At 31.9% G+C, this 144,179-nt stretch overlaps 11 protein-coding genes and 2 pseudogenes across 21 annotated transcripts; 9 read left to right on the plus strand and 4 right to left on the minus strand.

The window, feature by feature from the left end:
- Positions 1 to 1,988: 1,988 nt before the first annotated feature.
- On the plus strand, positions 1,989 to 6,517 carry LOC130932869 (uncharacterized). Of its 5 annotated transcripts, none has more exons than XM_057862321.1 (6): positions 1,989 to 2,003; positions 2,429 to 2,546; positions 4,595 to 4,851; positions 5,208 to 5,295; positions 6,120 to 6,186; positions 6,312 to 6,517. In XM_057862321.1, the coding sequence occupies exons 2-6, from the start codon at positions 2,491 to 2,493 to the stop codon at positions 6,363 to 6,365; spliced, it is 522 nt and encodes a 173-aa protein (XP_057718304.1). In that variant the 5' UTR covers positions 1,989 to 2,003; positions 2,429 to 2,490; the 3' UTR covers positions 6,366 to 6,517. The 5 variants fall into 5 exon arrangements, with proteins under 5 accessions (XP_057718304.1, XP_057718303.1, XP_057718300.1 ...); XM_057862320.1 differs by having other exon boundaries at positions 1,995 to 2,191; XM_057862323.1 differs by lacking the exon at positions 1,989 to 2,003 and adding an exon at positions 2,020 to 2,191 and having other exon boundaries at positions 4,590 to 4,851.
- A 673-nt stretch (positions 6,518 to 7,190) lies between these two features.
- Positions 7,191 to 11,587, plus strand: LOC130933085 (uncharacterized protein At4g14100-like). Of its 2 annotated transcripts, none has more exons than XM_057862596.1 (2): positions 7,191 to 7,803; positions 11,351 to 11,587. In XM_057862596.1, the coding sequence occupies exons 1-2, from the start codon at positions 7,332 to 7,334 to the stop codon at positions 11,416 to 11,418; spliced, it is 540 nt and encodes a 179-aa protein (XP_057718579.1). In that variant the 5' UTR covers positions 7,191 to 7,331; the 3' UTR covers positions 11,419 to 11,587. The 2 variants fall into 2 exon arrangements, with proteins under 2 accessions (XP_057718579.1, XP_057718578.1); XM_057862595.1 differs by lacking the exon at positions 11,351 to 11,587 and adding an exon at positions 9,947 to 10,273 and having other exon boundaries at positions 7,230 to 7,803.
- Positions 11,588 to 16,457: 4,870 nt separating this feature from the next.
- On the plus strand, positions 16,458 to 20,060 carry LOC130933194 (EIN3-binding F-box protein 1-like). Its single transcript, XM_057862746.1, has 2 exons — positions 16,458 to 16,769; positions 17,410 to 20,060. The coding sequence occupies exons 1-2, from the start codon at positions 16,745 to 16,747 to the stop codon at positions 19,329 to 19,331; spliced, it is 1,947 nt and encodes a 648-aa protein (XP_057718729.1). The 5' UTR covers positions 16,458 to 16,744; the 3' UTR covers positions 19,332 to 20,060.
- A 13,402-nt stretch (positions 20,061 to 33,462) lies between these two features.
- LOC130935564 (protein WVD2-like 5) lies at positions 33,463 to 37,936 on the minus strand. 2 transcript variants are annotated; one of them, XM_057865362.1, is made up of 10 exons: positions 37,667 to 37,935; positions 36,903 to 36,943; positions 36,468 to 36,735; positions 36,144 to 36,380; positions 35,953 to 35,993; positions 35,776 to 35,847; positions 35,578 to 35,671; positions 35,399 to 35,470; positions 35,207 to 35,317; positions 33,463 to 34,400 (listed from the first exon to the last, which is right to left on the minus strand). In XM_057865362.1, exons 3-10 carry the CDS (start codon positions 36,720 to 36,722, stop codon positions 33,885 to 33,887), a joined length of 1,398 nt encoding a protein of 465 aa, XP_057721345.1. In that variant the 5' UTR covers positions 36,723 to 36,735; positions 36,903 to 36,943; positions 37,667 to 37,935; the 3' UTR covers positions 33,463 to 33,884. The 2 variants fall into 2 exon arrangements, with proteins under 2 accessions (XP_057721345.1, XP_057721346.1); XM_057865363.1 differs by lacking the exon at positions 36,903 to 36,943 and having other exon boundaries at positions 37,667 to 37,936.
- Positions 37,937 to 48,539: 10,603 nt separating this feature from the next.
- On the minus strand, positions 48,540 to 51,617 carry LOC130933278 (G-type lectin S-receptor-like serine/threonine-protein kinase SD2-5). 4 transcript variants are annotated; one of them, XM_057862854.1, is made up of 2 exons: positions 51,502 to 51,617; positions 48,540 to 50,684 (listed from the first exon to the last, which is right to left on the minus strand). In XM_057862854.1, exons 1-2 carry the CDS (start codon positions 51,538 to 51,540, stop codon positions 48,711 to 48,713), a joined length of 2,013 nt encoding a protein of 670 aa, XP_057718837.1. In that variant the 5' UTR covers positions 51,541 to 51,617; the 3' UTR covers positions 48,540 to 48,710. The 4 variants fall into 4 exon arrangements, with proteins under 4 accessions (XP_057718837.1, XP_057718836.1, XP_057718835.1 ...); XM_057862853.1 differs by having other exon boundaries at positions 48,540 to 50,861; positions 51,502 to 51,615; XM_057862852.1 differs by having other exon boundaries at positions 48,540 to 49,828; positions 49,919 to 51,614.
- A 16,642-nt stretch (positions 51,618 to 68,259) lies between these two features.
- On the plus strand, positions 68,260 to 71,050 carry LOC130933267 (pentatricopeptide repeat-containing protein At2g13600-like). The gene has a single exon (XM_057862829.1). The coding sequence runs from the start codon at positions 68,371 to 68,373 to the stop codon at positions 70,897 to 70,899; it is 2,529 nt and encodes an 842-aa protein (XP_057718812.1). The 5' UTR covers positions 68,260 to 68,370; the 3' UTR covers positions 70,900 to 71,050.
- Positions 71,051 to 78,089: 7,039 nt separating this feature from the next.
- Positions 78,090 to 82,329, plus strand: LOC130935866 (uncharacterized). The gene is made up of 4 exons (XM_057865772.1): positions 78,090 to 78,577; positions 79,101 to 79,268; positions 80,088 to 80,447; positions 81,383 to 82,329. The coding sequence occupies exons 1-4, from the start codon at positions 78,206 to 78,208 to the stop codon at positions 82,178 to 82,180; spliced, it is 1,698 nt and encodes a 565-aa protein (XP_057721755.1). The 5' UTR covers positions 78,090 to 78,205; the 3' UTR covers positions 82,181 to 82,329.
- Positions 82,330 to 86,927: 4,598 nt separating this feature from the next.
- Positions 86,928 to 92,787, plus strand: LOC130935806 (UDP-N-acetylglucosamine transporter UGNT1). The gene is made up of 10 exons (XM_057865709.1): positions 86,928 to 87,399; positions 88,664 to 88,740; positions 89,356 to 89,517; positions 89,635 to 89,768; positions 90,121 to 90,251; positions 90,350 to 90,394; positions 90,488 to 90,585; positions 91,577 to 91,684; positions 92,008 to 92,064; positions 92,385 to 92,787. Exons 1-10 carry the CDS (start codon positions 87,246 to 87,248, stop codon positions 92,457 to 92,459), a joined length of 1,041 nt encoding a protein of 346 aa, XP_057721692.1. The 5' UTR covers positions 86,928 to 87,245; the 3' UTR covers positions 92,460 to 92,787.
- A 954-nt stretch (positions 92,788 to 93,741) lies between these two features.
- LOC130936531 (uncharacterized) lies at positions 93,742 to 97,645 on the plus strand. The gene is made up of 5 exons (XM_057866616.1): positions 93,742 to 94,068; positions 94,694 to 94,793; positions 95,636 to 95,735; positions 96,156 to 96,247; positions 97,113 to 97,645. The coding sequence occupies exons 1-5, from the start codon at positions 93,879 to 93,881 to the stop codon at positions 97,450 to 97,452; spliced, it is 822 nt and encodes a 273-aa protein (XP_057722599.1). The 5' UTR covers positions 93,742 to 93,878; the 3' UTR covers positions 97,453 to 97,645.
- A 6,673-nt stretch (positions 97,646 to 104,318) lies between these two features.
- LOC130935705 (E3 ubiquitin-protein ligase KEG) lies at positions 104,319 to 108,949 on the plus strand. 2 transcript variants are annotated; one of them, XM_057865579.1, is made up of 5 exons: positions 104,319 to 104,402; positions 105,730 to 106,094; positions 106,200 to 106,291; positions 106,758 to 107,231; positions 107,605 to 108,949. In XM_057865579.1, exons 2-5 carry the CDS (start codon positions 105,738 to 105,740, stop codon positions 108,584 to 108,586), a joined length of 1,905 nt encoding a protein of 634 aa, XP_057721562.1. In that variant the 5' UTR covers positions 104,319 to 104,402; positions 105,730 to 105,737; the 3' UTR covers positions 108,587 to 108,949. The 2 variants fall into 2 exon arrangements, with proteins under 2 accessions (XP_057721562.1, XP_057721561.1); XM_057865578.1 differs by lacking the exon at positions 104,319 to 104,402 and having other exon boundaries at positions 105,711 to 106,094.
- Positions 108,950 to 109,860: 911 nt separating this feature from the next.
- Positions 109,861 to 113,034, minus strand: LOC130932491 (uncharacterized). Its single transcript, XM_057861821.1, has 2 exons — positions 112,749 to 113,034; positions 109,861 to 112,290 (listed from the first exon to the last, which is right to left on the minus strand). Exons 1-2 carry the CDS (start codon positions 112,800 to 112,802, stop codon positions 110,050 to 110,052), a joined length of 2,295 nt encoding a protein of 764 aa, XP_057717804.1. The 5' UTR covers positions 112,803 to 113,034; the 3' UTR covers positions 109,861 to 110,049.
- Positions 113,035 to 122,522: 9,488 nt separating this feature from the next.
- LOC130934804 (mitochondrial metalloendopeptidase OMA1-like) lies at positions 122,523 to 124,245 on the minus strand (annotated as a pseudogene).
- Positions 124,246 to 128,194: 3,949 nt separating this feature from the next.
- On the plus strand, positions 128,195 to 130,731 carry LOC130934805 (pentatricopeptide repeat-containing protein At5g16420, mitochondrial-like; annotated as a pseudogene).
- The last annotated feature ends 13,448 nt before the right edge of the window (positions 130,732 to 144,179 follow it).

Below are 144,179 nucleotides of genomic sequence, written 5' to 3' on the forward strand. Positions count from 1 at the left end.
GATATTGAGCAAGTTCGGTGATACAGAAGTGAGGGAGATTGGAAGGGTTATGTATAGATTGCTGGCACCCATGGGTAACGGAGTCTTCCGGTTTCGACTATTCCGACTTCAAGGGGACGAGCTTGTGCGACTGATGTTTGACATCCATTAGAGGATCATAGTGGAGCAGGTAATGGAACTTTCCGCCGAGGTGGGACATAGTGGTGGTGGAAGTTCCGTACACTCGACCTATGTACAAGACGACCGACCTCTCGCACCACCGCCCATTCATGTCGCCATTCCATTAGATGAGGTAGAGGAGGGCGAGGAGGAGTCGGACAATGATTACGTGGCGGATAGTGCGGACAGTGACTCGTCCGATGATGGGGATGAGGATGAGTGTGTTCCGGAGACACTTATCTAGACAGTGGCGTGCCATGTCCTGCCTCCACTTCACCCAATTTCGGCGCTATCGGTAGTGGCAACTCACTATCACAGTCTGGATCTGTACGCTATGCATGAGAGGACTCCATTTTCTGACACGGGTGAAGAGGATTACAACCTAGACGGCGGTGTAAAGTTTTGAGTCGGCCATAGGTTTAGAAGCTGGGAGGCAGTGCTTTAGGGTGTAAAGAACTACAGTATTCGCAGGAGTGCGGAATACCGGGTGATCGAATCGGACCGGTTGGATGCCGCTTCTCCCAGAGACGAATCCGGCCTCAGCTAGATACGGGACAATGGTGTCGGGTGGAGGAAGGGTATGACTCACTCGTCGGGGCAGTAGAAGGCGAGGCCTCTGAAGAATAAAAAAAAAATCAGCCTTATAAACAGATGATCATAAATTTATGCGCAGTACTAAATTCTTACATTTTGTTATTTTTAGTAATTAAATCACCGTAACGTGATACACAGCAAATATTTCTATCTAACTTACAATTACTTATACTTAAGAACATACTTCTATGTTTCTAGCCTACACATGTATCTAATTTACATATGCCATAAAGCCTTTCCTAATTAGAACGTTATAAATATTAACAACCTAGCACAAGAAAAACAGAGTTCCTCCTAGAGACCTATCACTAAACTATTTAACTACATTCTTGTCACTTCAAGACTACCCTAACAATGGCGACATACTTAGATTAAACAAAAAGTACGTAACTAACCTCGAAGTTGGCCGCCCCAGCGTAATGCGACGTGTCGTTCAGCCTGTTGATGTCTCCGTCGTTCCTTACCTGGCGCACCATCATCGTATCAGTCTAAAACAAGGTAGGAAAGTGTCAAAAGAGGGGAGAAAGAGGTTGACTACGTCAACTGGCCCCCCACAGTCGCTGTAAACGACTTCTACTTATAGGCGTACACAGGACTTATCTCGTTTACACTGTAAACGAAATACATGATGATACTATAAACGAAATAAGACTGAAAATTTTAAATCGGTAAATATTTTTTAAATTTTTTATTTTAATAATTATTATATTTATTTTGTTTATTAAAATAAAAAATTCCTGTAAGAGCAGTTAAAAAAGTTATTCCACTCAGATAGATGACGGAATGACTACCAAATTACTTAATTTTTAGTTGAACCAATTAAATTGAGTTGAGTTTAATTACTATATTCAAAGGTCTTCTACCCGAACTGAATTTAATTACTATATTCAGAGGTCTCCTACTCTTTTTCTTTATTTTTTTAAAATCTTGTTTAGTCAAAAAAAAAATGGAAGAATTACAATAATAAATTTTAATAACTTATTTAATACTTCTTTCTTAAAAAAATATAAATTTTTAACGACACTGGATGTTATTTGAATGTGTTCAAGCACATCTTATCCAATAGGTTGCCATATGTATATGTAAAACATGATTTACGATCTTGACATTTGCTTAAGCGTCTCAGTGAAATAACCACTCTATCAACTTGGTTGTTGAAAAAAAAAAAAACCTATTTGTTTTATTTTTTTGTTTATTTTATTTATTAAAAATCCGCTACCCGGAGGCGCCAACCTACTCGCACTCACCCAGTCTCGCTCTCTCTTTCTCAGCTCTTTTTTTATTTATTTTCATCCAATCATCCTAAACCAAACCCCATTTCTTTCTCCAAAATCAGCATAATACGATTGACAAAAAAATCGATTGCGCCGCTATTTCCAACCAAAAAGGATTAAATTTTTGTCCCCAGATTTGAAAAATAAAAAATGTCATCTTTCAGGTTTCCGTTACAATAATTTTCTGAAACCAAAACATGCCAATATTTTTCCCTATTTATTTTTTATATTTATATTTATATATTGGAGAACCAAACAATTCGAATATTTCATTGCTTTTTGTCCCCCCCACTCCACCTCCATTTCTTTTCTTTATTAAAGTCCAGGAAATTCTCTGCTTTTTATTTATTTATTTATATTTTTATGTTTAATTTTTTTTATTATTGTTATTGTGATTGCAGGGTATTAAATTCTCTTCGGCGATTCAGAATTTTAGCTGGAAAATCTCTTCTTTGACTTGTAAATGCAATTCTGTAGATACTTTCCACCTTGGTTTTGTCAAATTCTTGCGTATATGGGGTGAGTTCTATGCTCTTTTTTTCTGCTTCTATTTGTTTGGTAGCTGGAAAAAACAAAAACCTCGATTTCCATTTCAATCTCGCATATACCGTTCTTCTTAATCTGAACTGAAATGCTTTTTCTTTTCTAATTTAATATAGAATTGTTATTTATTAGTATAGTTTCAGTCCTTTTAGCTATCTGTTCAAGTGAATAATCAGCCAAGTAATTTTTTGAATTTGTGTGTTTAGGGTTTAGGGTAGGAAAGATCCAAAATCAGTAGTTATCTTAGTTGATGTGATGCTGTAGTTCTGGAATTTCAAGAGACTACAATCTATTGATTTGAAAGTTTTATTATTTTTCATATCAAATACCTTTCTAGGCAAGTTAAGGTCGTAATATTTTTTCTATAGTTTTGCTGTGTTTTTCTAATCATGTCTGGGAATCTTTGCTTGTACTTGCTTTGTTTCCAAGCAAGCATAATAAATAAGATGTAGTGAACAGGGTTAACCCTTGATAAGGCTTTATTGTTTGTCATTCTTTCATTGGATTCTTTGGAAGTTTGGCATTAAGATATATAGATAGATTTTGCTTCCTCTATAGGGTTTTATAGGGAGGTATGTATTCTAGATGTTGCTTTTTAGCAAATTTTGGTGTATGCTCTGAGAAGAAACCCTGCTGGTCATTTTTACTATTTTGTTGTGCCTGTTTTCGCGTTCTCTTGCTTTCTGCTATGGAAAAGTTAAAGCTCAAATGCAAGGGGGTTTTCTGTGTAAGTGAGAGTCGATTATATGCTAATTTTGATTTCAGGAAATTTATTGTTAAGGTAAATGGTGGCTTTTTTTTTTCTTTTTAATAATAAGAGAAGAGTAGAAGGATTTAATTGTCAAGAAACTTGAATAGTTCAGGTCCCTTAGGCTTGGTTTATCTCATTTATAATAGATTTAATTGATTTGTGTTTCGGTGTTTAAATTCAAGGTTTGGTAATTGGGTAATAAAAATTCGAATAAGTGGAGTACTGGTTGTTAAATAGATAATTATGTTGTAAGTTTTGGGATACTTTACTGCATCACTTTCTATTACAAATACTTCTTATATGTGTATATCAATTACAAAAATTGGATTTGTTAGATTTTTGTTGTATATGTTTATAAATTCCAGTGGTAATCTATGCACAAAATGATTTGTGCACGCGTGTTTAACATTAGTTTCTTTTTTGCCATGGCATTATTCAAAACTAATCAAAATATGTACTGTTTAACCTTTAATGCATGGTTATAATCAAACAGATATAATCTTCTGTAACAGAAATATGGATTGAATTGACTGATTCAAACAAATAATTTTTTTAATACCAATAGCTTGTATTTTTTTCAAACAAACTATAGTAGGCGAGTTGCATTTTCAAGAAGAATATTGAAGTTCCTAGTTCAAAACCTAAAAAGAGAATAATAGTTAAGGAGGTCTCTTAGTTTTAATGGTGCATTTTAGAGGTTGGCCTCATAATAATGTATGTGGTATTAGCGTAGTCAATTGATAATATCAAGAACGTTTAATTACTCTGTTGATTCTTATAGTCTTACCAAATTTTTAATTAGGTCCTTACAATTTAATGATTGGCTCTCTATATTAGATAAAAGTTTTTAAATAGGTCCTCTACTCTTTTAGAAAAAGCAATCTTAGAATATTCCACAATTCATCCTACATCAAGCACGAAAAGAATATTCTAAGAATATTTCATATTTTTTTAACAAAAAACAGTTAGCAAGGACCTCATTGAAATTTTTTATCTAGTATAAGGATTCAACAAACATACAAACAGACTAGGCAATTACATTTCTCTTTATTTTAGTTTCTGCTTAAGGGATACCTTTTCTGTGGATCTATTCGGAAGTGCTGCAAATATAGTGAAGCTATCATGCTAGGTTGTGTTATTCAATTTGAGCTGTAACGGGTACCTGCATTGCTGTATCATTAACATCATGTTCTAATTCAACACGAAAAAACAAAGTTAGTTACTAGTTGGTGTTAATCATACTTTTGGTTGAATCTGCTTTGTAACAGAGCAGAGGTTGCCTTGGATGCTTCACAAAACCTTCAGTAACTATTCCAATGGACGAGCCATCTAAAGGACTAAGAACTCAAGGTCAAACAGTAAATAAAGACAACAGAACAGAAAATATCTGGAGCAGCAGCACTTTTGAAATGGATAATAGTGCTGCTCAGTCCCAGAGAAGCATCTCATCGATCGTAATGTCAAATAATCCTTCTGATCCTCAAAGTAGTACCGGGAGTGAAATTGGTCCGGCTGAATTTGTCAACCATGGCAAGTTTTCATTTATGTGCTGCTTCATTTGACAGTATTAACTATTAAACTTTTATCAAAGTATGCATATATTCTATTGATACCCACTTTCTCTGGAGAGCCTCATTTGAATTATCATACTGTCATGTGCGGCTATCATTTGCTTAATATTCCCCTTTTGAAAAAGACATTGAAAAACATAGTTTTTCCCATCTTTGTGTAGGAGTAAAATTTCTTGCTTCTATGTATATAGTTCTTTATTTTTGTTTCATATGTTTTCCGATGTTTTATTTTTATTTTTTATATTTTTTTAAACATATTCTTGCATATCAATCATACTAGTTATTTTTAATGACAAAGAAGTTTCACCTGTGCAGGTCTTCTTCTCTGGCATCAGACAAGGCAGCAATGGGTTGGGAATAAAATCTCCGAGAGTCAGAAGGAAGTTCGAGAACCGAGAATAAGGTATATCTATATATTAGCTTCCTTAAATGAGGACTTAGTATTGGGCTGTAATATCAAACATCTTACAAAGGAAATGGTAGCATTCCCTATTTCCCTTTCATCCATATTCAAAGGGAGTTATGTTTGGTATCTTTGACTACTTGATTCAAAGTATAATCTGCTAGCTTACATAAACTAGTGATCATTGTCCTCTCTGGGAACTAGTTTATGAATCAGTTTTTAAAAAATTTCATGGAAGAAGCACCCATCCATGCTGACAAGATTATTATTAGTTTGTTGGGTATGCTTTAGCTGTATAGCCATCTTTTTACCAAATGTCTCCTATCTATATGGTTGATGTCTTAATTTAAGAGAATGCCCTTTGTATTTGTCAATTTAAAAGGGTTAAATTAATTTGTTTTGCTCTGTAAAATTGTGTTTTGTCCTTGTATTTTTGTTTCTGTTGGTCAAGGAAAATTAAAATGTCTGGCTTTGGTCCTTGCCTTTAGGTTCTCTTTGTTAAATGTTGGCGTGCTAGACAGATATCCAATTCTAGCATGCCGCATCTGGTTTGCCATGTCAGCATCTAACAGAGACAAACTAACCGCAAGGACCAAAACCGAAGATTCCTAATTTTTCTGAACTAAGACCAAAACAAAAATATTACATAAAGCAAAATAGAAAAATCACAAATTTCACAAGGACAAAAATTTGACTGTTGATCTCATGCATAAGCACTCTTGATATATGAAGAGACTGGTAAACAGACAGAAAGTTAGCATTCACTCCCCAGTTACTCCTTTGAAGTTTATGTCAATCTCTAATTCTGAGTTTATTTTCCACAGTTCGAACGCCACCTACGACAACCTTCTCGGAAACAACAAACACTTTCCTCAACCAATCCCTCTGAGAGTAAGCACCTGCTGCTTCATCTATTTACAGTCTTCTCTTACACTATTAGTTCAAAGTAAAGTGACTGCTTAAAGAACAAGGTTTTCATTTTGTGTCATATCCTTAATTGATTATTTTGGTGTCAGGAAATGGTTGACTTTCTTGTTGATATTTGGGAGCAAGAGGGTCTATATGACTGACCAAGGATCTTTTTTTTTTAAACAAGAGAATTGTTGTGAATGGTGTAACTGTTTGCAAGCTATTGTTACTCCCTTTTATGAGGCTTCTATTCTAAATGAATTAGATTAAATTAATTTATAATGTCCATTGATTAAATTCCTACTGCAAATTATCTGGTTTCTCTTCTCTTATAAATTTTTTCGAGCTTGAAATGACGATGATAGCATAGCAGCGGTGCCAAGCAAAACTAGATGAATATTTGGAAAGACAAATCATCGCCAGAATCATTGTATTTGTGTATTCACTTGTGGTATATTTAGAAGACGACGTATATTTTTCCTTAGTATTTAAAAAGTCAAAATACACAGTTTTGTCACTTGTGTATTTACGTAGTCATACATGTATACATTTATTATATTTAATATTTTAAATTATTTTAGTAGTAATTAAAAAATATAAAATAAGAAAAACAAATTAAGAATGCAAATTAAAGTAATGTTAAACTATTTGAGTTGATTTTATATAGTTTTTTAAATATTTTTGTATGGAAAAAACAAAAAAAAACATCTAATTAGGAGAATAGATAAAATAGAAAATGTTAAAGGTGTTAATTCTTCAAGAGCTAAATTAATAAAGGTATAAATTTTAGAGAGAAATTTAAAATTATCTATGTTTTAATTGTTATTTGTTAATTTTTTTTGGGTCCATGATATTTTATAACTCGACATGGCAATAATTAATTCATTGCGATTTGAACTCCATTTAAAGGTGATCAATGAATTGTTGCATACACCATGCGAGATTTGAATTATCATACTTGTTTAAGGAAACGAGTGTGTTGACTACCGGACCAACCAAGATGGGTTTGTTAGTCTATTTTTTACAACCACTCAACTCCATATGGCAGTTATCCTCAACGGCCTTTAACTTGTTCTTCTTTAAACACAAACACAAACCATAAGGGGGGTCGTGGGGACAAAACGGAAATGAAGCTGATCAAACTCTGCACAAATTGTCTTATACTTACTCTCCTTTGGACTAGTTTTACAAGCCCAAGCCCAAGCCCAATCCCAAGTCCTACACCATGGCCGGAGCAATTCCACGCGCTGCTGTACATGAACCTGAGCAGCACGCGACTCCAACTGAGTGACCTGTGGTACGACTGGCCAAAAGGACGCAACGTGAACATATTCCAGAGACAGTTAAGTGATGTGTTGTACGACATCGAGTGGAACAATGGCACCACGTTCTACTACACTTTGGGGCCTAACGGAACCTGCAGGGTGGAGGATTTCGAGGTTGGGATTCCCAGGCCTGATTTCATGGTTGATGGTTCTGTTTATCTTGGAACCCAGGTCACTGATGGCATCCTTTGTAATGTTTGGGAGAAGATTGACTTCATTTGGTACTACGAGGATGTCCTTTCCAACATCCCTGTTCGCATGGATTTCTATGACGGTATGTGTTATTCATTCTTTTACTTTTCTTTACATTATTTTATTTTAGGACCATGATAACATACTGGACAATATCGACCATTAGTTAATTCAACTTCTAGATCACACATTTTAACCATTTGTGTTCAATTTAGAGTGAAGTACTAATTCGGTTTTTGTTTATTTTTTAAAATGATAATACGATTCTCAAGATAAAAACAATTTTTTTGGTCTTATTCTTTATTTTTGAGACACAACGTAATTTTTGTAGTATTTTTTTTTTCAATTCTAAAAAAAATGTTGATGTGTCAGATTTAGAAATGAATAGAGATCTAATTATTTCTTTAAATTTAAATTATTTAAAAATTTATTTATTTCTATTTTTTAAATAATATCTTTTTAAATTATTTTTTATTTATTATATTAATATTTTTTAATAAATAATTAAATATATAGTATAATAAATATAAAATAATAAATAATTTTCAAATATAATTTTTAAATATATAAATAATAAATATTAAAATAAAATTAATACTTTAATAATAATAATTCTATAATATACTATTAGTATTATGATTTAGATAATTTTTATAATAAAATAAAAACTAATAATATATTATTTGATATATAATAAAAAAATTTGAATAATAATAAATTTAATTTTTTATTTTTTAAAACTAAATTAATAATTTTATTTAATATCTTTGTACTAAAATATATTATGAATAAATTATTGATACTAAATAAAATAAAATATATAATATAAAACAAAAGAAATAAAATCCCTAATTTTCATTCTCAGAATTCATCTTTATTAGATCTTACAAATTAGTTTGATTTGTGCGTGTGAGAGAGAGTGCACGCTTGAGGAGGATGAAGTTGAGGCAATGAAAATTGAAAAACTAGAAAACCAAATTAATTATGATGGTGTTGATTGGTGGAAATGGATTCTCTCCTGTTTTTTCAACAATTGACAAAATACAGTGCAATTTCTCACCTTTAATTTTAATAGTGGGACCAGAAATAAATAAGAGAAAAAGTGTAGTGAATGGTTAGATTAAACACTGCACACCATCCAATTTTTTATTCACTGGAGAGGATCCACTCCCGTTGACTGGTGAAAGTGGAAGTGGCAGGGACAAAAGAGGAAGTACTGTCACACGTATTTGAAATAGAAATAGTGAGTGAAGAAAGGGAGATGGTGGTAAGTAATGGTGATGAGATAATGTATGGATAAATTTATAATTTTATAAGAAAAGATAAGGATAAATTAATATTTTTATGTAAAATTTATCAATTGTCTAAATAAATTAATTATTAATTTAAGAATTAGATAATTATTTTATCACAAAAAATATAATTTTTTAGGGTATTTTATTATTAATATTTTTCAGATATCATTTTATTAATTAAAATTTTTTAATGTTAAAATAATTTTTATTTTAAAGCTTATTTGATACTCAAGTTACTAATCAAAACTCTAACAAACTAAGTGTGCAGTAGCTATTAATCTGAAAGTTCATGGATTGAATGTATTTGTAGATCTATTGTAAATATTTATATCTGATTTAAAAATTGTAGATACAATTCCATCTGTACTTTTTAAGAATTGGATTATAGATATCTGTTCTATATTCGCGTATTCGATCTACAGATTCCATAATAATAATTAAATATATATATATAATATTATATTTATTTATTTGTATGTTTTAGTTAGTAATTATTATTCATATATTGTATTATTTTATTTTTATTATTTAAAAAAAGTTTAATTAAGAATATTTTAGAAATAAATAAATTTAAAAGTATAAAAAAATATTTTTATTGTATTTTTTACGTAAAAATATGATTAAAAAAAAGATTCAATTATGCAGATATATCTAATATTCGATTCTATCTGATTTGTATATGTGCGGATGGAATCGGATCTGACACTAAAAATGTAAATATCATATCTGATCCAATCCAATAAAAATTATGCGGATCAGATCAAATTTTCGGTCATATTTAGTCCGATCCGATTCGCATACACACTTATAATCATGTAACATAATTAATACAATATATATTAAGATTTTAAGTATTATCTTTATATTCAGAATATTTCCATGATAATAAAATGAGGCTAGTTATAATTGGCGGTGTTGAGTTGTTTTTAGGAATATCGATACACGTGATGACGTTTGAGGTTGGTGCTGTTTTGCCGGATTCATCGGTGACCCAGGCACCCGTATATTGTTTCAATCAAGGCCAGGCATCTCCGCTATAGCTAGTACATGCACGGTGCCAACACGTGATATTCACTCTCATGCGTCGCTGTTTTTCTTCTTATGATTTTATATTGTATGTCAATACTGTTTCTAAAATATAAATAAGAGGTAAAAAAAAATAGAGGGATAGATGTAGATATTTGATCTCTATTTTTAAAAAAGTATTAAAAAAATAGAAGACAAAAAGAAGAAAATGAGGTTCAAATAAATATCTAAATTCATTATTTTTATATTTTTATTTCGAAGACAATGTCTAAATATAAATAGACATGACTTTTGGTAAAAATTTTTTTAGGTAAAAGGAGTTCAATACAATAAGATGGAGTAAAAAAAAAGCAATAAGTTATAGACTCTTTAAGGATACAAATAATTCCTAATCATCTTTGGTTTTGCCATCAACAATTAAAAGATTCACTATCAAATCATTCGTCAGAGTTTGTAAAGGACCTATTAATAATTTTCACTACATTTGATCTTTGATTGTTGAAGATTTTATCATTTCTTTCTAACCAATTGTCTAAATGATAGCAAAAAAAAAAAAATTGAACTACCTTTTTTTGTTCTATCTTTACTGCTGGTAAATCCATCCAAATCTGAGAGTACCTAAAATAATCCACATTTTTTCAAGAGCGAACAACTAAGCACACCAAACTTGCTAATTAAACTCACATCCAATGAACAAGTGAAAATCAGTTTCAACAGATTTATTACATAATACACACACATGATCATCTTAGTCAATAATACATAATCTACAAAGTCTTTCTTTTGCATTCACCCTGTCAACCAACCCAAACTACGTAAACAACTCAACCCTTGGTGGGACAAATTCTTACCAAATTGTACTACTGAAATTATAGCTTGTTATATCCTTCGGAAGCACCTCTGTCTGCAATACTTGCACAAATGAGTTAGTTGAAAAAAATACATTATTTATCAAATGTTCATATCACTCTATCCTCTCTCTCAATTGTTAATTCTATTGATCGCAGAACCTCATGAAGCTGGTTTACTAATTCCAACTCCCACTGAAATAACTCTTTCCGTCATTAAAAATTTCAAATCCATTCTAACACATTTCAAAACTCACAATCCCCTATAACAGAACCCCTAAGAGTTGAGACCGAAAAAAATATTAGAAACGTATCTTTTAGCACCCCACTTGGTAGTCAGCTGTCCTCTTAAAACCGTATCATCTTGCCATCCCCAAGTTCCATAAAGAAGCTTTGATCTGATCATCTTGTCTCTCATTTGTGGCACTAAAAAATGTAACTGATAGATATCCTTTTACAGGCCACCTCTTGCAGGTATCGGTTATCCACAAATCATCTCGAAAGGAACCTGCCTTCTTTGGAGCTTGAATAATTTTCCTTTCGCTAGAGGCATCACATTTCTCCCATCCTTCTTGCTCCACAAGAACCGTCTCTGTAAGGAAATAAACTTTTTTGCTATTACCTTCTGCATTTTATACAAATTAAGGTAGCTAGTAAATAGACATGCTATTAAGAACAGATTTAATGAGAACCAGTTAACCCGATTTTATTGAGGGTCTTTGCTTTTCACAGACTTAAATTTTCTTCCACCTTATCGATTACTGATTTTCATGTCTTGACTAGCTTTGAATTCACGCCGAAAGAAATATCAAGATATCTGATTGGCAACAACACCTCCTTATATCTCAAAATATGGCACATCTGTCGTATCTAATTCTACTCACAATTTACCAGAATCAAGCTGGACTTATCAAAGTTAATACTCAACCGTTATATAATCTTAAAACAATGCAACAGCCGCTTTTGGTTAGTATTGCTTCACTTACCTCTAAAAATTTTACGTTAACAAAACATTATCCATAAAAATATGGAAATGGATAAGTAAATAATTTTTAATTAGTCAATTTTAAATAACTGTAATTAATAATTAATACTTTTATATTTTTAAAAATTAAATTTAAATCATCATTAACAAATGATAATTAATTAGTATGAAGTACAATTGAAAAACGTTTATTGACTTGTTGTTGGTGAAATTATAAAAATATATATAAGAAAATCATGACATTTAACTTATGCGATATGCTAATAACATCGAGCAATGAATAACTTTGTTTTTAGATAGCATTTATTTTCAGAAATTGAAACTGAAATTTGAGAATTATAATTTAGTATTATATTTGGTAGTTAGATATTGAAAATAAAATTTTAGTTTTATGACACAAAATTTTAATTCTTAAAGCACTTTTAGAAAATAGAGACACAAAAGACTAAAATTTTTAAAAATATAAGCTAAAATTTTAATAACATTTCTTTTAAAAATTATTTTTATTTAACTTTTTAATTTTTAAATCTATCCCTCAATTTTTATAGTTATCTCAAACTAAACATAACACTGAGACATAACTCAATTCAATACATTTTATATCGAACACAATATTAAAACTTAATTTTATCTCTATCTTTCGGTCTTTATTTCTCAATCTCAATCTCTCAATCACAATTTCTCTTTTAAACATAGTTTATACTATAAAAAACGTTTCAAATGTACCATATAGTCATTAGAAGCATGGTGATTAATTATGCAACAGAAAATAGTCAACTAGAGCAATCTACATGTACACTAAAAATTTTAGTTTGAATGGAGTAACTCTCCAAAGTCGTCTTTGACAATGGTATCGTACACTAAAATCGTTTATGAGATTTCAATTGTATTAATTACATATCTGATATTAGTAAAATTACATTACGTTAATCTCTAACTCTTTTTTTCATTAATGATGCACTGATGTAGCCTTTTAGTGACATATGTCATCTGGTCATGTGTAACGATATAAGGTCATCAATGACACATGACATGCTGACGTAAATGATATGCCATGTATTAGAATACTATTTTACTATATGTTACAATATTATTCGTCCACATGTTATTCACGAGATTATCATTGTAAATGCACTAAATTGGTTCCTAATTTTGTATTAATTAAGTAACTTATTTAGTTCTTAAAATTGAATATCGTACACTAAATTAATCTTTTCGTTAGGTTTTTCTTATTATTTTTATAAATTTAAAATTCTTAATATTTTTATAAAATTAATTTTAATTATATGTTCACAAGTTGTTTAAATACAAGTATTTTTATAAATTTTAAAATTTAGTTTTTATCGTATAAATTTTTTTTATATTAATTTAATACTAATAAATTTTGTAATATATGATTATATTATTTAATAAAAAATTATATGATTGATTGAAATATATATTTTTTATTTTAGTCCAAATAATTTGTAATTCATAAAAAAAAAGTTGTGTATGTTGATTTTTAATTTTCTTATTATAAACACACATATTTTTAGACCAAAATAAAAAATGTGTATTTAATCAATTATGTAATTTTTTATTAAAATAATAATTTATTTTTCATATTTTTGTCTAAAACTTAAAGTCAGGTATAAAAAACAGACAAAGTCTAAAACCATAAAATTTATACGTCTGACTTCTGATCTTCAAATCAACCTCTTGGCGGACTAGAATTGTCTCTAATAATAAAACTCATATACTCAAAATATGAAATTATAACAACTCCTATAATCCCTTCTATTTATCTAGAAAGGAGATCTCAACAATTTTTCTAACAAAAAAGAGTAACAAACCTACCGTCAAAGGTAAAACTATTCCAAATATGATTATTGACTTTACATCTACATTTATAAATATCCTGATACTCTTAGGTATTCATCGAATTCCAATCTACTAAAAAATCTGTCTAAAACCCTTATTAACTTAAGCATTGGAGTCCCTTGCAGGTACCACCATCTACCTCCTCACGAAAAACTCAGATAGCTTCATCCCAATAGGAAAAGACTTCGGATCTTTCACCTAAAGGTGTTTGGACCTCACGTTCAGATCCAAATTCATTAATTTCAGGTCATCTTCAGAATACTTATATATTACAAAATTTATCTGTACTAAATTATTGTTAAAAGATTGTATAATTAAAACTGAAATTTTTAAAATATTTTATAAAAATACTTGTATTTAAAAAAATATTTGAAAACATATAATTGAAATTAGTGTATTAAAAGGTATTGAGAATTTTGAATTTACAAAAAAAAAATTGGTAAAAGAACTAATTTAATGGATACTATTTAATTTTGATGACTAAAATGGGTCATTTAATACAAAATCTGAGATCAATTTAATGTGTCTATAATAATAACAACGTAACAAATGCACATGGAAAAATAAATATTGTGACATGTTACATCAGTCTATATTTTGTCAAATAGTATTATGACATTTGATATAACCATCAATTTAGCATGTTACGTGTCATTGATCGACTTATTATTATATCATTACACGTCGATAAATTATAATGTAACACGTATTATTAAAGATTTATATTATCATGCCACATCAATAGATCATTAATAGAAAATGAGTTAAAAATTAATGTGATGTATTTTTATCAATTTTAATAATATAATTAATACAATTAAAATTTTAAAAATGATTTTAATGTATGACGTCAATCTCAAATATTATTATGAATTTACTCATTTTAAAGGGTAGGCAGCATCACAAAATATATTGAATCTTGATTCCAAAGTCTAATTAAGATTACACTCTAAAGAAATGATTTAAGAAATAACAAATAATTACGTATTATAATTTATATTTAAATTATTTTTAGGATAAAAAATATTAGAATGAAGTGAATTTTTTTTTTGTAAATTAAATTTATTTATAATTAAAAATCTAACTAGATCTTTAGTCGTGTGTATTTTAAAAAAAATATTCTATTAATCTTAACATTTTGATATAAAAATAATCTAATTACAAAATTAAAAATAGTATAAAGATCCAATTAAAAAAAGTATAAAGACCTAATTAAAAATTTAATAAAACAGGCCAACAATAATTAAACTTTATTTTTATATAAAATACAAATATATACAAATATTTAAAAAATGACGTAAATAAAATAAGACAACTTATTTGTTTTTTTTTTTCCTTCTTCTTCCTAGAAGATGTGTGTAGTCATGAGCGTTACAGCAAATCAAATTGGCTCAAGTGGCTTGAATTTGTTTGGTCAAGTTGTTGTAAAATTATTAATACTTATACTTTTATGCATTCCTTGCATTTGAATAGTTTGTACTTTGTATTGGGTTGGGCTTGTCGCTTTGTCTTGTGATAACGCATAAAAGTAGTTAGCTGCTTCCCAAGTTGGGTATAAAATAATATTGTGGATCATATTGAAAGTGAAATTAAGGTGTTGATTCATTGCAGGTTCATGAACATCTTCCTTGCTTTTCAAATCATTTGAATAACGCAATTTCCATCATTATCACCATAATTATACTCCCATTTTAAAAGTTGCAACTAGTGAGTCAATTTTGTCCCACTAACAAAAAATAAATCAGTCAATGTTTTTACGTAACAAATTAATAAAAGATGAATACCTTTTGTAATATGTTTTTTGTTGGATGTTTATTAAAATTAAATATTTTTAAAAAATTTGGTCTAAAATTAAAAATACTAAAATGCATGCTTACCGTTAAAAGACCATACACGAAGCTTAAATATTCTAAAAGAATTAGTAAAAAGGGGTAAACATTGTAGCTGAATTATTAATTTATTATCCTTGGTCAAAAATACAGTGAAGTACAGTGTCCTTTTTTCTTCAATTACCCCAACAAGCCCCAACCTCTTGTGTTTCCCCATTTATCACTAATCTCCTCTTTTCTTAAACAAAAGAAAATTGTTATGTTATACTATTATGAGGATTGTACTATAATAATAATAATAATAATAATAATAATAATAATAATAATAATAATAATATAAGTTTATTTAAAAAGTTTAAATAATTTATTTAAAAAATTGAAAATACTTTATAACTAAATAATAACAATAAAAAAAGTTGTAAATAAAAATATAAAAAAATTCAAATAATAATTACTCATTATTTATAAACTGACATGATGATATGTATTCTATATTCTTCTATTCTAATCCACTCCATTCTCTCATCTTCCACAGAAACATTCAAAGTCCAAACATGCTTATCTTTTTAACATGACCTGTGCCCAAACCACTAAACATATCATTTTCTTACAAGAAACATTGATAATAATATATTTAAAAAATATTATTATTTATTTGAAAAAAAATAATTGTGGTTTCTGGTTTGTGGTATTCATGGTAGGAAGAAGAATAATGAATAATAAGTAATAACAATAAGAAAACCCCACTTTCTATGCACACATACATTGCATGTGCCAACAAAACACAAACCCCCCAATTCAATGCATTGGTCTTTTCTAATTCTATGAATCTCTCTCTCTCTCTCTCTCTCTCTCTCTCAAGTTGTTGTAAATAAAAACCTTCCCTTTCTCAAACCAACCGTTATTTTTTTTCCTCCATTCACACAATTTCCATCTCTTCTTCCTTCTCTCTCTTTTTTCCCTATGTTTTAGGGTTTCAACATTCTACAATCAAAAATCAATCTTCTCTACCCTAAATTCATCTCATGCTTTATTGCTCTCAAGAATCAAACACAGCCAAAACTGAAGTCACCGCCTTGTTCTTCTTCGTGTTCTTCTTCGTCTTTTTTGCTCTCTTTGGAGGGTTCTTTTGTGGAAAACGGTGCGGATCTGACCTCTCACGGTTTTTTGAGCTGTGCCAATGTCTAAAGTCTTTGGCTTTTCCGGTGAGTTAATCGATTCATGGCTTTGTTTCTTCTATTTTGTGGTTAGAATTGAGAAACTTCAGTGTTTGATCATTTGTTGTTTTTATAAGTAAATGATGAAACTTTATCATGTGTTTGCTTTGAATATCTTAATTTGTGTTTTGTGATGGTTCATCATGTTGTTAACTGTTAAGTTACAAAAGTTTCTGATTTTGAAGCTGTGTAATCAAATTGCATGTATAGGCTGAGGAAGATGATATAGTTTTTATACGTAGGTACTTTTTTCTCCGTGTTTGATAGAATGGATAGGTATCTAGTGGTTCTGATAAAGATATGAACACTAAATGGAGATATAGATAGAGTGTTTTGTCCTTGATTTATGTCATGTATTGCTTTTCCAAGATGGCTGAGCCATGAGTATTTTATCTGTGTACCTATGATGTTATTAATCTCGTTAAAACTTGAAAGTGGATCTGAACCTGTTGTTGATTTCTAAGGATGAGTTTTCAAGCAAATATGGTACTTTTGTTGTAAGGTCAAATATTTCTTCAAAAGGATATGTAGTTCTTGTTGTTGCTTTCAGTGGTTAAATCTTCATGTTTTGCTACGTATATATGAATGATCTCTGTGTTTCTGATTTTGTTCCTGGTTTGGTTTTCAGGAGTTGATAATTTTTGCCCTGGTGGGTCAATATATGCCTGTGGCAACCCCAAGGAAGCAAGTTTATTCCTTCCTCTTGGTCCACAAGTTGATGTTTACTTTCCACCTCGGAAGAGATCGCGGATCAGTGCTCCGTTTGTTTTCAATGGAGAATGGCTTGAACAGAAACAGAAGACATCTATTGAATCATTACCAGATGAGTGCCTCTTTGAGATCCTTAGGCGGTTGCCTGCAGGACAAGATAGGAGCGCCTGTGCTTGCGTTTCCAAGCGCTGGCTTATGTGTCTAAGCAATATTTGCAAGAGCGAAATTTGCTGCAACAAAAGTGCTGCACCAGAGAGCAGCCTTAGTGTAAAAGAGGGGGATGATGAGGAATTTGGTGGCGAGGGATACCTCTCCCGGAGCTTGGAAGGAAAGAAAGCAACAGATATTAGACTTGCAGCAATTGCAGTTGGAACTGCATCTCGAGGAGGATTGGGGAAGCTTTCGATCCGTGGAAGCAATTCAGACCGTGTGGTGACCAATCTTGGTCTCAAAGCAGTTGGTCATGGATGCCCTTCTTTGAAGTCTCTTTCTCTCTGGAATATTGCTACAATTGATGATGAAGGCTTAATTGAGATTGCAAATGGATGTCAACAGCTGGAGAAGCTTGACCTTTGCAAGTGCCCAGCAATAACGGACAAGGGTTTGATTGCAGTTGTGAGGAAATGCCCAAATCTGACAGAGTTATCGTTGGAATCTTGTCCTAACATTGGTAATGAATGTCTAAGTGCTATTGGGAAAAGCTGCTCCAATCTGAAGTCCATAGCCATCAAGGACTGCAGTAGTGTTGGTGATCAGGGAATCGCTTGTTTGTTTTCTTCGACGACTTTGCTTCTGTCGAAGGTGAAACTACAAGCACTGACTATTTCCGATCTATCGCTTGCTGTTATTGGACATTATGGAAAGGCAGTTACGGATCTTGTCCTCAATTCCCTCCCAAATGTCAGCGAGAGGGGTTTCTGGGTTATGGGCAACGGTAATGGATTGCAGAAGCTGAAGTCACTTACAGTTGGGCCCTGCCTAGGACTAACAGATGTTGGTCTTGAAGCCGTGGGGAAGGGTTGCCCAAATCTGAAAGCCATCCACCTTCGCAAGTCTACACTTTTGTCAGACAATGGGTTGGTATCATTTGTGAAGGCCACTTCATCTCTAGAGAGCCTACAATTGGAAGAGTGCCACAGAATTTCCCAATTGGGTTTTCTTGGTGTTCTTTTTAACTGTGGTGCCATATTGAAGGCAATTTCTTTGACTAGCTGCTTTGGGTTCAAGGATCTGAATATGGTATTGCCCCCATCATCCCCTTGTGAATCTCTTCGGTCCTTATCAATCATTAACTGCCCTGGTTTTGGTAATGCTACCCTCTCTGTCCTGGGAAAGCAGTGTCCTCAGCTTCAACATGTTGAACTGAGTGGACTCGATGGTGTGAGAGATGCCGGGCTTCTCTCATTGCTCGAGAGCAATGAAGGTGGTCTGGTCAAAGTTAATCTCAGTGATTGCGTAAATCTGACTGACAAAGCTGTTTCATCATTGGTCAATCTGCATGGTTGGACTCTTGAGGTTCTAAACCTTGATGGTTGTAAGAATGTCAGTGATGCTAGCATGGTGGCAATTGCTAAAAATTGCCCATTGCTATGTGACCTTGATGTTTCCAAGTGCACGATCACTGATACTGGGATTGCAGCCCTGGCGGAAGCGAAGCAGTTCAATCTGCAGATTCTTTCTTTGTCAGGTTGCAGTTTGGTTTCAGATAGGAGCTTGCCTTCTTTGAAAAAATTAGGCAGCACCCTTTTGGGACTAAACATCCAGCACTGCAACTCAATAAGCAGCAGCACAGTCGACATGCTTGTTGAACAACTCTGGAGGTGTGACATCCTCTCATGAGCAAGAACAACTAATCTCCCTCCCGCAAGTTAGCCCAGGATCGGAACAACCTCGACGCTAGTTGGACAGTTATGATTAGTATTGCACAGTAGTTTTTGGGTCCATTAACTTTTGGGTCTTGATCATCATCCAGCGACTCGGGTTCACTTTTTTTCAGGGCTTGCAGCCATTTCACCACAATTTTTTGCAGGTTTCCTTTGAAATGGTAACCTGTTCTAAGGTTTTTTGGCCGTCCCATTCATGGGATTGCCACCTTAATGGCTGCATTATCTCTGAGAACATAGTTACCTGGTTCTGGATTTAGGAATCTTTCTTCACCATGCCTATGGTTTTTTAGCTACTTTTACCAGAGTCTTTTCAATGTTGTTTTACCAAATATGCCACAATGTTTGGGTCTCCCTTTTACTCAAAGGGCACAATAGGTTCCACTTTGTGTTGTTTTTAGGTTGCTTGCAGTTGTTGAGTTCAGAGTTAATGATGCCTTGTCCTTATAGTGGCTTTGGCCATGGCAGCAAGTTATACAGTTCTGCCATGACAACCTCTTCTCTCTCCTTTGGGAAGTTGGTTGTTTTTTATATTCCAAGGTCCTAGTTTTCTCAAGGCTTCAATTTTTTTTATGGACTTGTAACTGCAACTTCTATACAATGTAATGATGTTCATATGTGCCCTTTGTGCTGTAATGCTATGGAAAGTTATGAATAAAATTTGTAGTTTGGTTCCAAATGCAAATGTGTTAAGGTATGCGTGTATATACTTTGATTATGGTTTTCATTAGTATGTTGATAAATCATCAATTTTTCTCACGGTATGCTGATAAATTATGCTTGAATCCTTTATAGAGACATTATTCATTCCGTTTACCATGTCGTTTTCACTATTACAACATTTTATTAAGAGTGATCACAAATTTTCTTTATTCATCATTAACATATCTAACTATTTTAATGTATTTCATGAAGTCAAAAAGTTTATTGTTTGAAATCATGTAGACGAGAGTTTCTCATTTTTAGTTGTGATGGGAATATCACTTTCAATTTTCATAGCTATTTGAATCATCATGCCATAATTGGTTATAGTCTCTTTACAAGTCTCTGTCTTTTTAAGTTTATGTTTTTTGGCAATTAAATTCAATTAAATTGGTTCAAGTCTAATAAAAATCCTTTGTTAGTAAGAGCATGTTTGTATTCTGAATTGTGCAAAATTTATCAGATAAATAGCACTTAAATTTTGTAATCATGATATAAAAATTTTTCATTTTGACATTGAAATTTTTTAATCATGATGTACCAATTGTGTGATATTTAACGAAGAAGAAAAAGAAGATGATGATGATGATGAAAAAACAAGAGAAAAGAAAGGAAATGAATAAATCAAATGAGAAAAGAAGGAAGATGAGGAAGAGGTGGTGGTAATGACAATAACAATAATAACGAAAGAGAAAGAAGCGCGTTCAAAGAAGATGAAGAAAATCGCACGTACATTAAATGCCGCATGATGTGAAAAAAGGTTACAACTTGGTTAGACTTGATTAGATAATTCACTTAATTGTAGGATTTTTCAAATTAATTAACAATCTAGCATTGCTACTAAATATTGTGTTTGAAATATTCGCTATATTTTAATTAAAATTCTCAAGTTACTTTTTATTCTCACGATTTTAGGAAAAGTGTTTGAAAATCTTTTTAAGAAATAAACTAAAAATTTAGAATAATGGTTAAATCAGTCTTTGAAAGATCACTCATTCTTTAAATTAGTTTTTAGAAATTTTTTTAATCAAATTCGTCCTTTAAAATTTTAAGTTAGTTATTTTAGTCTTTCGGTTGCTAATGGCATTAAAATTTGTTGATTGGCACGTTTAGTGATATCACAACACAAATCTAGTAGTACTAATTGACGACTAACATGATCATTTTATGAATTTAGATCAATTCAACCCCAAATTGAGAGATTTCAATGTCCCAAGTTCTCCCCTACTCCCTAAAGAGCGGGGATCCGACTGTAAACAATTTTTTTCGCAAAGATGGGATCGAGTACGAAATTCCCATGAGGCAAGCGCAGAGTCCAGGCGGGATCTCTGTTCCTATTAATTTTCAAAATTCATAAAGTTATTTAATTGTTCTTAATAATTTATTTTTCATATATTTTTTTTAGTCATTTCACATGCCACATATGTAGAGAGAGAAACCTTAAATTTTCAATCTCATTTGCATAACTCTTCTTCAATTTTTGACATTCTTAGTATTGTTCATATTCTATCTAACCTCTCTGCAGCTACCCCCTTGCCACTCTCCCTTCTCACCGCATTATCATCCCTCATCGTGCTGTCAACCCTCACTTGTGCCGTTCTCTCTGTTCGCGGTGTTCTTTCTCCTCTTTAATGGTGCATCCGTTTTCCTCTCCGCCACTCCGTCGTCGTGTCCTTTCTCCTCTCTACTGTCGCGTCCCCCACCTCGTTCCCTGCTCTGTGCTCTACCTCGTTGTCGCATCTCCTTATTGCGTCAGTTTGAATGAAGTCGTCGTTTACAAATTAATACTTTTGTATAAAATGAATACTTGCAGCTCTACCCTTATAAAAATTAATAATTAGTCAGAAATATTAGAGAGATAAAAAAATGGAGCCCCATAAGAAGTGGAACCCCACGGAAAATGGGGATAGGAATAATATTCCCCATGGTAAGGATCAGAGGCGGGGACGGAAAGTAAATTTGGGGGTAGGGACGAGGAGCATGGAGGCATTTTACGCCTCTATCCTGCCCCATTGTAATCCCTTTAATTAGATTTTGATTTAATCTAATTTTATAAATTTATCATGATAATAGTCAATTAAAACTCCTATGCGTGTGTTGTAATATTACTTAACGTGTCACAAATTTTGGTACCATCAATAAAAAAAAAAGACAAAAAAACTAACGTGATTAATTTAAACTTTTTGAAAGACGAATTTGATTAAAAAGTATTTTAGAGACTAATTTAAAAAAAATAATCTTTTAAAAATAAATTTAACTATTAATCCAAACTTTTGTTATAATAAGATAACTACAAGTAGATAAAATCATTTTGATGAACAAATTCATAAACAAGCCTTCATTTAAGATTTTTAATAGTATTAAACTATTAATTTAAGGACTTGGCTAAAATATAACCCTAAAAGTATTGGTTAAGAGAATAAGATAAAAAATAAATAAATATTTTTTAGCGAATTAGATGAATACAAAATTTTGAAAAATAATATTTATATTATTAATTATGTTAAGTATACATTAAAATTAATTATTAAAATCAGTTATATATTAAGATAGAATACACATTAAAATATAAAATATATATCTATACGTATTTATATATAAATATATGATATTTGATTTTAGTGTATGAATAATATTTTTGTTATATTACATATTTTATAAAATCCTTTAAACTTGTAATAGTCTGAATAAGTATCCGTTAACAAAACTCTTGATTTTAATGATTAAAATAGCAGATATTATAAAGGAGACTACTTTAATAAAGACACTAAAAATGTCTTTTTTTTTAAAAGACGTTCATACATGTTATATTATTATTGGATATCTTTATTAAACCGGTTAATAATTTATTTTTTAATAAATTAGAACAAAATCAGTTTATTATAGCAACAATCATAAATTCAATTGTCTGTGTTATAATTATTAGATCCGATTTGATCCGATCTAATTATACAATCTAAACCGAATATATTTAAATTTGTTAATAAAAAGATAATTATATCTCTGATTTTTTATTTTTCGGACATTTAAATTCCTAAAAATTTAAAAATACAATTAAATTTCTAGAAAAAAATTTGGATTTATTGTTATTATTATAAAAAAATTAATTTTATTTTAATTTGTTAAAAAATTTAAAAATAACAATTTATTAATACGTCCAATAATAATAATACATAAATAATATCTTTAAAAAAAGACGTTTTATGCGTGTTTGTGTTTGTGGAGCATCCTGTTATGAAATCTAGCCATTCACATTTTGTTGTTTTTGTGCTGGGGAAATGAATCTGTGGTCTGGTTTACAAATCGTCCAGGTTGCATTTAATGTGCAAAACACGGAACTTTAAGAAGCTTTTGGAATCTGCTACTTACATAATCTTAGGTTGGTGGAACAACAATTATTGACAGAAGAAGGAAAAAAAAATGTATGGCACATGGAACTTCACATGCATTGTCATGCTTCAAGGTTCATGCACAAGCTCCATATTACTTAAGCATATATCAACCCTCTTTTATTTTTTGGCCCCACAAAATAAATCATTAATAATTGATTCTGCGAAAGACATGTCCCATTTTCCTCCACTACTAAACTAATTTGACATTTTTTTTAAATATGATTGAATTATTACTATTTGAATTTTATTATTAAAAATTCGATTAATCTTATTTTATCATTCTAAGTTCATGAAAAAATAGAAGTCTTCTAATATTTTTTTCAGAATTTAAATTCGAGATTTCTTATCAAGAAGCTAAAATAATTATCAAATTGAATAAGTAATTTGATATCTGATTTATAAATAGATATATCATAATAATTAACGGAATTATAAGCAGCACTATTAAATTTTACATGATAAATTGATAGAAGGATATAATTTGTCTATCATTTTTTATTATAAAGGACTAAATATTCATAATTTTTTTTAAAAAACTAATTAGTCCGAAATTAAAATCTTCAACGACCTAATTGTTACTTTATTTCTTTATTGTTATAGATTTATGAAAAAACAGAAGTCTTTTAACAAAATTATTTTTTAGTTTTAGAATTTAAATTTAAGATTTTTTTTATCAAGAAACTAATATAATTATCAAATTGAATAAGTGATATCGGATTCTCTAAGCATAAAATCTAGTATTCTATTAATAAAATCAATAATGTGATTGATATGCCAAATATGATTAATACATGACAGAGCTTGATTTCAGACAAGAAATGTCAATTTGGTGTTTGATTAGAGAAGTATTTATGATTTTATTCAATAAATCGATTGATAAGATGAGGTTTTGTGGCAAATCTGGAGTGGTTAATTAAGAAGGGTATCCAATAAAGTGAAGGTTTCTTTTCTTTCTTAACTACTACTAATCATTCATGAACCTACTATTTTAGTTTTTGAAAATTTCAGTTTTAGATAAAATAATATTCTCTAAAAACAATAATGACATTATAGTCTCAAAAATCAATTTTATTTAACAATTAGTATCAACTATCAAGTAAGAAAATAATACTCTAAACAAAATCGATTTTCAATATCAAAATTTGCAACCATACTTAGAAATGATATATTTTTACTTTTTAAATTTGGTAGTTTTACCATAACTGATTTTTATATTTGATAAATAATTTATATATTTAATTGGATTTTTTGTAGAAAAATTTCAATAACTATTTCAAAGGTGCATGAAAAAAGAGCAAAATTTATTGATTGAGAGTTCTTTTTTCGTTTACCCTAGATTCTAATCTTTAAACTCTAAACTTATATATTGATATTATCTTTTGAATTTATTTTTGTCATTGACACAAATTTTTTAATACTATTTTAATAAATATTTTTTCAAATTGTAACTTTATCGAAAACTATACTCTTATCATTTCTAAAATAATTAAGATGTGAGTTTAGCTATATGTGTTTCTTAGCTTGCACATGCTATAATTATTAACTAAAGTATTCTTTTAGAAATATATGTACGAAGTTTAAATTTTTAATTTATTTTTATATATTTATTAAAATAAGTAATTTAAAAGTTTTTTTTATAAATAATATCTTAAAAATTTTGTTAATTTGTATTCTAAGAACAGAAGTTAACAACACTAAAAAATATATTTTATAAAAATTATTAAAAAACTTAATCTTTTTTATATTTTTAATATATTAAATACATAAAAAATTTATTATTATATATTTAAAATGTATTTTTAACGCATAAGTTAGTTAAATCCTAATTTTAATACGGCTTTTTAAGATTAGATTAGATAAACCTATAAGATAAGATTTGTATTATGTAAGAGTGGGATGGATTTGAACCGGATTAAGAGAATTTGGTGATGAAATTAAGAAGGCAGCAGCAGCTTCTACGCAAATTACTTGGAAAGTTAGATTCAATGCATTGTGTTTGTTGAAAATGACATGAGAAAAGCGTAGTAGGAGAGAGGGTAAATGTGAGCCACCACAAAAAATAAAAGGTAACCAAAGTCAACGAAAATTTATGTCGTGAAAGAATTTTAGTTATCATCTTAGATAATAGTAATACGTATGTGGTTAAAATTACTTACCATATCATTATTTCAACTAGTAGAAAATATTTCAACAGCTAACAATTTTTAAGAATTAAACTTTTTATAAAAACATATAAAGTAATTTTTAATATATTTATTAAAATGAATAATCAACAAAACTTTATTAATAATAATTAACATGTGTTCTTAAAATATATATTAACTATTATTGTTGTTGTTGTGACATTAATTCAGGTGAGATTTATGAAAAATAAATTAAGTGAAAAATGGTTAAGATGAGAGATTTGAGATAAATAAATTTATGAGAAAAATATTTTTATTAATGATAAATAAGCAAATACAAGAATTAATGATAAAAAATAGAAGTGAAGAACAAGTGTTGAGACCTCTACTAATGTCACAAGATGATGAATGAACTTTTTTTTTTTAAGTAGACAGAGTTGATTAATTGTTGTCGATGTTCTGGTAAAACACCCAAATGCCAATTTTGCATGTGAAGTTGATGAATAAAATGAAAAATAATGAGAGAAATTTGAGGAGAGAAAAAGATAGATTTTTGAGCTTTAAGTTTTTAGAAAAAAAAATTCCTTTAAAGAAGTGATTTGTGATCTTTTATATAGTGTAAAACCATTTTGAGGAGGGAGCCCATTGTCCAATGGTTATAGTGTGAAGTTTGGCATTTTGGCCTATTCCTTTTACCTTAAGACTTGTCACACTAAATAAGATAGTTGATAAAAAAAAATATTTTTAGATGTTTCCATCATTTTAAATCTTTTTAACTATAAATAGAAAAAATTGATTTCCACAAATTAAATTAAAATTGTGCTAAGTATCCATGATAAGGAGATGTATAAGTAAAAAGAGTGCTCATAAACACTATAAAATTTATTATCCTTATTTATACTACTCCTCATTTTCCAATTATTTTTTATTTAATTTATTCATTTTAGGTCTAGTTATCATTGTTTATTTATTGAAATTAAGTGATAAAGTTGTTATCTCTGAAAATTATAAAGAAACTGAACTGATGGAAGATTACAATAGGCTTTTATTGCAAGAGGAACTTTTTTGGTACCAGAAATTTAGAGAGCAGTGGGCCAAGTATGAGGATAGAAACACTAAATTCTTTCATTTTCAGACTTTGGTGCGTAGAAACCATAATAAAGTACATGGATTATATGTTAGAGATGGGTCTTGGTCTACTGATCCAGATATTCTCCAGGAAGAAGCCCTCTCTTTTTACAAGAATCTCTTTGGTACAACGGAAGAGGTTGAGGTTGATTGTTTAGGGGATGTTCCAATGCCCACTCTAAGCACTGAGGCTTGTGCTAGGTTAATTGACCCTATCTCTTTTGTGGAAGTCAAGTCAGCAGTATTCAGTATGAGCCCTTTTAAGGCTCCTGTTCCAGATGGCTTTCAAGTTTATTTTTTTAAAGAATATTGGAAGATAGTAGACATTGAGATTTAGAATATTGTCTGGAGCGCTTTTTTGGGAGAGTTCTTAAATCCTAGCATCATGAAAACTCTGATTGTGCTTATTCCTAAAATTGATAACCCTACCTTTATGAAGGATTTCAGGCCTATTAGCTTGTGTAATGTTGTTTATAAAATTATCACCAAAGTATTGACTAACCGACTTCGGCCTTTTCTTCCAGATATTGTTAGTCCTTTACAAGAAGGTTTTATTCTGGGTCGTGGTGCTCCTGATAATATTATTGTGGCCCAAGAAATTCTGAATTTCATGAATCACACAAAATCCAAGAAAGGTACTCTTGCTTTTAAAATTGATCTTGAAAAAGCTTATGATAGGGTGGATTGGAGGTTTTTGGAGAGTACTCTCATTGCTTTTGGTTTTCCTATCATCACTGTTAATTTGATTATGAATTGTGTCCGTGCATCATCTCTTTCTATTATGTGGAATGGGAATAGATTGGATAGTTTTGCTCCTAGAAGGGGGCTTAGACAGGGCGATCCAATGTCTCCTTACTTATTTGTGCTTTGTATGGAAAGATTTGCTTGCTATATATCTCATAAGGTGGTCGAGGGCATGTGGAAACCAGTTTCTGTCACTAGGGGTGGCCCAAAATTTTTTCATTTGATGTTTGCAGATGATCTCTTACTCTTTTGTCAGGCTACAAAGAGTCAGGTTCAAATGGTCATGCATTCTCTTAACATTTTTTGTAAGGCATCTGGCTTGAAAGTGAATCTTGAAAAGTCTAAAGCTTTTTGTTCTAAAAATGTGACTGCTCGTAGAAGAGTTATTTTTACTAGTGTTTCTTCAATACGTTTTGCTTTGGACTTAGGAAGATATCTTGGAGTTAACCTTAATCATTACTGTACTAGTAGGGCTTCTTTTCATTCGGTGATTGAAAATGTGAGGGGAAGATTAGCTAATTGGAAAGGAAGGCTTCTAAATAAAGTAAGGAGACTTTGCCTGATCAATTCTGTTGCAGTATCCATTCCTGTCTATCATATGCAGGTATCTTTTTTTTCCAAATTGGGTTTGCGATAAATTGTCTTCTATGATGAGACAGTTCCTTTGGAAGGGTCAAGTTGATGGTAGAGGTTTTTCTCTTGTTAATTGGAGGACCGTGATCACTCCAAAGAAATTTAGTGGCCTGGGTGTTAGAGATCCTGCGTGTGTTAATATATCTTTACTTGGTAAATTAGTTTGGCAACTTTTTCATTGTCAGGACAAGCCTTGGGTTGCTCTATTGAGGGCGAAGTATCTGAGGAATGAGGGAGTTTTAGATGGCCATGTCCCTTGCAATGCTTCTCATGTTTGGAAGAGTATCTCAAAGGCTTTTGGTGCTCTTAAGGATGCCTTCTCTTGGTGCGTTGGGTCACTTGATCAATCCTTTTGGTTTGACAATTGGAGTATTGAGGGCCCAATTGCTCAAGATGTCCCTTTTGTACATATATCTGACTCTGATTTAACTATTAGAGACGTTTGGAAAGATGGTCAATGAAATCTCCATGATATTTTCTCTATCATTCCAGAAGATGTCAAACAGCGTTTGAATGCTTATAATCCAGATTTGAATGCTGGAGAGAGTTCGGGTTGGTCGTGGGGTGTGGTATCTTCTAGACTCTACTCAGTTAGGAGTGGGTACAGTTGGCTAGCCAAAAGAAAGTTTGACTGGAATGAGCATGATAATTGGTTGTGGGTATGGTGACTACATATTTCTGAGAAGTACAAGTTCTTGATTTGACTCAGTTTTCATAATGCTATTCCTACGGCAGAGTTTCGTTTGGGTCATGGTTTAGCTTTATCTAGCACTTGTCATCGATGTCAGAATGGTTCTGAATCCATTCTTCATTGTCTTCGGGAGTGCCCTAGTGCCAAGGAGGTCTGGAACCTTTTAGGCATGTATTCAGATAACTCGAATTTACATGATTGGCTCTACAGAGGTGCAAAGAGTAGAGATGTTTTTCTTTTCTTTTCGACCATCTGGTGGATTTGGAGAAGCAGGAATCAGGACTTATTTAGTATAGATGATTCATGGAGTGCTAGTAAAGTGGTGAGTTTGATTCGTAGTTCAGTAAGGGAGTTTCACACTATTTTTGCTATGCATCAATCTTTGTCTCCTCCTTCACTTTGTTTGCATTGGGTTCCACCTCCAATTCATTTGTTAAATTGAATTGTGATGCTAGTTGGTTTGCTCCTTTTGGCTATGCTGGTTTTGGTTGTATCATTCGCAATCCTGATGGATGTTGGTTGAAAGGTTGCACTAGGAAAGTCGAAGTATGCAGTGTTCTTTTTGCTGAATTGTATGCAATTTGGAGAGGTTTACTTCTTGCTTGGGAGAGTGGATTTCGTGAGGTTATTTGTCAAACAGACTGTTTAGAAGCTCTTTTCTTGGTAAACCAAAGAATGCTTGGTAAGGATATTCCGGAATGGGATTTGGCAAAGCATATACAGGAGGTTATGAATTGGAATTGGAGAGTCTCTATTCTTTTAATTCAGAGGACTGCAAATAGTGTTGCAGATTGTAGGGCTAAAGCAGCTGCTTCTGGCGCGAACATTCACTCGAATTGGAGCCAACCATGGAGTGAGTTTCAACATCTAATAGATTTAGATATGGCCCTAGCCAATTAATTTGATTTTGTCTCTTTTTTTTCTTTCCTTTCTATTTAGTCACCAAAAAAAATTAAATAATGAAGTTTCAAATCTTCGATCGGTTTTATGTCAATGTATGCATTTTTTTTTGTCCCATTGATATTCCGTGCAATCTAACATTTCATGGAACAACTCAAATATATTATTGATCAAAAACCAAATTTATTCTTATATTTGAAAAAGTGAAAAAAAAAGAAAGAAACAGAAACAAGCATTACTTTATTTTTTTCATTTTTTTTCTTTGGTTGATTAAATATTGGATGACAATGGATTAGATGAAGAATTTGTATGCTGAAATTTTTTTTTATAAAAGTAATATGTAAGTTGTAATTTATATAATTATGTGTATATTATTAAAAAATATTTGTGAGCTCGAACCAATTCATAAATTTTAAGTTAGTTGTCCACTAGATAAAATTATTAATAAGTTAAATCATAAATCGAATTCAATTTTTTTTTAATCTAACTCTTATTCGACCCAATTTGATTTTTTTTTCGGTCAAGCTACATTAGGAGAGGCTCAAAGACCTCTCATTCGGAGAGTTGACAAAAATTTTTTTAATAAAAGTAATATTTAAGTTATAATTTATACAATTATGCGCATATTATTAAAAAGCGCCCGGGATTTTAAACCAACTCATAAATTTTATGTGAGTTGGCCAATTGGACAAAATTATTAATAAGTCAAAGTGGTAAACTGAATTCAATTTTTTTTAGCCTAACTCTTATTCGACCTAATTTGACTTTTTTTTTTTGAGAGGCTCAAAGTTAAGACCTCTCATTTGGAGAAGGGGATATGTGTCATTTGAGGTACAGTTTATTGGCAATGTGATTCAATTTAGTTTTTGGACGTGGGCAATTTGATTCACTTTTTTTTTTGTATTATATATTTTGATTCACTTTTAATGTCAGCATTATCAATCTTGATTTTTGGTCAATGGACCTAGGATCCATCTTTCGTTTTTAATCAACAGACCTAGTATCCATCTTTATCAATGATTAATTAACCAATGGGCAATAGCCAATTGGCCATCCACTATTTGGGCTCTTGGAGAGTTATTTTATTAGGCCCAACTTTCTAAGGAATGACTTGATTCTTTTGCTATATTACAATGGACGGCTTGGATAATTGCGATCCATGGTTACTAATTAGAGGATTTTGGTGTTGATGGATTTATTAAGTTGCTCTTTATTTTTAAAAGCTCTCATGAGACGACATTTTTTTTACAAGGTCATTGGAAAAGAAGACATGAAACTATATTTTGTGTGCTAATATTGTAATATAGAAAGAGTAAACTACCAATTCGATCTTTTTATCTATTTTTTAGAATAATAATGCAATTTCTTAAAATAAAAATATTTTACTTTGACTCCTATCTTTTATTTCTGTGATATAATGTTGTAGGTATTTTTTCGTTAAGTCCTACCGAAAAACGATAACGTGTTTGGTTACATAATTGAGTTGTCACATCATACTTGCTGAGGTGATCCTTATGTATCAACATGAATAATCATAAATGAATAGAAATCTAATTGTTTCTAAATTTCAATTGGTTAGAGATTTATTTGTCTTTATTCTTTAAATAATAATTTTTTAAATTATTTTTTATCCATTATATTAATTTTTTTCAATAAATTTATTGAATATATGGTATAATAAATACAAACTAATTAATAAAATTATTATGAAACTAAATAAATAATTTTAAATATAATTTATTATTAATAATAATAACCTGATGATTTATTATTAGTATTATGAAATCGATCATTTTCACAATAAAGTAAAAAATAATGAACACATTATTTGATATATACTAAATTTTTTTTGAGTAATAGCAAACTTAATTTTTATCTCTTTAAACTAAATTAATAATTTCATTTGATATCTTTGAGTGTCTATAATATATATTATAGACACTATTTATAAACTCAACAAACTCAAAGATATCAATAATATTATTAATCTATTAATAATACATATTGTTTTAAGATTATAGATCGATGAAGATTTATCAATATAAAAATAATATAAATTAATTAAAATTTTACGTATATTAAAATTTAATTACTTGCATAGTATAACTAATAATTAAATTTATATATATTTTACTTAAAATCATTATATATGACTATATATACAAGCAATTGAATTTTAATTTACACAAAATTTTAATTAATCTATATTATTCTTATAATGATAAATTTTTATTGATTTAATCTTATGATAATATATATTATTAATAGATTAATAATATTATTAATGCTTTGAATTTGTTAAGTTTATAAATAGTCTCCATAATTTATACATATATTATGTTTTATTTCATTTCGTATTAATAGTCTGCTGATAGTGTATTTTAGTTGAAAGATGTCAAATAGAATTATTAATATAGTTTAAAAAGATCAAAATTAAGTTTGTTATAACTCAGAAAAATTTTACTATGTATCAAATAATATGTTTATTAGTTTCTATTTTATTGTAAAAATTACATAGATCATAATACTAATAGTATATCATAGGATTATTATTAGTATTAATGTATTATCTGTATTTTAATGTTTATTATTTATATATTTAAAAATTATTTATTTAGTTTGATAATATATGATTTTTTAAATTTGAATAATTTACTAAATTAGTTTGTATTTATTATACCATATGTTTAATAATTTATTAAAAAAATAATATAATGAATAAAAAATCATTTGAAAAAGATATTATTTAAAGAATAAGGACAAATAGACCCTTAACCAATTTGAATTTAGAGACAATTAGACCATGTTCATTTCTAATAGCTCAGCCAAGTAACCTAATATGTCATCGTTTCTCATCAAAACTTAACGGAAAAACACCTACAATGCGTTATGTCACAGAAACAAAGAACAAATACCAAAATAGAATATTTTTATTTTAAGAGATCACATTGTCATTATGAAAAAATAGATAGGAACCAAATTAGTAATTCACTCACATAGAAATTAAAAGTCTCTCTGTGTCCTAATATATCAACGGACTGAACGGAGAATTGGAGTTTGTGGATTTGACTCCTCTAAAATACACAAAATAGCACTCTGTTGCAAACAATAGTCCATAAAATAGAAGTTATTAATTCTATGCTGCTTAACTCTTCACCGAATTTTATGTAGTTTAGAAAAGTAAAACTCCAGGTTACTGAAATGATGTTTCTCTTATAATTTTAAGATTCAAATTACGAGCATAAGCATTTCAATAAAATGAGAATAGAGTGAAGGCTTAAAAACTCCACCATACCAACTAAACCCACATTCATCACAATCACAATTTGCAGAATGAGTAACAAGTCATTTAAGTTCATTTATAAAAATAGTTTAATTACACCACTAAAACTAGTAACAATAACCCTGAAAATTCCATACCAATTTTCATAGATAAACTATAAGTTTACATATAAAGCTTGCTAATAAAAATTTGGTGATACTCCTATCTTTACATGAAGATGGCATTGTAAATTATTAGATGGTTTAATATGTTTGACTGAATCATCTAACAGTTCACAATGTCATCTTTTATACGAAGACGATCATAGGAACATTACCCTAAAAGTCTCTCCCCCCCACCCCCCGCCCGGGGCGGTCCTCTTTTTCCTTTCTCCCACTTCACCCTCTAACCAGACACACCAAGTAACTAAGGGTAACAATTAGAGCTGAAAATCGATCTAGTCTTACCTAATAGCCAATAGAGAGATTTGATCCGTATAATTTAGCACAAGGTGACCACAAAAACAAACATCTTGTACATTTTGACAATGTCAGTTGTTTTAACAAAGCAAGCCCTGAACAAAATTCACTTGTACCATCATCAGCTGCCAAACTTTTTCTTCAATTTGTTTTCATCAAACTATATCAACTGAACAGAACAAGTGCTGCATACCCAAAATTAAGATCAACTACAATTTATAACCTGACAAAATAGCTACATACATTGCTGCAAGCAAGAAAGGAGAATTTCATAAGGACCAAACCAGCAAGCTTGAGAGAGTAAACACAGAAAAAAAAGTGCTGCTTGGACAAAATGACAACACAAACCATAATGCAAATCTGCAAGCCTCCATTGTCAATTAATCTTTGTTTATATGCTTTTATGATATTCACCAGATGAATCTATCCATTTCTCATGTAATATGCTGTTTCGCTTAATGCTCAGCTGTGATCGGTTTTTGCATGAGCTGAGGGTTCTCTTCAACTTCTATATCACCATTTACCTGAAGTTCTGCTTCATCTGGATCGTCAGAAGGGACTGCCCTAGGAGGTAGAGCTTCAATGTTCCCACTGATTGAAGTAGTATTCTCTTCATTTTTTGTAGCCACCTTAACTTTCTCCTCTCCGGCAGTAGCACTAGATGAGTTGGTATCTTTTTTTGTTGCACTAGGCAAGGTCTTATCGCCCTTCACCACCTTAGATTTAGTTGTTGCAGCTGTTGAATTGGAAGATCGTATCCTTTCAGAAGCTAGTCGAGTAGGAAGAGATTTCCTTGGCGGTTTCTTTTGCTCAACTGGAACAGTTTCTTTAGTCAATTTACCCTGAGATGCCTTCTCGTCCAGACTTAACCGACCCTGTTGAGAACTGCTGCTAGTATTTCCATCTGAGTCTGGATTTGTTGAGCCCTTTTTACGACCAAGCTTGGGGGATTTTGCCCTTGTAGTTGGTATCTACGTCAATAATGTTCAAATTATTATAATATTAAATTTTCTGATTGATAAGACAAAACATTACACAACAAGAATAAAAGAGAATATCAATGATCCAGAAGAATTTAAAATTATATAGCTGCACTCAATCAGATAATTCACCCAAGGATTTAATTTGAATGCATTTTGCCAATATATAAAAGTTTTAGAAATAAATCTAATTATGTAGCTACATCAACCTAAAGTGTGACCCAGCCACCACTATATTAAACAAAAATTATTAAAAACAGAATAATTTCATTGAATGGCAGTGTCACAGCATACTGTATCACGATCCAAATCTAGAGGTTCCCCATGGATATTGAAGAAAGCAGTTAACTGATATGAAGAGTAATATCTGAATTGGTAATTCTAGTTTAGTTTTGAGAATGCTTTGAGATCTGCCAAATGAAATTGACATCATAATGAACATCAATATAAGAAGTATGCATCTCAACTCTCATACATATGACATAAATAGCTAACCTTTTATTTTACCTATCAACCATTTTGTGATCACAGGATACTTAAGAACATCAGAGAAACTTATACAACAAAGTGACAGAAAATGATGTCTAGAAGTGGATACAGTAGGAAGAAAGCTTCCATCAGCAAAATAGCTTGGTTCCGTGCACCCTTTCATTCACATAGCAGCACAGATATAGAATACATACATAAAATATAGCTTCAGATGAACAAAAAATCTTCTGCAACTAATTAGTGCCTACTGCAGAAGCATGAATCATGCAGAGGACCATACACATTCAAGAGAGAGAGAGAGAGATTACCTTCTTGAGCTCCACCTTAGGAGGAGGAGGCTCCTGGTAGAAACTTGGCATTGGAGTTGCTTTAAATGTTAGACTCTTCCTAAGCATCTTAATCTCGGCTTCTTGAGTCTCCTACAAAGAAGTTAAAGATTGGCATGATTAAATGGCAAACTCCACAATCTAGATTTAACGTCAGATGTCAAATATTCTCACCTTGGATTTTGCTTGCATGTTACTCTTCTCCACCTCCTTTTGATGAATCTTTTCCTCAAGTTTGGTGTAAAACTGCCCTCCAAAATACCATTTTGTTTATTAGCTACAAGGCTACAACCTTATTTGGGAAAATAATAATAGTAAAAAAAAATCCAAAGTAAGTGCTAACATATATTTACCTCTTTTCTTCTCTCAGCTCGCTCACCACACTTGAAACTGAATCCATAGTTCGGAAGTGTCCCCACCCTACGTGGTTTGTCATCTTCTGCACCGCTATTTCAGAATAGATTAAAGATAAACCACGATAACACAGCATCACATTCCTCTTTTCACTTATGCGGAACAATAATATATAAACCCACTTTTTAAAAGGATACACTGAAGATTCTGTTTCTCCGTGAGCTTTCTCAGAGGGTCCCTTTTTCACTGATTTTGTTTTTGTATTCTCCCTGTATCCAGTATATTATAGTCCACCAGTCAGCTAATTACAATAATCAATTCTATGTGAGTTTCATATGATGAAACATTCACAAATAAATGAAAACATTACGGACGTTGGTATCTCAGAAGATGCTGCTTCGGATTTTGAAGAGTGCTAAGATACACAAAACACAAAATCATCAGTGATGCATTTAAATAGACAGAATAGAAAAGGAAAAAAGAAAGAAGGTATGTAAAGCATGAATGGTTATCTGAGTTCCCAAGTAAACATTTTGGAAAGCAAACAAATTTAACCAGTGTTTACCTTGGACGATTGATTCTGCCGATCATTAAATGACCTGGTTTTAGCAGGCTGTCGTGGACGAGCTGAAGCACCATTTGAAACAGCAGATGTGGTCTCTTCAGCTTTTCCATCTTTTCCCCTTCTCACTGAACTAGAATGTACACCTCTGGAACTTGGTGCTTTGGTATTGTTATTCTTCACAGGAGCCTTCCGTGCTTTTGATTGCTGTGTTTGGTCTTTGGCTTTCGATTCCTCTTCCTAGAATTGAGCACACACATGAGATCTGAATAATATAGCTAACTAATGAAACCAACTCCAGTAAAACAAAAACTTCTCAGTTCTCACCTTTGAATTGGTAACATTATTTCCTCTCATGTAGTCATTAGATTCTTCATTTTCTCTCGTAGATGAGTCATCAGTTGTAATGCTATCATGCTGGTTGGAATTTTCAGTTGGAGACGCAGCTTCTGTATTTTGGGTGACACTGTGGTCTACATCATTCAAAGCGATGCCATTCTCTTGTTTTTCAGGTTCCTCAAAAGCACCATTTTGGTGGACCTTTTCTACCCCATCATCAGGTGAAAGGTTATTTGGATCCATCACTCGCACAAAGCTACAATTTTCACAAAAACAATGAATAGCCGCTTAGAAATACAAGAATGTTATAGTAAACAAATTTATCATCACCAGTGCCAGTGTTATTTTCTCACAAAAGTTCTTCCTTTTCCTTATCCACATTGCAAATTTAAATAAAGGGTATACTCTGAAATGTCCACTTACCCACTCGAAGGAACTAGGACTGAGATGATAAAATAGAAGACCTGTAAGGTTGTTTCAAAAGTTACTTACCAGTCAAATTGAATAAAGCAACACAGTCATCATAATTCAAAAGTGTTGCATTTTTTATTCTTTCCCAAGTGGGAAACGTACAAATTCAAAATCATTTATCACTGAAAAATATATACAAACAATTCATTTCCATGGGATGGAGATTCATCAATAATGTTTAATATTTTGTTTGTATAGTCTCATAAGTAATGCTCGCTTGTTTACCTAATGCACAAAGAAAAGTTCGGAAGAGTGAAAATTCATTCCTATCAGAATAGATGAAACAAAACCAGACCTCAAATAATTGAAAGTGCTGATACAATTGAAATTGAAACATCCAAATTGACACACTTATGCTGCATTTGCTTCATCAACCAATTAGAAAAGGCACTTGTTACTACTAAGCCAAACATGAACAATACACGATTGATGACTACAACTGCAAATAAATCCAATGCCTAAATACACAAACAAACAAAAAAACAAAATAATCAATCAAATAATAACCCCAATCCCCATTTTTGTGACCGCATATTCGTCATCGTCATCATCACCATCATAATCATAATCTTAGTCATAATAATAACAAAACAAATCGGCACAAAAAATACTAATCTCATTTAAGTTGACGGTTTTCAAAATTAAAAGAAAAAAGAACATTCGATCAGTTTCTGACAGTAAGCGAGTGAAATTCAACGGAGTCAAGATAGGTTTACCTGGTAAAAAGGATAGTCAAAATGCCATGAAAGATTGGATAGAGAACACCATTGATAGATTGATAGTAGAGAGAGAGAGATCTAAGAGAAAGAAAAACGCAGAATTAGAAATGGTGAAGAAGAAGAAGAAGAAGCAGAGGATCACGATCAGAAGATCCACCACAAACACACACTACTATTACAGCATCAAGATCCGTAACACTGAAACTGTAGTTGTTGCTCGTCGATTTATCTAATTTATTTTTTTATTTCTTTTTTTTAATATTGATAATATTTTTATTGTATAATTATTTTTATTATTATTGAAAAAAAAAAAAAAAGAGGTGAAGAAGAAAGATTGCAAGAGAGAGAGAGAGGGAGAGAGAGAAAGAGAGAGAGGAGCGGTTTTCAAATCCAATAACGAGTGAAGTCGCTTTCTTTATTTTTTATTTATTTTTTTATTTTTTTCTGTGAAGTCAGAGAAGAAAGAGAGAGAGGCACGAAGTGAAGAGTGAAGAGTGAAGAGTGCAGTTAACGGTGGAAAAGAAAACATGTCTTTACGGTTTCCACGGAAATGAGCAGGCACGGTTACTTAACTTCCTACTACTGTGCCACCCACGTACCACGTGATTTTCAACTGGCCATCACAGATATCAAAATTACGCCAGCATATTATGTTTATGCATAATTAATTAATTATCACGAAAAAATATAATTTTAATTTTGATGCGTATACAAAATAATTTTATAAATATTAATAAAAATATTTTTTATATTAATAATTAAAAAATAAAATTAAATAATGATATAAAATATATATTTAATATTATAATTTTTAATTTTAATGTATTATAAAATAATTTTATATATACATCAGTAAAAATAATTATATATTATATTAATTGTGTGATTCAAATAAAAGAATAAGATTGAATGAATATGTTAATTTTTTAAAATTAAATTCTTTTATTATTTTATTTTAAAAGATTTGATTATTTTTAATTATAATAAAGTTAGTATTTATAATTTTTTGTTATACTGATAATAAAAAACTAAAAACTGATTAAATTCGTTATTTGACTTTAATTTTAGAGATTTTTTTCCTTAAACAATACAAACGCTAAACTGGAAATAAAGTACAATATTAGAACATTAACTTCTTTGGAAAATGAAATGGATAGAAATAGGAAAAATATTTCTATTTTGCAATATATTTTGTTTAATTTTATCTTCATCCACATGCATGTGAGTCACTTAGGCAGGCAGGGTTTATTTGTTTTGAGATAAAAATTAAGAGATTGAAATAGAAATTGGGAGTTTGATATTTTAATGTCATATTTGTTGACTCTATTTTCAAAATTTTAATATTTTAGTATTTTTAAAAAGTAGAGATACAAAAAGCTAATTTTAATATTTCAATATTTTTAAAAAGTAGAAACACAAAAAATTGAAATTTTAATAATATTTTATACTCAAAATATTTATATCTTAATTAATTAATTCTAATTTTATTTTTTATGAAAATTAAATTAAAATTTTATTTTTATTTTAATTTTTATCTCTCACTTTATACTAAATATAATAATAAAACTTATTTCAATTTTTATCTATCAATTTCTCTCCGTCTCAATCTTTTAATCTCTATCTTTTTTTCAAATGCTACCTTATAAAAATCAATGTTTTGTATATTTTTTTGATACATTAATAACAATATTTTAGAACATCCCAAACTAAAAAAAAAAAAGGTTGTGTTATTATTTTATGGGGAATGCTAGGGGGACAATGACTTTGTTGAACAATATGAACAACCACCAATCAAATAAAAACACACTACACCTCCAAATTAACCCTCTAAATTTTAATATTAAAATAACCATCCGTACACTAGTAAAATGAACATCCGATATATCTATTGTTTACATTGTTTAATATTTTCATTGTTCACCTATATTTTTCCTTATTTTATTGATTGATGTGGCAAACCCGTCTCTAGCTCAGTGGGTAAGAGCTCATATCAGGTAGTTTGGAATATAATAGTAGTTAGCATGTGCAACTTGAGAAATTATATAAAATAAAAAAAAAAGGAACATTGAAAAATTAACATGACCGGTAATGAACAAATGATTATATAGCACCAAATTAATTACTCTAAAAGGATAATTAATTAGTTTCTAATATGGATGTATTTGCATGGATATGATTATGGTTGATGACTGATGAGGACCTGGTTTAGTCTTATGCCTATTTGTCTTTATGAAAGATCGAATAATGCTTGGTTGTTAGTTGTTACACTTTTAATTAAGACTTTTGTATGTAGCATTTGCATATAATTTAGGCAACAACTAGGAGAGGCCTATTTGAATATAATTTTGCGGTATCTAGTTATTAAACGAAAATTTTGTGGATTAAAAATGACTAAAACTTTTCTAACTTTGTTTATATATAAATTAAAGTTTACTTGTTACACCGACGATAATATAAAATAATTTATATGGTCATCATTTAAAATTTTCTTTTAAATGATTATTCGTCTATTCAGATAGTAAATACTAAAAACAATTATTTGAACAAATTCAGTTTGGCTAATGTTAATGTGCTTGAAAAAAGAAAGAAAAAGTATAATGTTCTTTGAAAATTAATTTGCTATTAAAAATAAAAATATAAAATATCTTTAATTTTCAATTTTAAATTTTAAATATTAAATTTTAAATATAAATTATTGATATAAAATATAATAAATTTAAATTAAAATCTATTTAATTAACAAAAAGATTAGTATTCTTTACTCGATGAAAAAATATTAAGTGACAAATTATTTTTGTAACGAAATTTAATTAAAATTTTTTATGTATTTTCTCTTTTTTGTATTAATGTTTTTGTGTTAATAAGTTATTTGACTTAATTAAACTTAATTACTAAAATAATTTATTTGGGAGAAAATTCAGGTGAGGTCGACTTTATGTGAAGTTGATATTTAAGAGTCGTTAGATGAAAATTTAGTCAAATCAGTTAAATCACTTAATGGCTCTCAGATATCAATTTCACGTGAAATCGACTGCACTTGAGTTTCACCATTTTTATCGAATAAAAAATATTTAAGGATTAACTACTAAATTGGTTTAATACAAAAAAAAAAAAAAATTCTAAAGATAAACAAAGTTGGTATGTGTTGGACCCCTTTCAATTTAATAACACCTTTTTGTGCAGGCTGTTCCTAGTTAGCCTTATTAATAATCAATTGATGTAATCATGCTTTCTTTTCATGTGACAAATAAAGAGATTAAAGCGTTAATATAATGTGGCCAGAGGCCATTATTTATATAGACTCTACCAAAGGAATTGCACATTATAGGGCCACATGTAGGGTCAAACAGAGTTTAGTTTAATTAAGCACTAATATTATTTTCTTGATTTGCTAATTAATTTGCTTAATGGATTGTAACACCAACATGACAAGACATGTATACTTTTCTGCCAAGTTGGATGCCATAAAGATAGGGCTTGGGACCGTATCAAACAAAGATTGATTTTGTTGTGGCGTTCATGGAATATTATTTAGTAATTTTTTTCCCTTTTAGATGCTCTGGTTAAATGATAGAATAAAATATTGTATATTTATGTATATTGTTAGAAGATCCAAATTTACAGTAGTACCCTTGGTGATTTTATGAATTGGTTTCTCTATTAACATGTGTCAAGTAAAATCATCTTAATATATACATTATTGCTAAATTTTGCACTAGATACAGAGATTAATAACAATTGAAATATAATCAATTTCACCAAAAAAAGAATGCAACAAATCCATGATGATTCAAATAGTAAAAAAGTTTTAATCACTAAGTCTAGTATTCATTAATGAAATTATTGTATCACAAATAGTGATCAATGTTTACAAACAATTTTATCTGAATTTCTCTTGCTCTATATATCTTTGGTCCTTTACCTACCTTTATTAGGAACAATTGAGGGCCTTTTTTCCTTTTTTTATTCGTTTTCAGTTAAATTACCGATACTTAATTTATTTACCAAAAGTTCGATTAAATTAACTTGAATTAACTGAGATTTTATAAAAGAGATTAGGGTCTCCCAATTTATTTATTTTTTTAATTTGAAGACAAGAATGTAGATACACAACAAATGTATGTGGTCCAAACTTCCAAATATCTTCTTCAGGAATTACAAAAAAGAACATAGACTCTATTACTTCCTTTTTAAAGTATAATTTTATTTTTCATCTCTTATTTATTTATTTATTTTTGGGTTATCCGATCTACTGCACCAACTTTTATTCAATCATTCAGTGAAATTTTATACCTTTGTAAAATGAAAAAAAGAGAGAGAGAGAGAGAATTGATTTCTTTGATGATGCAGCAGAGAAGATAACCTAGGAATATGCAAGAAGTGGGTGGTGGGTGTCTTTAGAACCTTCAATTTATAAGCTCACTATTGCTTTCCTTTGTCCCAAGGAAACAATGACATGCATGTTAATCCAAGCAACCAAATGCCTCAAAAAGACAAAAGCCTACGTTGATTGATAAATCATAATAATATCAATTATTATTTCATTTGATATTAACATTAACAAGTTATTAGGACGTGCGTGGGGGCATAAGTTTAGATATCTATTTTAATTTACCCCCTTTTTTTCCCTAGTGAATCATTAATATCTGAACCTTATTTCAGAAATTCAATTATATAAAAGCTACGAGTTTTCTAATGAATATTTTTCATTCTTAAAACTCAAACCTAAAACTATTGGTTAATGAATTAGAAAACGTGTGATGAAATTTGTTGGCATACCGTAGAAATGATATGTTAGCCATTCTTTGTAGATTAGTGAAGTATTGCATCAAATGAATCAGGTTTGGAGTTAGGTTTAGATTGCTCCATAAGTTCATAGGGAGTGGATCCTCTCCAATAAAAAAAATTGAATGATGTCAATTGTGATTTCTTACCCTTCAATGCTTTTTCTTTTATATTTAATTTTGGTCCCACTTATAAAGTTAACGGTAGGAGATCACACTGTATTTTTTCAAGTGTTAAAAAAATTGGAGAGATCCATTTCCTAAGTCCATATCTACCTATTCCTAGATAAAATTATGTGTTTTTATCTAAAAAAAGTCTTTGTTTTTTGTCATTAAATCATGTGCTTAACTCATTTTAATTAACAACTTTTATAATTTTTTATTTTTAATTTTATAACTATGGTATGAGTATTGGTATTGGAAGCTCAGTTTGTGTTGTTTTAATTTTGTGGTGATTCCTTGTTTAGAATTTTTGTTAATAATTTTATATATTGATTATGAAATGAAATACGTTTGAATATATGTGCGTAAATTTTTTTCGTAAGTGACGTTAATAAGATAAATTGAATATCAAATTAAATAATTTTTTATTAAATAAATAAATTGTACATTTTATTTATTAAAAAATTATTTTTAAATAAATTAATTAAATGTTTTCTGTTCTAGAATACTAAAAAATAATAAAAATTTTATTTGAAAATATATATAATTTAGGAAGTATATATTAATTTACAAAATATTATTTATCTTATTTACAATACAAATGAGATAAATTATATTACAAATATTAATTTTTTTAGTTGTTTTATGGTCTAATTAATATACATATCAAGTATTTTTTAATTTTATTTTAAATTCTTGATATTAATTTGTAAACGAAATTTAGTTAATTAAAATTTGACTTATTTTATTTATATTTGATATATATTCATACTTATGTCATTATCACTATAAATAAGATCTATAATAAAATATAAAAATATAATTTTTTTTAAATTATATATATTGATAAATAAAACATGTATTATAATTATATATAAAAAATTCTAAATTAAACAATAATATCATTATTATTATTATTATTATTATTATTATTATTATTATTATTATTGATAATATGAATATTTTCACACGGAAAAACTTCACACATCTCACTTTTTGGATTTATTTCAATTTAGAAAAAAAAAAAGGTGAAACCTCTAAAACTATAGTCTGTTCAAACTGAAGTTTACTTTATATTATTATTAGATTTGATTATTTTGTTGGTTCTATAGTTTTACAAAATTTTTAATTAAATTTTCATATTTTTTTATTTGGGTTCTCGCACTATTTTTTTTTTCAATTAGGTCCTTTTTAACAGTAATTGACTTAATTTTATAGGAATCTACCTAAAAAAAATTAGTGCAGGGACCCAAATAAAAAAAAAAAGTATAGAAATCTAATTAAAAAAAATTAGTACGTACAAGGACTCAATTAAAAAGAAAAAAATATAGAGACCTAATTAAAAATTTTATAAAACTATAAGAACTAATAAAATAATTAAACTTTATTATTATTATTATTATTATTATTATTATTATTATTATTATTATTATTATTATTATTTTTGGGTTGATTTTGTCTTTTAGGTATTAATATCTGAATTTGATTATTGCTTAAAATCTAAACTAGTATCATAAAAATCCAACAAAAAAGGGGTTTGATCTCCCATAATTAATTAGTGTGGTAAAAAAAAAATTCTAATTTTATTGATTAGTATAGATTATTTGTAGATGGAGTAAAAACCTTATCTAAATCCAAACCTAACCCATCCTTTATAAAAATAGAAGAGTTCCAAAAAAAAAAACATAACGTGTAGCCATCCGTTATATGCCAACTCACTTCATCACATGAGGAAAAAAAATAGCATTATCACCGTAGCATTCACCTTAAAAGTAATGTCAAAAAAGGGGGTTTATTATTGTCACTTGACATTTGTTGAAACTACTCATATTATTATTAATTTCACGGATGATTCATATTGAGAGGGTTGGATAATGCTGCATTATGGTAATTCAAACCTGTGTCTTATTTGATAAATTCACCAATCATAGCAAAACAGATATTGATAATTTGAGACAATATTTTATAAAAAATTGTCAAAACTGAAGTTATCTTTTAGGTACCAGATATTTGGTCTGTTATTTAGATTACAAAACTAGTATTTTTACTAGTAATAATATTATAGAAATATAATTTTTTTTTAAATTATATTAATTTTATCTTGATATTATAGATTATAGTACAAAAAATTTATAGAATTAAACTATTTTTATAAAAAGGTCGTAGAAAAGTCACACAAAAAAAGTCGTAGAAAGACAAAAGTCTCGTCGACTAAGAAGACTAGAGTCTCTGTAGATAAAAAAATCAAATAATAAAATTTTTAATTATTATTTTCATGTGAAAGTGCTTAATTTTTTACTAATAATTAATTTTAATATTTATTATCTAAAATTTGAAAAAATTTAACATGTATACTTTTACAAATGATTAGATATTAAATTTGTTGCACAAATAAAAATAATTAATTTTATTTTTACTATTTAAAAATAATATTTTTTTCTCTATGTATATAAAAATGTAACTAGATATTAGCATAACAAAATTTATATTGATAGTTATAAAATAAACTCAAATTTATTTTTTAAAAAAAATAATTGAATCTTAATTCTAACTTTTAATTAGGATAAATTACTATGATAAAGCAAATGGCTCCCAAAATTACCTAGATCTTCCAAAACAAAAATAGCTACCTGAATATCCCAAGATACATTTCTATATAAATCGAATCTATTAAATTCGATTTATGGAAATCCGTATTAAATCTAAACTACTAGATTCGAATTGCATGCAAGTTATGCATAAGCTATAAATCAAAACAATATGATTCGATTTCTATATGCATGTAAATCGAAACAATAAAATTCGATTTCTTTATATACGTAAATCGAATCAAATGAGTTCGATTTATAAAAAAACGTGATCATTAAGGTAATTCGAATCCAATAGATTCGAATTATTATTTTTTACACTATGGGAGTAAATCAAATGCAGTTAATTCGATTTATACAATACTGGCATTTATAAATACTAGCTCAACGTGAAATTTTTACCATAGTGAGATTCACAATGGTTAGTGATGAGAGTTTTGTAACTCTTGTGCACTATAGAGGGTCCATTAAGAAAAAAATGCGATCAGGTATTAAGCTTACTGATAAGGACCCGCTTAGTATTTTTCTCAAACATTCGACAAGTTTTGCTGCGTTTAAGGATATTATACTCTAGAAACTAGGTTTGCTTGGCATCAAACGGGTGAAAAGTTGTTCTATAAAATTTCCATATCCGTGTTACATGATGATGTGAAGTATGATTCATTTGTTATTGGCAGTGACAAAGACTTGCAAGTTCTGCACAATTGTCGTCGTCAGTTTTTCGAGGTGAGGACTCCGAAACTGTTGGCTAAGCTTGTAGATGTGGTATCTAGTTCTGGATGTTCGAATCGGAATCCTCAATCCTCAGGACATCCTTCCTGCTCTAGTTTCGTGCCTGTTGGTGCCTCGTCGGTTGCGCCAGTCATTGCACCTGAGACAGGTTTAGTTGCTTCTCCTTCCTTTGTATTCAATCTAAACCGTATTGGTGATGCCGGATTTAGGGAGACTGGACTGTTGGGAGGTAGCATTTGCGATGCCCGGTTCTCCTGTAATGGTCCCGGTCTTTAGAGAGGTTGAAATACCCGATAGGGTTGAGAATGCACTTCACGATGATGATGATGATGTAGAGCCCACCACAATAGCGGATGACAGTGATGATGACACACCATGGCCAACTCCATATGTGGTGGGAGAGCATCTAATTCTAGTACTAATCAGTTCTCCCCACACTTTTCAGCTCTAGACTTGGATGCCATGTCACTTCAAGGAGATCCAGAAGTATCTGTTGGGTTCGGTACTAAAGAGACACAAAATACAGGAGTTGTGTCTGAATTTCAAGTGGGTTAGCAGTTTCAAGTGGTTCGATTTACGTGCATATAGAAATCGAATCTTATTGTTTCGATTTACATGCATATAGAACTCGAATAATATTGTTTCTATTTATAGCCTATGCACAACTTGCATGCAATTCGAATCTAGTAGTTTCGATTTAATACTAGTTTCTATAAATCGAATTTAATAGATTCGATATATATAAAAATGTATTTTGGAACATTCATGTACTCATTTTCATTTTGGGGGATTTAAGTAATTTTGGGAGTCATCTGATTTTTTATAGTAATTTATCCTTTTAATCATAAGTTCATAACATTAGTATTCTGTCTAAATGATATGTAATAAATATTTGAAGAAGAAAGAAAAAGTGAAAATATAGATTAGAAAGATAAGCAGTAAAATTTTAAACCTAAATAAAAAATATGTATATTATAATAATAATAATATTTTTTATTTAAATTATATTATGTTGTTAATTTTATTTTTTATAGAATAAAAATGTAGAGAAAAATAGAGAATGAGATAAAAGAGAGAGAAACATAAAGAACAAGAATAAGAGAGGAAATTTGTTAATTTTTAAAAAATTATTTTAATTATAATAAAAAATTATCTAGTGACACATTTGATTTATCATATTACTAATATAAATTATAATTATATATAGAGTGAGAAGAATAGACATAAATAGAAAAGAAAGAGAGGTAGATAAGAGAATATAGGAAGAGAACTTATTAATTTTGGAAGGAAATGTTTCGTCTCAATTTTAATAAGAGAATGTCATGTGACACATTTTGGTATTAAATTAGTTAGTAATATATATATATATATATATATATATATATATATATGTGTGTGTGTGTGTATTTTAATTTTAATTTAATTTGAATGTAATTAGAAAATGCCATGTTGTACATTTGATTGTGTGTGTGTATTTTAATTTTAATTTAATTTGAATGTAATTAGAAAATGCCATGTTGTACATTTGATTGTCAAAATTATAATTAGTTATTGATAATGATATATAAGAGAGATAAAGTGGTAAAGAAATTAGAAACGAAAGAGATAGAGAAAATGAGAGGAAGGAGAACTCTTTAATTTTAGAGAAAAATATTTAATTTTAATTATAATGAGAAAATGACATGTGACACATTTTCGTTGTAAAATTAGTATTGTATAATAGATTATATAATGGATATAATAGCTTATATAATAGATAATAGATTACTAATACTCCAATAATTTAATGTTGAATTAATATTCAATTTAGTCTTTAAATTTTTAAGCAAATTTTAATTTAGTCTACAAAATTTTAGTTGTAATTAATATTTCAAATTTTGTAAATATAATTCATATTAGTTTCTGAGATAATTTTTGACATACAAACATTAGTAGAGTGTTGACATAGATAATAGATACAATATTAAAACTTTTAAAATGATATCGCTTTGGTTTTACGTTGTAGCAATCAAATAATTTAAAAAAAACACCAAATTACTTGGCTCGTGAATTTTTTTTAATAAAAATTATTTATGATATTATTTTTTGACTATTTGAGTGTCAAAACTAAAATCGCGTTATTTTAAAGAATTCAACATAATGTCTATACGTAAAAAATTTGTCCAAAAATAATTATAAATTACATTTGTAAAGTTTAAAAATTAAATAAATATTATTAAAATTTTAAAAATTAAATAAAGACTTACCTACAAATTCATAATTAAGTATTATCACGTTCGATCTTTCTACTTTCACAGAGACTCAATAGGTGGTTAACTCTTTTTATCTCTCCCCTAGTTCCATTGACATTGTTTTTACTGGTGTATGAGTAGTCTTTGTCGTGCTCATTAATTTACTCATTTATTTATTTATTAACTGTCTAAAAGTAATAAACGTGAAATCAGTTAAAATGACTGTTTATAATTTAATTAAAAAATTTGGAGTTCAAATATTAAAAATAATAATTTTTTATATATAAATTATATATAACAAAGAATATTTAAAAAAAAAACTATGCATCAATCTTTTTTATATCTTTATTATATACTGTATAAGTATAGACAAAGTTTGAGTATATAGCAAAATTTTACAAGAATTTAATAAGTGCAAACTCTGCACAAGTAACTACTTATCTAAACGTCTACAACTGACACCTTTTTCATTTAACACCTCAAAAACAAAAAGGTTATGAAAAGAGAGAAACAAAAAAAAAGGTAGAATTATAGTGTTATCTACTTATCTTGGCCCTGAAAGTTGAACCCCACGGAGAAAAGCTTCAGTGTTAGTATCTGATGGTGCTGATGAAGAAGTTCCAGCCTCACTAGTTGACATAGAAAAAGGAATTGAGTGAATGTTAGATCCTAATGGAGAAAATCTTGATGGTGGCTTAGGAACAGTGCAAAGACCTTCAAGCATTTGCACAACTTTGCTCATTGAAGGCCTTAGATTCATGTCTTCTTGTATGCACCACAATGCAACTTTGATTGCAATCTCTACCCTCTCATCATCTTCATATGCTTTCAATTCTGAATCAACAATGTCTCTTAGTTTCCCTTCTTCCATCATCTTGAATGTAAAATATGGGAAATAGGATTTCTCCGAGCTTTCGGCCGGATCATAGTTTTTCCGGCCGCCAATTATCTCTAACAAAACCATACCATAGCTGTATACATCACTCTTCTCTGATATGGCGTAGTTTGTTATCCACTCTGGGGCGAGATACCCTCGAGTCCCCCTTAGTGTTGTGAAAACATGGCTTTGTTCGCGCGTCATGAGCTTAGCCAGACCAAAATCTGAAACTTTGGCATTGAAGTTCTCATCTAGAAGCACATTTTCTGGTTTGATATCACAATGAACAATCTTTGAGTCACAATCCTCATGAAGGTATGCGAGTCCTTTCGCAGTTCCAAGCGCTATATTGAACCTTGTGTCCCAATCCAATGAAAATTCTGCATTGTTTTTGTTGAATATCCATTTATCCAAGGAGCCATTAGCCATGTACTCATAAGCAAGAAGCCGGTGAGTTCCTTCGGCACAAAATCCTTTAAGCCGAACCAGATGGTGATGATGAATGCTACCAATTATGCTAACTTCAGCTCTGAACTCTCTCTTCCCCTGGCCAATTCCTTCCAACTTTTTCACAGCTAGTTCTGTTCCATTTGGTAGGACTCCTTTGTAAACCGAGCCGAAACCCCCTTGCCCAAGCTTCTCAGAGAAGTTATTAGTTGCGATTTCAAGATCGTTGTAGCCATAGCGAATTGGCATGCCAGTTAAGTTCTCCAAGAAAGTGTCACCATCCGAATTCTCTTGGGGAGTCTCGGCTGAAGGTTCACTTTTCTTGTAGTATCTCAGGCCTAGAAAGATCATACCAGAAATAACAAGCAATGTTAAAACCACAATTATCACAACAATCACGGTTTGCTTATTACCATTTCCACCATCACCTTTGTCAGTGCCACCATCACTAGAGACCTTAATGTAAGAGACAAAACCAGTATCCTTATCAGACTTCTCAAAGCTTCCGATCCAATCCAATAGAAAACAACTTCTTGAACTTTCTTGGAAGAACATAGCAAGGCATGAACAATTTTCACTGCAGGAAGTCTTGCAACCAATCAGATCAGTTCTCGAAAAGGGTGAAAGGAACCCGAGCCCAAAGTAGTTTAGTCCATCGTCCGCCTTAACTAGCTCAATTGCACCTTTCGAGTTACAAGGAGAGGCAAAACCCGGTTTGCAATTAGGCCTAGAGCTTAGAACAGAAGGACAGCTGCACTTTCTGTCACCGGTGCATAAATTGTAGGTATCACAAGGCTCCGGTGTGCTGCAAGAATATTCTGGAATTCTTCTTGGCGCGACGCCATCCAATCCTTGATTTTGGAGACTGTAGAATGTGATAATACCATCACTTCCCAACACTGCAGTCCAAGTATCATTCACAGCATCATTATCTTTGAAAACAAATTCCCACAACAATGACTTATTCTTGTCATAGAACCTCCAAGCATTCGCAACAATGGTTGCCGAAGCCACCTCATTGCCACCTCTATTGACGATTCTGCGGCTGTCACTCTGCATAGACCAATATGGCATTGGTTGCAGAGTTTGTAACACGGCCGAAAGAGTGACATCGCCGGATGATCCAATCTCAAGAACATAGGTAAAGTTGTTAGAATCAGGCTCACTAACAAGTTTCATTCCCTTATGGAATTCCTGCATTGGAAGCAATGTATCAGTCGGATCATCGAAGCTCTGCCAAATCACTTCACTGTCATTACTCCCAATCAAAACCAAATTCCCAGTGTCCTTCAATTCCATTGAAGAAACCCCTTTTCCACTTGTGTCACTAGACCAAACAGTTTTCCCCCCTTTCTCCAAAAAGGCATTACCCTTCTCATCAAACACAAATTTATCAGAATTCGAAACAGGAACCGCTCTATTCGCGGACCAAACAACCTTGGAACTAGCAGTGTGGACCACTGCTAATAGAAACAATGTGGTATCATTTTGGGTTTGATCAAACCCAAAGTTGAATTCTCCATTGTTGGAAACAAGAAACTTTCCATCCCTATCTACCCAATTCATTTGAGAACCTTCTAGACCTGGAAATACCTTTCCTACCCTTTGAATACTAGCAAACACAATCTCACACTGTAGAAGGATACAGAAACAGAAGAAGGTATCCATAATAACATTGAATTGAGACCAATTTTTTGCCATGAACTTGTCCTATGACTTCTATCCAAAAACCTAATGTCTAACAAATAACTCTCTTGTTGAAGCTATAAAATTCAATGATAATGCTGAGATTATTATATAACAAGGTTCAAAAAATAAAGAACATAAATGTGTTCTACTCTTACCACTTACCAGGAACATGCTACAGGATATGTTCTAAGCTGAATTTTTCTTACTTTGAGAAGGAAAAATCAAATTAAAAGGTGGAAACTATGAAAAGAAGCTTTTAAAAGATAAGTAGTACTAAATTACATTGTTGACCAGGGAAATTGACCAAGACAAAAAGGTTTACCTTAGTTTCATGAGTCTTGATCTCATACCTGAAAACCATTGATGAAATTCAGTTTTTTCAAAAAAAAAAAAATTCTTGAGATGAAGAAAGAAAGAGAACAGGAAAGAAGGGATTCAAACTATGAGCTGGAAGGATGAGCACTGTGTAGTTTTTGGGAGTTATTACTTATTAACAGAAAAATGTGTCAAAGTAAATCTTTGAAAATTTTAAATTTTTTTTTTTAAATTTAGGAGTAAGACACGAATTCGCGATTAAGTGAGTACAGAGAGATTATATCATTTGAAATATAATTAGTTGGCTTTAAAAATGCTTGTTAAAAGATAGAAAATTCTAAATTTAATATTTCAATTTTAAAAAATTTATTTAATTTTTTTTTAAGATTTATAACTAAGTTTATTATTAAATATTATTAAGGATCTATTTAATATTTTATTTTCTTTAAAACCCTACAACTGTATTGCATAATTCTCCAAAAAAAAAAATATCTGTTGTGTTACTCATTAAATAAAGGTAAAAACTCGTAAAAACTCAAGTGCAGTCGACTTCACGTAAAATTAATTAGATTAAAATTTAGTCAAATTAGTCAAATTATCTAATGGTTCTCAGTTATCAATTTCACATGAAGTTGATAACCGAGAATCATTAGATGAAAATTTAGTCAAATTAATCAAATCATCTAATAGTTCTCAGTTATCAATTTCACATTAAATTGACTATATCTGAATTGACCATAAATAAACAATATAAAACCCCAATTTAGACGTATTTAATTTGCTTTCAAGTTTTTCCCATCTCATTTGAAAGGAGTGGGAATTGAGAAGATGGGAAATGAAATAGAAAGTGGTGTTTACTATTTCTACCTCAAGTCCTCAACTCATACAACACGTTTGCCATTATATAATAAATAATAAATTTAGGACATTATTGATATTTGAATTTAATTTTGATGTATTTTATAAAATAATTTATTTTTTTATATTAATTATGTAAATAATCATATAAAAAATAAATATAATTGAATGATCATATAAAATATTTTATATTATTAATATATTAAAATTAAATTCTTGATATTTTATGTAAAAGTTATGCAAAATTTTATTTGGTATCATTGGTTAAATATTTTTGTGGTTTATTTACATATCTGTTCCTACATAATTTCATGATCAACGATAAAAATTATTAAATTAACATATAACAATGTTTTGCAAAATTTTTACATGTAAGAATTCGTTCCCAATTTCAATACTATTCATTTCGTTAAGAGATAGTGGGAGAATATTTTAAGTTTTTAACACTTATTATGTTTTACACTAATTCTATCACTTTTATTTTTGGAATAATATAATGTATATTTTAAATTTAAACACTCTTTTCTTTATCCTTAAATTTTAGTGGTATCAAATCCACATCTACTTTTGGATAAAGAATATTAAGATCACTGAAAAATAGTGTTAGCTAACACAAATTAATACATTGTTAATGATTCACGTTATGCATTCTTTTTGAATGCGAACTTAAGATTTCTTCTTTTTAAGGCGTATCAATTGTTTCAAAATAAAAGTTTTTTATTTAGACCGAATGGATAGTTGAATTAGTTTGTCGAAATTTAATCGTGTTTTCTATTGATATTTCTCTTTTAGATTTGTTATCATTCAAACACTGTTTCAGTCAAAAGATGAACTAATTTACCCAATTAAACCTTGCACTAGTAGATTTTATCTATTTATGTTGTAATTCAATTTTAAAAATAATACTTTAAAGCAAATTTATTTTTGAAATGAATAACAAAGGATTTTGATCTTCTAAAGTTTAAATTTTACTTTAGAGAGTAAAGTGTGATTTTCTACCTTTAAATAAATTTTTTTTTATATTTATTTTTGGTCCCACTTATGAAATCAATGGTGAAAGATCATACTTTACTCTCTAAAGTAAAAATCAAACTTTAGAAGATCCAAATCTAATAATAAAAAGATAAAAATTTAGGTACATTTAACTTAATATAAAATTGATAGTTAAAAATCGTTAAATAAGTTAATAGATTTGTCATTTAATAACTTTTATTTATCAATTTTACATAAAATTAATTGTATTTAAATTTTTACCATGAAAAAAATATAAAATTACTCATATATATAAACAAAACATATTATAAGTTAGATTTTCCTTTACTAGGACAACTGGTTAAATCTATTATACTGTTTTTACCCAAAAGGAAAAAAATTCTACTATATTGTTGAAGCAAAGTAGATCGGCAATAAATGAAGCATTGAAGTGTGACTTGAATGATGATAATGTCACAACTAAAGAAAACAATATCATCCTTCATTCGTCAACAACATTAATAGTAAGAATAATCATCTGCTACCCTCACTCTCCATACCCTTCAGGTAGGGATCCTCGCTCCATAAAAAATTCGCTATTTAATAGGTTAGTTAGTTTTATTTTATTTATTAAGACAATTCTAAATTTTTATTTCGTCTCGCTTAACGATGGATTGGTAGGTTGGCGGATTAAGTCTGTTAATTTTTTTATTTAAAGAATTATTAAATTATTTAATATTAAAAATATATAATTTTATAAATATTTTAATAAATTTATAATTTCTAAAGATATAAAAAAATTATAATTTTTAAATTTATAAATACTAAAATTTTTATAATTATAATTATCTAATAAATATAATCATTAATCAAATTTTTAAAAATAAAATAATAAAACCAAATGTTCGGTTGTTCGCTTGAATGAATGGTTAGTTGCGCAGCTAGGTGTGAGTAATGGTGGGATGTAAGGAATCTGGACTTGGGTGCGAGCTTGGCGAGGGAGAGTGCGGCCACGAGCGTCGGTAGGTCAGCGGGTGAGGCCACCTGTAAGGACACTCCGATGTTGAAGTAAGTGTTTGTATACTGAGGCGGCTAATTAGGATAAAAGGATGACGTACTTGAGGGAGGAGTAGGTCCTCCTCCCTTTATCTGTACTCGTTGGGTGGACCCTTTTATTTGGGCCCCTGCATCTAGAAGCATCCACTAACTGTCCAAATCGCTAACTGTCCAGACCCTCTCCGAAAAATGGCTCCCTGAGAGGTGAGTTGGCTCGGGCAGGTCAGGGATCCGTCGGGTTTGGAAGTAAGTCGGGTGGACCTCCGTCTCTTATTGGGTTGGGCCAGAACAGTGCCCCTAATACGGCAATTTTGACAAAAAGTCTGCTCTAATATTTTTTTCTTTTGGTACATGTTGGACTACTACCTTTTCAAAATTCTTGTACAACTATTTGGTTCTTTTCAGATATTTCTGCAATAACGGGTCTCGAGCTTAGTATGTCCTGTTCACTTGGATTGTCATGACCTAATAGTCGCTGTTAACTTCAAGCTTTGCCACCCCGACCTCCTTGACTAGAATCAAGATGCCGATCATAGCTTCATATTCGGCTTGGTTGTTAGAAATCGGGAATTTGAATTTTATAGATTGCTCGTAAGTTATTCTTTCTGAGCTTTCTAAAATGATCTCGATTCCTCCGGATGATTGGTTGGAAGCTCCGTCTACATGGAGCTTCCACTGTGTGCTCGAGACCTCAGGAGCATCTCTAGTCACTTCAACCAAGAAATCAACTATTGCTTGTGCCTTGATTGCGTGACGGAGTTCGTACTGGATAGTGGATATCATACTGAGACAGTTCTATTGCCTAAGGCATCATTCGCCTCGCCAGGTCAGGCTTTTGCAAGATTTGTCGGATTGCCTGGTCGGTTCGCAAGGTGTTCAAGTGTCCTTGGAAGTATTGTCTTAACCTTCGAGAGGAGATTAACAAGAAAAAAGCTAATTTTTCTAGCATAGTATATCTCAGCTCCGCTCCCTGGAGCACCTTACTTATGAAATATACAAGCTGTTGTTGCTTGTTCTCTTCTCGGACTAGGGTAGCCGCCATGGCCTCTTCTGTGATTGCCAGGTACAGGTACAAGGTCTCCCCTTCTTTTGGTTTATCGAGAACTGGTGGTTTCGGCAAGATTGTCTTAAAGTGGTTGAAAGCTTCTTAGCAGGCCAGAGTCCACTTGAAGGCCATCCCCTTCTTCATCAAGTTGAAGAAAGGTAGCGTTTTGGCTGCCAAGGTACCAAGAAAGCGAGATAAGGCCGTCAATCTCCCCGCTAGCCTTTGTACATCCTTCACGTATCCAGGGCTTGTCATGCGAAGAACGGCTTCACACTTATCCGGATTGGCTTTTACTCCTCTCTGTGTGATCATGAATCCAAGGGATTTTTTCACTTTCATGACAAATGCGCACTTCAGGAGGTTCAACCTCATGTTGTTCCTTCGGAGTGAGTCAAAAATGACTTTCAGGTCGGTTACTAAGCTGTTTGGTTCGGCTGTCTTCACCAGCATGTCATCTACGTAGATCTCTACTGACTTGCCATTAGGGTCCCTAAAGACCTTGTACATCAGTCTTTGGTATGTTACCCCCACGTTTTTCAGCCCGAACGGCATGACCTTATAGTAGTAAGTCCCGCCTGGAATTATAAACGCCATCTTATCCTCGTCATGCCGGTGCATCAAAATCTGGTTGTATCCTGAATATACATCTATGAAACTTAAAATTTTGTAGCCTGCCGCCGCGTCCACCAAGGCATCAATGTTGGAAAGGGAAAACGAGTCATTGGGACACGCCTTGTTGAGATCTGAGTAATCAATACACATACTCCAATTTTTGTTTGCCTTTTTCACAAGCACCACATTTGAGAGCCATGTGGAATAGTCGAGTTCCCTGATGAAACCGGCTTCCAACAGGCTAGTCGTTTGCCTGGCTACCTCGTCAGCTCTCTCTGACGACATCTTTCTTCTTTGTGTGACCGGCTGGGCCTCCGGCTTCACGGCCAGGTGATGTGAGATGAAGCTGGGGTCTATCCCTGGCATGTCGGCTAGAGTCCAGGCAAAGAGGTCTCCATTAGCTCTGATAACATCAATCAAAGGTTCCTTTAACTCATGGGGAAGGTTACGGTTCACGAACGTGAACTTATCCTTTGTATGTTCCAGGTCACCTTGTGGTTTGGGCCTCAGGTGCTCGTCAACCCTGGCGTTGACTTCCGCCAATTGATTTCTTTCTTATTGTTAAGATGGCGTTGTCACAAGCAACCACCGTTTTCAAGAATCCCCGGATCAGTCCCACCGATCTGTCTTCGCTACGAACTTCATTATTAGGAGCTTTGTGCAAATAATGACCGATAGTTCATTGATGGTCCTCCTCCCAAGGACGATGTTATATGTCGTAGAATCCCTCAAGACCACAAACTCAGCCATTGTGGACTTCCTGCTCATCCCGGAACCTATGCAGATTGGTAGGATGACAGAGTCGTTGGGCTTGATGTAATTGTCATCCAACCCTACGACTCCATGACGGTGGTCCTTGAGGTCACTCTCCTTGAGCCCTAGGGTATCGACCACATTTCAAAACATAATGTTCGAATCAGCCCTTGCGTCCACCAAGATTCATTTGACCAGACCAGTCTCGATCCTCGCCATGATTACCATTGGTGGGTCTTCGAGAAGGTCGTCACACCAGCAGCCTCCCGGGCCAAACGATATCTCAGGGAGTTCTCCAACATGAATCTTGTGGTTTCTCGAAGACACATCTAACACCCTGGCATCTTTCTTCACTGCCGACCTTGACTTAGGTAGGGAGTTTCTTCTGACCATTACCTTTACCACCACCATTAGGGTTGTGTCCAGGTTCTCGAGGGGACATTGCCTTGGCTTCACAGTTCGACTTCTATCTTCTTTGGAATGATATCTTTACCTCCTCCTTTGTTCTTGGATGAATTGTGAGAACTCGCTTAGCTTTTCTTCTCGGATGACCTGCTTCAGTGCATATTTCAAATCGAAGCAATCCTGTGTCTTGTGTCCAAAACCTTTGTAATAATCACAGTAAAGGTTCTTGTTTCCTCTGGTCCTGCCTTTCAATTGCCTTGGTTTAGCTAAGATGTCCTTATCTGTAATCTGCTGGTAGACTTATAGGAGCGGACAATGGAGTGTAATTGGTGAACTTGCCCACCCGGAAAAATGGTTTGTATGGCTTCTCGGATGCCCCTTCTCTCGACATACTTCTCTTGGCTTTTCGATGTTGCCAGTTTGGGAAGCTAGTGGGTTAGCTAGCTACTGTTTGTTGGCAGATACCACTTGGTTAACCTCCTCATCATTGATGTACTTCCTTCCCACGTTTTGAATCTTCTGCATCTTCCAGACTGGTCTGATGGTCAGGTGCTTTCTGAAGTCCTCATTTACAGTGAGGCACAGACTAGCCACCGAGTCTATGAAGCCATCAATTTTTTCATACATTCATCATTAAATCAGTCAAGGTATTTCTTCGTCAGTTTGCCGACCCGTTGAGTCACTCCTAGCAAGTTAATCGGGAGTTTTGCTTTGGTGATTTGGGTGGTGAACTTTGCCAGGAACTTCTGCGCGATATCTGCAAAGGCCATGATGGACCATTGCGGAAGGGAATTGAACTAACGAATCGCTGGCCCCGTGAAGGTCACGGGGAACGCATAACACCTTACAGCATCACCCACGCCTTCCAGGTTCATTCTGGCCTTAAAGGCCGTTAAGTTCTCTTGTGGATCCTTGGTTTCATCATACCTCATGTTCGTTGGCTTATTGAAGTTCTTCGGCAACCAGGCCTTAAGGATGGATGGATGAAAATGAGTGGCTCCCATTATGATGGGATCTCGGTGTTTCTTCTTCCGATCTTGCCTTCGTTCTCCACGGGCTTTCAATCTGCCATGGGTGTAGGGGAGGGAGTGAGCGTCAGTTTGATCGCATCCATCGTCCTTCTTAGCACTTTGTTGGCGATCTTCTAATTTTCTTGATGGGGTTCGGGTGCGTGAAAGGCTCGAATGAGCCTTTGAACGTGAGCGAGAGTCCTGGCTATGCTCTGGATGGTAGCGATCTCTCGCCGTCAGCTCCCTCTCCAAGTTTTGGACCCTGTATCTGAGCTCCTACATGATTCGAGAGTTGTCACGGTGCTTTTTCAGAGATCGAGCATGGGTGTCGCCTTGGTGAAAGGGGGTCCCTCGACGTTCCCGGGAGGTTCCCGAGCTCACTCTACTCCTAAGGTGGCCCCCTGGATGCCCGGTAGCTCCTCCCTCCCCTCGTACTTCCTCCGTACAAGGGATAAACTCCATGCTTGCGTCAGGTTTCCACAAGCGGTGCCAATGTTCGGTTGTTCGTTGGAATGAATGGTCGGTTGGGCGGTTAGGTGTGAGCAACGGTGGGATGTAAGGAATCTGGACTTGGGTGCAAGCTTGGCAAGGAGGAGTGCGGCCACGAGCGTCGATAGGTCGGCAAGTGGGGCCACCTGCAAGGTCACTCTGATGCTAAAGTAAGTGTCCGTACGATGAGGCGGCTAATTAGGGTAAAAGGATGACGTACCTGGGGGAGGGATAGGTCCCCCTCCCTTTATCTGTACTCGTCGGGTGGACCCTTTCATTTGGGCCCCTGCATCTGGAAGCATCCACTAGCTGTCCAGAATTTCTCCGAGGGATGGCTCCGCAAGAGGAGAGTTGGCTCGGGTGGGTCTAGGACCCGCCGGGTTCGAAAGTAGGTTGGGTGGACCTCTGGTCCTTATTGGGTTGGGCCAAAATACTAACATTGTCTAAAACAAAACAAACATTATCCAAAATATATAATTAAACCTTGTTAAAGTTTCTAATCAATCAAACATAATCCAAATTATAACTTAAAGTAAAACGAACAAATATTTCAAAAAAAATAACATTACAAATTCAATTATCATTTTAAAGTCAAAAGTCAGCGACACAAGCCCGCCTCGTCCAACTGAAACTCGCTAAAAACTGTGGATTAGACGTTACGTAAGTTGGCTTGATGAGTTTTGGCTTGTTTTCTATCCCTACTCTCACGTCAATCTACTCACTCTATTTTCATTTTTTTTTCACTAGAGGAATTTGCTGTATATTTTATAGAATGATTTTAAAATAAAAATCAATTCTATTCGAAATATATATAATTTATTATGATTTAGAATCCGACATAATTAATGTGCAGTTTTATTTGAAGTGATAAATTTCAACATTCTTACAAACCACAAAATAAGGATGATAGTTGATGTGATCATTAAAAGATCTCAAGATTCATCATCCACAACCATTTAACTTGTTATCTACAAGTGAAAAACCAATTGACATCACATATAGTTGCTAACTCGGTTTCAAAAGACAAAACATATCAAAGTAAATTGTGACGTTGTAAGAGAGAAAGTTAAGTTTTTTTTTTTAAGGGTGAATGCGGATCGAATCAGATCGAATATGATTAAAATTTTGATTTGGTCTGCATTAAAATTATCGGATCGGATTTAATATCTGCAGTTTTTTAGTTTGAATTCGATCTGATCTGATTCGTACATTTGCAGATCGGATCGAATAACAGATATATCTGCAAAATACAAAAATATTTTTAAAAATTTATTTTTATTAAAAAATATTAATAAAATTCATTTTTTTCTATTTTTTTAAATATGTTTACTTTTAAATAATATTAAACATATTTTTCTTAAATAATAAATTAAAATAATACAACATATATGATAATTATTAGTTGAAATAAAACATAAAAATAATATTTACTTATTTTTATTTTTATTTTTACGCATACGCGGATATGCGGATCGGATATACAGATACTTACACAAAATCTATAATCTGATTCTATTAATATGCAGATTGAATCCGATCCAACAACCTTGTAAATTAAATCCATATTCACAATTTTCAAATCGAATTCGAATAAATATTGATGATATACGGATCCAATCTATAAACCCTCTTAAGTTTTTGTCACTTTTGTCTTTCACATAGTAACTCAATTCAATTAAATTTTGTATGATTGGGTCAGATGATTTATTTTTAATAAAACATAATGAAATCATACCCAAACATCTCTAAGAGTTAAATCACTAATTGATTCTGTGTTGTACAAAAAAAATTATTATAACGAATTAATTTAAGTTAGATTAGTGGTTAGTTTATTTATTTGTTTAAATAAAATAAATCTTAGAAATTTGAATCTACTTATGCATGCAACACTTTATTAGACGATGACATATATTTAATGATATTCCAATCCGTGACAAAATAATTTTTACCATCGGATTGAAAAATCCCATTAAACAAAAAAACTTGTAAAATTACATTTAAAACTCATTTAATTATCATAAAAAATATTGGGTTAACTACTGATGTATTTGAATAATTCATTTAAATAAACATTTGTTCTGAAAAGTGACAATGACATCAAATAAATCAAAGGAAATATCTTTTAGACATTAATGAAAAGTTCGTAACTTCCACGAATTTGCAATACATTTGAGTTGCTAGCCATCGAAGTTTCAAAGTCAAAGTTAATATGAATAATTGAATTCATTCATGAACCAACATAGACTAGTGTCTTCGATGGAAATGTAAGGCTAGGACCACTATATAAATGGAATGTTAAAGTGATGTGTTCATATCATTATTTTTCCACGCCGGATTACTTCAGTTCAATAGTTTAAAAATTAATCCGCTGTGATTCTAAGTTTTATTTAAAAGTTTGTTATTAACTAATAAATTATTATATGTATAAAATAATATTCAAATACTCAATACTTACTTAAACAAACGAGTGAACTAATTAATCGACCAATTCAAATTAGTTATGTGTCTATATAATTTGAACTTTTATATATATATATATATATATATATATATATATTGTTAATTAAACAATGTGAAAAATAAAGAATAAATAAATCGTGACATTTATGGAAAACTCCAAGTAACTCCAAGAACTTTGGAGCAAACATGTAATAATAAGGGCAACGAAGATCTCATTGTTAAAACCAAAGCCACCGTGTCTCAGTTCACTTGACGTGTACCTAACCCAACATCAACAGGGGGATTCGGGAAACTTTCATGTTTCTTGTGTGAGTTGTGTGTAAGCCACTAAAAATCCAATTTTCTATAAATGATTATCTAAACACAAATAAACAATATCATGATCTCCTAAAAATTAATTGTTTGACAAAATGCATTTTTTTAATAAATGATAAATAACTTGCATGGTGCATTTGATTCTTTTTAAAATATTTGAATAACTATATATAAATTATATAAAAAATAAGGATAAAATTTGATTTTTATACCTTTTTCTAATTTCAGTCATTAGCATAAATAAAATAAACAAAAATCTCAGAAAAAAAATACTTAGTATAAAATTATAAAATTTTTAAAAATAAAAATATCTAGAGTCTTTTTTAAAAATATATAACTGGCATATTTAGTACATTTTAAGAAAGAGAATGCTCCTATAAAGATGTATAAAATGTATTTTTTTAAAGATATTTTTTAATAATTAAAATTTAATATATATAATCACTTAAATTGTGTTATTTTTGTCAAAATTAGGTCAGACAAATTAATTTAATAGAAAAATAGTGAATCAAATTTTGAATCGGTCTAAATTAATATTATTTTTTAAATGACTATAATACCCCTATTATATAAAATGACTAAAATACTCTTATTATATATATTAATTTTGAGAATCATAAATTCTAGTCATTTTCTTCTCTGTTATTATAGGGTTAAAATTTAAAGTTTTAACAAATTAATATATATATATATATGAAATATTTTAGTTGTATTTTATAATAGGGATATTGTAGTAATTTTTTATAAAAAAATATTAATTTATACCGATTCAAAATATAATTTATTATTTTTTTGTTAAATTGATTTGTCCGATCTAATTTTAATAAAAATAATATAATTTAATTAATTATATGTATTAAATTTTAATTTTTAAAAAACATCTTAAAAAAAACATTTTTGACATCTTTATCTAAGTGGCTCCCTTTTAAGAAATAGAAATAATCTTTAAGAAATCATGATGTTTTATTTAATTTTGAAAGTCATTGTTTCATATTTTTTTTAATCATTATGGTAGACAATAAATACCTAAAAATAAACCTAAAACTAACTTATCTTCTGTCTAATAAATTAGTTAGTTTAATGTTATACTTAGAAAATAAAGTATAACAAATATTTTTGTACTCTATGGTCACATGAACCCAATAATTGTTAGTGCAAGTGCAACAATTTGGCCAAATAACATGATTCATACTTGTCCCTCTCTCTTTCATTCAACTACTTATAAATAGCACCATGCACTATGCTTCAATCTATCTTCAGCATATATCACAAGAACAAATACACATTAACTACTGCTATTTACTCAATAATTACCTTCCTTTTATATTCTTCTTCTTCTGTGTGTTCCACATGGCTCGCATAAATTCTGTTTTGTTCATCACTCTTATTATTGTTATTGTGTGCTGTTCCTCATTCTTGGATGCAAGAAAGACTAGTGTCAAAATGGGAACAAAAGATGTGTCTCTTTTGCAGGGTACCCTACCTTCTTCAAGCTTTATTAGTAATGGTCATGGCAATGGAGATAGAGTTCTTGTTGAATCTATACCAAGCCCTGGTGCAGGGCACGTGACACCTTAATTTCTTATATATATATATATATTTATATTAATATTTTAGAGCTATTTATACACTAAAATTAGTCACTAATATTAGTCACTATATAATTATGTATAAAATATACGTATTGTTTAACTCATTTTTAATATATATTTTATATTTTACTATATATTTTATACTAGTGACTGATTTTAGTATATATAAATAATACAGTTGTTTTAGAAATATGGTAGTGACATATGTATAAGAAATGTTAGTGTTTTTATTTTTTGCTTTTAAAATTTTATAAAAAGTTACGCAGTAAATTGTAAAGATATGATTTTGCTATTTTCATTTTTTTTTTCACAAAATTATAAAAATATAAAATGCTGTAAATAAAAACAAAAATAAAAATAAAAACCAATCAAGTCCATAATATTTACTTTATATATATAGAATAATATCATATATAATTTGGCATATCTATGTGGAAAATTAGTTTAACTCATCTTATAATTTACCAAAAAAATGGACCCAAAATCCACGTGTCAAATGAAATAATGAATGACCATGAAAATAGCTTGATTTTCCTACTTAATATGCACCAAATTAAAGAAGGGCAGAGACATTGAGCACAATACATCATGTGAAGAAAGAAACTCTCGAGTGGAACTGTTAGTACAGAAAATGTGTGATGGCACGGATAGCGACGGTAAAAAATGTTTTGTATTATTTTTTTTTTACGATATTTTTTAATTTAATAAATTAATGATTAATTTACTATGAATTTAAGCTCTATTTAAAAATTTATTGTTGATTATACTATATATATAAAACAAAATTTAAATTTTCAATATTTATTTAAATAAATTAATGAAATAATCACTAGACTAATTTAAATTGCCTAGAAATATTTTGTATTATGAATTTATGATGGATGCATCTTTGGGGTATATTCTTGCACTAGCTAGTATAATGTCTTGGACTTTTGAAATTGTCCATTTAGAATGCTCTTTTATGTCTTGGCCTCTTGGGCACTTTTTGTAATTACAAAAAAAAATCAAAGCAATTTAAAACAAAAATAACTAATCTCTGGTATTAATACAAGGCTTAAATATTTTAATACAGAAGAATTAATGTGTATATTTTTAAAAGTCTTAATTGAATGACAGAAGTACATACCAAAGGAAGCAATTTATTAGAGATGAAAATTTGTTTTTAGCAGAGAATTTTTTTTTGTTAGTAGTAGAGTGTTTGCAGTGCAGTTTGAAATGATTTTGAGACAAAAATTTATTCAATTCGACCACTAATTTTAGTTGCAGTGTGATTTCGATTGGATGATTTAAAAAAAAAAAAATGATTCGATCCGATCCAATTTCAAGTGGTTGGAATTGGATTGGATTTGCGATTTTGTAAATTAAAAAAATTAAATACATATAATAAGTCTCAATATCAAATTTTAAATAATCAACAATGATATAACAAGTCTCAACAATATCTTAAAAAAATAACAATAACATAACAATAGACTTCATGAGTTGGAGATACTGACTATAAAAAAATTGAGGTTCGTGGGCGTCCTACTAACCATGTGGTTGACTTGAGAAACTGACTGTGCACTTGTCAATTTTAGATGTTGGCAGGTTATATTTTTCAATCCAGTTCATCAAGTATTTTATGATTTGTTGCTTATTAATGTCTTATATAATCTTGTATTTTTTAATGTCTTGAAATGATAATTTGTAAGAATTTTATGTTTTCATGCTTGTGCTACACTTGTCAGAGTGAACAAGCACCCGAAATTTTTTTTTTTCACAAATTGATCACCACAGAGTCTTATAAATTAAAGAAACATACAAGTACCACATTAATTCTTTACCTGACCAATTTTTCTGGAAACAAAGTTAGTATAACAGGCAATAGATACTACCAATCAAGAGAAAGTCAGAAACCTTCAAACAAAGAGGAGGAAGGATGCCAATAAAGGCACCAATTCTACCAAGAAATTTAAGCCAAATTCAACCATAAAAAGATAGCTAAGACAATTCACCTGCAAGTACTGTCTGTAAAAGGTTTATACCAAGAGAGGGTGTGAAAAAAAAAGGACTTTTGATGCTGCTCAAGCTGCAGTTGATGTTGCTCCAGCTACAAAGACTGTCAAAAATTGCTACAGACAATAGGTACTACCAATTATGTTGGCAGCAATACTACTACAAATAAAGTCCCTGCAATAGGTACTGATGTTCTAATTGATCACGCTTCAAAGATTGATCTGTCACAGCTACATAAATTGTCCTGAACCAGAAGACTCTCAAAAGGTTTAATAATAATTCTTTACTAAACTTTTATATTAAGTCTTCACTAATAACTCTCAAAAAAGTTTAGGGTCTTTGGTAGTGGCTTATGAGTTTGGGCTTTCCTTTCTTATATGTTTTTTGTGTAGTTAACTAAAGCATGTGCTAAACCACCTCCAATACCCTCTACAGCAGTAGATCTAATGAAGGGAATAAATTTAACTTCTGCTTCACGCTTCACAAATTTTTTGAAGTTTGTACTCACTCCTGGATTCAAGCATCCACAGAAGAAGTGAAACTTAAGATTAGGATATTAGTTTTGCGACCTAGTACTATTTATTTTTTGTTTAAAAAACTGTGACTATACTCACTATAAACTACTTTGTTCATGTTGTTAAGTTTAATCAAGTATGTCATATTACTTGCTTTTATCAAATACTTATGACTGTATTGTGTAAAAATTATGAATGCTCTGTGGTATTTTGATTTTGATTAAGTAATATTATGGTTGGTTTAAATCAACCTTGCTATTAATTATTAACTTGTATTGTCTGTTCATTTTACATGATATTACATTATATAAAAATAACATCAATAAAATAGAACCATGGAGTCCAAGAGCCACAACCACAATAGTTAAAGTAGACCAAAACACTTTCATTCATTATATTACATTATGTTATATTGCCATATTCTCAACTCTTTAACAGTATCATTCATACAAAAATAAGTATCAAAAACTCAAAACCAAGAACTTGAATCATGAATTTTAGATTTTTAAAGTCTGCTTTCATTTTGTTCAGTCGCCATGCAAAGTTCATTTTCATTTCACCATCATCATCTCCTGGAACAGTTTTTTCAACCAGCTCCTCTTGCACACAATCTGTCCAAACGAATAAACCACACTATTTTTTTCATTTGTTTGCAAACAACCCTTTACAAATTAATATGACAACCACAAAAAATTTAAATTAAAAAGAAGTTACCTTCACTCACATTATAGTTAGGACAATAAAAAAGGACTTGTTAGAATGTGTCTCTGTCACTGACCACCTAAGCACAAAGCGACAACCACAGCCGCAACACTCCGGAACCCATCTATGCCTGCTTCGCGTTGTGCTTCTTGTCCAGTTCTCTGTCGATGATACCGGTTCGAGCTTTCTGCAACGTGACTCCCAGTTCCTATCATGGAGGACGACTATTGATGTAGATAAGAGATCAAGAATGAACGTCGATGGAGAGAACCAGAATGAGAGAAAGCAGAGAAGCTTTAGGATTTATAAAGGAGACAGGAACTAAATTAGGAAATTGCAAAACATTATCCACGTTATCTATCCGTTATGTATATCATAGGTGGCAGTGGCTGTGCCACATCAGCAAGCCAGTTGCTGACTCACGCTGAAATTCGAGTGAAGGGTCAGTATCTAGCCCGAAGCGCAATCTCGAGGACCAGAATAGTGCAATTGAATCTCAGGGGCTAAATTGGTGCACGAGACGAATCTGGGAAACTACTATAGAAATTTAATCTAAAATAAATAAATAAATAACATTTTTAACATAAAATATTTATTAAATAATAATAATACATTAATGAGTAAAGTATCGTTTTTGTCCCCAACGTTTGGGGTAAGTCTAAAGGTTGTCCCTAATGTTTCAATCGTCCTATTTAAGTCCCTAACGTTTCAAAACTGACTCAATGTTGTCCTGCCGTTAGGGATCCGTTAACGGAATTGATGGCACGACAAAATTGAAACGATTTTTAAACGTTAGGGACTTAAATAGGACGAAAACGTTGGGGACAAAAATGATACATAGAAATAAATTTTAATTTTATCCTTCAATAATATCAATTTTTTATTATACATAGTATTCAATTATTTTTTAATCACATATAAGTAAATTATACTTAATCATATTACTTTCATTTTAAATAAATAATTTTTTTTATAAATTTACTCTTAAAAAATTTTAGTTATCATAAAATGTTTGTAGAATATAATGAATAGTATATAAACTTGCAGAAAAAAAATAATATATATATATATAATCAAATATAAAATATACATTTTGTCTCTAATGTATCAAAATTTTTTAAAATTATAAAAAAATAAATTTATTAAAATGAAAGTAATGTGATTAAGTGTAATTTATTTAGATGTAATTAAAAAATAATTGAATACTATGTACAGTAAAAAATTAATATTATTAAAAGATAAAATTAAATTAAAATTTATTTTTATGTATCGTTTTTGTCCCTAACATTTTTGTCTTATTTAAGTCCTTAACGTTTTAAAATCATTTCAATTTTGTCCCGCCGTCAATTCTGTTAACGGATCCCTAATGGCAGGACAACATTGAGTCAATTTTGAAACTTTAGGGACTTAAATAGGACGATTGAAACGTTAGGAACAACTTTGAGACTTATCCCAAACATTGGGGATAAAAACGATACTTTACTCTACATTAATAATATAAAAATGTATAACAAATTGAACATATTATAAATATAATTGTAAATAAAATAATAATATTATAGCACATTGTGCAGTTTGGATTGAATTGGATCGGTTATGAAAACTATATCCGAAATCCGATCCGATCTAGCGATTTGAAAAAATAGAATCTAATCAAATACGAATTGGTGCAGTTTTAATTAGGTTTTGATTTAAATTAGATTAGATGAGCAGTTTAATTTGAATCAGTTTAAATTTAAACACTCCTAATTAGTGGGATGAAAAAAAATCAATAATATCAGAATTAACGAATTTTTATTCCAAGCTAAACTTTTTTTTTTTCCCAGCGAAATTACTTTTCGCTCCTAACGAATTTTCTATGTCAATAATTTTTATGCCATCTCAACACACTTTTTTTTTTTTTGCAAAACACTATTTTTGCATCCATTTAAAAAAAAAAAGTGGTTGATACAATATTTTCTTAATTTTCTGCAAGTACTTGACTAATGGAATTTTGTTGTATTACTGTTCCAAAAACTACTAAAGTATGAGATGATAAAAGGGTTTGAGAATTCTTGTATCCATGCATGGATGCAGTGACCCTTCATATATGATAACATGCAAACCCTGCTTTTAGAACCCATCATTCTCACACCAACAAACCCACCAAAACATTCAACTAACAACCTAACGAAACCACTAACTAACTCATCTGTAAAACCCTCAAACCCCACTCACCACAACACACTTCTCAAAAACCCTCCCACCACCACCACCTACGCCTCCGTTCTCGATTCTTGCGCCTCCCTCACTTTTGGAAAACAGCTCCACGCTCACTCTCTCAAGTCCGGTTTCTGCAGCCATGGCTTCGTACAAACCAAGCTCCTACAAATGTACGCGCGCAACGGCTCTTTGGACGATGCATGCCAACTGTTCGACACAATGCCGCTTAGAAACTCGCACGCTTGGACCGCAATCCTGCGTGTTCACGTTGACCTGGGGCTTCTTGAGGAGGCTTATCAATTGTCAGAGGAGTTGATACGTGAACCGGCATGCACGCCACTCGATTTCTTCGTGTTCCCTGTGGTTCTGAACATTTGTTGTGGTCTTGGAGAATTGGAGCTGGGAATTCAGCTGCATGGCATGCTTGTGAAACAAGGATTTGTCGCGAATGTTTACGTTTGCAATGCGTTGATTGATATGTATGGTAAGTGTGGGAGCTTAGAAGATGCGAAGAAGGTTCTAGAAGGGATGCCTGAGAAGGATTGCGTCTCGTGGAATTCTATGATAAATGCATGTGCTGCCAATGGAATGGTAAATGAGGCATTTGATCTTTTGAAGATCATGTCAAAGAGTGGCTTAACGCCCAATCTTGTTTCTTGGAGTGCAGTAATTGGAGGATTTTCACGAAACGGTTATGATATTGAGGCAATTGAGGTACTGTCCAAGATGCTGGGAAGTGGTATGAAACCGAATGCGCAAACACTGGCTAGTGTTCTTCCGGCTTGTGCGAGGCTACAACGGATTAGATTTGGCAAGGAACTCCATGGATATATCATGAGGCATGAGATCTTCTTGAATAGTTTTGTTGTGAATGGATTAATGGACATGTATAGAAGGTGCTGCCACATGGGAAGTGCATTTAGAGTGTTTTCAAAATTTTCAGGAAAGTGTGCAGCTTCTTACAATACAATGATAGCTGGGTACTCTGAAAATGGTAAAGTCTTGAAGGCTAGGAAGTTGTTTGATCAAATGAGGGAAGAAGGTGTAGAAATGGAAAGAATTTCATGGAATTCTATGATTTCAGGGTATGTTGACAATTTTATGATTGAAGAAGCCTTTATCTTGTTTCAAGATTCGCTGAATGAAGGAATCGAACCCGATTCTTTCACTATTGGAAGTTTGATTAATGGCTGTGCTGATATGGCTTGTATAGAAACAGGGGAAGTGATACATAGCCATGCAATTGTTAGAGGTTTGCACTCCAATAGTTTTGTTGGTGGAGCTTTGGTGGAAATGTACTGTAAAAGCAATGAAATTGTGGCTGCGCAAACGGCGTTTTCTGAAGTGAGTGAGAGAGATTTAGCAACTTGGAACGCTTTAATCTCCGGCTATGCACGCTGTAATAGAATTAGAGTGATCGGAGAGCTTCTTCTGAGAATGAAAGACGATGGTTTCGAGCCGAATGTGTATACATGGAATGGTATTATAGCAGGTTACGTGGAAAATAAACTTTACAATTTGGCGATAAAATTGTTTATCGAAATGCAGAGTTTGAATTTAAGGCCTGACATATACACAATTGGAATAGTTCTTGCAGCATGCTCTAAATTGTCCACAATGGAAAGGGGAAAACAGGTTCATGCATATTCCATAAGAGCAGGGTATGATACTAATGTTTACATTGGAGCTGCCCTTGTAGACATGTATGCGAAATGTGGCGGATTTAGGTACTGCTATGTTGTTTACAATAGGATATCACTCCCTAATTTGGTGTCTCACAACGCCATGTTAACAGCGTATGCGATGCATGGAGACTGGGAAGAAGGAATCGCTCTGTTTCGCCAGATGTTGGCGAGAAAGGTTAGACCAGACGATGTGACTTTCCTATCAGTTCTTTCATTATGTGTTCATGTTGGATCGGTCGAAATTGGGCATGAATGCTTTCTATTAATGGATACTTACAATGTGACTCCCACACTGAAGCACTATACTTGTATGGTTGATCTATTGAGCCGTGCTGGCAAGCTCAAGAGAGCGTACGAGCTTGTGAAGAACATGCCAATGGAAGCTGATTCAGTGACATGGAGTGCTCTACTTGGAGGTTGTTATATTCATGGTGAGGTTGAATTAGGAGAAATTGCAGCAAAGAAGCTCATAGAATTGGAGCCTCATAACACTGCAAACTATGTATTGTTAGCAAATTTGTATGCTTCTGTTGGTAGGTGGCATGATCTTGCTCAAATTAGACAATTGCTGAAACAGAAGGGTATGCAGAAGAATCCAGGGTGCAGTTGGATAGAAGATGTAGACGGGGTTCATGTGTTTCTTGCTGGTGATAAAAGTCACATAAGATCATCTGAGATATATTATACTTTAAATAATTTGACTAATTTTATTAGAACAAAGCATAATCATCATTTATAACATGGTAAAATAGTTCAAAATTTGTCAGGGTAACTGTATAGAATATTCTTGCATATACATCAGAACTTATTGTTTATTCCTAAAGAGTGCAAAGTTGACTTATCTTTTCTTAGAACTCATTTCTAGTGCTGTGGAAAGACGCACATAGATATTTGAATCCTTTGATTGTATATGCTCTGGTTGGGATGGTTTAAGACGACTTTATTAAATATCAAGTGATCATAATAAATAATGGTTTAAGACGATTATATACTTAATTTGTGCCCTTGAGGCACAAGTTAACAAAATCTAAATAATAATAAAAAAAAATTCACCAATGGTTCCTTCTCTCTTCATTTTCTAAATCAAAAGACTTTGGCTTTTAACTTTTTTTTAAACTACAACTTATATTATTCTTTTAATTTTTATCTATATTGACATTGAATTTTCAGATTTTGAAAGATTTCAAAGGAACAGAATGAATTAAAATTTTACGCAGTAGAGATGAACGCAGATTGGATCGGATATAACCAAAATTTTGATCAAATTCGCATTAAAATTATCGGATCGAATCTAATATCCGTAATTTTTTAGTTTGGATCCGATTCAATCAACACATTGCGGATCGGATCGGGTCTGATTTGGCGGATATAACCAAAATTTTGATCAAATTCGCATTAAAATTATCGGATCGAATCTAATATCCGTAATTTTTTAGTTTGGATCCGATTCAATCCAGTCCGCACATTGCGGATCGGATCGGGTCTGATTTCGGATATATCGCAAAATATATAAATACTTTAAAAAGTTTTATTTTATTTAAAAAATTAATAAAATACTATTTTTCTATTCTTTTAAACATGTTTATTCTTAAAATATTATTAAACATACTTTTCTTAAATAATAAAAATAAAATAATACAACATATATGATAATTTTTAGTTGAAATAAAATATAAAAGATATTTACTTATTTATTTATTTATTTTTGCGGATTTGAGGATATGCAAATACCTGCATGAAATCTGCAATCCGATCCGATAATCTTGCGTATCCGATTCGATCCGATAATTATGCGGATCAGATCGATATCCGCAATTTTTGAATTGGATTCGAATAAATACCGTGAACATGGAATCGGATCCGATCCATCAACACCCCTAAACACGAGTATAAACAATTTCAATAGATAATATTAGGTAACTAATTTTTTTAATTGATATTAGTCCATTTTTTTAAAATGATTTTATTTATCTTAAGTTTTAAATTATAAATCTTTAATCCTGTATCTTAAATTATAAATCTTAAATTTTAAAGTTGGTTAATGTTAGCCAACTAAAATTGATTCTCCATAATTCTATTTCATAATTTATAAGTCATAAGTCATAACCCCATGATTAATATGTATTTGAGTAAAACGTGCACGTTAATTAAGTGTTGAAACCTATATTTGGTCACGCCTAAGATTTTTTCACTCATGCTAAACCATTTCAATTTTGAAAACATGTAGTATAAGGGATTTGAGAGAGTTTCAAAAGCCAATAATCACCTTTATACACGCTTTCAATTTTGGATGATTGAATTGCCTTTTTGTACCTTAGATTATTATACATAGAATGTGATTAGGTAAAATTGCCGGCTTATGAGATGTAACAAAATAAAAAATAGAAAAAAGAGAACATTAAATATGAAAAGTGAAGGACTCAAATTCGATTGCTTGCTTTTATTGGTAAACGCTTAAGAGGGACAGGGGAATAAAATTGTGCATTATTGGTTCCTCTGAACAGGGACCAAATAGTAACCAATCTAATGTTGACATGTCTAGTTTATTAATTTTCTTACTTAAAAATGAATAGTGAATGTGTTATATAAGTTATATAAATTGATTGATATATTTGTCATTAGTCTAATAAGAGCATTAGTCGATTAATAATTCAGCATATCTCAAGATATATTGTTTATAGTTATATATTGCAAGAGCATTAATTGATTAATGGGTGAAAAATTAAAAGTCATATGAATATTTTAAATTAGGATTAAGTACGATTTTGGTCTCTAATAGTAGAGACTGAAAATTTATTTTGTTTTTAATCTTTTTTTTGCTATAAAATAGTCTTGGAGGTATAACTTAATTTTAAAATCATATTTCGAACGAAAATACCCCTCTCCTCTTCTTTCCTAAAATCAACCAGAAGTAAAAGTGCACGAAACACAAGCAAACGCAAAAACAAAAAGCAGAAGTAGAATAACAACAATCAAACAACAACAATAATAACGACGGATAATGGAATTAGAGCAACAACAAAAGTAGAACTAGAAACAAAAGCAAAAACAAAAGCAGACAGAAGTAGCAACAACCAGAACATCAACAACAACAATGGAATAAAAGGAATAAACAGAAACAACAACAACAACAATGGAATAAAAGGAATAAACAGAAACAACAACAACAACAACAACAACAACAACAATGGAATAAACAGAAGCAAAACACCTTCTTTTAAATCTGAAAAATTAAAGAAAAATAAATAAAAAAAAACTGAAACAGCACTGCAAGGACCTCGAGGGAGAACAGGTGATCTGCGAATCGCGAAGAGAGGGGCTGCAGCGGTGTGGGGGAGGAGCTGCTGCGGTGAACTACGAATCGCTAGAAGAGGAGAGCTGCAGTGGTGGTAGCGGATCCCGTGAAAAGAGTTGCGACATTGGCGGCGACGGTGGTGTGGAGTGAGTGCGAATCCCCTCTCTTCTCTTTCTCTCTCCGTATGTTCTCTCCTCTCTTGCTGTTAGTGTGAGTGTGTGCTGAGAAAGAAAGAAGCAGCGGCGAGAAAGCAACAGTGGCGGCGAGCAGCATTAGCGGCGATATGGAGATTCCCTTCCCCCTCTCCCTTAAAAACAACACCCCCAACCCCAATGCGCGACTTTTCCCAAATCCTTTCCCCCTTCCTCGTTTTCTTTATTTTTTCTTTTTTTTTTCTATTTTTTAGTTAGGGGTAATTTGGTAATAAAAATAAAAAATTTGGTAAAAAGGACGATTCTAAAATTAAGTTAAACTTTTTGGACCATTTTGTAGCAAAAAAAAGGTCAAAGATAAAATAAATTTTCGACCTCTACGTTAAGGACCAAAATCGTATTTTACCCTTTTAAGTTATGGTATTCTTAAGTGCAAAAATCTATTAAAAGTATTACATTACTTAAAATTGCAACGGGAATCATTTTTACAATATTGGACCTTTTCACTGTTTTTGGACGAGTTAATTTTTTAGAATTAAATTAAATTCACACAATGTTACAAATTAATTTATATTTATCTGACCAATGAATTATAATTCAAATGACATAATTTTTTTATCCATTTTTAAAATAGCATATGAAAAATATTTAAATAACATAAGTATCTCAAAATATGAATTCCATTCTCCATCTTATAGTAGTAAAATGATGGGTCAATAATATATTAAAAGATTGTATCACCACAATATAATTCAAATCCTATTTTCATTGTAGTTTAAATGTATATGCTCATTCATTTATGAAATTCATTATCTTTGTTATGTATGTGTTTCACTTTATTTTTGATATTTTTTGACAGAATGTTAAAATTAAGCTTGTATCAATATTTCAGTTTAAAAAGTAGATACAATTTTTTTGAAAAAGAATAAATTCGACTTAAAAATTACTTGATAATAGTGTGGAAGCAAATTGCATCGAAATACTGGTGGCAAATTTATGACAATTAAAAAAAATAGATAAGTAAAAAAAAACTTTAGATAAATAAAAGCGTAAAATTTGAGTTTCAAGAAGAATATAATAACATCGAAAAAGTGAAAAAAAATGAAAGAAACTGGATTAAACAGAAAAAAGAAACAAAGAAAAATAAAATAAAAATAGACTCCTGATATTTACATGCATTTGTACTAGTTCTCCATGTTCTTCCTTTACGTCAATGAGACTGAAAATTTTTATGAGTTTGTGTAATTATTTAGTGTTGTTGATTGAAGTCTCTTAATTCTTCTGAGTTTCTCCTATTTATAAGTCATGAGAATAAATTTACTCCTGAAGAATCTTAACCACGATCTAATTCCTCCTGTTTTTCAAGTCACGACCTTATTTTGACTCTAAAAAATCTTCCTAGTGGTATCCTCACTTTCTTCCTTGCCTTGTCATCTAAACTTTACGTTCTTGCATTGTGTACTCATTTCATCCACGTGGTGTATCTAGTTTTGACCTTAGTAATCGACTCACTTCAAATCAGTAATTTCTCGACATTGGCTATCCTTCATTTGATCATTTCTGTTGAAGTCGAAAGAAGTTTTTCCTAATCGGCCAAGTAGCCGAGTCATTTAATTGTATTTTGACTTTCTATGCGTCAAATTTTTTTATGGGTCGAATATTTATCCCAATAACATGTGTTTATTTTTTTTAAAGTGTAATTTTTTATTATTTAATATTTTTTATATTTTTTATTTTATTTAATTAAAGATTATACGATAAGAGATCACATTTTATAAGAAAATTAAAAAAAATTCATTTCCTAAGTCTACTATTTAATATTGAACACATTTAAAAGAAAATAATAAATAATAAAAAATCATATTAAAAAAAATGAAAAGACTCATTTCCTCAAACTTGTACCCCGAACTTCGGATCCTATCTATAAGCCATGGATTTAGATATAAATAATGATGATATTGAAGAGCATAAGATATACAGCTAGATTCCAAGGAGCAGACAGCAAAAAAGGTTGCCTAATAATTGAATGAAATTGGTTTGTGTACAGCTCATAATCCAAAGTAATCCCAACCACAAAAGGTTGCCTAATAATTGAATGAAATTGGTTTGTGTACAGCTCATAATCCAAAGTAATCCCAACCACACACTTCTATGGACTTCATTTCGTGAATGTTAGTGAATCACACAAAATGGCCGAAATGATATATAATAAGATAAGAAACAATCACTTATTAGCAAATATTATCCTTCAATAATGATACGACCAAATAATTTTTATATTCAGCATAATTTAATCATGGAAAATTTTTATATTACTTACTCGTTTCATAATACCTATTACCTAATAACCATCATCTTAAAAGATTTTATGCATTTTTTTATTTATTCAACATATAAACTGAATTAAAATGGGTCATTTTTTTTACATGATGAATATTATAAAACTGAAAAAAAGTAGCATTATTGTAGGGCCTAGATAAAAAAAGATTTAAATAATAATAAAAATGTAATAAATCAAAAAATAATTTTTAGAAAAAAATGTATATAATTATCTAATGAAGCTTTTAAAAGCACTTATAAAAAAAAATACTAGAGAGTTAATAGAATTTATTATTTTTTACTAGTACTTAGTTATTAATATTTAAAATTATAAACTAAAATATTTTGTTAAATTATTAGATTAAAAAAATTAAGTTGATAATTAAAAGTGTTAGTAAAAAAATAATAAATTATGTTGGTTCTTGAATTTTTTTTTATAAAAATATAGAATCAAATTTATGATAATTTTTTTGAAAATGAATTTAGGAATTTACTCTATGCTTATATATAATCTTTATCTCATTATCAAAATTATTTAAGTAACTTAAATAACGCTGCCTATTTAGCAAAAATCCTTAATATTATATCTGATGTACTTTTGTTTGATCAAATGAATAAAATAGTCATTAAAGAGAGAAAAGACAACCCCCAATAAAAAAAAAAAATTAAAATAAAAAAATGCACTCGTAATATAATAAGAGCCAAAATTATAGGAAGCTTAATTAGGTGGTGCAAAATGAATTCCACGTGTTTCCGTGTATTATCATGTGTCAAATTTGACGTATCCACTAATCACTAATAATCATTGTTAATGTTTATTCATATATTCTCAGCCATAATTTCTTTTACAAGCTAAGGACAATAATAAGCATATTTTGTTTTGTAAAGTAACTGAATATGGCTCAAATATTTTAGGTGAATATATAGTAATAGTGCAAATATTACATCATCTAGGGGGAAAAAAAAGATCTTATACGAACATAAATTCTACAAATATTTTTAAATATACTTACAAAATCTTTTGATAAACCTTATAAACAGACATAGCTTACTTTTAAGTTAGTCAGCACGTACGCATGAAAAATTATTTTGTATATGGTGAAAATTCATGTGCAATCAATTTCATGTGAAGTTGATAGATAAGAAACAATAAATAATTTAACTGATTTAATTAAATTTTTATTTAACAACTCTCAATTTCATGTGAAGTTGACTGTACCTAAATTTTTATCTTTTTATATATAATTAAATTTACAATTTAATAATTAGTTAACTACTCCCATTTGTCTTTTTTTCTTAAAAAAAACGAGAAAATCTCTCATACTTAAGAGTCGTGCATGCATGGCTAATAATAATCGTCACCATATCATTATCCTTCTTTATTTAGATATAGATTTTGGATTTGAATTTTTCGTCCTCTCCCCACTTGTTTGTCTTTCTTTAAGAATGACCCGCATATCATTACCATATACTATCAAACAAACCTAATTCTTTACTCCAATTTAACAGCTTTTCTTCTACATACACAACTTATATATATATTGTCAACTTTCAACCGAATTGTGTCGTTAAAAATCTGTAATTTTGATTGAAAAAAAAATTGTATATCTAACTTTTTTTTTAATAAAGTAACCGGTTTTATGAATAGAAAAAATTAACCAACAATATATATATCATATCACGTTTAAAATTTAAAACTTACTATATGTATCCAAATTTTATATCAATTAATTACTGATTATTAAAAATTTTATAATTGTATTATATGTACATAAAAAAATGAGTCACCAATTCAACTATCAGTATACGATAAATATTGAAATATAAAATATATATTAAAAAAATTAAAATAATATTTATCTTTATACGTAAATATAACATGATTGATTTTTAATATATATGTAATATAATTAATTTATTATTTATTATTTTTTTAAATTTATCATTAATCAACACGTGGTTTTAACTTTTAATCGATGGGAGAACACTTTTGGCTCTTTGAATCCACATCTAACACATCATATGCAAGAAAAAGGAGGAAAACACCAAAACATACAATGTCTATCTATCTAAAAACACGTGACTAAATTCATGCACACACGATATGTCATATATCAAAATCAAACTTATATATAAGTAGTTGATGAAAACTCAATCGCCATATATATTATTAGCCATCATGAGCTGCCAAATTAAATTAACTAGATTCATTCAAAACCATGAGTTATTCCCATCCATGAAATCTTAATTAATTTGGTCAAAAATAATATACGAAGAAGATGAAGATGAAGTGGCAGAAGAAAGACAAGTATGTGGTTAAGGTGAATCAATTGAAGTTGGAATTGGGAACTTTTGGAACCGACAACAACGTTAATAACATGTTCGTTATTCAGGTTATGGGAACAGCTACCCAGAAAGTAAAAGCTTCTTCTTCTTCTTCTTCTTCAATTTGGAGAAGCATTCTTTTTCCCTTTCTTCATGGTATTACGAAACCTGCTTATACACACAACACAACCATCAAGAGATTTCTGAGTTCTGAAGAACCCACAATTGTCACGTGGGACGCACGTGATCTATGCGGTTTTCAACTTCCACTCAAATATAACGGGTCCTCAATTGGGGCATGCCACGTGGAATTTCATGTCTTACATGTAAGAACTAACATCATGTTATCCAGTATTAATTATTACGAAAATATTTGATAAAAAATAGTCAAAATTTATTTTATTTAATATTTATTAATTTTTGTTAGAATTATTGTTAGTACTGATTTTATTTTTTAAATCTTTGGAGTCATTAATGAGTTTAATTATTATTTGAGTTTAATTAATATATATCCACGTGTTAAGATTATTACCTAAAACTTCTTAATTATAAAAATATACGAAATTTAAATTTTTAATATATTTTTTATTTGTTTATTAAAATAAGTATTTATTAAAAAAATTTAAGATAATAGATAGTTGAGTCAATTATTTTTGTTGACTTAATAATATATGATTAGATCTCTTTATAGTGCAAAATAATTTGATCCCAAATGCCAAATCTAATATGTAGAATTTTATATACAATGCAAGTTTTAGTAGTTTGATTCATGTATAAATATAATTCATGAGTTTGATGTTTGTGTTTGTGTTTTGTTTTAAATAAAGTGTGTCTGAAAATGAAATGCAGGGGGAGGATGATGCAGGAGAATGTAAGCCTAATAATATGGTGGTAGCTGGAGAAGTTTCCATGGATGTTACAATGGAAGAGATAACTAAATCTAATTCTCAATTGCTTCATAAAACGTTTCCAATTCAATTGAATCTTCATGGTTTGCACCTCAAGTCCACACTTTCGGTATATTCCTATTCCATTTTCCTTATTTTCATTTTAATTTGTCAATTTATCAAAACATAGAAAAAAGAGTTATTTTGTTGTATAATCATCTATATTAATTTAACAGAAAAAGATAAATACGTGCTTAATATATATTTTAATTCAAAAATACATGACTTCCTGATTAATTGAAAATATAAATACGTTTCTAACATTCTAAAATATAAAATATTTAAGTCCCCTGTTTAAAATATAAAAAATAGATTGGTCTCTTAAGATAGTATTTGGTGGAAAGATAGAAATGAAAAAATTGAGACTGAGAGACATAGACTAAAAGATAGAGATTGAAATAAATCTTAGTATTCTGTTTGGTGTAAAGTGGGAGATAGAAATTGAAACACGAATAAAATTCTAATTTAATTTGTACAAAGGGTAAAATTGAAATTAATTAATTGAAATAAAGGTATTTTAGATATAAAATGTTATTAAAGTTTTAGTCTCCATCTCTAAAAATTTTAGTCTTCTGTGTTCCCACTTTTTAGAGGTACTGAAATACTGAAATTTTGGGATAGAAACAGAAATTTTAGTACCAGTCTCTGAACCAACAAACATAATACTGAATTTCAGTCTCCCAATTTCTGTCTCAATACCTTAAAACAAACGCTACCTAAGAGACTTAGATGTCTCACACTTTAAAATGTGAGGGACGCCTTTATATTTTTAATTAGTCGGCGACTTATTTATTTTTGAGATAAAAAGTCAGGATATATTTTTTTCGTTTACTTTTAATCTAATTATGCTCTAATGGATTGATAATCACTATGATACATTTGATAACAGGTCTCTTTGAGCATCATGGACTTGAGGAGTTTTCATGATTACTTGCCAAGAACATTTGAAAACATAGGTGAAGTAGAGAACAAACAAAGGTTTATTGAGATGGTGGAGTTTGATCAAACAACTCAACGGAATCCTTATGAATCGGACGATTCGTCCGAGTTTGATTCCGATGAGTCGTCAATTGAGTCCACAAGCAGCAGCAGTGATAGCAGTAGTAGCAATGGAAGCTATTATGGAGGATCAAGAGTGAATAGAAATGGATCAATGTTAGCATGGAGTAGAAGCTTTAAGGAATGTTGGAGGTCTATAGCAGCTAAAAGGAAACAAGAGACTTTCACCTCTCATCTAACTTCTTCTATGGTATGTAATAAAAACATCATATCATCTTCTTTTTCTTAATTATATTGTTCTTATTACAAGGGAAATGGCTAATGTTTAGGGAAAGATTTTATTTTCTTGAGAAGATTAGTGAAAAAGGACAGACTTTTTTTTTTAATTGAAAATCTTGATATGATATTTGTTATTGGATAATTCATAAGATGTTTAATGAACAAAATATATTTGACTAATTTGACTAAAAAAATATTTGAACATTGAATTTGATTAAAAAAATTTTTGGAGATCAATTTAAAAAATGAATGACCTTTTAAAAACGAATTCGATCATTAACTCATATTTTTATAACAACACCATAATTGATTTTTTATTAATACAAAAAATATATTTTTTGTGTTCATGTAGTATATCTAAATGATTATGTTATTAAATTACTTGCATTACCTTGTTTTATTTAATCACATTCATTAGTGAATAATTTAGATTTTTTAAGCATAAACTATTATTTTTATTTATAAAAATTTATAATGCTGACAAAATTATTCAAAAAAAAAATATCTTTATATTTATGAAAAAAATCTACCCAAAAAAATTTCAAATATTAGTTTAATTCATAAGGAGTTTTATTAGTATTCTAAATTTTTAAAAGTATACATAATAATATACTTATTTTTCGTAGGTACAAAGTTAATTTTATTATTTATTATTATGATGAATCGAATTTTCACATATAAAAATAGTAACTTACTCTTGAAAGTAATGTATTACCTTCTAATTAGTAATTTCTTAAAAGAAAGGTGATAATTTGAATTACTAGCAAAAATGTAAAATTACTTCAAGGGCAGTTGCTACAAGAAATTTACTACACAAGCTGCTAGGTTGCATTCAACTAACAACTTCACTTAAATTTGAATGCACCTGAATTTTCACCTAACAAGTTTTATTCTGAATCCATGCAGGGATGGGAAAATATGGAAGTTAAAAGCAGAGATGGGAATTCCAAGCTGAAAACAAATGTGTTGTTTGCATCATTTGACCAAAGAAGCAAAGAAGCCTCAGGTGATAGTGCATGTTCAGCACTAGCAGTGTTCATAGCACATTGGTTCCTCCATTCTAACAAGGACTTACCAACAAGGTCCCAATTTGATAGGCTCATAACACAAGGTTCCTCTGAATGGAGAAGGCTTTGTAAAATTGCTTCATACTTAAAGCTCTTTCCGGATAAGCATTTTGATTTGGAGACAATCTTGGAAGCTAATTTGAGGCCTTTGATTGTTCTTCCTTCGGAATCTTACACCGGATTCTTCGCCCCGGAGAAGTTCCGGTGCCTACAAGGCGCTATGTCGTTCGACGATATTTGGGCCGAGATAAGTAGGGCTAGTAATGAGTCGAGAGTTTATATTGTGAGTTGGAAGGATCATTTCTTTGTTCTAAAAGTGGAAGAAGATGCTTATTACATAATTGACACTTTAGGGGAAAGACTATTTCAAGGGTGCAAAAGAGCATTCATATTGAAGTTTGATGGTTCAAGTTTGATGCATTCAAAGGTGGAGAAAATGGAGAATGAGCCTTCAAAGAAAATTGTTTGTAAAGGGAAAGAATGTTGTAAAGAGTTCATCAAACTTTTCCTTGCTGCAATGCCACTTAGGCAATTAGAAGAGGAAGAGAGTAAAGGGAATGTTTCTACTACTAATTCTTATCTTCATAGGTTCTTGCAAATTGATGTCCATTTTTGCTCTTCATCATCATTATATTAGAAGAGGAACACTATGGATTGCATTCATTTTTTGTGCTTGTTAACCATAAAGATTTCTTGAGGATTGAACAAAGATACTCATAACTTTGCTTTGTAAATCACTATTGATTAATATATCAATACATCAATTGTATTTTATTATTAGGTTAAGTTACTTTGTGTGTAGTGTATCCCCTGTGAAATCATTTTTCATCCTTCAAAAACCCTTGTTAATAATTTTTTATTTTCCCTACACTATGATTTTGAGAAGGGGGTTGTAGAAGTAATGATAAAGAGAGGCCCAAAAATGTCAATTCAATTGAGCTTATAGAACTAGTTAGCAATACTGTTACTGATTCTGTTACTTAGTCATTGGTGTTAGTTATTAGTAAAGAGGAATATTAGAGGGTAATAAGAATTTACTATTTTTTGTCATTATTTTTAGTTATTATTCTAATTTTTTAAGTCTAGTAAATTTAATAAAATATTTTAATTTATATTTTTTAATATTAATGACTAATTGATAACTACAAATAATAAATTCTAATGAACTTTTAGTATTTTTTATGGAAAAATGTACAACATCACTGTTAGAGAATCATTAGAATCAATTTAGATCAATTAGTATAATTTATATTTATATAATACATCTGTATAACAATTGTAAGATTGTATGCTTTTATTACTTTGATTTTTCTAACACCTATATATATACCCCTTATACATTGTACTTTGACATGGACTCAATAATACACTGTTCAGATTACTCTCGTGTTTCTAGAATGGTACCAAGAGTTTAGATTTTTTTTTTCTCCATGAATGTTCGTTCATAGTTCTTGTTTCTTTTCCTTCTCCCGGCAATCTTTTCTTCCTTATTTTTGCTTGCCTTTTCGATTTTTTTCTTTGTCCTAGACCATATCATTGTCTTCATCTCATCATCACAAGTACACAGAGCCCCTCCCCATTGTCTGACTCTGCCGGACACACCTCTATGCACTGCTGCAACCTCACTGCTCGCCTCCATTGTTCTCCTCTCTAGACGCTTCAGCATCCGTTGGATCTTAGTGACAATCACACGGTCCAATAGCATTCATGTGTCACGCCGCCAAGCTTCCCAACAACTCGCGCGCGACCTGGTCTGATTCGCTGGTTGACTCGTGTTCCAGTTCACTCGCCAGCGTGTCTTCTTCCCCCATTCAGACGACGCCACGTGTTATCTTTCTGCTGACGTGGCTGTTGATGTGGCATTGTTGTGGCAGACAAGTGGAACCCTCTCTAAAATTTTTTGGTGAGCTCTTTCTGATTCTGCCTTCCGTTTTCTCGTTCTCTACCTCGAATTTGCAGTTTCTTCTCTTTTTTGCCTTTGTTTCTGTTATTATGGAGAAACCGTATGTTTTTCAGCCTATTCTTGTTATCTTTAATGGCTCCAACTATGCTCATTGGGTTGAAACTATGCGAGGATTTCTTAAAGGACGAAAATTATGATGATATGTGACTGGTGATATTGTTTGTTCTATTAAGCCAACTGTGACTCACAAATCCAAAGATGGGACCTCCAAATCCAAGGAGGATGTTGAGAAGGACTTTACAGAAAAATTGGAAGATTGGAATAGTAAAAATCATAAGATTATCATCTGGTTCTACAACACTTCTACTCCCGGTATTCATTTACAATTTGGGCGTTTTGAAACTGCTAAAGAGGTATGAGATTATTTGGCAAAGCGTTACACTATTTCTGATCTCTCTCGTCAGTATCAACTGCTAAAGGAGATTCACAGCCTTAAGTAAGAACGTGGCAAGTGATTTTTTATTTTCTTGCTCAGATGGAAATTATTTGGGATTAATTGACTTTTTATGAGCCTGTTCTTAAAGATCCCGCTCATGCTAAGGCATATGAGGATTATTGGAACCAGATACGTCTTATACAGTTTCTTATAGCATTTACTGATGACTATGAGCCGATTAGGGCTTCTCTTCTTCATCAGAATTCCTTGCCTAGTCTTGAAGATGCTCTTTCTCGTCTTAAGTCTGAAGAAACGCACTTGGGATTGACTTACTCTAAGAGTGAAACTGTCTTTGCTGCCACCGACAAAAAGAAAAAATTCTATCAAAACTATAATCGTCCTGACACTCCTTCTCTGACTGTCCCTCTATTGAATGTCGTAAATGCAAACAGAAAGGTCACATCGGCCCCAATTGCCCGAAACTGTTCTGCCATTGTTGTAAACTATCGAGTCACTTGATTACTACCTGTCCTACTAGACCACCACGTTTAGATAAGAACAAGTATCAAACTTGTCCCAACAACTCTCCGAATGTGCCTGCTTCTATTGCTGCTGCTACCACCACTGATTCTACCAATTTTACCTCTCTCAACCCATCTTCTATCTCTCCATCAGACATTGAATCTCTTCTTAAGCAACTCCTCTCTTTTTCTAGTAATACCTCTACTGATCTTTCCACCCCTCTACGTAATTCTAAATGGTATTTTGATTCTGGTTGTTTTAATCATATGCCTCCTTTGCGTCATCTTTTTTCGTCGTTGTCTACCACTACAAATACATCTTCTGTCAACACTGCTAATGGTTCCCTCTTGCATGCAACACATCAAGGCTTTATTTCACAGTCCAATATTCATCTTCCTGATACTTATTTCATTCCAAAATTAAATTTTAATATTATCTCTGTTGATCAACTTGTTGAGCTCGATTTTAATGTCAATGTTTCTATTTCTGGTTGTCGTGTGCAGGATTGTCAAACAGAAAAGCTCATCAGGACTAGTTGTAAGGTCAGAAGATTATTTGAACTCGAGAACCTTCATGTTCCCTCTACGTCAAATCTCTATGTTGTTTCCTCTCCATCTACTCTTCACTTGTGGCACCGCCATCTTACCCACAGCTCCTTAAAAAAATTGCATCCTCTTATGTCTTTGGGTGTTTTAGGTCAAGTTCACAAGGAGTCTTTTGATTGCATCTCTTGTCAAACTGCAAAACAACTTGTCTTATCTTTTTCTAAAAATTTCTCTCTTGCTTGCTCTCCTTTTGACTTTATTCATTCTGATGTTTGGGGGCCCGTTCCCACTGCTTCTATGGGAGGGGCTCGCTACTTTGTAGTCTTTATTGATGATTATTCACATTTTACTTGGATTTATTTGATGACTAATCGTCATGAGCTACCTCAGATTTATATTAACTTTGCCACTAAGATTCGAACTCAGTTTTCAAAGGTCATTAAAATCTTCAGACGTGACAATGCTATGGAATATCGTGACTTCAAACCTTTAAATTTTTTCGCTGAATAGGGTACTTTGTCTGAGTTTTCTTGCCCTGGTACCTCTCAACAAAATGGCAGAGCTGAGCATAAACACCGTCATATTCGCACTGAGTCTACTCCTCTTGAGTCTAATGTTCGTTTTACTCCTATGGATGTCACTATTTTGTATAATCCTACTTTTTATCGACAGTTAGTTGGAGAACTCATCTACTTAACTATCACCCGACCAGACATTGCCTATCCGGTTCATGTTCTTAGCCAGTTCTTGTCAACTCCTCGTACTACTCACTATGCGGCAGTTCTTCGCGTTCTTGGCTGCATCAAAGGCACCCTATTTCACAGCCTTTATTTTTCTGCCGATTCATCGTTATCCCTTTAGGTGTACTCAGATGCTTATTAGACTGATAATCCCACTGATCGTCGCTCTATTACTGGTTATTATTTGTTTCTTGGCGACTCTCTCATTTCGTAACTAGCTAAGAAGAAAACATTCACTGCTCGATCAAGTACAGAAGCTGAATACCGTGCTCTTGCTGACACCACTGCTGAGGTTGTCTCGATTCGTTGGTTTCTCGAAGACTTGGGTGCACCGCAGTCGTCCCCAACTGATTTTTTTGTGACAACTGTAGTGCTATTCAGATTGCCCATAATGATGTGTTTCATGAACGCACCAAACACATTGAGATTGATTGTTACTTTGTTCGGCAACGTATCTTTATTGATGTTGTTCGTCTCTTTGTTGTTAGAACACTGGATCAGACTGCTGATATCTTCACGAAGGCTCATCATCCAAGTTGTTTTCGGACTCTGGTATCTAAACTCAAGATGGTATCCTTAGCTTCCACTTGAGTTTGAAGGGGGATGTTAGAGAATAATTAAAATCAATTTAGATCAATTAGTATCATTTATATTTATATAACATATCTGTATATTAATTGTAAGATTATATGCTTTTATTATTTTGATTTTTTTAGCACCTATATATATTTCTTATAAATTGTACTTTGACATAAACTTAATAATACACTTTTCAAATTACTCTTGTATTTCTAACAATCACAATATATAGTGTTTTTACACTCATAATAAATAACATCAACACTCATTTTCTTTATAAGTTCTTTCTGTCTCTGTATTAGCATAGTTTTTTAATAAAGAATTTAATTTTAATATATCAACATAATTATTTTAAAAAAATATTAAAAAATTATCAAAATTTATTATTTATTATTATTAATTAATTATTAATATTTAAAAATATAAAATAAAATATGTTATTAAATTAACAGACTAAAAGAATTAGATTCTATTATTTTTTTTGTTGACTAATTAGACTCTATTATGATTAATATAAATTATCTATATAAAACTTTTTATATATTTTCAGTAAATATATATTATTTTAAAAATAATATCTCTCAAATTGAAAATAAGATCATCAATTTTAAAGTGGCAAGCATCCTTGGTTTCTATGAAATACAGCAAATTTGATGTTGAAGAATCTAAAAACTAAAACAAGAAATTCATATAACAAAGAGCTATAGTCAAATAGCATGGTTTTTCTTTATTTATGTAGAGATCGCGAATTCGAATCTCTTTCTTAATTTTAGAAGAAAAAAGAAAAAAGGAGATTCTTATGCGATGGGAAGGTTGTGTGAGTGTAGCGAGAGTGGTGGGAGCCGTCGTGTTCTTGATAGTTGACAAAGTCAAAAGTCAAGTTCGGAGTTCTCAACTCCTCCAAATCAAAACTCCATCCTTCTGCCTGAACCAATTCCATTCATTGCTTTTCCGTGAACACCAAATAAGAATAAAAGATGTCTCTCAAAGTATCCAATTCGTCGGAGAATAACCCCATGCTTCCGGTGTCGGATCCTGGCAGGACCCACGACGATGGGGACAAGCTCTTCAAAGGTTCCGCCATGACCAAACGCGGTGCTTACGCCGCTGTCTCTTATATGTCTTGCGCCGGTTTGTTCTCTAATCTCAAAATATCTTTCTTTTCTTTTTTATTTGAATAATTTCAATTTTAGAATGATGATGATGATGATGATCAGATTCTCTGATTTTACGAGTGTTTCTATTCATTTGATCGCCGGAAATATTATATATTATATATAATTTAAGTTTCAGTCAATTTGCAGGATTGTGTGTTAATTTGTGTTTTAAATATTTTTAAAATAAAAGTTATGGCATCTAAGTCCAGAAAAATCAAAATTCAGCATCTTGCAGAAGACAATTTTAGGTAGTTTTATTTTGAATTGTAGTTACATATTTTAGGAATTTTTTAATTGTAAAAGAAGAAAAAAATATATTGCAGTGCAATTTATGGAATAAAACTGTTGGGTACCAAATTGGGAGAGCCCTATAATATTTGTATAGATATAGATATATGTTAGATATAATTTTCTAGAATTTTATTTTTGGGGTTCAGTAGGAGGGAAAGAAGAAAGTAGATGTGTTGTCCATTGACTCTTGTATGCAAATAATGCAATTCCCTTGGTACAGTGTTTAAGTTTCATTTGAAACTTTGATGTCTTAAGATGTTATCATAGTTACTGGATAGTAGATGGCTGAGTGGTGTGTACTGGTACTGGGCTCCAAGATTGTGGCTAGAGCTAGAACTTTATGTTAGAAAAATTATGTGGTATTGATTCTAAGATGAGCAAGAGGACCTGTGATTTCATTTCATTTCGTTTCATCCTTCAATTGCTAGGGTTTCTATCAAATTATCTTGCACCTTTTCTCATACGTGATATGAGGTTTAGAAAATTTGGTCTGCTATATGCAATGCTATTTAGAGTACCAGTTAACTATACTTTATTGTTTATAGAAATGAATAAAGGATAACCTTGCATGATAATCTGTCATTTTATTCTTTCATTTTAAAACTTAAAAGAACTCTCGAATAGTATATTAACATGAATTGAAACACTCACAAGCCCTACTCTTTACTTCCAAATGTATGGGAATTTTTGTGCATCTATCTTTCATTTAGTTTGTTAATATCTGTTGTGTTCTTGAATATGGAAGAAATGTAATATAGATTATTGGAGATATGTTTTTGGGAGCTCTTGTTCAAAGAAATATTAATGATCAATGACATGATGTTTAGAGAATTTTTTTGCAACTTGTACACAAAAACTCATGTAGGTTGTAGATGCTGCTTCAAATCTTGATTCTTAACTGCTAAATGCACCATTACTAAGAAATACTTTTTTTCCCCTTTTTGTAGTTCTCTTGGTGATGTTCAATAAGGCAGCTCTTTCATCATATAACTTCCCATCTGCAAATGTCATCACACTTCTTCAGGTTGATACTTAAAAAGGGTTCTGTTTCCTTCTTTATTACATGTGAGCCAAGACATGACAGACCATTAATTTGGCATTAGTATTTAGAAGTTTCAGTAATCTTTTGGAGAAAACTGTGAACAGAAAGACATTGTAATCCACCTTATTTACATGAGAGCATGAACGTCGTTCTCCTTAAGTCTTAAATATTCATACTTGGTTGATTGATAACTCTTCACAGCACTTAATTTATCAGTTACTGAGGGTGGAAACCAATTTTTTAGTGCTGCACTAATTCCATTCTTATATTCTGGATTTATGTTGTTCATTCGTGTGGTTTTCCTGTACACTATAATGGTAGTTACTTTAAGCTCATTCTCTATGTTTTAAGAATTGAAGTTCCTGAAACTAAGTTATAGGAGATTATTCAAATTACTTAAAGCACTAATTTGAAACAGCAAGAGTTATAGCTGTGTTCATATAAGAGGTAAAACGATTTATTTTGAATCTATTATGTTTGGATGCTATGATGTGTCTTCACTTCTGTTGATCACTGTTGCGTTACAAGTTACAACTACCGATATCTTTTTGAGATCCATTTGATCCATTTCACATTGTATGCTTCTTTCTGCTGCAGATGGTATGTTCATGTTGTTTTCTTTATGTACTGAGGCGCTGGAGGATAATTTCTTTCTCAGCAGGTGAAAAATCTTTAATATCAGATAACTCAACAAAATTTGTACCATTGAATACTTTGAAGCACACTCTTCCTCTATCAGGAGCATATTTACTCTACATGGTAGTCCCTTATTTCTTATCGTTTTCTCTTCTTTTATGAAATGACAAACTCCGTTGTTTCATATTTTTTCTTTTCTTTACTAACTATTTTGTATATACTCCTGTTGCTTCTCCTTAGCTAGTCACCATGGAGTCTGTCCGTGGAGTAAATGTTCCAATGTACACCACTCTTAGGCGAACAACTGTGGTATTTACAATGATTGTAGAGTTTCTTCTCGTGCAACAGAGGTATTCATCCTCTGTTATTTTCAGGTAACTTGCTTTCTCTCGATTGCATGATATTATCTACTGTTTGTAAGAACAATGTAACTGGTTTACTGTCCTTTTGGTTATTTCTTCCTTTTTGTTTATACTCAATGATGTGAAAGTTCAACTTTTATTTGGAGGATTGTGTGCTTCATTCCTTTCATTTAGTGGAAATTGATGATGCTGTTATCAGTGTTGGCTTGATATGCATTTGCAATAAGGATAACATGATTGGTTCACTGTCCTTTTATTATTACCCCCGTTTCCTTTATAACTCAGTAAAGTTGAAGTTCAAATTTTTTGAGAAAGCATGTGCCTGATTCCTTCATTTAACTGAAATCTATAAGGCTGTTATCAGTGTTGGCTTGATTGTCTTTGGTGCGCTGATTGCGGGAGTTCGGGACTTCTCTTTTGATGCTTATGGCTATAGTGTTGTTTTCTTGGCAAACTTTACCACAGCAATATATCTGGCAACCATTTCCCGCATAGGTTGTGTTCCTACTTTCTCATATTCTCATGTGGAAACTTTATACTGTGTTTCCCGGTCATTTTGAACTTAATCATTTTGTATCATGTGCTTTTCTCAGGAAAAACTAGTGGTCTTAATAGCTTTGGACTTATGTGGTGCAATGGTAAGTTTAGAGGTTCTATGATGGTCAAACTTTCTGGCTACACTTTTATGTAATGGAGTTTCTGACTCTGAATACTTTTATATTGTATTATAGGCATTGTATGTGGGCCATTTTTGCTCGTTTGGACATTAATTCGTGGTGACTTGAAGATGACACTTAACTTTCCTTATCTTTTCTCACCTGGTTTTATTGTAAGTTCTGCTCGAGCCTTTCTTACTTGAGTTAGTAGTAGTCATCATTGGAGCTTCCTTGGTTAATTGTAAAAGGATTTATAATAATATTTTTGTGAAGTTAACGAGGATTATGACAATGTCTATTTGGAATAAAATAATATGGAGGCGTAAAGAATATACTCTCTCCCCACATTTATACTTTGTAACTCTATCTCCACCCACTTTCTGAAGGAAGGGGGATTATACTCTAACAGAATAAACAAAATGGGGGAAAGATGCAAATGACCCACATAGGGTATCATCCTTTTTCCTGTAAAATGATGGAAAAATTAGGAAGAAAACACTGAGCATAGAAGCAACTCAGAGTTACCTTGACCAAAACTGGGGTTTGACATCAAAACCCGTTGAAAATATCACTGTGAAAACACCAACACATCTATGGTCAATGGTGTTACTTTCAATAAAGTAAATGGAAGTTTGGGTGACCAAAACTCCAATCCAATGCTATGCTGTTGCTCTTTTGTGGCACGTTACTGCATTCCTATGTTCAATATCTATGTGGATCTTCATTTCAATTTACTTGCTTCAAAGAGTAGAGAGTTTAGTGCAATTTTTCCTGCAATCAAAATTTTGTCTCTGCCAGTGAGCTATAAGCTCATGTGGCACCTCTCTTGGTTCTTGTTCTTTGGGTTGCCAGCGTTGAATCAGGGTTCAATCCCACCTGTCCATAATTTCCTCCATCTCTGTAGCTGTACTTGAAGCTCCTTTAAAAACTAAAACCAAAAGGAATAAGGTCCATCTCCATGTAAAATGGCCTTAATGTTGCTGTAAAAGGTCTGCCAATATTTTTGTTCATTAAGTAGCAATTGCATTCTGTCTATATCAATCAGCATCAACATCAAGCTTTGAACCCAGTTTCCTAATTTCATTTTAGGATAACGTGTTTTTTATATGTTTTTTTTTTTGTTTCTTTTTTTTAAGGGTCATTCTTTTTTTGTTTCTTGAACAGGTTGTTTTGCTCTTTTCCTGCATACTGGCGTTCTTCTTGAACTACTGCATTTTCTTGAACACGACTCTAAATTCAGCTGTGACACAGACGATTTGTGGTAATCTAAAGGTTCGTTTTGCTGCTACTTGTTTCTCCTTGCATGAATAATTCCCCTATAATTTACAGGTTGGCATTAGAGGTGCTGTAAGGCCTTGTTTTTTCTTTTTCATGATGTTAGTATAGCTTTTCTTTCTAGAACTGATTGTGTGGAGTAGAGTCTGCATGAGGCTTGGTTGTTGTTGTCATAACTACTATGTAATGCCAGAGTCTGAATGCACTCATTTAAACAGAGAATCTCTAATATATGACCTTTTTTTTACTTCATATCAATGTCATGATTGGTGTGTTCAGTTTTTATGTACCAAATTCTAATTATTTATGTTGATGTGCAGGATCTATTTACCATTGGACTTGGCTGGGTAATTTTTGGTGGGCTACCATTTGATTTTGTGAGTGCTCTTGTCCAGACAGCTATTTCCTATTGAGTATACATACGCTTCCACACACACACACACACACACACACATACTCAGCCACATTTTCATACAATAGAAAGAACAGTGCTAGAGAGCCCTAGCTTATTGCCGGAACCAGTGTTGCCAGAACCAATTGTTACATAATTCTGGCAAGTACATGCTGGCAAAATTTCTGGCCATGAAGCAATTTCCAATAAGAAAATGTAGCTCCGTGGCTTGTTTCCACTATGGGGCATCCTTTTTTACTTTATTGTACATTATTTTGATAGAATATTGTTTTGTTTTGGTTTCAGTGGAACATAATTGGGCAGCTACTCGGTTTCACTGGCTCTGGCTTATATGCTTACTATAAGCTCATGGGCAAATAATAACTCAACACTTTTAGTGCAAACCTCTTTTTGCAATTAGGGAAAGCTTCACTTGAGTTGAGTCATGTAGTGATCATCACTACAAACCTTTTAAAAGGGAGAAGAATCTTAGTCATACCGTGGTCTGTGGAACATTTGATCAACTAATCCACATTTTTAGGAAATTTTTGCTGACTGAGAAGTTGGTGTATTGTATCAACAATTTTCAGGGCATAGCAGCAGTCATGGCTTCAGTGTATATTTATACATCTTATTTATTTGATGTATGTACAAAAAAAAAAAACATCTATTTGATCTAATGTTATGTTAACATAGTTGTATTTGGCTATTTGCTTTGCTGAATCCTATGTATTCCTCTCTTTGTATTATTCTTCTCAATCACCTTCAAATAATGATTGAATTGAGAACATGACTCGAGTGATTTATTATGAAGACCAAGTAATTGAGGAACAGAAGACTGATTTTTTACTTCAGCCTGTTTTGAATTACTGATTTTACATATGAAAAGTATTGAAAAATCTCTGAAAAAGTACACATAATGAAGATAAAAATTTTCCAAACAGATTTTTTGCAAGGGAGAAATTTATGTGGAGTTGTCTTCATATAAAATTTTTTATTGAGAATTTTTAGATGATAATTTAGTCAAGATAAAAATTCATATGCAGTTGTTTTTATGTGAAATTAATAACTAAGCTATTAGATGACAATTTAGTTAAACTTGTTAAATCATCTAACGACTTTTAACTATCAATTTTACATAAAGATAACAACACGTGAATTTTCCTCTTTAGTCAAATATATCAAATAATCTAATGATTTTTGGCGAAGGGACATAAGACATACCCTCGTCCGGCGAGTCAAGAACTAATCTGTTGTGGTATTGAACTCTATTTAAGGGTTTGTTGTTGGCTAACGGGTTGCTCCATGCATAAGGTGAGATTCGAACCCTGATACTTGCTTGAGCGGACTAATGAATTAACTACTAGACCAACACAACTTAGTATAACTAACGGTTTTTAGCGACCGGACACGAGACATATACCCTCCTCCATTTGTCCAACCTTCGTAAAAATAAAGAGAGGGCCTAGCAGAGGCCCAGACCTAGGCCCAAGAGGAAGTCCAGTCAGAGCCTGTTATTTGAGGGCACGTGTTGTTTCATGTTTGAGAGTTTGAGTGAGTCGTTAACGGTCATCCTCCCGTTCTCCAAAAATGCCTCGCTTTTTGCTTCAAACACAAACCACTCACTCAACAGTTTGTATGGAAGAAGAATTACCCCCGACACAAGCCAAAGAACAATAACATTGCGTATTCTATTCGTTCTTCTCTAAGAATCTCTTCTCGTTCCCCATTTATGCACCACTCTCTTCTCCACGCAATGTCCTTACTCACGCGCTTCTTCTCACTCACTCAGTCACCGCCATGGCACACACTAGCTTAATAATGCCGAACCCTAACCACGCTTCCTCTCCTTCTCGATCACCCTTGTCGATTCAATTCTCTTCGATCCCAACCATGGACCGCATTTTCTCCAGTAAGAGTTTCCTTTATAATAGGCTTCGATCTCAGCCTCTCAGCCTTACTGTTCTCAAATTGGATGGATCTACCTTCGGTATGTATTCGCTCCCTGCACCAATTTTAATTTGCCGTTGCGGTTACGGTTATGGTTGTTACATTTCTGAAAAGGTTATGAGAGAAACGAATGAGTTAGTTATTTATTCGGTTGTGGAAAATGCAAAAACTGCAATGCAGTTGTATCTGTGGACTTGAATTACAACGATTCAACTCATAGCCTTTGTTTGTTGAGCAGGTGCAAGTATTATCCCGCACCATAATATGAAATGCATGATTTCACTAAATTATATAAAAAAACAAGGAAATCTGTTATTTGAAATAACTTAATTGGAGCATATGCATACTAAATTGCATTGAATTGTTTGTTGTTATCGAACTTTCATTCATATTAAGATGAAATTTTGAAAATTTTGCAAAAATAACCTGTTAAATTGGTAGAAGAGTTTCTGTGCTGAAACTGTGGAGATGTTGTTTAGTATGCAACTATGATTGTAGTTGCCAACATGTTGCAGTGTGGCAACAATTCTAGTTGTGAAATTGTGAACCATAATCGAAATATTTTTTAATAGCATTGTTCTATACATCTTTTTCTCCCCCACCTGAAAACAATATTTGGTGTTGTTTTTGGAACATTGATACCAGAGACCATTGGTACTTTGCAGATATTCAAGTTGAGAAGACAGCAACTATTGCTGAGCTTAAGGAGGCGGTGAAGGTGGTGTTCAGTCACATGCCTCAAAAGGGGCCAGGGAAGATTTCATGGTGTGTGTTATGTATGTTACTGTGTTGTTTACTTGGTTTTCAGTGTGGCAATGTATGATTTTTTTTACTTATTTGACTGTTGAAGAATTTCTTGGCTGTGTACTTTAATAATTTTTAGCTGCTATGATGCACGGACACTAGCACTGACACGGGACACGCCGACACGCGAATTTTAAAATTTTACATGGCACGGGACACACATACATATAAAATATAAAGTATTTTTTAGATAAATTGTAATGATATTTTGATATTTTATTGATGTTAAAATATAAATTAAAATTTTAAATTATTTTTAATGTCTTATTTTAATTATATCAAGTATTTAAAATGTTTTTGTTTTAATAAATAATAATATATACTATATCTAAATTTATTTTAAAAATATATGTTAAGAATAAGATTGGACACGCTGACATATGATGGTATTTAGGTGTGTCTGGAAAAAAAAAATTTATTTTTTTATTAAGATACGTTTGGACACAGCATACACGCGTGTCGGACGAGTGTCGGTGAGTGTCGTGTCCGAAATGTGTCCGACGCGTGAACACGACAACTCAGCGAAGTGTCCGTGCTTCATAGATTTTTAGTCTGCTGCAACCAATGGACTATAATTAGTTCTGGAGTATTGAAAATTGTTGTTAAATACCTGATAAACCTAGGCAAAAGGAAACATTTTGCTTTGTTGTTCAACCTTGGATTAGAAGTGAGATGTTATTGTTTTTTCATTGTAGTTCAGACAATTACTAGGTCAACTTAATCTGTTTTTCCTTTTTCTGTACAAATTAATATGTAATATGTTCTCTGATTATATAATCACATATTTTACTTTCATTGTGAAGGCCACATGTTTGGCGGCAGTTTTGCTTATGCTATGATGGACAGAAGCTTGTTAAAGATGACGATTACCTGAGAAATTATGGCATCAAGGATGGTGATCAGGTTTGTAGATCCAAGTCTTTCATATGTCATCTAAATATTCACGTGTTAATGATATGCACTGAATCACCCTTAAACTGTTCTTTCCTATGCTCTTCTGAACCTTCTCCCATTGTACTAATTTGGTGTCTATAGGATTTGTTTCAGTCGTCAGGAATGTTGATTTGTAACTTAATTTTCTTCCTAAGCCTTAATTTGTTTCAGTCGTCAGGAGTGTTGTATTGTAACTTAATTTTTGGTGTCTATAGTATTTGAGGAATGGAATATATCTCATAAGTGGCATTGGCAAGTATCATGTGTGAATAAATAGTTTAAGAACTACCTCATTCTTGAACTACTTGTTTAGCATAATATCTATACTATGTTCTTGTTAGAAGGTTTTCATTGATCATAATAGTTATTGTTTTATTTTGCTATGCAAAGCTTCGTTTCATCCGCCATGTCTCAAACTATTATGGTGCTCGAAGAAGAAAGCGATCAAAGAAACGAGTTTTCTATTTTAAACAGCACAGCAGGTACTAAATTTCGTACGGTCCCATAGGTTAGCTATAAAAACAAATATTCAGCAGTTGGCTGGATGATTTAGGATCAATATGCTGTTTGCCAGGTTGCAGTTAGTTTAGTTGAATCTTGCAATATGTTTAACAATATGTTTAACGAAGTCCTGTGTCTAAACTATCCAACTATATTAACATAAGCAGCTCTGTTTTGGGTTACTGAAAATTTTTGTTTGTTTTGTGCTTGAATCTTCACATATGTTAGATTTAGGGCACATTGGTTTTAACTTTTAACCATTTTATCAATACTCTGTCAAAACATCTGTGAAATCATGTTGGACTACACAAGGACTTGCTTTCTTGGCTATTTGTTTTTTCTTGCCATTTAGCTTGATCTCATCACATTTTGCAAAAGTACAGCTTTCCGTCTGCTACAACTAAATAATGTGCATTGCATTTATCATTCCATATCAAAATTTCTCTCATGCATTTCTTTCTATCTCTAATTTCCTTTGATGGAGGCAGTTAAGTACCGCATATTTCTAAATAGAGGACACCTCTACCTAGCTAATGATTTTTATATTGTATATAAATGTTTCAATTCTGCATATTGAAATCTGCTAAAAATACTACATTGTCTCTGTATTTCGTTTCTATTCTTTGTGTACCTTTTCTAATTAGGCTACACTTTTTTCCCCCTTTTCATTTTTTGGAGTTTGCTAGACCCACATTTGAATATGTAGAGATGGTGATCCTAAATTAAATTGTAAATTTACATAAATGTTGCTATGAACATCCTTTATATTGATTCATACATGCTGATATGGTATTACTCCCAAAAAATGTCTTTGCACTATCTGAGTGACATAAATGGAAAGTGCAGGTCATCCTCGCAAGTGAATAGCTATCAACCTAAAGAACATAGTGATGATGATGAAGAAGAAGAAATTTGTTCCGATGAGGTAGCCACTGAGGATAGGAAGATCGAGTTGTACAATAAAGTACGAGTTCATGTTGGAAAGAACAAGTTAACCAGCTTTGTTGCAGAATTATTCTCGTACAACAGGCTGCCCATTGTGCCGAAAACGAGAACTCAAAGTAGGATATTCTTCCCCTCAGTGGTTGCCAAATGTTTACTAGGAAGTTTTAGAAAGATGAGAAGAGTCATAAGCTTTCGCAGGAGGGGACACTATCCTTGGAGGGATATCAGAAGACAGTATTGATTTGTTGAATAAATGTGTTTCTTTACTTCCTAGACAATACTGCAAACGAAGCCCAAGATTGTTGGAAAATTTTTTGTTCATAATTATGCACTTTTGTTTCTTTTTAGTAGTGGTGGCAATAGTGTCATCAACTCATCATAGAACAACAAATATCTATTTTGTGTTCTTACCTTACCATTTAGAGTTGAACTATCTGTACATATGATAATAAGATATTACATTCTGATTCTGTTATGTGTATTTTGATATTTATATAGCTTTTGTTGTTGTTCTTCTTCTGCTTGTCAATAAATATTAGTCTTGATAATTTCTTATGGACAGAGCAAATGAAAAGATTTTATCCGATTAATAATATCTTGCTTTACGCCAAATGAAAAGCGATTCAAATATGCCTGTCAATAAATAAGAATATTGAAAATTGTAATAAATATGAAATGTTAATAAAGCTATCCTCTATCTCAATTTCTCTCTTGTTATCAAATTAGCAATATTTATTCATACTCTTAGTTACATACATCATTCATTGCATGCAACCTTACATTCGTAATCATATCACAAACCCTTAACACAATCACACAAAACACAAGCAAAATCCCAATGATGTACCCAAGTCTCTGAGACTCTGATCTAAATAAACTCTACAAATTTTTCACAACCCTCTTTCTTTATTAGTTAAATACTTTTCCAAGAGCTATGTATATACTATATAGCATGCTGGATGAGATCCTGATGCCATAATCACTTGATTATCTATTTTTCAATCAATAGTCATTGGTCAGGTAAAATAGTCTCATAAGCTAAGGCACACATTTTCGTTTTGTGTATCTGAGTGACGTATTGGAATTTTTTCTGTTTGTTTGTACGACAGGCTAAGTAAACGTGGCAAACAACGACCTCTTCTTTCGCTTATAAGTTGTTATGCTTGTTCATCAATCAGAGACCACACTACTAATAAGAAAGGATTTGCTGAAGAATATTGGAGGGAAAAAACATCATGAATGAGTTTGGATGTTGGAACTCAAAACATTGGAATTGATTTGATTTACAAATCAAATCCTCTATTGGAATTGATAAAAATTTAAAACTGTATTAATTTCAAAATCTTATCTATTTAGAATTAACTAAAATGAATCTCTTTAAAATTTAAAGAATGTCGTGAGAATTAAAATAATTTATTGTGCTAAAATACAAAAAGATACTTTTACACACTATTTTAAATTCAGATCCTTTTTATCCCGCGCTCTCTCTTTTTCTCCATAAATTATTAGTACAGGACAAAAAATTGTAATTTATTTATAATTCTTCCTAGCAAATTATTAGTAAAATATAATATACCTATTAATCAAATCATAAAAAAATAAATAAATATTGGTAAATCAACCCCCCGCTTCATTACTTCCTAAAAATCACAATATGTTTGCTTTTTTTCTTGGCTTCATCAATTGAAAGTTTACCAAGTTAAGAACATGATGCTGCTTTCTAATTAACCAATTAGTGTTAACCTCCACTTTGGTTTTGAGATTGATGAGTTATACTGATTTAGTTCTTGAGATTTTAATTGTTATAATTTAATCCCCAAATTTAAAAATGTACACCATGATAGTTTTTCGGATATTTTTTGTCACCAAATTTCATTGTTGTTATTGACGTGGCCTAACTCTTGCCATACTGAATATAGACGATGTCGTATGTATTTTGACGCTAAATAAAGCTAATAACGATATCGTTTGAAATCTTTTTTATATTAAAATGTTATATCTCTCCATTTTAATTATTTCGTCTTCTCTTTTTTCACTTAGCTTCACACACAAAAATATGGGTAAAACACAGTAAAAATTGCCTCATTGATATTTACTTTGATTATGATAAGATTAAAGAATGTTGATGGCATGTTCTTAAAAAAAAAATTAGATATTGATTTAAGAAAATTCTGATAATGAATTAAGGGAGATATACTTCATAAATAAGAAAAATGATGACTTCATTGATATTTATTTTGAGCATGTTGTGTTATTACCGGAAGTAGTAGAGGGTTCTGATACTCTCGAAATCCTCTTCGACTTGGAGTTTTGGTAGTTGAGTGCATGAAATTTTGGCTACCACCTAAAATTATAATCATAAACCTGCAACGATACACAATAGAAAAGAAGAACAACTAAAAGAAGAAATAGAAAAAGATGAAGAAGAAGAAGATTCGAAATAAAATTGTGGTTTAAGTTATAAAAGGAAAAAAGGGCCAAATCAATGCAATTATACTTTTAATACAGTTTAGTATGCTGTTAATATATCAAACGTAGCAAGAGTTAGGCCACGTTATTAATAGCGTTGAGTTTCAATAACAAAAAATATATAAGAGATTAACATAGTATATTTTCTTAAATTTAAAAACCAAATTATAATAATTAAGATCTCAAAAATTAAATCAGTGTAACTTACTAATTTTAGAAACCACAGTAAACTTAACTCTAACCAACTATATTAATGTACATGATCTTGTCCTATCAACATTATTTATTCTAGTGAGCATGATTGCATGAAGCCAAAATAAAAAGGATGGTTGATGTTCTAAATATGAAAGATCAAGTTGTACTATCCAAATGCATCTAACTTTATTTAAATTATTTGACCTCAATATTTATGACTTATCTAACAGAGATCTGACATGTTTTATTTATTTATTTATTTATTTTTGGTATGAATTTGTGTTAGACTTTGAATACAAGTTCATCTCATAGTGCATGCCTATTTATTTCCTTAACACAAGGCTATTTTCCTTTTCCTGATATTTTTTTTTTTTTTGAATCAAAGGGAGCTCAACACATAGAGTAGATCATGTAAGAGCTACAAGAAGCAAATTCCAATAAACCAACTCCTAGTCATCTTCGGTACGGCCATCAACAACTAAAAGGGTCATCACTGCTCCATTCCTCAGAGTACCTGAATAACCTGTTTATCATGTCTTTCACGTCGGAATTATTGTCTCGGAAGATCCTACCATTCTTTTCTAGCCAGGTTGTCCAGATAACTGCAAAGAACCCAATGAATCACCTCTTTCTGTCTACCTTCCTTACAGACAAAGTCGTCCAGCTTTCGAAATGCTCCTTTAGTGTACCTAAAAAGCTCCACCTTCGTCCCAAGGCCAGCAGCCAAGCACACCACACCTGCCATGTGACCTCGCAATCGAGAAACAAATGAAAAGTAGTTTCCTCAGCCTTACCACAGAGCACACACCTATTGTCCTGCTGATCAATAACCCGTAATCTACAAAGTCTATCCTTAGTGTTCACCCTTCCAACCAAGACAAACCAAGTAAACAGCTCAACCCTCGGAGGGACAAACCCTTTCCAGACAGCCCGGGTGAAGTTATAGCTTGTGATTTCCTCCGGTAGGACTTCCGCCTGCAGAACCTGCCCAAAGGAAGTAGTTGAGTAAATCAGTAAACTCCTGTTTTATCGAATTTCCATACCACGCCATCCTCTTTTTCAGTGGTTGGCTAAACCGACTGTAGCATCTCATGAAACTGGTGTACTAAATCCAACTCCCATTGGAACAAGTCTCTCTTCCACTGGAAGCTCCAAATCCACTCAAACCCATCCCAAAACCCACAATCTCCTATCACGAATATGTGAAGGTTCGAAACCGAATAGAGCCTAGGAAACATTTCTTTCAGCACCCCAGATGGCAACCAGCTATCCTTCCAGAACCGGATCGTTCTGCCATTTTCGAGCTCCATAGACAACCCGCTAATCATCTTTTCTCTCAGCTGCAACTCACTAATTTGTAGCTGGCAGATATCTCGCCAAGGACCCCCTCGGGTGGGAACCGGCTGGCCTCGCAACATCACCGTAGGATTTATGTTGTTACAAGAGCAAACAACTTGCTTCCATAAAGGACAGTCTTCTTTTGAGAACCTCCACCACCACTTGAACAGCAAGGCTATATTTCTAATCACCGCATCACCAACTCCCAAACCACCTGCCTTCTTCGGAGCCATGACTACTTCCCATTTCACAAGCGGTAATTCGTGCTTCCCGTCCTCTGTACTCCACAAAAATCATCGTTGAAGGGAGATCAAACTTTTCCACCACTGTCTTCGGCATCTTATATAAGCTGAGGTAGTAGATAGGCAAGCTGTTAAGCACCGACTTAATGAGGACCAGCTTACCCACTTTGTTGAGAGTCTTTGCTTTCCACGTACTGAGCTTTTCTTCGACCTTGTTAATCACCGGTTTCCATGTCTTTACCAGTCTCGGATTTGCTCCCAGGGAAATGCCCAGATATCTGACAGGTAATGATGCCTCCTTACACCCCAACAACAGACACATTCTACGGACCCATCTCTGATCACAATTGACGGGAATAAAGTAGGAATTTTCAAAATTAATGTTCAACCCAGACATTAGTTTAAAGCATCGGAGCAGTCGCTGATAATTCCTGATGGTCTCCTCCTCAGGAGGGCAGAAAAAAATTGTGTCGTCCGCAAATTGCAAGTGAGATAACTTGATATGATCCCTACCAAGTAGTAGTGGAGATATATGACCATTTCTTACTGTCTCTCCAATCATTCTATGGAGGACATCCACAACTAAAACGGCCTCTCCAATTATTCTATGGAGGACATCCACAACTAAAACAAACCGGAATGGGAACAACGGGTCTCCTTATCACAAGCCCCTTTACATTTTGAAAGACTTCGTAAGTGACCCATTTTCCTAATAATTATATGTCCAATAGTTTATAAATTATAATGAATATCTATGAATTTACAGTATCATTTAACAAATTAAAATTCGAGTTCCACAAAGTATATAGCTTAATGATTTGTATAAAATATATATTAAAATATAAATATATATTAAATATTATATATATTGATATATAAATACATAATAATTGATTTGATAACTAAATTTTAATATATCAATAAATTATAATTTAAATGACAGAATCTTCTCATACTTATTTAAAAAGTGGTGAATTTTAGCCTCCGATTTTCTTATATTTGATAAAAAAAAAAACTAAATTTTAATAAGTAGCATAGAAGTATCGAATTAACCAATTAAAAAAGTGTTCAATTATTTTCATCCCACCAACCAATTAATTGATTGAGAATTATAGATCAAATAATCGATGATGATGGAGGCTCTTGCAAATTATAGATCTAACGAAGATTAAGAATGGCGCCAAAATATTAACAAGACCTGAGACTTGTAGTTTACGAAGATCGTTGAAGTGAAGATGACAAAGGAGCAAATAGAGCAATGGCGTTAGAATCGGAGAGTCATAGAAGGAAGCGTATAGCTTTGTAATTTGTAACGGACTAATTGAACACTCCACCGCATTTCTGCGTCACCGTCTATGTGGGTCCCGCAACCATAATTACCACTTTATCCTCTTTTTTTCCTCAACCAAAAATCTTCTCTTGCTTTTCTTCAATTTTTTGAGTGAAAAAGGAAAGTAATATTTATATTACAAAATTCTTTGTATTAGGAGTCAAAGGAACTACTACGGGTGTGTATGGTCGAGTGAAATCGTAATTTAGATCTGACTCGAAATATATATTAGATTTATTTATTAGATCCGAATCTGATCTTAGATCCGATGAAATTTATACAGTTTTGGATCACGATTATATTGGATAAAAATAGAGTAAAAATTGGGTCGTTAACATTACATTACTTTGATACCTTCTTATAAGTTAGCATGTGAAAATATCTAAATTTTTAAAATTTTAACTATTATTTGACATGATAAAATTCATTTAGAAAAATATAACAAGAACCAATTCTTCTCTAAAATTAAAACATAATCATAATCAATACTAATATTGTCTAATAACGCCAAATATTTAAATCAATACAAATAACACAATATTATGCATTAATTAATCTAAAATCTTATGCATTTTAAACATAAAACATTAATTTATAGTCTTATAATAACTAATAACACAAAATATTAAGATTTATAACACTTAAATTTCACATAAAAATAGTCATCATTCATCGTTAATACACAAAATATTACTTGTGTATGATAACCGGGCCAATTTCAGGTGATCCGAGTCATGGCCCGGACCCGACCCAAAATAATGACCGAGTCTATTTTTAAGATCTTTACCCGATCATAAACCCGGCAAAATCACACCAAATTAAACCCGGTGAAATATACAAAAGTTAAATTATTATTATAATTATTATTATTATCTTGTAAAAATATGAATGAAAACAAATTATTTTTAATATTGTATATACATTTTTGCACTGAAAATAATCTTTTGCTCATTGTATAAACGCTTTTCTTTGTATTTTTTTTAGTAAACTCTAAAATTATCATTGACAAAATTTTGGTCGGTAATTTTTAATAAAATAAAATATATATAACTCTCTAAAATTTTAGAACATAATATGTAATAAAATAAAATACAAAAAAAAACTATTAGTGTATCAAATACTTCTAATATTAGTATAGAAATAAGATGATTTTATTAGTTAATTATGTTTTTAGATTAATTTTCAATTAACAATATAAAAAAATCCTATTAGTTGTTATTAAAATATTGATAATAAAATATTGATAATAAAATTGTGTTTGATAGTGTAGTAGGATGGAATAAAATATAAATTCTTCTCTAATATATTATGATAAAAAAAAGGTGATTTATTCATAAAAAAAGAAAAGAAAAAAATAGCTTGATTGATAGATTTATTTGTTTTAAATTAAAGAATTAGATATTAATGTATCTTTTATTAAAATAAAATTCTCTAATATTTAAAAAATATATTTTTTTTTTTAAAAATTAATTTACCCAAAGAAATTGACCATTTTAGGTATTTAATCCTACTTTTCACTTTCATCTCAGTTCAGTTCATGTTTCTCTCTTTGCAACTGCATTCCTCCATTTCCTCGTTTGTTTAATTTTCTGGGAGATTCATACGCAGAGAAATAAGGTCCTTTTCTTTCTTCCACAATAAAAACAACTCTTTTTGTTAATCTCTGTTGAAATTTCAATTCTCTTCGCTGTAGCTTTTGGTTTGTTACTCCTTTCTCACTCACACTTACTGCTTCAGCTTACACTCCCATTTTCTTTCCCAATTTTCTTCTTTTCTCTTTCGTTTTCTGCTTCGGTTTGGTATGCTTCTGGTTTCGCTGTGTTGCTGTGCAATTTTGTTATTTATTTATTTTGAACTTCGGTTTGGTTATTCAATTTGTCAAACCGGTTGAAACTAAAATCAAATTAAGAAGAAGTGGATAAAGTTACATGTTTTTGTTTTCAGTTTTTGATTCTTCTTTTTGGTTCTAAGACGGTAAAGAAGAGTTTGCATGAGCTGATGATGGTTACTTACTTGTGTGCATGCGTGTGTTGACTTGTTTATCACTGGAATTTGTGGGATTCTTTATTATTTTCAGTTCATTATATCCCTATGTTTGTTGATCAGAAATTTGTGCAATTGAGTGAATTATGGTAGATATTAGTATTATCATAATGTTTCTTAAGTGTGTCTGCGGTTTAGTAGAATCAATTCTAGCAAAATTGATTTAGTTTAGAATTGATCTTGATGTAACATTATTTATATCTAATACAAAGGAAAAGTTTCCTTTTATATGGAGGTGGATCTGGAAAAAAAAGACTGGAATTGATTCTGATATGGGCTTGAATTTAAACCAAACAAAATGCAGAACATTCAAAATCAAAAGTTAATTGAATGTTCATGGGAGGAGGAGGAACAAAAAGAAGGGGGTGGGGGGGGGGGTGGTTATGTTTTGTTCGTCAAATATTATTTTCTTAAACCTGGAGTATTATTTATTGATCACGAAATATTAGGTTGTTGTTTATGCAATAACACAGTAAAAGGTTCATTTGTGGTGCCATTTTCAAGAGTTATGTTAGAATTGAAGTTATGGGATTCCAGTGTTGGGTGTGGTTTTCACAAGGTATGAGCCAAATATTTACAGATGTTCAACAAATCTGGGTTTGTTGACTCTGTCTAATGAACGAACCTTCGACACCATATGCAGTGGGTAGATTGTTATTCCTTGAAAACCATTACATCATTAATAGTAATTTAAATTCGTCGACATGCCTACTTGTTTGGTTTATTGTTGAGAGGAGAAAGTTATCATCATTATGGCATTCTTGGTTTTTTTTTTCCTTTTAATTATTGTGTTTTTACAGTGTTGACTAACAACCAATTGTCATATATGCGTGCACATTTGAATAATTGTAGTTGGATTTGTACATTTTGCTAAGTTAATTTATGAATGTTACAACTTCAGATTCAGGAATGGCTAGAGAAGTCATTTCCACTCCACCTGGTGCTTCATTTGACTATGATCTCTTGGAAGGTGATTCTGACATTCCGGGAACTGTTTCCAGGGGCACAAGTCCCTGGATAGAACCTGAAAGATTGAAACTCAGACACAGGATTGGTCGGGGACCTTTTGGGGATCTATGGCTAGCAACTCATCATCATTCCACTGAAGATTATGATGAGTACCATGAAGTTGCTGCTAAGATGTTATATCCAATCAGAGAGGATAATACAAAGATTATATTAGAGAAGTTCAATGAATTATATTCTATGTGCCAAGGAGTTGCTAGTGTTTGCTGGCTACATGGAATTTCAATCATAAATGGAAGGGTTAGAGTTGGACTGTGGCACTGTGCAATTTAGTTCAACAACATAGCTGAGTTTTAACTTTCTGTTTGATCTCTATCTAGTTTACATGTTTGTTTATGTTCGCAGATATGCATCATTATGAATTTGTATGAGGGTTCAGTTGGTGACAAGATGGCTAGACTTAGAGAAGGACGGGTTTCGTTGAAAGATGTTTTAAGGTAATATTGGTTTATTTAGTGAATTATCATTGCTTTATCTTTCACAATACTAGTGACTCAATATACCTATTTTTAGTGTGAAGATTAAAGAGTTTAATTAACATAGGAATGGTGTAAACTTTACATTGTCTCATTTGATCAAACTCTTGTATTTGTAAACTTTTCGAAATAATAAGTAATTGAGTGATGCTTAGAGCGATAAGATGATATGTAAATAGAATAAAAAATGTGAAAACATTTTAGAGAATATGGGTTAACAAAAATGTATATGCTTACACACAATGGGTAGTTTGCTCTCATTATATGTTTAACCCAATTATATTTGTCGAGTAGATTTATAAGGGTTAAAATGGGAAACAAAAGCAGACACAAACCCAAAACAGTCCCATCTTTATGTGTGTGTGTGTGTGTGTATGGCAACAGGGGTGGGGACTGGTCGAAAGTAAGACCATTTTACTGTTTGCAGGTATGGTATCAATCTGGCTCAAGGTGTTTTGGAACTTCACTCTAAAGGGATCCTTATTCTCAACCTTAAACCATTTAATGTTCTTCTTGATGACAATGATCAAGCGATTTTGGGAGATGTTGGCATTCCCAACCTCTTGCTTGGCTCCTCGTGTCTAAGCTCAGATATGGCTCAGAGGCTTGGAACTGCAAATTACATGGCTCCAGAGCAATGGGAACCAGAGATCAGAGGCCCTATATCCTTTGAAACAGACTCGTGGGGATTCGGCTGCACCATTGTTGAAATGTTGACTGGTAATCAACCTTGGTATGGATGTCCTGTTAGTGTAGTTTACAACTCAGTTGTCGAAAAGCATGAAAAACCCCTTGTTCCAAGTGGCCTTCCTTCTTCAATTGAGAATCTCCTCAATGGATGCTTTGAGTATGATTTGAGGAATCGCCCACTGATGAAAGATATTCAGCGTGTCTTCAAAAGGTTTGTATCCTTTAATTTCTTTTTCAATTTAAAAAAAAAAAAAGTCATAGTTCTGACCATGCAGCGGTGCAGCTTTTTGTTAGCTTTCACAAAAGTTACCGTTTTGTTGGATTTAGCTAACTATTAAGTATAAATCAAGGTAACTGAACATTTAACATGGGTAGCTAATTAATTGAGAAACAGTGTAAGTGCTCTGCACTTTGCTTCCACTCATCCATGATCACTTTTGAACCTGGAAAAATTGAACAAATAATCTTTGAGAAAATCATGAAATTGTGTGTGACTAAGCATTTAATTTTCTAATTATCTTGAAGAAAAGAAGTATATGATACTCAAAATCATTCAGTCCTTAACTTTACTGCATACTTTGCAGCGCACTTGATGAACTGGCAAATGATGGAGGATGGAGATATCTTGGAAATGTGAAAGCTACTGCAAAATCAAGCAGCACTGGCTACACAGAGTGGTTTCTCTCAAAGGATCCTCTTCAAGTGCATGATACAGTGCGATCCAGGAAGTCTTCCAATTCATGCACATCTCAAAATATGGATGTCCCGGGTGGAACTGTTGTTGGCCTAGAACGTAATCCAGATAATGGATTTGTTCTTGTGAGGGTCCATGGAATTCATGACCCAATAAGAGTTCAAGCGTCAACTCTTGAACGTGTCACATTTGGCCTTGCGGCTGGCGATTGGGTTCGATTGAAGGATGAAAACGAGAAACACTCGCCAGTTGGCATCTTACATCACATTGACCGTGAAGGTAGAATGACTGTGGGATTTATCGGTTTGCAGACCCTTTGGAAGGGAAATTCTTCGCAGCTCGAAATGGCTAAATCATACTGTGTTGGCCAGTTTGTTAGGCTGAAAGAGAATGTCTTGAGTCCTCGATTTGAATGGCGTAAACGGAGAGGGACCTGGGCTACCGGCAAAATTTCATGGATCCTACCAAACGGGTGTTTGGTCGTCAAGTTCCCAGGGCTGCTGCCTTTTGGTAACGAATCAAGAACCTTCTTGGCTGATCCTTCTGAGGTTGAAATGGTTGATTTCAAGACTTGTCCCGGAATGATAGAGAAGTATCAACATGTAGAGGATCATCATTGGGCAATTAGGCCTGTTCTAATTGCGTTCGGCATATTCACAGCTTTGAAATTTGGCATGTTTGCTGGAAAGAAGGTTGGGAGGAGCATGAAGAAAGTTAATGCAATAGAAAGTGAAGTTGATGGTCAAAATGCTAACAATTCTACAAGGAGATCTTCCACTGCTATTATGAATCCTGGCAACCCAACTTGGGTTCCTTCGGTTGCCAACATTCTCTTTAAAGAAGGCGGCAGTTCCACTCCCACAGTTCGGTAGTTTACCATGCAATCTCAATACGGTTGGATTACTAACGACTATATTTCAGAATGAATCAATGAATTCCATCAGCTTTTATTCCATCCTATGAAAAAAAAAATGAAGATTGTAATTATGCAAAAATAGCAATTAGGTTAAATATGAAAGTAGAAAATGTACATATCCTTCACTTGGATTACCTAGACATTGTACATATGTTTCCATGCAGATGCTTTTGGATGATGCATGCTATCAAAAAGAAAACTGAATATGTGCTTGTTTAAGGTTAGAAAAGTTTGTAAGGGTGGCAGTGGCACATTTCTTATGATTGTTGCTTGATATCAATTTCTATTGATTTATGATAATTCAAAGTGTTGGAAAATATGTCGTGGTCTGAATTTAGTATTATGAGATCTGCATCCGGGACAAGCTTTAGTTCAAAGGTGAGGGAGCTGCAGGAATATGTTGATTATGGCATCAAAATTTTTGTGACGGCTAAAAAATGTCATATTGTGGTTCTGAAGCTGCAAATACGGATTTACTAGTGAATTATGGTATATGAATATAAATGATCCTTATCTGCTCCTTGAACTAGTTCTGATTATTGTAAACTATTCTACGTTCTACATTAAGCTAGGATAAGGAACCCAGAAAATGGCTTTTGTTTCTTTTTTTATTTATTTGGGTACTTCTGTACTTTCCCTATTGAATTTTTAATTGTATGCGTCGTATGGTGTAAAATTGCTCCATCGAAAGAAAATTGAATTGGCGCTTTTAAAATAATGAACCGACCCCAGGTATAGATTGAAATAATGCTTTCCTTTAAACAAAAATTTTTGGGACCAATTACAATCGTATTTTCTGAAATGCAGTGAGATTTAATCGTGATATTTATGTAACAATACATCTAATATTTTTGTATTTATAAACGACATTGTAATAATAACCCTTGCATTTCTTAAAATGAAACATGTTACCTCTTACCATTCTCAAACGTGCATTTAAATCTTAAACAATGCCCAATGATTGCAAGCATGTCATGTACTCTTTGCTATAAAATACGTTGCTTTATAAATCTAGTGTTGATAATGTATTTTAGAACGGAGAGGGTATTAAATATTTGGTATTCAGCCTATATACTCTACTGAAAGTGAGACTGCAATTTACGAGTGATAATATTCGATTCAGAACAGAAGATGGAGGAAAGGAGCAACTAAAAAACCTCTCCATCCCATTTATGTGTGGCTAAAAACAAGTTAACAGATAAGTCTGAATGCAAACTCGAACAACAAAAATAAGCTTCCACCTCCACAACTAACAGCAAACATATTTGATATCTGTACATATTACGGGCAAAACAAGTGAATACAGTATGATCCACCAAAGAGAAAAAGTCAACCTTGGCATGGCTTTTTGGGCCACAAAGGCAAAACAATATACAAAAGTACTCCTTAACCTCCTTCATATTCTTTCATTACCTCTTTCTATTTTGCAGAAACAATACCTACCTCCCTCACAAGTTGATCAGTCATAGCTGAAAGTCTAGCAATTCCTTCTTTTACCTCAGCAAAACAGGCGTTGTTCAAGTCGGTCATCGAATCAGGGTTTTGGTAAATACCGATAGCCTTGGTCAATAGTTGTCGTCTCATTTCTGCGAGTTTATGTAAAGCGCTAGTGGCAGCTTCAACTTCCGACTGAGCTGCTTCCAGCTGAAGTCTCTCAACTGCCAAATCTTCCATGCTGTTCTCACCAATTTTCTCCTGCGTCAAGGCATACCGCCTTTTGAGATCATTTGTGTCTTCGGTTAACTTTTCCCTTACTTTCTTTAACTCTTCCTCCTTTGCATCCAACCTTGCAAGTGTCATTTTGAGCTCCTCATCTTTTATTGTTAGAGCCCTGTGTGCGGCCAGAACCTCCATCTCCTTTGCTTTTAAGTTGTCTTTGGTTAACTGAAGCTCACTCTCAAGCCGTTTTTGCTGCCACCTCACTTCATTATCCGGTTCCTTGATTAGTTGCTCAAGTAGTTCACTGCCCTCTTCATGTAGTGCTCTTGATGAGTTAATATCTTCATCCTTTATGGAAGCAACCAGTTTGTTTGTAACATCTAAGATTTTTTCTAATACAGCTTCAGCCTGGGAAGCTTTCAGGTTTGTGTCTTTTAATATGTTCTCGACCGCTTTAACACGCTCATCTTTCTCCTTCAGCGAACAGGTTGCTTCAATAAGTTGTGCTTCTTTGTCCCTCAAGAGCAGCTTGAGATCAGAGATTTCATTGTTTACTTCTGCCAACGTCTTCCTAGCTTTAGAAAGTTCCAAGTCTTTCTCCTCCAAGATAGCCTGAAGAGAAGCCTTTTCAGATTTGAAATGCTGGATTTCCATCTTAGCATCAACGAGCTCCGTTTCTTTAGCATGAAGAATGGCACTTGTTTCATTAAACTCAGTACTTTTTTTCTCTAATTCTTGTTGAAGGAAAGAAACTTCTCTAACTGCCTGCTTCAAAGTTGTTCCCTCTTTCCTCAGCTCCCCTAGTAACTTCACCACAAGCTCCTTTTCCATAGTTAAATCCTGTTCGAGTTCTCTGTTCCGGGCCTCTGCAATCCTAAGTTTCGCTCGCTCACCTTCCACTTCTACTTGAGCATCGTTCAAACTTGCCATGTATGACATGACATTTTCCCTTTGCTCAGCAAGTTCAGACAGCTGCTGCTCCAACAACCGCTCTTGTTCCTCCATTTTGCCTCTAGAAGATGCGAGTGATTGCTGAGAAGAAACCAATTCAGACCTCACATCACTGAGAAGCTTCTTCACCCTTCTGAAATCTTCCAGAGTCTCATTACTCTCCTGCACGTGTCTAGAAGCATCCTCTCCCAACCGCTTAAGTTCCTCCTGTGCCAACAACCATTCCATTGCCTGCTGCTCCAAGGTAGCCTCAGCAGACTTCAGTTTTTCTTCTTCGAACTTCCTCTGAGTCAGCGAAACCTCAAGTTCCTGTTCTTTTACATGGACAGCCTTCTGGAGTTCTTGAAGCTCAATTTTTTGTTTGTTCATAACCTCATTTGTTTCAATCAAAAGTTGAGCTTTCTGTTTAAGCTCAGCATCAATAAGTGCTGCTTCTTCACTCTTCTTCACCACGTCAATCTTCATTTGCTCCACTTCTGCCTCCTTCAAGGACAGTGCCCTCTTCATGGTAGCAACCTCTTGATCACGCTCCCTGAGAAGGAGCTTCAGTACCTCCATCTGACCTGCTTGAGAAACCAAGTTAGTCTTAGCTTCCTTCATCTCCTCTTCCAGCTTCTCATACTTGGTGCGAGCAGCCGCAATTTCCCTCTCCTGTTGCTCCAACTCTTCCTTTGTGTGCTTCAACTCAGTGCTCTCCAAAATAACCGTCCTCTCTACCTCCATCAGATGCTCTTCCTTCTTTATCAATTCCCTGAGTGCAGCCTGAAGATCCGACTCAAGCATGCTAAGATTGTAAGCTAGCTGAGCATCTTCACCATCATAAGACTCGCCTGTGGCCCCAGTTGCCATCTGATGTTCCAGCTTCTGTGCTTGCTCAAACAGCTTTTCAAGGAGCAGCCTTGCAGATTTAGCAGCTCCATAGTCGTTGATGCTTGGCCTATTATCATTCAGTATTGACTTAATACAACATTTTCTCTTTTTGGTTGTCACCAAATCTATTTGGCTATGAACATTGTGAAGCTTGCTGTATTTGAACCTAACAGAGCAAAACTGCACACGGAAACAGAACCATTGCAACCATCATAATTCATGATTTTGTGAAATAACAAGTCTAATCAGCAAAAATAATCATAATGTCCTTGAACCAAAAAGAAAAGCACATCAAATGAAATCAGAAAACTAAACAAGAAATTACGATATAATCATGAATTTTTCAATGCTTTTGTAACAAATGCAAGAACAGCATTTTAAACTAAATAATCATATATCCCTATAAAGATTCATAGTTTTTCATTAGTCCATTAATTTTCACATGATATATAATATAGCCACCATTAAAGAATCCAAAAACACTAGCTATCTATATCGTACATAACATCAATATGCAGATTTATTATCAATTTCTCAAAAGAAGAAAGAATATCCGAAAGCGAAACTCTCAGCTAGGTTCATAACTAAAAATGTAATAAAATAAAAACAGAGAGAGAGGGAGAGAGAGGGAGATTTACGTGTGAGTAATATTGAGAAGAGGAAGGAAGACGAAGCGAAGAGTTGAAAGCCATTGGAATTGGAACGAGTGAGAGTGAGAGATTAATCGCCGATCGAAGAAGGAACCATAACCAAACGAATCGAAACGTTGCAGCTCCACGCTCTTGAAACAACAACCATCCGTTTCTTTATTTTCTTGGTAATTGAAACAGAGAGACTAGATAGTGTGTGTGTGAGAGAAACTGAAATAAAAGCTTGAGAATGGAGAAAAGTATTGGACTCGGTTGAATTCAGCGCAAGAAAGAAAAGAAGATGCTCAACAAACAAATGTAATATAACTTGCGCCGCTTAAATCTTGTGGTAATAAATATATGGTCCTAATAAACACCTAATTCTAAAAATATTATTTTTAATATATATTCATTATGATTATTGATTAATAAGTTTTGGATTTAGATTTGGATTTGGATCAACTGATAAAGAATCCAGTAAATAAAGTGACGTGTCCCTCTTTTAAGTCTTGATCCCTTTATCAAAACCCTCAAAAAAGATTCCTTCACCATTTTTTTAACTATTTATTAGTTTTATTAACAACAAGTAGAACACTTTTTAAAAATATTAAATTGAAAGAAATTTTATATATTATTTTAAATTTATTTGTTTTTCTTCTCTTAATTAATACTTTTTAACTAAATTATTTGTGCGGAAAATATGAGTCCAAATACAAAGATTTGAGTTCAAATTAGATACAAAGGAATTGCCAAAAAGAATAATGAACATATGTACTTGATTATAGATTTGTTGCATTTTTTTAAGCACTTATTATGACCATTTAGTAACTTTCTTTTTCTGCTAATCTTACAAAGAAAGACTACTAGATTTAGGGTTTTTTTGCAAGGAGTATTAATTGAAGTTACTATAACCAATTTAATAATAGATTGAATATTGAATAAATTTTATTTATAATTTATAAGTTTGAGAGTTGAAAACACAACTTACTTCGAGTTAAATTATTCATACATTATTAATTTGATATAAAATCATTAATTTTGACACATTATTAATGTAAAGTAATTTTATACGTGCATTTAACTATGTAACATTATATCAATAAATATAATTATTTTTTATATTGACTATATGAATAATAATCCAAAAATACGGAAGTAATTACAGTAAAATGTTTTATTCTGTTATTATATCCAAATTAAATAACCATGAATCATGTCATTTATATTTAATTTATTTAACTTATTTAAAAAGTTTATTTTTTAATTTATTTTTCCTAAATTAAATATTGAAAATATGAATACAAATATAAATTATTAAAAAAAATAGTGGGTCTAATAATTTCCGAGGAAAAAGAACCAACCTATGGACGAGATGTAGCAACTAGCAACGAATGTAGTTTTGATGTTGAAATGGATGGAAACTCATGGGCCAATATGGGCTTAACACGTGTACATGTATTTTTCGTTCTGGATAGACGTGTACATGCTTCTACCATTACATTTTTCATTGATAATTTTTTTATTCACTTTTTCTATTAATGTTTGTGGATAATCAACTTATCAACATTTAACATCAATTGGGCTTGCACTACTCTTTCAGTGCAATAATGGATATGGATTAAGAGTCATTGTGATTGTAATTTGTTATTTTGTTTTTATACTGAAGATGGGATTTATAAAAGCTCGTCACATATAATACCAAAAATAAGTTTGTCATATAAAACAATTAAAAAAAAAAAGAGGTTCTCTCTCGTGGGGTCATTACATGTTAACATTACCGTCATCACGTTCCGTGCCTTCCGAGTTCCGTCCAATACATTTGGGAGGTGTGGGTATTTTAAGAGTAAAACTCCTTCCCGATCTCTAACCATTTATGAAATGGATTTGATGTCCTCTCATCATTAAAAATTAATAATGCGGCCTTCATTGATTCTCTTTGTATGACCAAAAGGACTCTCTTATTAGTTTACGAGTAAAAAGTAATTGGAAGAATTTACCTATACCGGTAACTATTATACGTGGACTAAATATTATTGATAGGATAGAATCTATAGACACAGTCATCAAAAACACTGTAGTTTTGATTCCAAATCTTAATAAGAGCAATCTCAAATGTTAATGTGAACTTTAGATATCAAATCTCACCTTGCCTTCAGTGATGAACACGGAAGAACATTCATTAGGTTCAATTCATCGTTCATGAAAAGAGAAGTCGATGGGAGCTTCAAGCGACAACTCTGACAATGTTGGCATGGTAAGGAAGAAGTTCACACATCCAAGTTGCTATTGTGGAGTTTATGCGATTCTCTTTGAATCCACCACATCAAATAATTCAAATAGGTTGTTCTTTGGTTGCAGTTATTTTAAGGTACATTAGGGTTTATTCTATCTTACAATCTTTTCTGTAATTAAGTTGTCATAATTGTAGACTCCTTCAACGTATTGTAAATATTTTAAGTGGCTGGATGAGCTGATAACTGAGTCTGGCTATATAGTGGTAGAAGTCTAAAAAATGGAAGTTCATGGAAGATTAAAGGAGTTGGAGGACAAAATTAAAGAGATGGAAATTAAGATATACGATGGAGTTCATGAAAGAAGATACACAAGACATAATAGATGTATTATCATGACATTTGTCATTGCCGTTGTTGTTGGATTTTTTATTACTGCACTTCAACCTAATAGGATGTAAAAAAATTGTAATTTATTTTGGATGTTGATGTTATGAACTAGATGCACATTAAAGATGGTGACTGAGATGTAAAATTGTTGAATTTCAATGATGAAAAAATGATTGTGATTTAAATTGTAAGCAACCTTGTGACATATGATTTTCTAGTATTTTTTACTGTTTTGAGTTGAAGTGACAATTTCTCAGTGTTTTGTTATTTGAAATATGTTTTCATACAATCTCATTAAATCAAAAATAAACCAAATCTAGTATGCAATTAAAATCTTTAGCCTCAAATACAAAATATCATAATATATAAAAAGTTGCAAAACACCTACATGTCATTACATATTATGCCTTAGTAACTAAACAAAACAGATAATCTAAAGTGTTCAAGTACTAGAAGTTCCAAAATACTAGACCAATGTTAGGCATAGTTTACAATCAGATATAAGTTACAAAATACTATCCAAAATACTAGTCATAACTATCTAGTCTTTATTTTTTTGTGAAACTTTAAAAGGGGTGCGGTGGAGCCAAATTCTTTAAAGCTCAGTGGTGCTCCGAAACTTGGTGCCTTGATTCCTTGTTTGAGTCCTAGTGTTGGGATGAATTGGAACAACCTAACTGCCGTGCCAGCACTAGTTGCTGCCTGTGTCTCGAGAAAAATGCTAATGGATGTAGTTGATCTTGTAGCCATCCTTGGTTGGGTTAATGGGGCTTGGTTTGTGGCACAGTGGGTGGAAGTAATGGCCCATGAACTTGAGGTGTCAATGGTTTACGAATTGGCTGTTTCTTCCGGAATGGTGCAAGAATCTATGGACCATTCATCATATTTTGCAAGACATGGTTGGTTGCAGTTGTGGTTGGGCCTGGGACAGTTAGACTAGGTACAGCTGAGTTTGGTGCAAGTGATCCATCACCATTTTTACCACTTTATCCATTGATGTCTTGAGCTTGCTTTTTTGACCAACGATAATGTAAATTAGATTCTGTACAATACACTAAAATCTCAGTCACAATATTATATTTGTCACTACTATTATCTCATTCGTAGGAGCAGACTGTGACACTGGAATTTCTTCTCCTGTTTTTGAAAGTGTAACTAGAGTAACATTTCTTGGTAACTTCTTTTTATGCTTCCTTACTTTAGCCTATAATTTGTGCACAAGGTAAGGGTTATCCTATTTTAAGCCACACTATAATTTGATAACACAAATTAGTCATCAACTTAGCACAGGATCTATAACCACAGAGGGAGCAGCACCAGATTTAGGTATAACATTAGCTTGGTTATTACCCTGTAATCAATAGTAAGACATTTAGGACACATAAACCCCTCATTAAACCATTTCTAAAACTCATAAATCCCTCATTATACAATTTTTAAGACTCATAAATCCCTCATTAAACCATTTTCAAGACACATAAACTTCTTCGATACTCACATTAAGAGACATTTAAATTCCTGTAACTCCTAATACTAGACTAAGTATTGTACCTTTAGATGTCTTGCCTTCTTCTTCTTTGGCTGCCAATTGGGATTCTTTGGAACTCCCTTACATGTCTTGTAATAGTGACCCTTTTTTTCTGCACTTGCTACACGTCATCTCGAAGGCCTTCTTTATCTTGTTCCCTGTTAGTTGGCTCTCAGACACAGGATCAGTAGTTTTTCTCTTCCTAGGATGACCAGGGGGTCTCTTGATGACAGGTGCCACTGACCTAAGAGTATCTGATGTCTCCCAAAATTTTTTACTGTTTACAGGTTGAATTGTTATACCATAAGTGGCATGCATGACATCCATGGTAAGCCACTCATTCACAAAATCTTCAGACTTCAAGTTAAGCTTCTGCAGTCTTGAGATTGTAGCAACTGCATGTTTACCTGGCATGCCTGCAACAAATTACATTATTACATGTGTACTTAATAGAAACAACAAATTGGACTTTACTTGAGAATTACCAGTAAGTTGTCATAAATTATAAGTGCAAGTCTTTTTCCTTAGATTACAAATCGGCTTGCTCTTATACTCCACAATCTTCGCATTCCAAATCTCACACATTGTTGGTGATGTTATCAACCTTCGATAGTGTGAGAATTGCCTTTTAATCCATGCAGATTCACAAAATTTGGAGAGATACTCCCAAGAAGGCTAGTTTACTGATTTCAACTTGTCCATATTCGCACAAAATTCTGGAGTTGTGTACTCCTTGAACATTGCCATACTAAACCCTTCGATTGCTTGTCTTTTCATTGCTTAACAAAGTTTTTCCAAATCTGGAGGACGTAGTTCTTGTGGTGCGCCTGTGGCATAACTTCCTGAAGAGCAACCTCCAGTCCCTTCCACACAATAGGTACACAATCATTGGATTACTAATTTAGAAGGGCATCAATTCAATAATCAACAGAAAATCAAGTATCAGCACAAAACTAATTATCAACACAATATCAATTAACACATTAATAATTAACATACCTTCTACTGATCCGAAATAAAATTCGATCCATATTCAGTGTAAGAGCCTAAGTCCTCCTGGAGGAGAGTTAGGAACAACCTCCATGTGTCAGTATATTCACTATCAACCACAGCGTAAGCAATGACGAAGAAGTGGTTGTTAGCGTCTTGAGCAACGGCTGAAAGGAGGTGCCCACCAAAATAACCCTTCAGGTGACATCCATCTAACCCGATTAAAGGACGACATCCTGCCTTGAACCCACGCTTGCATGCATCCAATGATATGTATAGCTTGTCAAACACAGGTGGTGATTCAGGTTGGGAGATCACATCAACTATAGCTGTTGACTTTGGATTACTCCTATGAAGCTCAGACAAGTAATCTCTAACCTTCCCAAATTGCTCCTTTTCATTTCCTATAACCTCCTCTCTGCTGCCTTCAAAGCCCTGCTGATCATTTTATAGTGGATATGCACATTAGAATCCTCTTTCATGCGCTCTAAAGCCTCCTTAGGTGATAGCTGTGGCTACGTGAGCAACCTCTTTACTAGCTTGCTTGTAACCCATGATCTACTTGCCATGTTGCTTGTCAGATTTCTACCACAAATGTACTCCTTAACATATTTTTTGACTTGAAAACACTGTTCCTGGCTGTTCCAGGAAGTTAGGATTAGCCAAGGATAGCCCTCTTTCGCACACTTTGCTCTCACTCTATGCTTTTTATTTTTTATATACTCTTAACTCTTTTCCTTCAAAAACAAACATGTCCTTCAATGCTTGCTTAAATTGTGCCATGGTGTCAAACATCTCTCCAACTTCAAAATTCACCTCACCATAACCAGTGTCATCATCAAATTCATGAAATTTAGGCTTTCTACCCTCATCATCAGAAGAAATTGGAGAGTTGAATGCTTCCGACTTATACTGATATGGCTTGTCAATGTCAGAATCTAGCTCTTCCACAATGGGCTCATCATTGTCCCCTGCTCCATGCACTACATTTGGACTTTCATTCTCACCCATAGTGTCATTACGATTTGGACCATCCTCTCCAGCCTGTTGCCCTTGCCTTGGCCCATTTACACCCTCATTCCTATCCAACATATGCCTTCTTGTCCTCCCCACATATCTCTTATTTTTTTTCTTCTTGGTTTTAAGAGATAGGCCATCATCATTATTAACTTTTTCCTTCACAGGTGTCACAGTTTTCTTCTTAGGTATTGCTCTCTTCTTAGGTGTCATTGTCTTCTTTTTGGGTGTGTCCTTCTTACTCTTATTCTTTGGCCTATTCATTGACCTTAACTCCTCACTACTACTGCTGCTTAGTGTATCATAACCATGTGGAGGAGGTTTATAAGCTTCATCTTCAGCGCTCTCATAGCCATCATCAGTGGAAGAATTATTTAAGTCTACAGGAGCAGCCCCTGCTTCATTCACAACTGGCTGGCTCACAGGATGCTCAATATACACATGCAACTCATCAGTTTCTAAATTTGCCATCTTGTTATCACACATCTGGTTAATTTCTTTGTCACTTTTTAAAATGTGGATGCCAGCCTCTAGGTAAGGGGCACTAGGGTCTTGCCAATACATAGCCTTGTACTCTGTATATCCTAACCTTTTGAACATCTCCTCTAAATCCTTAAAATTAACAAAGTCAATGTCCAACTTGGGAAATCTCTCCACCTTCCCATCAAGGTAGCTGAGCATTCCATTATCGTCTCTTTCAAATCACCCCCATGGTGAAATACTGGTATAATCTCAACAGTCATCTACAATATAAACTTTACTCAGTAACCCATTAATAAATTATTATTATTAACAGACATTAATATACTCATAACAGACAAAAAAACTTTACTCGAAGTAATGATCCAACCCTAGTGAAAGTGATTGTTCTTCACAAATGTAAAACAATACACATATCATACTTTATGGTGGTCTATGGTAAGAATACTTCCTTTAGATAAACAAATGAAGGACCACAGTGATGTCGTTTACAAACAGTTGTAGAAACAAACCTCTAAGAACAGAAGTGCGGCTCCGTCAATAGCACGTCACCACCTCCGTCAGCAAATACTACGTTATTGAGCAGTTACGTCGTCCTCGCCGGTTCTCCTTTGTCGTCGTTTCTGACGAGAAGCCTGAAAGTTTCTAGAGTTTACGGTAATTCTTTCTGTGGATGAGGGCAAAGAGTGAGAGTGTGTGATACTTCAGGGAGAGAATGAGGAATGTATGTTAGAATCTGATTCCATTGTGCATCAAAACAACAACGTTTTTGCTGATTGTGCAAGGACCTAATTGTCTTATCAAATCGTTTGAATTCACGTCAGATAGTTATTGTTATACGTAGGATTTCTCGGTTACATTTCACGAAAAAATTGTTACAGGATCCTTTTGGTCAGATAGAGAGAATCGATGAGGGCCGCATTGTTAATTTCTAATGGTGAGAAGGGGTCAGGTCCATTTTATAAATGATTAGGAATCGGAGAGAAATTTTACTCGTATTTTAATAATAAATAATTATTATAACTAAATACTCTTTGGGCTAAATTTTTTTATTACGGCGTTGATCGGAGAGAATGATGGATATATTGGTTGAAAAGTAAGTTCTACCAAAAAAAAATCTACATAAATGTTGGATGGAGAAGTATTTAATTTGTATGTTCTAAAATTTTTAAATTCTTCGGATTGGAATCAGCTAGTTTGATTTAAACATTAAAAAAAATTTAAAATTTAATTTATACAAATTGTTTTTTTAAAATCTTATTATTTATTTTTTGTGCTAAGTCAGACGGTACAATTTTTATTTGTAAACTATCTCACATCTAAGTATAACATTTTAGGTAAATGTTATGATATTTAAAAGATGGTATTTACTTACTAAAAAAGGTTAAAAGTTAATATTTAATTTAAAAGATATAAAAATAAATAATTTTTAAAAAATTAAAATTTATTACAAAAAATAAATTAGACAAAATTTAGACACCATAAAATTGACCAACATTTTAATAGTCCATAACAGTGAAAATATTAATTTTAACCTAATAAAAAATATTTTTTAAATTTTTTTTGTGCTACATCATAAAATATTAATATATAAAATAATAGGATAAGCAGAATTTGAAAAAAATATTTTAATCTTTTAAAATTAAATTCAATTTTTTACTTTCTAACTCATTTAAACCACGTTATTCTAAAAGAATATTTTAATATTTTTATAATTAATCTTACAAGTAATATTTATTTTTCTTAAATCAATCAAGACAATAATTTAGATTTTTTAAAATTGAATCCAAATGTTTAATGTTTAATATTTTTTAAAATTAACTAAAAATTATTTTAATATTTTAAAAATTAAATTTAAATTTCAAAAATTTAATAAAAATCAAACAATTTCAATTCTAAAAGAATATTTTAACTTTTTATAATTAATCTTTACAAGGTATTTTTATCTTTCTAAACTAATAACATCGTTTTAATCTTATTGTAATAAAATTAAACAACTTGCATTTTTATAAATAATTAATTTCTTAGTTGTAATCTTAATGTTTATTTATTAGTTTCCAAGCATGGAAAAGAATTCATTTCACAGGGAAATACAAATTATTTTTATTAGTTTCTAATTTTTGGCTTTCAAATACAATTTCAGACTTAATTGTATAAATTTATCGTATTAATAATAAATTAAGATGACTAAATATATGTTGTAGTCATTGTAGAGTTATTTAATATGTTATATTAACAAATTTTGATATTATTAATCTATTAATATTAATATGATTAATTAAAATTTTAAAAAAATAAATTTAACTAAAATAAATTTCAAAAATAAATTTAAAGAATAAACGATTTTTCAGAATTTAACTTGACCATTTATTCCTCCACCATTTCACCCACCCTTGGGGCTTCAAGGCTCTACGTTGAGCTCTGTCTCCGGTCAATAGACGAGTTTTTTTCTCCGTAAATTGACTAGTTTCTTATGAAAAATGTTATCTACCATATGACATAATATTAGATATTGTAGACGACAAACTAATAGGTCAATAAGTCATAAGTGAAGCCAACTCAAATGAATTAGTTAAAAAATAGGTTCGTTATAAAAACAAAAATTATTATTCTAATTTTTGAATTTTAAAATCAGTATAAAAAATTAATTTAAAAGATTTATATTGTGACTAATTTTAATAGCTGATTTTAGTGTACAAATAATATTTTTAAGAATTATAGTATACTATTTTCAAAGATTCTTAAAAAGATTAAAGGATATTTTATATTTTGAAATAATTTCTAATTTTACACTTTTGTCAATTTTTTTATGGTCAAAATTAGTTTAGTTCCAAAATTACCCATAGCATAATCCCATCATCATCCTCTTCACATTCTTTTTCTGTTTCTCATCCACCTCCTTTGTCAACATCAATGCCATCATCTCCACCTATTGAGGCTGAACCCATCAGAATCCTTTCTCCTTTTTTATATGAGCATAGTAGCAAGCATACACTTGATTTGGTTGTTGCAATAACATGTATTGACCAATGAAAAAATAGTCACTTCTACCTTAGAAAGACCTTTGAGATGTTACATCAGATGATCTAATCATTAATTTTCTTTGAAGCGCTGTGCAATTAACACTTTACGTAACAAACATCTATCTATGAAACTAAATTGTTGACAAAATTCATCATACAGAAAATTGTCTAGCTTTTCTTTTGGCTAAAACAGAATTCTTTTAAGTTTCATCTACAGGTTCTTTGTTGATTCTGGTGTGGCAATATAAGTTCTGCTAAAGAAATCCTTCAATACTTCTTCCAGACCTAGCATTCTTGTATATAGTGGATGCTTCTTCCATTATTTTGGCCTGGGAGAGCAACCCTGCTCTCTTTCTTCCAGTTGGATGAGTGGAGAAATAATCCATATGTGCCGAGTCACCGTTGACTTCTCCCAGTTTCTGATACACTGTGGGTGCCACCCGTGAATCATATCCGGTGGAAGCAATTAAGAGCAGGCCAATGTAATCAGCTTCCATTTCCATCATGAAAACAGAATCTAGTTATGAAAAATTGAAGAAAAAGTTTCCACGATATCTACCAAGAGAAACAAGTACAAGCAGCATGTAGATGATTATTTAAGCATAATCCGAAATTTAAAACAACATTGACATGCTGATAGATGGCACACAATAATGTCTCAAGGGTACTACAATTGAGGATGACTGAGAAAAAACATGTCAAAATTTGATTACTGTATCACAACACCACCGTTTCAAATGAATTATTAAATCCCATCTCGCTCAGAAATTTTATTCAGAAAAAATATCTATCAACTATCATTCACTTAATTGAAATTATGGTAAAGCATATGGTAAATGAAATGGAGTTCTTATCCACAACAGCATTCTACACTATTTTGACAGTGATAGCAAACATGATGTTAAGTAAAATGCAACAAGTGTAATCAAAGACCCACAGAGGAAATTGACTTATTAGAAAGACATGAACCAAGTTATACTGTCGAGAGAATGTTAGCCTCAAGAAAACAGAAGCCATTGTGTTGACGATCACCATATCACGGGAGCCAAATTGAAAAATAATCAAGTGCAGGATAGCAAACCAGAAGGTCTTGGTCAAACCTTCAACGATGTGCCTGGCCACAGCATGGCCAACCTAATTAAGAAGAAAACACAGACAAATCAGCACAGAGATCTTTCAGACGAATTAATAAACCCTAAACCCTAAACTGAAAAAACAAAGCACAATTATACCTCATGTCCAATTATAGTGGCAATCTCAGCATCACTTTTAAAATGCTCCAACAATCCGGTGTATACAACAATCTTACCACCAGGCAGCCAAAAGGCATTGACAACCGAATCATTGACAACAAGCACCTCCCAATTCAATCCATCCAGATGCGAGGTAGCTGGCCCTTTCTTTCTACTTTGCTGAACCCAACTGTCATCAAGGATTTCATCTTCCTTGTGCCAACCACTCTCTGCCTTACAATAAGCACTAGCATTAGTCAACGATTTCAAACTCTCCTCAGTATGCCCTTCAAACCCTGTGACATGTGCTGATGCATAACCAACATCACTCCAAACTTGTTCCTTGCTCAAACCTCTCAGCAAGGTATCAATGATTTGATTTCCGTTGATATCATCCTTATCCTCATACTCTCAGGGTGTATGGCAGGCAAGATCTTTCCCTTGAAACTCACCTTCATGTTCTCGAATTCAGCCTCACCAAGTTGCCTCACCATGGCTTTAGATAACAAAATCCAGTGGGTTCTCTTGGTATATGTTCTCTAAATTCCCAAAATACATCGTTATGAATATAGCAGACCCAACCAACACAACAATGAATACATGTCTAGCGTTCATCATATATAGGTAGACGGTAGTGTAAGATAGTTTTACATGTCCATTCAAATTAATTTCTAAGTGGCAATAGTTCAAATCATCTATAGCGTGTTGGAGTTTCTCTATCTTTAGTAAAAAAAAAAAAAAATTAAACTCTAAATAATAAATATATGAAAAATTTTTATTTTTTTCTTTCTAGAGATGTTATGATGATATTTTTGTCTCTTTTATTTGTAAAATATACATCTCTTTTTTTATAATTTTTTAAAAATTTCATTTTTAATTCATTTTAATTTTTTTTGTTAACTAATGTTAATTTTATTCATTTTTTTTAAAAAAATATTTTTTATAAAAATACCTTTTTAGCAAAAATTGTTTTTTGTCATTAAATTTTATTGACCAAAATATTTTTTTAATAATTTTTTATTGATTAAATTATATTTTTACTAAAATATTTTTTAAAAAATTTAACAATTAAATTATTTTTTAAGATACTCTTCAATAATTTTTTAATTATTAAATTGTAATTTTATCAAAATTTTCGTTAACAATTATTTTTATATTTTACTATTAATTTTTCGATATCAATATATATTATTTTAACATTAAATATAAAAAATCTTACTACTGTTGATATGTATAACAATTATATATATATATATATATATATATATATATATATATATATCAAAAAATAATCTTACCAAAATATTTTTAGTTAATATTAAAATAATATATATTGATATCAAAAAATTAATAGTAAAATATAAATATAATTGTTAACGAAAATATTGATAAAATTACAATTTAATAATTCAAAAATTATTAAACAGTATCTTAAAAAAAATAATTTAATTATTAAATTTTTTAAAATATTTTGATAAAAATATAATTTAATTAATAAAAAATAACTTATTAAAGGGTAAGGTTGGAAGTGAATTAAGCTAGCTTAAACTTGACTTGTTAATAGTTCGATAAGCTGAGTTCATGAGCTGATTAATAGAGTTTGAACTTGGAATTGAGTTCATAAATTAAATGAGTTGAGTTTGAAATTAGATAAGCCTAACTCATTGGCTCGTGAGCTGACTCGATTATATATATCTCTTATATACATTTAGTTTATAGCTTTTGATATTATATATATACATATAAAATAGTAATATATAATTTTATATATATTAATGTTTTTATTTAAAATTGTATAATGATTTTTTATATGATTTTAATATAAGACATAAATAAAAAAATTATAATTAATAAATACACAATATATAAAATTATAGATTATGTTCCTATTATTTAAGTCAGCTCATGAGTTTGAGTTGGCTCATGAGTTTTCGGTGAGCCAAATTTAAACTTAAGAAATAGGCTCAATTATTAATGAATTAAGCCGTAAACTGAACTTAATTTTTGTGAGTCGAGTTTGACTCTAGTTTAACTGTTTAACTCATTCTCAATGTTAAAGGATATATGTTAAGATAATAAATTAAATTTAAAAAATAAAAAATTTCAGTTTTTAATGAATTTATGTTTTAAATAAAAATATTTAAAATATTCTATCAATAATATGATTCTAAAAATTGGACTGAACATGCCGTTAGACCGGTCCAATCATGAACGGGCAACATTAAGAATCCGGTCAGGCATGTAAAACTGATGATCAGAAAATCGTTGAAGAACCTCTAAATCGGCATCCGGTCGGATCGAACCGAAATCCGGCCGGTTTACCCAAAAGCGAAGCTACTCATTCGTTTCTTTCCCCCTTTCTCCCTTCCCTTCTTTCATAAATCACAAAAATGAAAAATCACAAAAACTAAACCTACACCACCGCCGCAAGGAGTGGCATATTGCCGCCGAACATTAAGTTCGCCGTCCGTCCGTCTATCTAGCTTCTGTCGTGCTCCAAGCCTTCAACCCCTATTCGCTGTCATCGATTGCAGCTGCTTCCTTGAGCTCGGCGTCCGTCGTCTTTGTCTGCTCAGCCGCGCTTCCGCCGCCGTTTCTTCGCCGTTCACGTTCGCCTCTTCGTTCAGCCGCCGTATTCCTTCGCGTTCTTCGCCGTTCACGTTCGCTCGGCGTTCACCGTTCGCGTTCACTCGCCGTTCACCGTTCGAGTTCGCATTCGCGTTCGTCTGGAAGCCTCGTTGCTCTGCTTCAAACTCTGCGACCAACCCGCGCGCTCCACCTAGCCGTCGAACTGCTCTCTTTTGTCGCCGCCGTGAGTTCCCTAAACCCGCCACCAATACTCTGCTTCAAACTCTGCAACTTCTGATTTCTATTACAATAAGTAACTATTTGATTTGGTAGTGGTTTGGATTTTTTTCATAGATTATACAATTGTTATTTTCTCTTCTCTATCATATTGATATTAAGCTTTGAGTTCTCTTATTTCGTTTTAATTTTACCGCACTCAACATGTTTGATAAAATGCTTTAACCATATTTCTGGCTGGTTTTATAATTTCTAGCTTTTAGAAACTTAGTAAGTTGATTGCATGTGAAATTAAGAATCATTGGATCTTAGTAATTAGGAAATTTTAGCTGCACAAATAGCGTCTTTGCAGAAAACATATTAGCATGATGATTCCACTTGCATTAGTGTTAAATTTTAACTGTTATTGTGAACTTGTTAATTTGCTAATTGTTTTTGTGTTGTTGTTCTGTTATCTTTAATTTTTTTTTTTTCTTTTTGTTGTGATTTTCTGTTCTTGGTTTAAGCTGTGATTGAAGGTTCTTTGGTTTGGGTATTCTTCACTTACCTGGAAGCTTAGCTTTTATTCTTTGAGCATACACGTATCAAATTATTGTTTTCAGCAATGGTGATTTTTAGATCTTTTCTTGGTTGCTTCGTTTTAAATGTTCCTATTGGTGTTGTTGTGTTGTTGCTGTGATTTAAATGAAAGATTCTTTCTTCTTTTTTCGAATGCCCAGTCAGTGCTTGGTTGATTGGTTTTGCTCACTGACTGTATTTAATGATAAATTTTAAATTGATAACTCTATTACTGCTTTACTGTCTGTTTCTGTAGTTAAATTTTATTAAAGTTTCTTGAATTTGCACTGCCTATGTTACTGATTCACTGTTCCTTCATTGCTTTTTTTTTTTATTGTTAATCATTGTGATGAGCTTTGTTAAAATTGGGTTGAAAACTGTTAATCTTCTTCATTTTCACCGTTCTAACTTCTGTTCTTATTAAAAAATTTGCAATTTGTGATCTTTTGATTTATTATATGCTTCATGTTTTCATTGTTCTGTTCTTATGAAGAAAAAATTTGCAATTAGTGATTGTATGATTCATGTTTTGATTGTTCTGTTATATAAAAAGATTCTGTTTTCATTGTTTTGTTCATTGTTTGGTTTCACTGTCCCTGCTCTCGATCTCCGCTGACTCGCTGCCCCTCCTCCCTGTTGGATTCTTTTTGTTTCAGGCTCTGTTGTGTGTTTGTTGTGCAGCACTATCATTTTTTGTTTTACTTTTTGACTCAGCTACATTAAGACAATGTTCTCTATTTTTAACTTGTGCATTGTAATTCAATCCAGCTATTTTTAATGGAAGTATAATTATGTTAATTGTCAACAAATTTGCAGCAAGTTTTTGCATATTTTGATGATTAATTACATGTAGTTGGTGATATTTTATATAGGGTTTTAAATTTGAAAGATATTTTAGGATGTTTATTTATAATTTATTTATTATTTTATTCTGGAACAGTTTTTTCGGTTAAACTACGGTTAGACCGGTTAGACTAGTGAACTAGTGACTAGTGCAGTTTGATGACTGTCCGGTTTTCATTGGTCTCCACCAAACCCAACCTTCACTCACGGCAACAACTTCACCTGCGGAGCAGGACAGCGTTCATGCTTTAACTACTACCTCTCTCTTGCAGCCTCTGCTGTTGAAAATAACTTAGAATGAGCCATAAATTGCAGGTTATGAATATGTAACCAGGAAAAGGAGTTGCCAATTGCAGGCATGTCCCGTTCCACACACATCCTCCATCACTCCCACCCCTTCTTCACCTCTGCCGCAACCTCTGCCGCCATCACTGCTGCCGCCTCTCCTGCACCCACCACCCTCACGTCCTTCACCGTCACGCCCCCAGTGCACCCCTGGCCCCGCCGCCTCACTCCTAAAACCCTTGCCTCCCTTATTTCCCACCAACACGACCCAAATCTCTCCCTCCAAATCTTCCACTACGCCCTAACCCACCACCCCAATAGCAACAACAACCACCTCGCCCACCACCCTATTCCCTTCAACGCCATCATTCTCAAGCTCTCCCGTGCCCGCGACTTCCCCCAAATCGATGCCATCCTCCGTGATTCCCGTATCACTGACGAACAACCGCTTATAACGGTTATTCGCGGGTACGGCCTTGCTGGCCGCCCAAAATTGGCACTCAGGACCTTCACGAGGATCGAATCTTTTGGGATTCAACCCTCCACGAAGGCCTTGAACGCCACGCTTAATGCCCTGGTTCAGTGCAAGCGCTATGATTTAGCACATTTTGTTTTTAAGAATTCTATGGCCAAATTTAGGGTTGTGCCCAATGTGGTTAGTTGCAATATTTTGCTGAAGGCTCTTTGTAAAGGGAACAATGTAGATGCAGCGGTTAGGGTTTTGGATGAGATGCCTGCAATAGGTGTGGTGCCCAATGTGGTGAGTTACACTACTGTTTTAGGTGGTATGCTTGAGGGGTGACTGAGGGTGCAAAGAGGTTTTTATGGAGATTTTGGGGAAAGGATGGATACCTGATGCAACTACTTACACTGTCTTGGTGAGGGGTTTTGTAGGCAAGGGATGTTTGTTGATGCAATTAGGGATGAGATGGAGGAGAATGGGCTTGAGCCTAATGAGGTTACTTATAGTGTTATGATTGAGGCGTATTGTAAGGGGAAGAAGTCCGGGGAGGCACTTAATGTGCTCGACGATATGCTTGGGAAGAATCATGTGCCGAGTTCGGCGCTGTGTTTAGGGTTGTTGATATGTTGTGCGAGGAAGGGAATGTTGAAACGCTTGAGTTTGGAGGAAGCTCTTGAGGATGAATTGCAGCCGCGATGATGCTGTCATGGGTACTCTTGTTCATTGGCTGTGTAAGAAGGGGAAGGTGATTGAGGCAAGGAAGGTGCTTGATGAATTTGGGGGTGGTGCAGTTCCAAGTCTATTGACATATAACACATTGATTGCCGGAATGTGCGAGAGAGGGGAGCTCTGTGAGGCTGCTAGGTTGTGGGATGATATGGTGGAGAAGGGTCGCGTACCTAATGCATTTACTTATAATATGTTGATTAAAGGATTTTGTAAGGTTGGTAACGTGAAGGAGGGAATAAGGATTCTAGAGGAGATGTTTGAAAGTGGATGTTTGCCTGACAAATCAACTTACACGATATTGATTGATGGGCTTTCTTGTGCAAGAGGGATGATGGAAGAAATTAACAAGGTTGTTGCATTGGCCGTATCCGCTGGAGTTGATGATGACATGTGGGATATCTTCCTGAAATTTGTTGCAAATAATTTAAATTTGAATGCAGCTGAATTTGATAGGATATTGTTAGAGTGTGTCTCATGAGGTGCAGTGAAAAGCATGTTAAAGAAATTGTTGTTTAACCATGTCAGTGTAAACACATCAAGGTGCACTTTTTCCCTTGGATCTTTCAACCGGAAACAGTTTATCCATTGTGAAGGTATGCTTCTACATTGTATACTATCCAGTTAGTGAACTTGGAAATTTTAACCAATTGACAGGGGACCATTTCTTGGTGTATTTTGTGTATAATCGGATTTGGTTCCGTCATAGCAGCAGATTCATCTTGTTCTGCAAATTTATAGAAGGTTGGTTATCAAAATATGGTGAAGTTAGTGAGCAAGTAGCCAACATGATTTGGTATTATAGTTTAGGTAGCTGCTTCTCAGTGTTTCTAAATATGGCATGAGCATCTTCATTAAATTGTTGGCCTTATAAGGGGTTTTTTTTTGAGTGTCGAAGACCGAGAATTCCTGGAACAAAAGAAAATGATTCTTAATACACTTGGATGGCATGGACAAGGTATTCTTTCAGTTCTTCCACTTGGTGCTAGAATGTGTTAGCTATATTTTGCTGTGAGGTTGCAACTTGCAAGGTTGTTTGGAGAAATTGTTAGGATCATTTGTAAGTATTGGGATGTCCTTCTAGATCCCTATGTTGAATTTCATTCTCGTAATTTATTTGGGAGATTTTAGGAGATGAAAGGAGCATAAGGTGCTATGAAGCTATGCCTCTTTGCCATAATGAAGGTGCATTTGATTGGTTTTCTATGCTTATTTACAGAATTTTGCACTTGGTTCATAAAAAAGGTTTTCTGATCATATTATTAGAGTGGTTGAGCTGTTCTTAGCTTTCGGCTAATTTTTATTTTTTGGGACATTTGGGCTTCTGTATTTTAAAAAGTTTTCTCCCTTTTTTTGTTGTAATCCTTCAACTAAAACACTCTTCTTCTTGCTTAATCTGTATATTACAATTTCTTTTTTACCATAAAATAAGAAAGAGACAGGAGAAGTATTAGTAATGTGAAACTTTAGTGAAGACATTCTATTGTTTGGTTCTATTTCTATGAATTTGTACCATGTGTATAACTGTATTCGCAATTCTGCATGCTTCATTTTTACTTGTCACAATTCATGTGCATCATAGAGGATCGTTAATAATGCTTATATATATACACACGCGACAAATGATGGAGATAGACGATTTAAATAAGAGAAAATGACTGAAAATGTGAAAATAAGATCAGGTATAATTTGATCATTTTGATCAAATTTAAAATCTTTATAGACAGGACCAATAATATATATATATATATATATATATATATATATATATATATATATATAGCAGATAAATGTCAAGAATACTTAATTTTTCTTATTGTAGATGTATTAAAACATCACATTACAGTTTGATAAAATGACAGCTATTTCATCTTATTTGAGTAGAAATATGGTATGATTTTCTAATCACATCATTGCAATTTTCACCTCTCTTCTTTCTTTTGGTTCTGGACCTCTCTTCTGGGTCAAGGTCTATTGATAACATTTTTTGCCAAAGCCTAGGTGCACTCTTATATGGGCAGATGGGTTTCTCTTACACATTTCCACGGTCCACTACTTGTTGCGCAAACTACGTGTGTTCATGTTTCCCATTGCTACATGTGCTTCTCATACACTTTTCCATTGTGAATTATGCTTCCTATTCCATAATTTTCGTAAGAGTAATTACTAAAATCAGTCCCTAAGAATTTTGAAATCAGACATTTTAGTCGCTTAAATTTTAAAATACACAAAACAGTTTTCAATATTTATTTCCGTTAAACAATACAATCTCCCTTCGTTAGTCACTAACGGTGACGGCTAGGACTGGAAGTGAATCAAACCAGCTCATGAGCCAGTTCAAACTCGACTTATTAATAGCCTGATAAGTTGAACTTGTGAGCTGATGAGCCGAGTTTAAGCTTGGAATTAAGCTCATAAATTAAATGAACCGAACTTGAGTTTGGATAAGCTCAACTCATTAACTCGTGAGCTGGCTCGATTATATATATATATATATATATATGATCTTTAATTATTTGAAATTTTATATTTATTTTTTTATATATTTTGATGTAGGATATAAATAAAAAATTTATAATTTATTGATAGATAGACAATATATAAAATTTATCTTTTTAAATATTTTTAAAATATATAAGTTATAATTTATTGATATAAAATTATAGATTATGTTCTTATTATTTGAACCAGCTCGTGAGCTCGAGCCATCTCGTGAGATTTTGGTGAGCCGAGTTTGAGTTTAAGAAATAGGCTCGATTGTTAATGAGTCGAGCCGTAAGTGAAGCTCAATTTTCATGAGTCGAGTTTAAACTTGGTCTAGTTGGCTCATGTCTAGGGGTGGCAAGCGGAAAAACCTGTCCTGCCCCGCCCCGCCTAGTGAGGCAGTTCTAAAATCCCACCTCGCTAGCGGGTTAAACCCGCCAAATCTCCTATTTTTTTTAAACTATTAACGATTAAATAATATATATAATTTCACAATTATTTTAAAAAATTTATAATTTCTAAAAGTATAAAAAGATTATAATTTTTATATTCACAAACATTAAAGTCTTTGTAATTATAAATATCTAATAAACATAATTATAAACCAAGTCTTCATCCAAAACATAATTATAAATATTGTCTCCAAAGCAAAATAAATATAATCTAAAACATAATTATAAATATTTTCTCCAAAACAAAATGAACATAATCCAAAACACTTAATTTTCATCTTTATTCTCTTGTAAGTTGGGTGGGGAAAAGTTAGATTTTGACCCAAAAATTGTAAAACTACCCACTTGTCAAAAAATACTAAATCCAGAGGGGAAGTCTGTCCTGCCTCGCCAAGCCCGCAGTTTAAGCGGTGCGGGTTAGGCGGACTTTTGCTATTTGACGGTCCCAATTTTTCATCCCGACCCGCTTTTTTTAGAGGGTTATGTGAGCCGACCCGGCGGGTTTAGGCTCGTTTGCCATCCCTACTCACGTCTAGCCCTACTGACAGCTGATGTGGAATGTTAACTCGCACACGTGACTGTTAAGTGTTTACATATGCATTCATGACAAATCAGTCTCCATAGTGAAGTACAAAACAGTCTCGAAAATTTTAAAAAAACCTCAAAATAATCCCTGAAAATTTTCAAAAATTCCGAAATAGTCTCTTTGAATATTTTTAATCTTTGTCAAAAGTCATTGTCTTATAATATTTTTGTTAATAAAAAATAAAATATTATTAAAAATATACAATAAATAAAGAATACAAAAATTAATAAAATATATACTAAAATATAATTTTATTTATTAACACTAAAATGTCATAAGAAATGACATTATTTAATCATTAACATATGATACCTACATTGAAGTGTCGTAGAAACCATAATAATAACAACTAAATTTAAGAGGTTATTGAATTATGAAGGTTATTATTTATATACCTAACCGCCTAAGATATTGACACTAAATAAACTTCGAAAAAAATATTCCTATGTGAAAAAAATATTTTTTTTAGCATAATTGCTAACTGTGGTAGCACTAACAGCTTTAACTCCAAGCATATTTTGTACAACATTACAACAACTAAATTTCAAAACTTTTTAAAGAATATGAACAGATCACTTAGGATTTGTTAAGACATTTCTTCTTTCAAGTATTGCAAAGTACGAAAAGTTTCGCATTGAAATTTTGTAAATCATTTACATTGATCTTGTAGTTGATCAACACTTACAAATTTGACTTCATATATGAATTGGTTCACATTGCATGCAAGTTTCAAAATGTTGCGTTCATAAGCATTTGTACAAATATTTTTAATTGTTTATGTGAAAAATTTTATGTTAAATGGAAGTTCTCCTATCCCTTTAAACAACAATACTTATTCTCTTCTTTATCATTAAAGAATGATTGTAGAATATGACACTTATAAATTATATTAAATTAATATCTTACATGGTCAAAAATAAATATTGGCTTATTTATTTTAAAAATACATAGAAAAATTTTATATATAAATAATTAAATTTGAGATAAATAAATAAAAAATGTTAGAAATTAAAATTTATTAATTTATAAATAATTATATATAAATAATTCCAAAGTACTATTTTAAAATCTTTTAAAATTTTCAGGACTATTTTAATTTTTTTAAAACTCTTTGAAGACTATTTTATACTTTAACTTAGGAATTTATTTGTCCAAAATACATACATAGATATTTAACGGTCATGTATGTAAGTTAATGTTTCATATTAATAGTCATCATTAATAATTAACGAAAAGGGACTGTATTGTTTGACAGAAATAAACATTAAGAACTATTTTGTGTATTTTAAAATTTAAAAGACTAAAATATTCAACTTAAAATTTTCAAAAATTGATCTGAGTAATTACTCTATTTTTTATTTCAAGATGTAAAAATAGAATTTTAAATCACAAAAGTCATAAAGAGGATAACAAATTGAAAGAGAGAGTGAAATTTTAATGACTTTCATATTAAACATATTATAATGGGATCGAGTTATGCTATATAGAAAATCTTTTGTGTGTTGTGTTAAAAATAATTGATAAAAAATGAAAAATATAAAATACAAAACAATTGTCTTGTATACTATAAGGAAGAATTTAAGAAAAAGATGTACATAAAAATTTGTGTAAATATTATTTTTCAAAATGATCTATACTTAATGATTGTATCATTTTAAAAATGTTTTTAATCAATCTTAAAATATTTATCCTATACCTAATTATTATTATTATTATGGATTTATTAATTAATTGATCAATTTAATGCTCAACAATCCAACTTGTAATTGTTCAAGCAACGCAGCAGAAGGAAACATTCTACCAAATATAGTTAATAAAATCCAAATTAGTTTGGATGGGAGTGGTAAGCATCATGTTATACGTCTGATGAAGGGTAATACAACGCAGAATTCAAATTTAAAGGATGAGAATAAAGTGGTGGAGGAAACTGGATTGGAAGATGAAGGGACTGTAAAAAATTTGGAAGATTCAGATGGCTCAAAGCAGAATTTAGACAGTGAAACTAATAAAGATGAGCACAGAGAAAATTTGGATAAAGATATAGCTGAAAATAGGGCTGCTTGGGATCTGGCAGTCGAATCAAGAGCTGTTTTATATGACGAGGATGAGGACATTATAGCTATTTTTCAAGCTCAGAATGAAGTATTAGCACAAAAAAAAAGGCAAACAAAACACAGAGAAAGCATGAGCGCCCCAAAAACCGGAATAAGGTGCATAATAAAGTTTTTAAATGATCTTAGTTCGTGGAATATGAGGGGTTTAGAGGGTGTTGGAAAGTGAAAAATGGTAAACATTTAAGCATAAAAATAATGTGAATATGTTAGAATTGATAGAGATAAAGGATGAGGTGATTACTAAGTTTGATGTAGTGCAATTTTGGGGTAATGATGCAATAGATTTGGAATTTATGGGATCGGAAGGTGCTTCTGTAAATTTATTAATAATGGGGGGATGATATGATATTTAGGTTGAGTAATTGTCACAAAGAAGAGAGATGGTTGTGTTTACAAGGAGAATTGACAAACAATAATTTTCATTTGTGTGGTTTGCTTGATGTATGGTACGTATACAAGGGAAAAGGAGCTTGCTGTGTGGGAAGAGTTGAATTTTTTTTATCGAGAATATGTCAAATTCCTCTTTGCTACATATGTGTCTTCAATGAGGTTGTGCAGTTAGAAGAAAGGAAAGGCGCTAGTGTGTTAAGAGCAGTATAGAACTGGTGTATATAGAGTTGAATGACCATAAGTTTACGTGCTTTAGGAGTCAATCGTGCAGTCAATTTGATAGAATGTTGGCGAGTTTGATTTTATTGTTATCATTTAGAGCACTTGGATAAAAAAAAATGACAGAATCTTTAGAAATTAAGAAACGGATGTTACAAGAATAATCAACAGGTCAATTAAGAATTACAAAGAATAGAGTAATATTTGATCTTTTAATTGTTGATGGCTTTTACCGAAAAAAATTAAAAATTAATTTATTTTATCTATTTAATACTTTTTTATTAATATTTTATTCTATTATATTGAATTTTTTGTTTCAAAATAAAATCCAACTTGTAATTATTGTTGGTATCTGCAGGTTTAAGAATAACATGAACATAGTTATATATTTGAGTGGTAGATGTTGAATTTGTCGTCTAGTGGACGGGACCACAAGAGTATGTAGCAGGCTTTGTCGTCGGAGGTTGTCCCCTGTGAGTTGAAGTAGCCATGCATTTTCCATTTCTCTCGATTTGGAGGGACACAGGAGATACGGCTAATTTTTTTTGATATGAGACCAAGTTTGGTGTAATGCTGGGTTATGGAATTTGGGGGAGTTTTACATCGTTGTGACGGCGTTCAGGTGAAGGGAAGAAATCGGACGGTCTAATTTATTGCAGTTGAAAGGGGACACAAATCGGACCGTCCGATTTGTGGTTTATGGAAGGCAGTGCATGGAAATCGGACCCACCGATTTCATGCTTTACATTCAAATTTTTTTGGGTCCAAAAAAATCGGACCCAGCAATTTTTTTGCTGGATGAGAAAAAATTTTACAAGTCATGAAATCGGACCCAGCGATTTCCAAACCATCACACTTACGTAAAGCACCATGTACTTTCATACTCATGTGATACTCCATCTTCTTTCCAATATGAAAAATAAAAAAGTGCAGAAGATACATGCATAGAATAAAAAAAAGAAAAACATTATATATGTAATTATTGAAGCGCTGCCAGGCGGCTAGCGCAGACAAATAAAGAAGCTCCACCATTGTTACGCTTTTTATTTTTTATATGGAGAAGAAAAAGTAGTAATACAATATTATGGAGAAGAGAGATATTTTTTATATATATGGTATAAGCAGAAAACGGACCCTCCGTTTTGAGTTTGAAAAAAATAAAAACAAAAGTTAAAAATTTTAATCGGACGGTCCGATTTATAATTTCGAAAATAAAAAAAATTTTAATGTTGAAATCGGACCGTCCGATTTTCATTTTAACAAATTAAAAAAAATAAAAAATACAAATCGGACCCTCCGATTTGGTGTTTATTTTCTTCTTCAAACAAATCGGACCCTCCGATTTGTAGTTTTTTTTTTTCAAACAAATCGGACCATCCGATTTGAATAAAACGCCATATAAAAAAAAACACCTAATCTTCCAATATCAATGTATTACACATATATTTAACCAATATAAAAAAAAATTAGCCCCATTGTTACTTCAACGTACGGTACGCTACACACACCACGTTTTAAGACTATCTCTAGTAGGGAATTTATCATAGTTTTTGGCCCACCTATCATAAAAATTAACTTCACATCAGTCTATATGTTATAAACAATAAATAAGAATTCAAAGCATCTCTTTCTTTTAAAAAGAACTAATTTTAATCCTATTGTGATCTCACTTAATTAATTAATTAAAATACTTAAAATTAATTTAATTAATTTTTTTCAACAATATAATTTAAATATTTAAATTTAAAAATAATTCACTATTAAAAGATATTAACATTAAATAAATTCATATATAACAATAATACACAATATAATTAATATAAATCATTAATATAAATAATTAATATAAATCATTAATTAAATAGAAATTTAATTATTTAATCTAATTAATTATTATAATTATTAATAAATTAACTATGACTTAATTATTATTTAAATAATTAATATAAATCATTAATTAAATAAAAATATAATTATTTAATATAATTAATTATTATAATTATTACTAAATTAATTATTATTTAATTATTTAATATAATTAATTAAAATTTTATATAATTATTTATTTAAATAATAACTTGTCAAATGATGGCAAGTTATTATTCGCTACTTTCAGTCCCTATTCAGAGGGACTTTGTTCCATTGGGCTTTATGCAAGGACCTATTTCATTTTGCTCCAATGGGAGGAACTCATTTTGTGTCATAAAAAGTTGCTAAGGCACTCACCGTTGGAGATGCTCTAACACTGCTACGTGTGTACTGGCTAGCTACTAGTATAGTATCTATTATTATGGAGAATGTTAGGTAGACAATGACTTTATTGAATAATATGAACACCAGGTCCTAAAAATTAGCCAAATTAAATTACTAACACAGTATACTCGTATACACTCCCTCTCCCAAATCCTAATTTTAATCATCTTAATTACTAACATCATAATCATCCCACCCACTCTCCCCCTTTTTTGACCTAACAGTAAAAACTTTTTCCCTTCCCCATTATTCAAACGGCATTCAGGAAGTAGTAGCCTTTTCCTACCCCCAATTGAAACAGCATTGACAAAGGAGGACCTTCCCACATCCGGCGCTTATTCTCTGCTGCATCCTGATGTCCATCCTGCCCCTCGCCGAATCGACAATCCTTCGGGGCGCCTCCATTGTGAAGACGAGCAGCAGCAGGCGAACCCCCTGTCGCCGTCACGTGGAGGTCGCCTAGCCACCACCCGCATTGTCTTTTAACGGTCATCTCCCGAGGTTGAAGTCCATGCGTGTCCACGCTACTTGGAGTCTTCCTCGGATAAAACCAGAGCAACCGTAGTGTGTGTTTGCTTGTCCCTATTTAAGGTCAGTCCCCCGATAGCCGTTTCTTCAAAGTTTAGATGTTCATAGTAATTTTTATGTTATGGTTGCATAGAAGGATTTTGCTGCTTGTGAGAATTTTTGGGCCTATTTGACTTCTTCAAGTGTTTGTTAACATAAGGAAACTGAAAAGAATAATGACCCGTACATGTTGGTAAGGATCCAGTTTTTCGCGTCTTATTTTTTAATGGTTGACTGTATTTGGATTTGTTTTGTCTCCGGGTACTAGTAAGTCAGTAATTGGTGTGAAGCACGTGCTTTAAATTTGTTGCTTTGTGAGTTGTTTAATCTCTCTAAATCGGATGGTCGTTTCTATACATGAACGGATGGTTGAATTTTTTGCACAGTTATTTAAAATTTGGTTGAGGATGTTAACTTTTTTTCCTTCCAATACCTAACCTAAAAGGGTGTCATATTTGAATAACTGTTTAATTGTCTGAGTATACATATTTGATTTTGAAGAGATAGGTTTGAATTGGTATCCTGTTTGTTTATTTAAGAAAAAAATTGTAAGTATAATTTGGAATCAATTTACATTTTTCTAGTCTTAGCTAAAAGTGTATTTTACTTTTTCCTCACATGTCTACTTGCATTTGATATATTTGATTGGATAGGATCTAAATGAAAGTAGTTTTGGCATTGAGTTTGACCACGTAAAGACTCTATTTACATGTTGATCAACATATTTGACTACCATCGCAATCAATATTTGGGAACATTCTAAATAAACCAGTTTTAGACTTTAAAAATAGTGAGTAAGTCAGTATGAATAGTCCTTTTGACACACCAGATCGAAATAAATAGTGCGTTGCCTTGAATTTGCAAGTTAACAGCACTACGTAAGTCAGTATTCATAAGACGCTCTACACCTTGCATCCATCCAAACTGCACTCGTAAATTTATAATCGTCATCTACATTTACTGCGTAAAAGTAGTTCGAATTTAACTCCTTCAATTGCATGAAATAATTCAGCATCTCCTTGACATCTGCGTTGACATTTGTGGATCGGAGTCTTGATGAAATGTAATTCCTGACGTCCTTCTCTGAGAAGCCCAAGTTTGAAGGCCCACCAACTTCATTAGCTAATGCTAGAAAGGTCTTGTTGGATCGAATGTCCGCCTCATCATTAACCTCAATGATGCACTTCGCATGCATTGTTAACTCCATGCTCTCGTGGTAGTGCACCGCCTTCTTAGTTGAACACGGGTGCGAGTGATTTAGTTCAACCTTCAACAAGACCCAATCATGCTTTTCCCTGCCAAATTTTGCATATATTCTTGCTCTGCACCCCACACCTACAATTGTGTTCTTCTGTGTGGGTGCTTTGACACGAGACCCCCGAAAACCCTCCCGATTGCAATGGATAGGTTGGTTGATCGGTTGCTTTGTTATCCTGTCAAAATTTGTGGCCCGTATCTTACTTATGAAGCCAACTTTCTTTGCGTAGGTCGCATAAAAATCCTAGGCCAGCTTCAAATGCCAAACAACATCCCAACTCTTGGTATTTCATCTTCAGCAAGACAACTATGATCCGGTAACTGCGAATCAGTTTAAAATAGACATGATTTGATGAACACGACGATTAATGGTCAATTCAAATATGCGGTTAACGAAAAACAACAATAAACTAGAGTCCAAACCTCATCAACAAGTTTCATGTCATCACATCCCAACTCAATAATTTTCGTATATTCTATGGCCTACAATCAATCTTACACAAGGTAAATAGATACTATAATAAAATATCGACTAAATAGATTTTATTAGTACTATATCCAAAAATATGATCTTAAAATTTATTAATATACATGAATTAAATGAAATCAGAACAATGAGACTATACTCATACAAAGTGGCACCTAACCAATTAGTTTTATATTAATTATTTATATAGAGAATGTATAAATCCACACATATAAAATATCACTACACAAACTAAAAGAGAGTCTTCTACTATTATGTGAAAAGTCTCGTTATTAGCTCCTATAATTTTCTTACATATTTATCCACATTTGTTAGTGCATACATGGTATGATAGCATACATATGGGAATTCTTACCATTTTAGTCGCAACCATAGGCAAAATTTTCTCATTTAACACTATACATATATTCAAAACATCTCAGGGTAACCTATTAAAAAGGTATTGTAACAATTTATCATCTCCAGTAAATAAATTTCCATCTTCATATTCTTTAGAACTTGAACCATGGTTCATTGTAACTAGTTATAAAAACTTAACAAGAACCCAATCTGTAGCTAGTAAGTAGTAACAACTAACCAATACATTGTATTATGACATCCCACCATTCTAAAAATGTAATTTTTTTCTTTTTAGGTAGAAAAAATTGAAACTAATTTTTTTACGGGATCATCCACTTATATATTACACTTTAACTAATTACTACATGAACGGACAAAAACATCATCCAAATTGTTCCTTTTGTAACAAAATATCATCATAGATTAAGAATGTTGATCTTTTAATAACCATCTAATTTATATGAAAATAAACATACGTCTGAAAGAAACAAGATACATTGTTTACCTTCTCCAACTGTTTACTTTCCCCGTCGAATGAATTAAACAGGTTGTCGATCGAATGCGTGATAATGTCGCCGGTGAAAGAATCTGGCGCGAGACAACTTGGTTCAATGAAATTGTGCTCCATTAAAATAGCTGTGAGAGGTCACGTACGTATGAAACGGGAGCCGCAACTCTCCCGTGTATTACACCGGATCAGTCGGTGACGACGAGGCTGCAATGGTGGAGGCCTTGGGCTGCAGGGGCTGCACAGTGCGTGATCGCGGAGACCTACGGTAGGCTGCACGGTGCGCTGGTTGTGGGGTGTGGTGAAAAAATTTTTTCTCTACTTGGGGGCTGACCGGACGTTGGAACAGGGGGAGGCAGCGTCGGTCGTGAGTGGGCGGGGAAGGCTAGCTTCGTTGTTGGGAAGGACCACCAAGAGAGGGAGGAGATATGGTTTGAGAGGATAGGAAAGTGTAACTGTTCCCTACTCAAAAATCTGATTTTTTAAATTTTAAAAAATGGTTATTATTATTATAATTAAATTAATTACATCATTAATTAAATTTACGAGTAATTTACATTTGTAACCCCATTGTTCATATTGTTCACTAGAATTATTGTTCACCTATACTTTTCCTATTATTATTATTATGGGTTTATTTATTTATTTATTAACTAATTAATTGATCAATTTGATGCACATATCATTTGTGTGTGAGGAAAATAAGGCTGATTCTACTATGGAAAAAGAATAATATGGTCCTCTAAAGACCTGGAAGGTTTTATAAAATAAAAAAGTTGTAGGAATTGATTTATAAATATTAATTTAGTTAAAAAGCTCTATTTTAGGAAATTGTTTAGAAATAGGGAGAAATTGCTTCGACTGAGCTATAAGGGAGGGGTATCTTTGGCTACTTGCTGTGACGGAGGAAGATTGAATCTCAGCACACTCATATCAACATCTCTCTGCTTTCTATCCACCTGATCCAGTGATTCAGATCTACGAGGTTAGTGCAGTTTTTTGCTGCATGAATGTTTGAGCTAGGAATTGAGAAAGCCTACAACGACAACCCCTAATCTTCAATGAATGATCTGTATGTCACCATGCTAATTTTCTTTCTTTCGTTGGAGGAAACACACGTATCTGGGGTTGTTTTCTACGGTTTTAGGGGATTGTAAAGTAAATTTTGTAAGTTAATGATGAAAGGGGGAAGAAGAAAGGGATTGTGCTTTCTGTTATAAGTGAAAATTCCTCTAGGAGTATATGAAATATTTGCATAAAGAGAATTGGTTAAATACCCTTATGAAAAACTTTGTCCTAACTTAATTTTGTATTTTTGTTGCAAAAGTTTTGAAAATAATAATTCCAAGGATGTTTCAGGTTCATAATGATGATGAGGTAAGGACATTGTTCATGCTGCTTTCCAACTCAAGCAATTGGTACACTCATATTTTATCAATACCCATATTTCATTTCTCTCTAATTTTTATAAATTTAGTTTGAATTCTTCTTTTTATGATGTTGGATACTTTCAGAGCTGGCAGCTTTTTCCTTTTTACATTTTGCTTACCAACTGTTTGTAATTTTGTTTTTTTGTTAATGTGTTCAAATAGTGAAGGAGACATGGGGGTTGAAGTGGGAGACATGCAATGCACTATACCCATTACACTTGGGTTCTCGGAACAAAGTGTTCAGGCAACACATTTGGTTCATAAGAAGTCTTCATGGCACAAACGTCTTGCCTCCATTGGTGTCCATGAAAATTTTTCAATTGAGGTAATCTCATACGGAAGTTATAAAAACTCTCAACTATACAAGTTTAGGTTCAAAATCGATCAAATTTATGATTCTACTAATAAAATTTTACAAGTTTGAGTTTTATTATTGAAGTTTAGGCATGAAACATGTATAATTTGGTCATAAAATCATTAGTAGAGTAATTAGCTATAAGTTAAAATAATTTAATAGTAATTAAAAGAGTTATGATGGATTATGATGAGAAATGAAATTTAAATCTCACTTTCTTAAATTCTCTTTCAAATGTTTGTAATTTGCATTGGCTTTTTGTTTACCCTATTTTAGCTAAAACTTTTGAGTATGCTTTTGGAATTTGACAAAATCATGAGTTTCTAAAGATGCATAATTTATGAATGCACATAACTCATATTCTATGCCTTGAATTTCTTCTTGTTTTTGTTTACGTATTTCTGATTGCACTGCTAGCGAGAATTTAAGCATAGTCAGAATTTTATAGTCGTCTTTCATTTTTTTCCTTTCTTATATTTCTTTTTGAAATCAATTAAGATATATGTGACCCCTCTTGCATATGCCATTTTATTGAAAAATTTGCTTTTACAAGTTATAATTTTTTAAGGAAATATGCAAATTCTCCAATACAAGAAATACATATATGCTTTTAAAGTAATTACTCCCTTCATATATTAAGCTTATATGTGTAATCTGCATTGATTTGATTTTATTTCTTCCATATTGTTTATGTTAAGATTGTCACTTACTTATTTGATTAGAATATATAGTTCCTTAAGTTTTACTGAAAACAAAAAAAGTTCATAAAGAACATATATTTTTGGTTATACACTCATTGTAGATATTAACATTGCTTTTTATTGGCATTACCATCTTTATTCATGCAAGTTTTTGTTTGTCAGATAACGGATCAAAGAACTGACTTGAACAATTCACTTGGGCTTGATTGAGGTTCCGCTGCACATTAAAGAAGTTGTCTCAGCTGCGCTAAGTGAACCTGGTAAAATAAATAGAAGGGCATATTTAAGGTTTCTTGTATCCACATTGAATTGGGACACATGGCTTTATTGTGACATCATTGATATGAGTTACTACAACAGGATTATATGTTTGTCAAGATTGGGGTGATGTTGATCTGAATGTATCTGTAAAATTATTTTTATACTGATAGTAAATTAAAATTATATTATTTTTATGCTGACAAAAAAATTAGTAATTATTTACTTTGCTTTATTTTATTAGCACAAGAAAATATATAATTAATTTAAATCTTTTGACAAAATTATTAACAAAAGTAAATATCAAATTTAAAACTATTATGTACAAACAATGTAGTTTATATATATTGATAAGTCACAAATAGCACACAAATTTTAGTAACTACATGTGCCATAAGTAAAACAAATAATAAAAATATAGTATTATTATTATTTAATTGATATAATTATTATTCGTATAATTCTATTA

The sequence above is a fragment of the Arachis stenosperma genome, chromosome 6 (assembly GCF_014773155.1).
Source record: "Arachis stenosperma cultivar V10309 chromosome 6, arast.V10309.gnm1.PFL2, whole genome shotgun sequence".
Lineage (NCBI taxonomy): Eukaryota > Viridiplantae > Streptophyta > Magnoliopsida > Fabales > Fabaceae > Arachis > Arachis stenosperma.

Bases quoted from the DNA above. Each gene is read 5' to 3' on its own strand.
- LOC130932869 (XM_057862321.1), top strand. From the start codon at position 2,491: ATGCAATTCTGTAGATACTTTCCACCTTGGTTTTGTCAAATTCTTGCG. The intron at 2,547-4,594 runs GTGAGTTCTATG...GTAACAGAGCAG, and splicing joins CAAATTCTTGCGTATATGGG to AGGTTGCCTTGGATGCTTCA. The intron at 5,296-6,119 runs GTATATCTATAT...TATTTTCCACAG, and splicing joins GTTCGAGAACCGAGAATAAG to TTCGAACGCCACCTACGACA.
- LOC130933085 (XM_057862595.1), top strand. From the start codon at position 7,332: ATGAAGCTGATCAAACTCTGCACAAATTGTCTTATACTTACTCTCCTT. The intron at 7,804-9,946 runs GTATGTGTTATT...AGTTGTTTTTAG, and splicing joins TCGCATGGATTTCTATGACG to GAATATCGATACACGTGATG.
- LOC130933194 (XM_057862746.1), top strand. From the start codon at position 16,745: ATGTCTAAAGTCTTTGGCTTTTCCG. The intron at 16,770-17,409 runs GTGAGTTAATCG...TTTGGTTTTCAG, and splicing joins TAAAGTCTTTGGCTTTTCCG to GAGTTGATAATTTTTGCCCT.
- LOC130935564 (XM_057865363.1), bottom strand. From the start codon at position 36,722: ATGGATCCAAATAACCTTTCACCTGATGATGGGGTAGAAAAGGTCCAC. The intron at 35,848-35,952 runs GTCCGTAATGTT...TACTGGATACAG, and splicing joins GCATCTTCTGAGATACCAAC to GGAGAATACAAAAACAAAAT. The intron at 34,401-35,206 runs GTAATCTCTCTC...TTATTGACGTAG, and splicing joins CTAAGGTGGAGCTCAAGAAG to ATACCAACTACAAGGGCAAA.
- LOC130933278 (XM_057862851.1), bottom strand. From the start codon at position 51,191: ATGGCAAAAAATTGGTCTCAATTCAATGTTATTATGGATACCTTCTTC.
- LOC130933267 (XM_057862829.1), top strand. From the start codon at position 68,371: ATGCAAACCCTGCTTTTAGAACCCATCATTCTCACACCAACAAACCCA.
- LOC130935866 (XM_057865772.1), top strand. From the start codon at position 78,206: ATGAAGATGAAGTGGCAGAAGAAAGACAAGTATGTGGTTAAGGTGAAT. The intron at 78,578-79,100 runs GTAAGAACTAAC...AATGAAATGCAG, and splicing joins TGGAATTTCATGTCTTACAT to GGGGAGGATGATGCAGGAGA. The intron at 80,448-81,382 runs GTATGTAATAAA...GAATCCATGCAG, and splicing joins CTCATCTAACTTCTTCTATG to GGATGGGAAAATATGGAAGT.
- LOC130935806 (XM_057865709.1), top strand. From the start codon at position 87,246: ATGTCTCTCAAAGTATCCAATTCGTCGGAGAATAACCCCATGCTTCCG. The intron at 89,518-89,634 runs GTAGTCCCTTAT...GCTTCTCCTTAG, and splicing joins GAGCATATTTACTCTACATG to CTAGTCACCATGGAGTCTGT. The intron at 92,065-92,384 runs GTGAGTGCTCTT...TTTTGGTTTCAG, and splicing joins GTGGGCTACCATTTGATTTT to TGGAACATAATTGGGCAGCT.
- LOC130936531 (XM_057866616.1), top strand. From the start codon at position 93,879: ATGGCACACACTAGCTTAATAATGCCGAACCCTAACCACGCTTCCTCT. The intron at 94,069-94,693 runs GTATGTATTCGC...GGTACTTTGCAG, and splicing joins ATTGGATGGATCTACCTTCG to ATATTCAAGTTGAGAAGACA. The intron at 96,248-97,112 runs GTACTAAATTTC...TGGAAAGTGCAG, and splicing joins TATTTTAAACAGCACAGCAG to GTCATCCTCGCAAGTGAATA.
- LOC130935705 (XM_057865578.1), top strand. From the start codon at position 105,711: ATGAATGTTACAACTTCAGATTCAGGAATGGCTAGAGAAGTCATTTCC. The intron at 106,095-106,199 runs GTTAGAGTTGGA...TTATGTTCGCAG, and splicing joins TTTCAATCATAAATGGAAGG to ATATGCATCATTATGAATTT. The intron at 106,292-106,757 runs GTAATATTGGTT...TACTGTTTGCAG, and splicing joins TCGTTGAAAGATGTTTTAAG to GTATGGTATCAATCTGGCTC.
- LOC130932491 (XM_057861821.1), bottom strand. From the start codon at position 112,802: ATGGCTTTCAACTCTTCGCTTCGTCTTCCTTCCTCTTCTCAATATTAC. The intron at 112,291-112,748 runs GTAAATCTCCCT...TTCCGTGTGCAG, and splicing joins CTTCTCAATATTACTCACAC to TTTTGCTCTGTTAGGTTCAA.